This window comes from Ovis canadensis, chromosome 1 (assembly GCF_042477335.2).
Source record: "Ovis canadensis isolate MfBH-ARS-UI-01 breed Bighorn chromosome 1, ARS-UI_OviCan_v2, whole genome shotgun sequence".
NCBI classification, from domain to species: domain Eukaryota; kingdom Metazoa; phylum Chordata; class Mammalia; order Artiodactyla; family Bovidae; genus Ovis; species Ovis canadensis.
In genome coordinates, this window is record NC_091245.1 from 107410091 (window position 1) to 107546677 (window position 136587).

A 136587-nucleotide genomic window follows, 5' to 3' on the forward strand; every position below is an offset into this window, starting at 1 on the left:
CAAGTGGAGGGGGGAAGGGGAGCCTGGTGAGGGGGGAGAGTCTGAAGAGATAAGAAGGAGAGGCAAAGAGGTTGGATGATGTTGAGAGAATGTTGCAGTGCTGCAGGACAGGGCGAGCTACTGGGCTCCATTCCTGGGATGGGTTGGGGGCAGTGGGGAAGGAGAGGGCATAGAGTGAGGGAAGTACATTGGATCTTCCCCCAGCAGCTTCTGGGCCTGACTGCCCAATGGATAGCAGGAGGAGGGGGTTAGCTCCCTCCCGGAGCACCCCGGCATCAGGTCTCAGAAGCAGTAAAAGGCAGGTCACAACTTACTGTTGCTATGGTGACTCTCCTCTCCTTCAGTTCCACCCAGCCTATGTAGACTACACAGAATCATGCTAAGACCTGGCGCAATGACAGGGGCTGGGGGACTAAACTCTAGACCTAGAGAAGTAAGGTGACCATCTCAGTGTCACCCAGCAGAGCCAGAAGCTAGGTAAGAGTCCAGGATGCATGACTGATAGCCCGATATCTTTCCCCTTGGTGGAGTTATACCCTGAGAGCTTTCCTGGACACATCCCCTTGGTCCCTGTTAGAGCCCACACTGGCGGACATGACAGTGACCAGCATAGGACTGAGCCGGTGCTGAAACGGGGGCAGTGAGGAGAGGAGAAACCCAGAACTCAGGCTTCAGGGAGAACACTGAGATGCTGTGACAGCCCCCAGGACACGGGAGTCAGGGCTGGAGGGCTGGCTGCAGAGCTGCGCTCCCCTGCCCCCACACCTCACTTCTCTCCCCCTCAGGTGACTGTGTCCCCAGCCCCTGCCACAATGGTGGGACGTGCTTGGAGGAGGAGGAGGGGGTCCGCTGCCTGTGTTTGCCTGGCTATGGGGGGGACCTGTGCGATGTTGGTGAGTGTGTTGAGGGGCTGTGGTTGGGGGAGATCTGAAGCCTAGGCCCTGCCACAGTGCACTAGTTCTGGGGGAGGGGGGCAGAGGGGGAAGGGGACACTTCCCCTTTGGACCTGTCATTAATGAACCTCCATTTGTTGTCCTTGCCCTTGGACACACCGTGCGCCTGGCGGGATCTCGGTTCCCTACCAGGGATGAACTTAGGCCTCCTGCGGTGGAAACGCAGATAATGAATTACCATTTTAGACAAATCACACAACTTCTCTGAGGCCTACCCTCAATTTCCTTATCTGTTAAGTGGAACCAAAAATGACTCTCTCTGGGAGTCTGTGAGCCTGGAACTTGGCAGGCACAGTCAGTACTTGTCGGTCTCCATTCTCCTGGGAGGAGAGGAAGCCTCGGCTTTTCTTTCGGATGGAGGATGGCGGAGACCCAGGTCGGGACTCCAGCCTTCACCATGGTCTCTCTCGCTGCAGAGAAGGAAGGCATGGGGCCGCCCTGCAGGAGGCCCTGCCAGCTCCTAACCCGGCGCTCGCTCTCGGGCGCCGCCCTCCCGCCCTCAGCCCCGCCCCCTCGGCCTGCGGCGGTGGGAGGAGCCCAGTCTCCCTGTCTGGGGACCCAGCCTCTCAAGAGTTCTGGGGTCCTCCCCGCTAAGCTGCCTGCTCTTCTGTGTCCCAGGCCTCCACTTCTGCAGCCCCGGTTGGGACGCCTTCCAGGGCGCCTGCTACAAGCACTTTTCGACCCGAAGGAGCTGGGAGGAGGCGGAGAACAAGTGCCGGATGTACGGCGCGCACCTCGCCAGCATCAGCACGCCGGAGGAACAGGACTTCATCAACAGTGGGCTGGGGACAGGGAGGGAGGCGACCCTCGTCACCTGTTCTCTCATCCACACATTCACTCACTCATCAGTCAGTCAAAGCGTGTGTTAATTAACTCCCTTATACACTCATTCAGGTGCTCACTACTTGGCTTACCTCATTCATTCATTCACTTTTCCTTCCTGTCTCCCTCCTTCTCACTCCACACGTGGGCAGTGGGGCTTCTGGCAGGGGAGGGCTGAGAAATACGCACAAAATACTCCTGCATAAGCCTAGTGGTTCCTTGGGGGCTCGTTTATAATCGCTCCCCACCTCCCTGGCTCTCCTGCCTCCATCTACTCTCCCCGACTCTGACGCTATTGAAAGTTTTTACTTTTCCAGAGTTTCCCTTTTCTAGCCCTAGTGATATTTTTCCTCTTCCCTCACCCCTACGCCCCTGTCTTCCTTCCTGCCCGTGTGCAGAGGTTGGAGGGAGAAATAAGGATACCGGGAAGCGTGGATTTGGGACTGCGCGGACTTGCCCCGCGAGCGCCCACAGACCGCTCAGTGACGGGGAATGGCCGCCCTCTGCTGGCAGCGGAGCTCACTGCACACTTTCGTCTCCTCTGCGGTTGTTCCCCAGATCGATACCGGGAGTACCAGTGGATCGGGCTCAATGACAGGACCATCGAAGGGGATTTCCTGTGGTCAGATGGTGTCCCCCTGGTGAGAGGTTCCGACCGCCCCTCACGTGGTCTAGGTCGTTTCTTCGAAGCACTTCTACCCTGTACCCCCAGTGACCCCCATCTCTCCGTCTCCTTTTCCTGGCCCTGTACCTTTCCCTCTTCCTGGCCCTTCTTCCTTGTGTCCCCTTCTCTTTTCTTCTCATCTGGTTCCCATTACCCCTACCCCCAAGTCCCCTGACATTTTTTCCCTTTGGGGTCCCCTACTCCCCACCCCTCTAGCCTTCCCTCTCTTGTGCCCCTCCTCGACCCCCTTCTCCGCAAGTCCTCCAGGTCCATTCCTCCCCGTGCTCCTGGAGCGCCTCACTGCCTCCTGCATCCTCCCCTCGCCCTCCCAGCTCTATGAGAACTGGAACCCTGGGCAGCCAGACAGCTACTTCCTGTCCGGAGAGAACTGCGTGGTTATGGTGTGGCACGATCAGGGACAATGGAGTGATGTTCCCTGCAACTACCACCTGTCCTACACCTGCAAGATGGGGCTGGGTGAGGGCAGGCAAGGGGGAGGAGGGGTGGGGGTCAGGGAGTCCTGGAACTGATGTGCGTGCAGGAGGAGCGTGCAAAACTACGCTGAGGAATCGGAAATGTGCCCCAGGCTGCGAGCATGGGCAGGACAGCAAATCAGACGGGCTCACTAGGAACCCCTGCTCTTTTAAACGGTTTTGTCCTTGTATTTGTTTTTGGCCGCGCTGGGTCTTTGCTGCTGGTCAGGCTGTGCTCTAGGTGCGGTGAGGGGGCTGCTCTCTGCGGCAGTGCAGGAGCACTGTGGCCTCTCTCGTTGCGAAGCACAGCCCTCGGCGCCCGGCTTCAGCAGTTGCAGCTCCTGGGTTCTGGAGCACAGGCTCAGTAGCTGTGGTGAACTTGGTTGCTCCGCAGCATTTGGGACCTTCCCAGATTAGGGATCAGGCCCGTGTCTCCTGCCCGGGCAGGCGCTTCGCTGCCCCTGAGCTAGCAGGGAAGCCCTTCCGCCGCCTCTTTGTGTGTCAGCTCATGGCCTTCTCCTCTCCTCCTTCATCCCAGCTCTGGGGACGGTTTGAGCCGGGTTCCCAGTTCCTGACTGTGTTCTCCTTGCAGTGTCCTGTGGGCCCCCACCAGAGCTGCCCCTGGCTCAGGTATTTGGCCGCCCACGGCTGCGCTATGAAGTCGACACAGTGCTTCGTTACCGGTGCCGGGAGGGACTGACTCAGCGCAACCTACCGCTGATCCGCTGCCAGGAGAATGGTCGCTGGGGGCCCCCCCAGATCTCCTGTGTGCCCCACAGGCCTGTGAGTGCCAGGAGGAGAAAGGTGGGAGACACTAGCCCATATAGCCTTGGGCTCCAGTCCTAAGTCTGCCCGTCGCTGGCTAGGTAAACTTGGAGTCATCACTACTGCTCTTTTGGGGCACAGAGGAGGTGGGCTGAATGCTCTTGGGGTCCTCTTCAGCGCTGCTGTCTGAGACTATGCAGCCACAGTCTGGGCTCTTAAGGGCTGAGCCAGGGAAAGTGTTTTGATGAGATCAGAGGTCAAGGAGCAAGAACACGAGAGGGCAGACTCTGAGGAGAGAAAAGAAAAGGGGCCCAAGGGTGGAGGGTGAGTGTGTGTCTTTCCCAGGCTCGAGCTCTGCGCCCAATAGAGGCCCAAGAAGGACGTCAGAGGAGGCTCGTGGGGCACTGGAAGGCACGGTTGAACCCCTCTCCCAATCCTGCTCCAGGCCCCTAAGGGGCAAGGCCCCTGGCACTGCCCTCTGCCACCAACCCTCCCTAGACCCGTGCTCTTCCGCCACGGGGAGTGACAGCATGAGAGGGGTGCAGCTGAATTCCATGTGGCAGTGCCTGGAGGGGCTTCGGGGAAATACTGGGTTGGCCAAAAATCCGTTTGGCTTTTTCTGTAATATCAATATCTGGGCATCTCCAGTCCTGCCTTAGGCCTTCTCACTCCTCTTCTGGGCCTCAGATTTTTCCCTCAGGGCCTTGAGTAGGTCTCTAAGTGCCTCAACTGCCCTCTCCTTGCCAGCCATCCTGTCCCCTCCATTCCCCTGGAGGCCCCTGTGCCCACTCATTCTCAGTTTCCCAAGAGAATGGGTTTGCAGGATGGGGTACCTGTAAAACAAGCAGAAAATAAAGCTGCATTTGAGCCCAAGCAAGTCTGATGCCTGTGTGTGTGTGTGAAAGAGAGAGAAAAAAGTGGAGTTGGGCCGGGCCTCACAGGATATATAGACCTTCTGTGTGTATTAGTTTCTGAAGGTCAGTGAAGTCAAGATGTCAGTGGATATGAGTTCATGGCACAGAATAGTCCAGTGTTTATGGAGTGAATGAAACACGGGGTTTGGGAAACAGCATAAGGATATTTGGAAGAAGCTGGAGTGCCCGGAGTGTCCAGTAAAGCAGACTGGAGTTCAGTCTGGGGAGAAAGGGGCTGAGGGTTCAGAGAGGAAGGCAGAGAGGTGGGTGCCTGGTGTCCCCATTCTGAGGTTCTAGAGGGGAGTTCTCTCAAGGAGTGTGAGCGTGAAGGGAACGAAGGGGGTTACACTCAAGCAGGCGTATTCGAGCAGGAGAGATGCAGGAACAAGGAAACAAGCACAGAGTAGAGAGTCCCCATTCCCGCAGGGCTCTGGAGAATGACCTGCGAGGGCCATAGGCTGTGGCCAGCAGATGGCGCTGCGGCTGCAGGCACGTCGGCCTGAGCGTGCCCGTGTGCGCGTGCGTGCGTGGAACCGACCTGTAGGAGTCCCAGGATACCGCCAGGGGGCGCCGGGGATCTGTCTTTCTGAGGAGTGCCCTGGAAGAGAAGCGGGGTGGCTGGCTGCGGGGCTAGGGACAGGGGGAGGGTAGGGCTTCCGGCCAGGCTGAGCTGGCCCTGGGGTCTGTGAGTCAGCGGAGAATGAGATGATGAGGTCATTCTCTGAACACTGAAAAGAGAATGACCGGCTGTGTGTGGTGTGTGTGTGTGTGTACCTCATCGCAGGGCACTGAATTGTGCCTTCTTGTGCCTCCTGGTGAAAGTGTGTGTTAGGATGCCGTCTGTCTTCCTGACGGGGGTGAATCTTATTGCTGCCGTTGCTCACACTTAACCACACTTGGCCACACTCGTGAATACACGTGTGTACACACTTCTGCTTGTGCCCACTGTGGCACCACATTCATACAAGCAGGCATTTCTTGTCCCCTTTTGTAGAAGTCAGTAAAACCGGACAAAACTAAAGGACAGGGAGACAGACCCAGAGGAGCAAGAAGTTTAGAGAGGGCGATATGAAGAGACCCAGAGAAGAGAGAGAGGACAGAGAAAGGCAAGTGCTTGTTTGGGGCAGCTAGGGGCTCCCAGGCCATTCCTGCCTAGCTGGGCCTTCCCCAGGTATGTAAACCCCAAGCCAGCTGATCTCTGAGACGCCAGCACCGGCCTCCCAGACCTACCTACCACCAAGCACCACATTCCTCTCTTCACCCCAGGCTCTCCTGTCCCAGCCTCTGCCCTCCCCATGTGACCCAGCCTAGCATGGCTAGGGAGCGGAACTGTGCCTTATGGAGCTGCTGGGAAGGTGATCCTGGGGCCAGAGCAGAACCCCGCTTTACCCTGTATTACCCTGCAGTTGCCCACGCACTGCACCGTTAGGGAGGTCAAGAGCACTAAGCTGGAATTGTAAGTGGATCAAGGCCAAAGTGGGCCTTTGAAGATGGGGTCTGAAAAGAAGGCTGAGGAAGGGGCAGTGTCTGTCCTCGGGTTCTTAAGGGAGGTTGTCTGAGAAACATATCCTCACAGAGATAGAGTTTAGGTAGCAGGTTGAATCTCCCCGAGAGACCCTGGTGGTGAGCTGGAAGGGGCCTTGGTTTCCCAGCCTTTTCATCAGCTTTCTCTCTGAATCTCCAGGACAGCAGTAGGCAGGGATCCACCATCACTGATCGGTGGATGAAGAGAGTTTCAGAGGTAGATAGAGGGCTGGAGCGAGAATCCTCCCCCTTCTTCCCCTGACACCTGCTGAGCTGCTTAGGCAGGGCTGCCGGAAACGGAAGCCTGCTCCTGGCTTTGTTGGGCTTCCTGGGGAAGGGAGAGCTGGTCTAGGGATGACTCAGCACCCTGTACAGGAACTAACCCTTGGACCAGTGTGTGTGTGTGTGTGTGTGGCCTCTCTTGGCTTGAATAGGGGGACTTGGCCCCTCATGGAGTGTCAGCCCCATCTCTTTGGGCAGCTCGAATAGGGACCTACCTGTATCTACCTCTGCCTCCAGGACACAGCAGACAGCTGACCAAGCCCCTGGATATGGGGTTAGGCTCCCAGCCACCTTCCCACATGTCTAAAATGGGGTCCCCCACAGGGTTTCCTTTCCCCTGGGGTTGAAGCAGGTCGGACGATGTCTGGGTCTACGTGGAGAGAGGAGGCCCAGCCTAGATGAGGAGCTTGAGCATTGAGGATGGGCCTGAGAGCCCAGGGAGGTGGGTTTTCCAGAGGTCCTCCATCCGCCAGAGTCCCCGGCTTTGCTCAGGCTGCTCTGACCCACACCCCCTTCCCCATTCCTCTCCCACTCTCCCACTCCAACTCCCGCACCCTGCCCTGACCTCACTGGAGCCTTTGTCCCAGTCTGTGAGCCTGTCTCCTGTGCAGAGAGAGACAGGGCCCCATTGTCTTGGCTGCCTTCTGCGACGCAGTAGCTCCCAAAGACTTCCAAAAATGCTCAGCCTGTCAGACCCCCGTGGGCGGGAGAGCTTTCCCCAGGAGTTGCAGTCAGACCCTGGCTGGAGTGAGGGGCCAGGTACCCGGCTTCCAGCAACGGAAAGCTTCCTCTGTTCCCCAGGCTCGAGGCCCTTCCTGAGACCTCACTTCCTGTCTGCCTCCTGTAAAACTGCCTGCTTCCTCCTGGGAAGGGAGACCTGAAAGCCTGGGGCAGAGCAGGGGAAAAGGGTTGGGAAGGAGAGGAGAGGAAAGCAAAGAGGGAGAAGGAAGAACTCCGGGAGGAAACTCCCCACTGAAAGACTCTAGGCTCTTGTCAACAGTCTGAGTGGGTAGATTTTGTGGCCTCTGTGTTTATTCCCTGATGATTCTTCCTCGAGGTCTTTAGAAGCTGTTAACAGAGGGAAGCCTGTTGCTTGATCACTTTGGACTGGAGCCAAGGAGCAGCCTACACCCCCAGGCCCATGTTCTTTGGACCCCAAGTGGCATCTAAGGATTCTTAGTATCCTTGGCAAGAATGTCTATCTGCACCTTTATCCCCATCAAGGTAAACCGAAGTTCTCTTCAACACAGAACTTCCAGGCAAATGAGGCCAATAGGAAAAGAGGGAATCCAGGAGAGATCAAAGGATTCAAGAGTTGGGAAGCAGCCAGGGAGGAGGGAGGGGAGGAAGTGGAAGCGTGGAAGATGAGGAGAGGCAGAAAGGGGGAGACAGGAAGGAGAGGGGGTCTTTGAGGCTGACAGCGAGAGGGTGTCTCTCCTTAGCAGGGAGGAAGGAGGAGGGGGTCAGACATCTCCCCACCCCTGAAACTGAAGTCTCCCAGCCACCCCTCCTGGGGCCCTGGGGCTCCACTTGTCAGCAGTTGAGCCCGCAGCTGCTGGGAGGTGGTTCCTCGACAGTGGCCCCCTGGCACCTGCCTCGGTTTATTTCTGGCGCCACAGCTGAGTCATGGGGGTGGGGAGAGTGAATAAGGGCTGCAGGGAGGGGAGCTTATGACTGCAAGAGGAGAAGACCGAAGGGGCCTCTCGGACCTGGGACTCTGGGGCCTGGGGTCTGTCCCTTTGGGGAAAGAGGGCGCCCAGACGTGACAGCAAGAGAAACAGGAGGGGTTATAGGAGGGGTGTCCACGTTGGAGACCTCGGGTTGGTGGGGTTGGGGCGAGGGTTGGGGAGCAAGAGGCAGAGTCTATTGCTTCTCAAATGTTGGAAAAGAAACAGGATCTGGCTGTGGGGGTGCTGTGTTAGAAAGGGAGGGGAGAAGGGAGAGGGGCCCCCAGGGTGGAGAGGTGGATGTGGAATCTTTGGATCATCAAAGAGGAAACAGAGGACGGTGTTTTCCTTGCTTCTGATCACAGACTCCTCAGGCCCTCACCTGAGGCCATTCTGTCTCTTTTCCTGCCCCTGAGCCAAAAATTCCCTTCCCTGGTGGCTCACTGAGATTCCCCTTTGCCTTTTCCAAGTGGGCCTGAGGACCTTGGAACGGGCAGCTGGGTCCTCCCTTGATCCACCAGAGTGGCATTCACAGGACGCCTTCTGGGCAGCACCTGTCCTGCAACTTACCATTCCCTTTGGGGTGGGAGCGGGGGCCTCACAGGGACCCAGGGGCCTGTCCCCAAGCCCAGAGCCTTCTTAGGTTTCCTGGGCTTAGGTGGGCCTAGTGTCCATTCGCTCCCCTTTCTAGGGGCAGCCGCAGAGGGCACATTCCAGCTGAAATTAAATCACATTCCTCCAGGCCTGCCTAACAGGACGGCATTTCTGACAGCAGCTGTGACACCGCAGGGTCGAGTGGCAGCAGCTGGTCCCCCAAGGAGGGGCAGAGAGTGGGGAGCTGAGGGGAGCCGAGGCGCCAGGGCCTTGGGAAGCGATGAATGGACTCTGAGTCTTTGGTCTCCAGTGAAAGTCACTCAGTGTGTCCGACTCTTTGCAGCCCCGTGGACTCTAGCCCGAAAGGCTCCTCTATCCATGGGATTCTCCAGGCAAGAATACTGGTGTAGATAGCTGTTCCCTTCTCCAAGGGGATCTTCCTGACCTAGGAACTGAAGCAGGGTCTCCTACATTGCAGATGGATTCTTTACCAGCGGAGCTACCAGGGAGAGATCAGAGCAAAAAGTGTAGACCGTGCAGTGGGAAGGGTAGAGGCTAGGCTGCGGGTCTCCTAGCTGCGTGGAGCCCCAGGGAATGACCCAGTCTGAGCGGTATTGTGCAGATGGGAAAACCGAGGCCTCCGGCATCACTTTCTGAGAGGACCCAGGACAGACCCCCTGTCCCACCCTAGACTGGGCTCCCGCAGAGACATGAGGCTGAAGGGGCCCTTTAAGAGGCTACACTCTGAGCTCCCTTGGCCAGAGACCAAAACCCAGGCCTTTGATTTCCTCTGCGACTCTGGCAGCCGGCGGCAGGGACAGCATCAGGCTGGGCTGAAAGGATAACTCAGCCCCTGACCTCACCCTCCCAGGCGCCTCGGCCTGCACAGCCTTATAAGGAAGTGCCCCAAACAAACCGAGGAAGCCACCTCCGGCCCCCCACCCTACCCCCACCCCGTTCAGAGGCTATATTTACCCAGAGGAGGCCCCAGAATAACCTCCCACTTGTCCTCGTGCTGGGGAGGGTGGGGGGATGGCGGGAGCTGCCTCCTGGTTCCCTCCCCTGGGACTCCACCCTCCCGAGTGCTTCCTGTTGTCTGACCTCATCACAGTCATTCATTCATTCACTTATTTATTCAGTCTGTGTTTACTGAGCACCCTCGGGCCCCCAGGCACCATGTCAGACCAAGGCCACGCTGTCCCAGGGCTTTCGAGACAACACCGTCTCCGAGGGACCACAGTCCCCTGGTCCTCCTTCTCAGGCTCCTGCCCAAGTGTCTCCCCCCAGCTAGAGTTCCTGGGGGCTCTGTCCTGGGTGACCTCTAGGCCAGAAGTAAAGTGAAGTGTTACTCAGTCGTGTCCGACTCTTTGTGACCCCTTGGACTGTAGCCCAACAGGGTCCTCTGTCCACGGAATTCTCCAGGCAAGAGTACTGGAGTGGGTTGCCATTTCCTTCTCCAGGGGATCTTCCTGACCCAGGGGTTGAACCTGGGTCTCCTGCATTGCGAGCAGATTCTTTGCCATCTGAGCCTCCACCCTTCCGTCTCCCACAATGGATCACCAAGTCCTGAGACTCTGCTTCCCTTCCGTGCTTGCTCTCCAGCCCCACTGCTACCCTGAAGCCGTTCTACCTGCCCCAATCCACTCTCACTCCTTAGCCGGAAAGTTCTATTTAATACGCAAACCTGGTCTTGTCATCTCACTACTTCAGAGGAGACCCATTGCCCTTAGGATGAAAGCCATATTTCCTGGCTGCCTAGGGAGGCCTTAGGCCCCTGGCCCCCAGCTCCTCTTTAGCCTTATTGTGAACTTTTTTACCCCTCACTCTCCACCTTCTGGTCACACAAGTCTTCGTTCTGTCCCTCAAATGCCCAAACTCGTCTTCCTGCCCCAGGATTTTGCACATGCTGTTCCCTCTGGCTAGAATCCTTTCCCTCCCCTCCTCGTGCCCCCTCCTCCCTACACTGGCCAGCTCCGGCTCCTCTTTTAGGCTCCTAGAGTAGCCTTCCCTGACCACCTCCTCCCAGCCTCCCCCGGCTCAGATCAGGTGGGCGCCTGCTGTGTGCTCCCGCAGTCTCCTGCCTATCTCCGTTTCCGAATATGATTTCCACTCAGAAGCCCCTGTTCAGTTAGAAGACAGAGCTCCCAGGGCCAGGAACCCTGGACTCCCACCACTTGCGTGGTCCGTGGAGCACAGTACATGCCCCGTTAGCAGCTGACAGGCCCTGTTTCCATCCAACCCAACCGCCATTTCTCCAGCTGCACAGACTTCCACTGCCAGAGAGGACGCATCTCCCATGGCATACCCCCTTTAGAGAGCCCTCACTTCTGTCTGACATTCCTCCCCTTGTTAGAGATGGTCAGCAGAAATGGCTATAGTTCGGGTAGTTCTGCAGAGGACCAGGGGCCCTGGTGTGTGTGGGTTGGGTGGGTGGCAGGATGGCCCGGACACAGGGAAGGACTCAGCCTCTGTCCTTGGCCCTTTGCCTAAGTGGGGGTGCCCGAGGGCCTGGGGAGACCAAGTACAGGGCTCGTCTGTCCCATCAGAGGAGCAGGGAGGGGGCCTTATTTGCCCGGATGCCAGTGTGCTGGCCCCCAGCCTGGCAGCCTGGTGAGATCAGACATGGCCTTGTTAGCAATGGGCACAGGAAGGAGAGTGGAGGCCAGGAGGGCCGCCAGCATCCTAGACCCCAAGGGCCAGGGTGTGTGTGAAATGGAAGCCTAGATAACCAACACAGAGACTCCCAGACGGCGGAGAAGGTGTAGGGAGAGAAGCAGACAGTGGGGTCCTGTCGGGGGCCTCCTGTCCACCCCCTCCTTGTCGGGAGGACGAGCTGAAGTCAGAGGGGTTGAGATTTCATCCTCTCATCTTCCCCTGGCCTCAGCCTGAGGCCTGAGAAAAGAAAGGCAGGCCGCCTCTGGCCTTGGGATTGTCTCTCCAACGGGGAACATTCATCTGGCAGCTCCTGCCCCACCCCCACCCAGAGTATTTAGAGGTGTCGCTGGCCTGCTCTTCCCTCCAGAGCTCAGATGGGGAGTGGCTTCTATTTGGGTATCCTGACTACAAGGCCGTCAAGCCCAGCCTAATCCAGGCACCCCTGGTCCCTCCTGGCCCTATACAGGGACCCAGAGAACTCCTGGGAAATGGGGGGTGTTCTTGGGAAGATGCTGTGGCTGGGTGGACCCCAGGCATCAGCATACCCCATCATTGCTCTTTCATTTCACCCGACAGCTTCAGTTTATCCCCCTCACCTCCATTTTCTTGTCTTCCCTGTCTCCCGCTTCCGCTTGCAAGGAGGTCCTACTGAGGATCTAACCTGTAACCCACTGGCTTCCCCTAGCTCTCTCTGCCCTGGGAGGCCCATGTCTGTCATTGTGTGGCAGAATCTGAGGTTCAGAGAAGTTGAGCACTGACCTGAGGCCACACAGCCAGACTGAGGCAGAACAGACCTCCTTCTTCCCTCACCCGGCTCTGACCCGGCCAGTCTGAGCAGACACCAAGGCCAGACAATTGTTTGGGTTTGGGGGCAAGGGGGCTTATTATGCTGGCGGCACTGAGGGGCTGGCAGGGAGGACATGCGAGGGTGGGGGTGGCCCCAAGCCCTAATCCCTGTAATCAGCGCTGTGGACAGAGATGATGACAAGCCTGGCTTCTGCAGGCGCCAAGGTCACCTGGGTTGGCACCCCCAGTCCCCGATCAAGCAGCACCCCCAGCCTTCCCCGGGTCCCCAGCACTCCTGCCTGCAGCCTTCATCTGCCTGGCTTGTCTCCACCGTGAAGCCTTCCAGAATCTTCTCTCCCCAGCAGGCAGCCCCTCCCCAACACCAGCATCTCCTGCTCCCCTCTACCCCGGCTCTTCTGCCTGTGTCAACCCTGAGGCTCCCCTGAATTGAGGAAGGAAGAGTCCAGACTTTGTAGGCGGAGGCATTACTTTATTCAGGCAGGGATGAGGCAGACGGGGCCACAACATGGCAGGTCTATGGGGGGGTCAGAACCCAGGAGCACCCCTTCACCCTCATTAGCCACCGGCCAACCATCTCATGAGGGTGCAGGGAGGAAGGGCAGAGCTGGCAAGCCCTGGCACACGCACCACCACAGCCCCTCCCTTTGGAGGGGCCTCTGAGCCCTGGCCTTTTCCAGCTAATGGGATGGGAGGAAAGGAGCTGCAGTGGGAAGGAGGGACTATTCCTACAGATTCAGTTGGCTTCAGCCCCACGGGACAGTGCAGGCAGGCTGTCCCTGCTATGCAGAGGCCAGGGGGCTGGCCTCTATTCCCAGAGTCTCCACGCTTGGACTGGGCCCCTTTGCCACACCCGTTTCCCCTTGGCCAGCCGGGCCTCTGGGATAGAAACCACAGGTCAACAGAGTGCAGGTTAAGAGTGCTGCCCCGAGCAGGGAGGGGGTCGGGACGCCCCTCCGCCCAATGCCTCCGTGCAGGAGAGCTCTCTCTAGTCCTCCCCTGAGGACCAGGAGTCTCCATCACCTCCTCTCTGACTGAACTTCAGGAACTGGCCTTGGCCCAGGTGAAGAGGAGCCCCTGCCCAAGGGGCCTTCAGGGAAGCCCCCTCCTCCTCTGAGGGGCTCCCTCGGTCCCCCCCAGCCGCCCCCGGTTTCCCCTGGCCTCCCCCCTCGGACTGCTCCAGCCCGTTCACCACGCCCCCATTCACGCGCTCCAGCTCTTCCTTCAGGCTGGGGCCTGGGCCACCACCATCAAGGGTGTCCTCCACCCCACTGAGGGTCCCCAGAGGGCCAGGGGCCTGGTCCTCCGGCTCCAGGGGAGCAGCATCAGACTCCTCCTCTGAGCCCGAGGCCTCAGTGCTGTTCTGGGACTCGGTCTCCAGGGCAGTCATGGGGGCGTCGGGTGCTGCACCCCCCGGGACATTGTCCCAGGGGGGGACACTGACACCCACAGTCTCAGACCCCAGGAGGGGTCCTCCCTGAGGGCTGCTCAGGGTGGGGAGGCTGCCCACAGAGGGCGCTGGCCCCCAGCGCCCTGGCCCTGGCTCCCTCCCCTCTTCTTCCTCTTCTTCCTCTCCCTCCTCCCCGCTCTCTTCCTCATCTGCAAATCCGTCAGATTCTCCATCAGATTCTCCATCACGATCCCAGGCTGCAGGCTCCAGGAGCAGCTGGGGCACTTGGCTCAGGGGTTCTTCCCCTTCCCCCTCCCCGGAGACCCTGGGAAGGAGAGAAGCCTCAGTCCCCAGGTCCTCAAACTCTTCCGACAGTTCAGAGTCATGGCCACGTTCCTCCTCAGCTCCCTCCTCTTCTTCCTCCTCTGAGGGCTGGGCCCCAAGGCCCTTGGAGGCTGGGACCGCAGGACCCCAGCCTTCCTTTCCGGGCTCCCCTTGAGGGGAGGGCCTCTGCTCTCCAGGCAGGTCCCACTTGGGCGAAGCGGGGGACCTGAGGTAGAGGCCTAGGGGAGTGGAGTCAGGAAGGGTCTCCCCTAGCTCATCCGCCTCGCTCTCTTCTCTGCTCTCCTCCCCTTCCTCCTGGAGGCCCTCAGGGATCCCCCCAGAGCCCAGATCCTCCTGCTCACCCTCCGCCTTTCCCAGGACCTCAGCCCTACCCTCCAGCCCCCAGCTGGCCTCTTGGTTCCCCTCAGCCAGGGGCTGGGGCCCAGGGGTATCTTCAGGGATTAGGCTGGGCAAGCAGGACTCAGTGGGCCTCAGACTGGGGGGCCCCAGCAGCGATTTGGCATCCTCCTCAGCTCCCTCTGACCCCAGGGGCCTGGGCTGGGGGGTATCACTTCCCTCGTGGCACAAGGTCTCAGCTGAGACTGGCTCTTCTGTTTTCCCAGGGGCCCCAGATTCTGACTCCTCCCAGTCCCTAGGAGTCCCCAGTGGGTCTCTGCTCTTGCCCGGCTGTGTGGAGACCTCAGACTCCAGAGTGCCTGCCTCCTCCAGCTCCTTTCTGGGCCCTTCCAAGCCCTGTACCTTCTCTGCCTCCACACCTCCCTCCCCCAGGGGTGGCTCCGTCGCCTCCTCTCTGGCCAGGCTACCTGGGTCCTCCAGCCTTACTGCCTCCTGCTGGAGTCCCCGTTCCACTCCCGCAGACCTGCCCATGGCCCTCTCTAACTCCAAGGTGACCTCCGGGGAGGCTTGGCCACCCCCCGGGGCCACATCCTCATCTTCCAACTCGGGCTCCATCACCTCTGACATTCCCTGGGCAGCCGGGAGGCCCAGGGCCCCCACCTGCTCTGGCTGCTCCTCGGGGTCCTGGAGGCCCGCAGCGCCTCCTGCCCCTCCGGCGCCCTCAGCTGGGAGCCTCTGCTCTTTGGGCTCAGGGCTGCCTGGCTGCCCCTCTCCCGGGCCCCAGGCCTCACCTGTGGCTGTCAGCTGCAGCTGCCCCTGCTCCACCACCTCCCCCTCCGCAGGGAAGCTATCCCGTTCTTCCAGTTCCAGCTCTGCCCCATCCCCACTGTCCACTCCAGCCCTCCCCGGGGGCCGGTCCTGATCCAGTTCTTGGTCCCGCTGCATTGCATCTCCCCATGTCTGCTGCTGTGCAGAGAGTGGCAGCTCCTGCCCCTGCTCCTCCAGGGGCCTCAGTGACGCCTGACTCTCTTCCTTCTCCACGATCTCTTCCTCTTCCAAGCGCCTTAGACTTCCCTTGTCGGCCTCCTCTAGAGACTGCAAATTCTCTGTGTTCCACTCTGCCAGAGAGCCCAGGGACTCTTGATTCTCCTTCCCTGGGGGTCTCAGTGTCTCGTGGTTCCCTTCCACAGACCCCAGTGGCTCTTGACTTTCCTTTTCCTTTTCTAGAGGTTTCAGTATTTCCAGGTTTTCCTCTTCTGTAGGCTTTAGTAGTTCTGGAGCCTCTGTTTCTAAAGACCTCACTGCCTCTATACTCTCTTCATTTAGGGACCGTAATAACTCTTGATTCTCTTTTTCAAGAGGTCGAACTATCTCCTGATCTTTTCCAAGAGACTTTAGTGTCTCTGGTTTCACTTCTTCTAGAGGGCTCAATGTCATCTGGCCTTCTTCTTCTAGAGATCTCACTGCCTCCTGGTCTTCTAGAGATCTCGGTGATTCCTGTTTTTCTTCTTCTGGAGGTCTCATTGCCTCCTGTTTTTCTTTTTCTAGAGACCTCAGCTGCTCCTGGTTTTCTTCTTCTGGAGGTCTCATTGCCTCCTCTTTTACTTTTTCTAGAGACCTCAGTGGCTCTTGGTTTTCTTCTTCTAGAGGTCTCACTGCATTCTGGTTTTCTAGAGACCTCATTGCCTCCTCTTTTTCTTTTTCTAGAGACCTCAGCGGCTCCTGGCTTTCTTCTTCTAGAGGTCTCATTGCCTCCTGGTCTTCTAGAGACCTTAGTGATACCTGTTTCTCTTTTTCTAGAGGTGTCACTGTCTCCTGGTCTTCTTCTAGAGCTCTTATTTCTTCCTGGTCTTCTTCTAGAGACCTCAGCGGCTCCTGGTTTTCTTTTTCTAGAGGTGTCACTGTCTCCTGGTCTTCTTCTAGAGCTCTTATTTCCTCCTGGTCTTCTTCTAGAGACCTCAGCGGCTCCTGGTTTTCTTTTTCTAGAGGTGTCACTGTCTCCTGGTCTTCTTCTAGAGCTCTTATTTCCTCCTGGTCTTCTTCTAGAGACCTCAGTGGCTCCTGGTTTTCTTTTTCTAGAGACCTCAGCAGCTCCTGGTTTTCTTTTTCTGGAGGTCTCATTGCCTCCTGGTCTTCTTCTAAACAGCTCAGTGACTCTGGGTTTTCTCTTTCTAGAGGTCTCAAAGCCTCATGATTCTCATCTTCTGGAGCCCTCAGGGATTCGTGATTCTCTCTCCCTAGAGGTCTTGATGTCTCCTGGTCTTCTTCTTCTAGAGACCCCAATGGCTCTTGATTCTCCTTGGTTAGGAGTCTCAGTGTTTCCTGGTTCTCTACTTCTTGACATCTCAGTGGCTCTTGACTCTCCTTTTCTAGAGTTCTCAATGACTCAATGTTCTCCTCTTCTAAAGACCTCACTAATTCTTGATTTTCCTTTCCCGGATATAAAAATGTCTCTCCATTAACTTCAAGAGACCTCATTATTTCTTGATTCTCCTTTTCTAGAGATGGCAATGTCTGTGGATCCTCTTTTCCTATAGGCTTAAGTAGTTCTAGAGTCTCTTTTTCTAAAGATCTCACTACCTCCGTCTCCTTTGCTTCTAAAGACTTCAACAATTCTTGATTCTCCTTTTCTAGTATTTTTAGTGTTTCTAAGTTCTCTTCTTCCAAAGACCTCAGAGATTCCAGACTCTCCTTCTCTAGAGCTCTTACAGTCTCATGGCTCTGTTTTCCCAGTGGAATCGATGGCTTTTGAATCTCTTCTTCCAGAGAGTTCACAGCTTCTTTTTCCAAAGGGCCCTGGGCATCTTGGATTTCTTTCCTGTCCAGACCCGCCTCTTCTTGCCAAGTTTCCTGCTCCAAGCTGCTCACTGCTTTGACCTCTACCACTGTTTCTTTCTCTGCCAGCCCCCAGAGTTGGCCTTCATCTTCCTCCTGGGATCTGCTGGACTCTCTAGACCCACTGGCTTCTCCACCTTTGGTCTCTAGACTGGAGCAGTCAGGGCTGAGGGCTGGAGCCAGGGAGGCACGATCTTCAGGGGACTGGCTTGGACTGGGCTCTTGTTGCTGGCCCCCAGGCTCCTCTGGTCCCGGCAGGATGCTGGCAGGGACGGCCACCTTGGCTTCAGCCCACATGACTTCTGGCACCTGTTGCCTCCCAACACGTGGTTGGGGCAGGGACACAGGGGCATCCTGGGCTCTGATCTCAGCATCTACAGCAGGGCAGGGAGCCTGAGGGGTGGGTGGGATGGGGGTGCTGGCTGAGGTCGGGGTGCGGGCCTGAAGGAATTCCTGGCTCTTCAGAAAGGTTGGCACAGGTGTTTCCAGGGTACCAGGCAAAGGTGAGGAGAGGGGAGTAGGGCTCAGGACAGAAAGCAGAGGTCCCGCACGCCGGCCCTCTGGGGTCCCAGGGAAATGTAGCTCCAGCTTAGGGTCTGGAAAGGCAGAGGAGGGAAAATGGTGTCAGGACACATCAGCTGGGACGGGGAGGAGTACCCTAATCCCGCTCCTGCCTTTTCTGGGCTGGACTAAGAGCATGCTCGTTGGTGTTAGGGGCCACGGAGTCAAGAGTAAGGCTTTCCTGCTTCTCATCTCAGAAAATGAATCGCTCTGGGGTACGAAGAGGAAGCAAAGGTAAAGTTCTGGGGGAAACCTGGCCCCTCCTCTTACCCAGAAAGCTGAGGGAAGTCTTGGAGCCGCTTCCAGGGGTCTGCAGCCGCGAGTTCTCCGCTTCTAGGAGGGTCCTGGAGATGAGGGAAGAAAAGCTGGGTCAGCCCTCTGCCCACAGGCCAGCAGGCCAGCCAGCCAGCGGAAAGTCACAGCCCCCGCCTGGCAGGCCTCCTCCTCACTTTCACCACTATCACACAAAAGCCACAATGGGGTTGTACTTGGCTCTGCACATGAAATCACATGGTCGCACCCACAGACAGCACACACTTGCTCACAGAGTCACACACTTATTTGAACACACAGCTGGACTCACAGACACACAAGCGGTTCCCACACAGTCGGCACAGTGTACACACACCCCCACACGTCGCTTAGACTAGTCCCCTCCCCATCCCAGGCCTATGACCTCATCCTCCGGGTGGGGGGCCGATTCTCATGCTAATTGCTGCCTTTGTCCACACTGCCATCTGGAGGGTCTGAGGAGGGGGCTTCCCTGGGGCAGTGGGAATTCTCAGCCCGTTCCCATGGGATAGGCTTCCTCCTCCTCCTCCTCCTCCCCCAGGGCCCCCAGAGCTGGTTACAGACAAAAACAAAAGAATTCAGCTCCCTCTCTCCAAATCCTTTTCATGCCTCAAAACCCAGGTTAAGCCTGCCCAGACCTTTCCCCTCAGTGGTTTGACTAGGGGTCAAGGCTCTTATCTGGGGATCTCTGAGTACTCTGGATCCCAAGCCTTTCAGGGCAATGAAGGTCTTTGTGTCCATGCCCCTGCCTTAGTGTCCCATGGGGACTGAGAAGGAGGGGGCCAATTGCGGGGAAGGAGGGCCAATCAATTCGACAAGTTATGCTGATCATCTGCTGCCTCTGTGCTCTTCTTCATCATCTCTGAGTCTGGTTAGCGTTTTCTCGGTTCTTCTGCTGCAGCACCGCGCTGCTCTCTGATCTCTGTGGAGGTGGAGCCCCTCCCTTCTCATCCTTGGAGCCTCACTGACTTTCCTTCTCTGGGCCCTGCCTCCCCTCCCCTCCTGAGCTTTTTCCAGGGCCCCTGCTTTTGTTCGTCTGTGGATTCTGGGGGCACTGTCCTCATAGGCTGTCCAGCCCTGGCCCCACCCTGTGGGCTTGCCTTCACCATGGCAAAGCCCCTTCCTTCCTCAGGCTCCATCAGTGGGGCCTTGGCTAACAAGGTCAGTTTTCCAGGTGAGACGGTGGGATTGTCCAAAGCCACAGAGCCAGAGAAGAAGCACTTCCTTGGTCTCAACCTTTCCTGAGCCAACAGGGTATGGTCAGTAGAAGGGCTGGGCAAGGCCAAGGCCAAGGGCACCAAGGCTTGAGAGGAGTCAGGCCCCGGGACATTCAGGATGGAAGGGACTTTGGTCGTCACCTAGCCCATCTCCCACCCTCCAGACCAGGAGACTGAGGCCCAGGTCAGGTGGCAAGTCGGTGCCACCAGCCCACACCTGTGGTTCCTCCTTCCTGAGGCTGCTCAAGGACATCACCCTCTTGGTGTGAGTGCACACACAGGGACGGTGCTTTTCAGGCCCCTGAGGGTAATGTTCTGGCTGCAGATGACCTGTAGGTGTCCAGCCTTCTCCTGCGAGGCTGTCCCACTCAGCTATATCACCGCTCTTTGGAGGGTCTCCTCGGCACAGGATACTTCTCCAGTCTTGAACCCATAGGAGAGCAGATGGGCTTAGGTGGAAGGGATCAGCCTAGCCTAGGGTCACAGGACCGAGTGGTGGCCGAGCCCCCACCTCACCCGTGGCTCTGGGCCCCTTCAGGCGAGGAGTCTGCCCCCACATGGACTTGTGTATCTGTGTGTCCGCATGGGTCAGGGTCAGGCTCTACCTGTATGTGGCCACCTCCAGGCTGAGGGACATCTTGAGGTGTGCCAGCTGCTGCCGACCTTCCAGGACCTGGGCGATTTGGCTCTGGAGGCCTTGTTTCTCCTGCTCCAGGGCCTCCACGGCCAGCTGCAGAGCAAGCCAGAGGTAGTCAGTGAAGGGGAGGGCTCCTTCCCCCTCACGCACCTCCATCCCCCTTGGCTGCTGCAGCAGCAGCTTCGCTTCCTGATTAACTTCTCCGCAGAGCAGATTCCTGCCTCCCCTACCCCACTCCCTGCCCAGAGAACCCCCTTCTGGAGCCTCTGCGAAGGGCCCCTCTCAATCCTATCCCACGGCCTGGCTCCTCCTCTGAGGATGCTGATTAAATGGTAGCACATGCGGCTCAGAATTCAACTCCCACAGGAAGGGGGAGGTGAGGGAGGAGAGGAGATGGGTTACAGAGAGGAGGAGAAGGGGGGAAAGTGGAAGCAGAAGGAAAAACGATTAATCAACAGGCCTGGAGCCTGCAGGACTGGAAGCCAAACAGCCGGGGTCCCAGCCACTGTCTCCCGCTCCCCACACTCGGCCCCGCCCCCTCCACTTCCCACACGTTCTCAGGTTCTGGAATCTTTCTCCTCTGAAGGGAGAGTGGGGGATAGTGAGACCTCTGTCTGGGCCAGGCAGGAGGCTGTTTTCTCAGCTGCTGGTCACATCTGCGCAGTGTGAGGGGGAGCAGCTGTCCCAGGCCTCTGGAATGTACTCAGGAGCTGAAGAGCCCTCACAAGGGAGAAGGGGCTGGTGGCCCCTCATCCAGGGCCCCTCACCCTCTCCTGCCAAGGGGAGGAGGGCTGTTGAGAACTTGGAGACTGAGAGGCCAAGTCCTGAGCATCTTCTGAGTGATAGCAGAGCCTAGGGAGGGGCCCAGTGGCCATCAGGGTGGGAGGGTGCCATCCAGACAGGGAGGAGACTGTTGCAACGTCTTGGGCTCGGCCCTTCGAGGTGTACTTTGAGAGGACTCTGAACCTCCAACCCTGCACTAGAGTTGGAAGAGTCCAGGCTGGTGGTACCAGGCATGGTTTTCTAAGAAGTGGCCCCTAAATCTACAGCCACCCCCACTGCCCACTCTCCTTCCCAGGTCTCTGAACCCCAAAAGGACTTCTTGAAGCCTTGTCTTGCCCAGTCCCCGCCCCCGACTTCCTCACCTGGAACTGCTCAGTGGTCCGCAGCCGCTCCTGCCAGCGGCCCTCCAGCCTCTGCTCCAGCGCGGCCCTGCGCTCCTGAAGGCCGCTGCGCTCTGCCTGGAGTTGCTGCAGCTCCAGGCGACCCTCGCGGGCGCCCTGCATCGCGTGGCCCAGCCGCTCGCGGGCCTGGCCCAGCGACGTCTCCATGTGCGCCACGCGTTCCTGGTAGCCGCGCACTGCCCCACGCCACGCCTCGCCCAGCCGCTGAGCCAGCTCCTCCACCTCGGGGGCCGGCGCGGGGGGACCCCGGGGCGGAGCGGGGCCGCGGGGGGCGCAGGCAGCCTGCGCGTTCAGGCCGGCGCGCTCCTCCTCGTGCGCCGCGCGCAGAGCCTCCAGCTCGCGCTCCAGCTCCGCAGCCTGGGTGCTCAGCCAGGCCTGGGCGCATTTCTCGGCCTCGACCGCACGCCGGCTGAGGGCCACCTCCTCCGCTGTCCGCTCCCGGACCAGCCGCAGCTGCTGGCACCTACTCGCCACGCCCTCCACCTCTTCTGCCAGGTTGTCGCGCGCCATCTCGGCCGCGTGCTTCTCCCGCCAGCGCTGGTCGACGAGGGCCCGTAGGGCCGCCAGCTCGTCGTCGGCACGAGCCCTCCAGGAGGCATCCCCGGCCTGTGCCCGGAGACCCCCGAGCTCCGCGCTGAGTAGCTCATTCTGCTCCTCTAGCGCCTTGACCCGGGCCAGGTAGGCCTCCAGGCGCCGGTTGAGCTCCCACATCTGAAAAGATTCCTCCCCCAGGCAGCCCTCCATCCTGCTCGTCTGACCCACCGAAGATGGAGAGACTCGGAGCACCAGGAGAAGCCAGCAGCTCTCAAAGCTTTGGGGACGTAAGGGAAAAGACGCGGATGGGGACAATGACGGGGCGGGGCAAGGAGCAACCGGAGCGACTGGGAGTCGGGAGTGGGAGCGAGGCTATTCATACTCCCGCCAGCCTGGCGGGAAAAGGGGCGGGACCCAGGCCTTAACCCCTTAGGGTTCAGAGCGACGGCGGCAGCCTCTGTCCCTGCCGCCCCGGGGTACTGCAGAGCGGAACCAAAGGAAAACCCGTGCCAGGAAAATCCGATCCGATGGCGGTGGCTTTCAGGCGAAGGAGGCAGTGAGGCCAGGTCATCACCCCAGATAAAAGGAGATTATACACAGAACTGAACCTGTGGAAGGGGTGCCAGGGGATTCAGGCTTGCGAGGGGGTGCGAGTCTGTTACTCAGGGCATCCAAGAAAAGTGTCACTCATTGAATTCTCGGACTCAGTTTCTTGATCCATAAAATGGGAGCGCTGATGGAACTCTCATGGGACGGCTGAAAGGATAGATGTGGCCATGTTTTTCCTAAATAGCAAAGACTCACCCTCCTGAAATACTGGGAGAAAGCTGCATTGAAGACAGAGGTCAGAAAACACATTGCCTGGAAAACACCGAGTATGCGGCATTGGAAGACACCGCGTATGCACGCCCACCCTATGTCCTCAGTCTCCATCAGGAAACAAGGGCAGGCAAAAGCGTGTTCTTTCCATTATTCACCTCATCCTTTCCACTCCTCTTTCATATAACCTGAAGTTCATATACCCAGCTTTTAGGTAGTGAAACCCCACCTCTCACTCTCAGTTCTCGCGGGGGGTGGGGTGGGGTCGGGGGTGGCGGGGCAGGGGGGAGGAAGGACACTCGGGCCCGTCCTCGGTGAAAGGGCTTTTTTGTGCAGAGGGCGCCCCCTGGTGGCTCTCAGACTGTGCCAAGAAGAGGAAGCAGAAAGAGGCATCTCTTAGTCACAAGGCGTCCAAATTTATCCAGCCTTTGGAATGTGCCAAATCATGTTCTAACATTTTATTTACGTTATCTGACTGAATCCGCAAAGCATCCCTTTGAGAGCTCCACAGTTCAGGAGACAAAGAGCTCTCTGAGGACGGGAGTAGCTGGGAAGGACTTCTGGAGGAGGGGAGGTCCTTGAACTGGGTAGTGAAGGAGGTGGGATTTGGGGCTTGTAAAGGGGAAGCAGCGTCAGAGGGGGAGAGCGGAGAATAATGAGACTCCTTGAAGGGGGAAGGAATTTCTGCTCATGTGCATCCAATTTAGCTCGAAACCTACTCTGTGTCAGCAGTCTGTTCCACCCCTGGAGGAGCTCATGATTTGGTAATTGGAGGGCAACAATGGTGGTGGGGGTAACCAATAAGGCTATCATAATACTTAGCATCTGAGGAGTCCACGGAGACCCAGGGGAGCACGGAGGATGGGGAAGGTTTCTGAGAAGGGAGCACAGCAGGATCAGTGACCTGGAGGCTATCCCACTAGGCCAAGTGGAGTTTGAATTCACTGGTCCACTGGAAGGCAGAGGCCAGTGGGCATGGTGTGGGAGGCTGAGGCATCTCCACCCCCACATTACCTCACAAATCAGGCCATTCTGTTTGGGCTGAGGCCTCCCGAGGGTTGGGCCCAGGAATGCTGACTTGGAGTCTCTCCTTCCCTTTTCACTTCCCGGCTATTCAGAGAGAGATGATACTTGAGATCCCTGGGATCCATGAGGGGGTCCCCTGGAGACATGGGAGTGGCAGGGGGTGGAGACTTTCTCTCCTGGGCCCCACTGTCACCCAGAGGTGAGACGTTTGGCACTGTGTCTCCTGCAGAGAGCCCTGGGTCTGACTTTTACACTTTCTAGCTGACTGACCTTAGGCAAATCACGTAGATTCTCCAACTGACCCTCAATTCACCTGTTTTATAAAGGAGGTTAATGCTTATCCATATCCAGGTGTTTGTTCTGAGGATCAAACAAGATCAGGTACAGGGAAGTCTTTGTACAAAAAGCCTTTTTGAGGACTATCGCTATGAAAGCCATCAAGCTAGAGCAAACCTTTTCCATGAGCCACCCTTGTGAGTCTGGGGACTCTTGGGAAGCAGAGATGACCTGAAATGCTGGAGAAGAGAGGGAGGGATGTTGATTTTCCTGAGGCAGGAGAAGGTGGGTCCCACAACCACAGCTGGTGGAGCTGACACCAAGACCCAGTCAGTTCTAAACAGAAAACTACTGCTTGATGTGATGAGAAGCTGAGGAAAATGAGGCCCTCCATGGGCCAGGAAACAGTGGGTGCAAGGCGGGCCAGGCGTCTTCTCCTTCCCTGGGGCGGAGGGGCGGGGTTGCACTCTTCCTGAGATTTTTGTGAGGCCTTTGCTTGCACTTTTTATGTCCCTGGGCCCAGGACACTTAGGCTACCTGATTCTACAGTGAGTGGATACAAAGTTCATTAGTCGAACAAATGGGACCTAATTAAACCTAAAAGCTTTTGCAGAGCAAACCATAAAGAAGATGAAAAGACAACCCTCCGAATTGGAGAAAATATTTGCAAGTGAAGCAACTGACAAGGGATTAATCTCCAAAATATGCAAACAGCTCATGCAGCTCAATATCAAAAACAAATGACCCGATGAAACAATGGGTGGAAGATGTGAATAGATATTTCTCCAAAGAAGACATCCACATGGCCAAAAACACACAGGACAAGATGCTCAACATCACTAATTATTAGAGAAATGCCAATCAAAACTACCATGAGGTATCACCTCACAGCGGTCAGAATGGGCATCACCAAAAAATCTACAGAACAAATAAGTGCTGGAGAGAGTATGAAGAAAGGGGACCCCTCCTATACTGTTGGTGGAAATGTAAATTGGTACCACCATTATGGAGAACAGTATGGAGGTTCCTCAAAAACCTAAAAACAGAACTCCCACATGAGCCAGCAATCCCACTCCTGGGCCTATACCTGGAGAAAACCATAATCCAAAAAGACACATGGAGGGGACTTCCCTGGTGGTCCACCCCCCAGTGCAGAGGACATGGATCCCATCCCTGCTTGGGGAAGATTCCACAGGCCACAGAGCAAATAAGCCGCAGATACCGAGAGCACACTCTAGAGCCCCTGCTCCTCAACAAGAGAAGCCCGAGCGCTACAAGGAGGAGGAGGCCCTGCTCCCTGGAGCAAGAGAAAGTCCACACGCAGCAGTGAAGACCCAGCCCACCCAAACATAAACAAATAAAAATTTAAAAAATAGACATGAGCCCCAGTGTTCACTGCAGCACTGTTTACAATAGCCAGGATTTGGAAGCAACCTATATGTCTATCCGGGGAAGGAAGGAAATGGCACCCCACTCCAGTACTCTTGCCTGGAAAATCCCACAGACGGAGGAGCCTGGTAGGCTCCAGTCCATGGGGTCGCAAAGAGTCGGACACGACTGAGCGGCTTCACCTCACTTATATGGCTATCAGCAGAGGAATGGATGAAGAGGATGTGGTACAACAGTGGAATGTTGAGGGCTTCCCCAGTAAGCCCCCAGATGGTAAAGAATCTGCCTGCAATGCAGGAGACCTGGATGTGGTACCTATATACAATGGACTATTACTCAGCCATAAAAAGGAATGAAGTTATGCCATTTACAGACACATGGAAGGATCTAGAGACTGTCATACTGAGTGAAGTAAGTCAGAAAGAGAAAAACAAATACTGTTTAATATCACTTATATGTGGAATCTAGAGAAATGATACAGATGAACTTATCTGCAAAGCAGAAATAGAGACACAGCTACAGAGAGCAGATTTATGGATACCAAAGCGGGAAAAGGAGGCGGGGATGAATTGGGAGATTGGGATTGACGTACATACAGTGCCATCTACTATGTAGTCATCAAACTAGATGACTACCGAGAGCCTGCTGTATAGCGCAGGGAACCCTATTCAGTGCTCTGCGGTGCCCTAAATGAGAAGGAAGTTCCAAAAAGAGGGGTATGTATATCTGAAACATGTATAGCTGGTTCACTTTGCTGTACAGCAGAAACTAACACAATATTGCGAAGCAACTATACTCCAATAAAAAGTAATTCAAGGAACTTCTGTGGTGGTTCAGTGGCTAAGACTCCAAAATGCCAATGCAGGGGTCCCGGGTTCGATCCCTGGTCAGGGAACTAGATCCCACATGCCTCAACTAAGACCTGGCACAGCCAAATAAATAAATAGATATTTTAAAAATAATAATTTAAAATAAATAAATTTAAACAAGCAAACAAACAAACAAAACACGCAGTTCAGTAGCCATTCCCAGAGATGTCTATGACAAAGCCGAGGGCTCCCTGGGCCCTCAGGGTTCTGTCCTTGGTCCTGAAGATCACAAACTTTTAATAAAGACGGATGAAATCACAGAAACTGTATTGGTTAAATCTACATATTAGTCTACATATTATTCAGGAAATGGGAGTTAGGCTTTGACAGAATAGGAGAAACAATGAACCAGGTGAATTTTAATTAGGGTAAATGTAAAATCTGATTTAGATTTCAAAAAAATCAACAGCATAAGGAAAGAGTAAAGTCTATCTCGTAAAGAAAACCTGGGGATTTTAGCAGACCACAACCTCATCGTGAACCGAGGACCATGATGAAACTACCTAAAAAAGTAAAAAGGATACAAGTGATTAACAGATGTAAGGCATCCAGATCAGGAATGGCGACACTCCTTTTGCCCTCCACTTCTGGAATATTGTTCTGGACACAGTATTTTAAGAGGGAATTTGGCAGGTTGGAATTGATCCCAGAGGAAGATGAGCCATTAGTAAGCCAGCTTGGAATACGGTTTGATGAAGATTTTCTCTTTTTTTTTATTAGGTCTTAGTTGGGGCACGCAGGATCTTCAGTCTTCGTAGAAGCATGTAGGATCTTTTAGTTTCAGCATGTGGAATCCAGTTCCCTGACCGGGGATTGAACCTGGGCCCCCCTTCATTGGGAGCTCAGAGTCTTAGCCACTGGACCACCAGGGAAGTCCCCGATGAAGACATTCTGAATCTACTCATGTCTCAGGATTGAAGGTGCGTTCTCAAACTAAAACATAACAGGCTCTGTGCGCCATACATATACTAATGAAAGTTGGCAGACCCATATGGAAGGGCATACCCTTGTTCCAGTCTCCAGGAGAGAGAGAGACAGAGGGCAAAGAGGCTGTATGCAGCAGGACGGGAGTGCAGGGTGGCCAGCCCTGGAGAGCAGGTGTGGGTTCCCCACTTCTGCTCAGAGGGGAAAGGTGACACCCACCGAGGCAAGTCAGTGAGGCCTTTCAAGGGGATGACTCCTCAGGACTGGGCATCCCACTAGAAGCACACTGGGGTCCCATTTCTGGGGAGCTGTCTTCTAGGGCAGGGGCCTGGTTCATCTGCCTCCTGGGCCTTGCTGAGTAAAAGACACAGACGCTGAAGAGAGGTGGCTAGGAATAGAGGGGACCACCAAGAGGGACAGGTGAGGTTCTGTGTGCCAAGAGGGCTCTGTAAGAAGCTCTCCAATGGGCAGCAAGCTGTGGGAATCACCACTCCCAAGGGAACCTGAGGGAGTCTGGCTGTAGCACTGGATAAGCGCCAGTCACTCCCGTCTCTTGTCCCCTCCTTCAGAGAAGGAGGTCTCAGAAGGGGGCCTGCCAAAGTGTCCTTAAGGGACTAGAGAGGCAGACACAACAGAGTGTCATTTCCGGCAGTGGTCAGAAAGATCTAAAGCTGCTCATTCTGTTAACTCCCCTGCCTCCCACTTCTTTGTTTTTAATGCAGAGGCTAAGGCAGGGGTGGGAAGTCACCCATTTTTTTCTTTTTTTGGCCCTGCAGCATATGGGATCTTAGTTCCCACCCAGAGATGGAATCTGTACCCGCTGCATTGTACGCGTGGAGTCTCAACTGCTGGACTGCCAGAGAAGTCCCGAGAAGTCACTCTTGCCTCGCTCCTAACTTGGCCCCTCCTTTTTATCTCCCTATCCCCCTTCTCTCTTCCAGGACTAGATGGGTCCTGCTGGACATGTGTGGCAGGCGTAACATCAGCAAGGAGTCATAAGTCTTTTGGCAACAAGAGATGGGAAGAAGGAAGTGAGCGGGATGGAGACCAGATGGTAAGAGAGACGACAACTTTGGGAAGCTCTGTACCAAGAGATCTGGAGAACTAGAGAGGGAAAGACAGCTGGTGCTGAAGAAGTGATCGGCAGAGCAGAGAGCTAGCCCAGGGCCCCTCGGGGGAAGTCTGGCTTTGGCCTGAGAGCCTTGGGTCCTGTCTGGACCCTGCCTTTCCATCCTGCTCTTCCCCATCACATGAGGGAGGCTTAGAGCTGGAGCTGGAGCCGGGAGACAGAAATGTTTCTTCTCTCTTCATTTTCTCCTTTCCGAGGTGGAGGGGTGATGGGGCTGGCGTGGCTCTGCACCCTTCTCCTTTCGCTAAGTCTCCAAACAGTCCAGATGGCCTCCGCATCCTCCATGCTGGGGGAGGGACCGAGGGACTGCAAGCAGGATGAGAAAAGCATTGCACAAAGAGCCTTATCTCTCGTGTGGTCCTGGCACAAAAATAGAAATAGAGATCAGTGGAACATGATGGAAAGCCCAGGGATAAACCCACACACCCATGTTCACCTAATCTATGACAAGGGTAAGGTGGTACCTCATACCGGATGGAAGGGGCATCATCAAAACATCTACAGACAATAAATGCTGGAGCAAGTGTGGAGGAAAGGGAACCCTCTTACACTGTTGGTGGGAATGTAAGTTGACACAGCCACTGTGAAGAACATAACCGAGTTTCCTCAAAAAACTAAAAACAGAACTCCCACATGAGCCAGCAATCCCACTCCTGGGCATATACCTGGAGAAAACCACTGTTCAGAAACACATGTAGGGAACTTCCCTTGTGGTCGCATGGCTAAGACTTCCCCTGCTCCCAGTACAGGGGGCCTGGGTTTGATTCCCGGTTGGGGAACTGAGATCCCACGTGCTATAACTAAGGCCAAATACAGAAATATTTTTCCAAGACACATGCACCCCAATGTTTATTGCAGCACCATTTATAGGAGCCAAGACAAGGAAGCAACCTAAGTGTCTGTTAACAGAGGAATGGATAAAGAAGATGTGGTCCGTACATACGATGGAATACCACTTAGTCACGAAAAGGGACAAAATAGTGCCATTTGCTGAGACATGGATGGGCCTAGAGACTGTCATACAGATGAAGTTGGAAAGAGAAAAGCAAATATCATCTAATAACACATGTGGAGTCTAGAAACATGGTACACATGGACTTACTTGAAAAGCAGAAATTAGAGACACAGATGTAGAGAACAAACACGAATATCCAGGCGGGAAGCGAAGGTGGGATGGATTCAGAGGTTGGGACGGACATACACACACTTTGCTGTCATTTGCTAAGTCGTGTCTGACTCTGCTGCGACTCCAAGGACTGTAACACGCCGGACTCCTCTGTCCACAGGACTTCCCAGGCAAGAATACTAGCCTAGGGTGCTATTTCCTTCTCTAGGGGAGATATATAATACGTAAACTGGGCTTCCCAGGTGGCACAGTGGTAAAGAATCCACCTGCCAATGCAGGAGACCTGGGTTCAATCCCTGGTTGGGGAAGATCCCCTGGAGGAGGAAATGGCAACCCACTCCAGTATTCTTGCCTGGAAAATTCCATACACAGAGGAGCCGGGCGGGCTACAGTCCATGGGATCGCAATGAGTCTAACACGACTGAGCGCATGCGTGCACACACACACACACACACGCACATATAAGATGGGAACTAATGAGAGCCTAGCGTACAGCGCAGGGAACTCTACTCAATGTTATGTGGTGACCTAAAAGGGAAAGAAATCTAACCATGAGAGGATATAGGGATATGTACAACGGATTCACTTCGTTGTGTAGCAGAAACTAACACAACATTGTAAAGCAACTATGCTCCAATAAAAATTTAAAAAATAAAATGGAGTGAAAAAAAAAGTCTTGTCTCTCTATGCAAACTTGGACTAGTCAATTCACATCTTTGAGTCTTGGTTTCCATATTAATTTATTCAAATAATATTTCTAAAGCACATATTGTGTGCCAGGTGCACCAGAGGCACTGAATAAATATTATGAAGGGATAAAAAAATGACTATGGGGAGCCTCATCCTCAGGGAGCCAATAGGCATGTTGGAAGACAGAGGTGGAAACCGTAGAATGCAATTGGGTAGAGAGGCTTGATTTGGAACTGGTTCCAAATCGGAAAGGAGTACGTCAAGGCTGTATATTGTCACCCTGCTTATCTAACTTATATGCAGAGTACATCATGAGAAACGCTGGTCTGGAAGAAACACAAGCTGGAATCAAGATTGCTGGGAGAAATATGAATAACCTCAGATATGCAGATGACACCACCCTTATGGCAGAAAGCGAAGAACTAAAGAGCCTCTTGATGAAAGTGAACGAGGAGAGTAAAAAAATTGGCTTAAAGCTCAACATTCAGAAAACTAAGATCATGGCATCAGGTCCCACCACTTCATGGCAAATAGATGGGGAAACAGTGGAAACAGTGACAGACTTTATTGCGGGGGGCTCCAAAATCACAGCAGATGGTGACTGCAGCCATGAAATTAAAAGACGCTTGCTCCTTGGAAGAAAAGTTATGACCAACCTAGACAGCATATTAAAAAGCAGAGACATTACTTTGCCAACAAAGGTCCGTCTAGTCAAAGCTATGTTTTTTCCAGTAGTCATGTATGGATATGAGAGCTGGACTATAAAGAAAGCTGGAGTGCCGAAGAATTGATGCTTTTGAACTGTGGTGTTGGAGAAGACTCTAGAGAGTCCCTTGGACTGCATGGGGATCCAACCAGTCCATCCTAAAGGAAATCAATTCTAAATATTCATTGGAAGGACTGATGCTGAAACTGAAACTCCAGTACTTTGGCCACCTGATGAGAAGAGCTGACTCATTTGGAAAGACCTTGATGCTGGGAAAGATTGGGGGCAGGAAGAGAAGGGGATGACGAAGGATGAGATGGCTGGATGGCATCACTGACTCAATGGGCATGAGTTTGAGTGAACTCCAGGAGTTGGTGATGGACAGGGAGGCCTGGCGTACTGAAGTCCATGGGATTGCAAAGAGTCGGACACGACTGAGTGACTGAACTGACTGACTGAAGTGATGAACTGGGGGGAGGGGACAAAGGAAGTTGTTTAAGCAGCATGTTTAAGTTTGGGCCTTGGTCCTCCAGGCAGCAAGCAGCCTTGAAAAGGTTTTAAACTTAACCTATGGTAACCTGACCAGCTCTGCATCTTAGAAAGATAGAATTCAGGTGGGGCGGAAAGGAGACAGTCATGACCTAATGGCCGATGGGGAGGCACCTGCCACCTCAGAAGTGATGAGACTGGGACCTAGGGGTGGAGAGGAGGGAAGAGTATGAGGATACTTAGGGTGCATCCATTCCAGGAAGAGTTAGATGTGAGAGGAAGGAGGGCAGGAAAGATTCCCATACACGTGGCGTGGCCCTAGGGCAGCGAGGGATGGTGGCCCAGGGAGAGATGCTTAATGTGCAGGGCTGGGGATCACATTTAGAAAGAGGATGCCTGAATGGAGTGGATAAGGGGAACTGTGGGCATGGACTAGGTCATTCAGGGAGGGAAGATAGAGGACAGAATAATGAGCTGTTCCCTTCTGGCTCTCTGAGTCTGTGGTTTGATGAGCAACTTGCAAAGCAGCAGTCTCCTGACTCGGGCTCAGCTCGGGTGTCCACCCCCGCAAAATATTAAAAGGGGCTGCCGTGGGGCACAGCCACCAGGGGACGCTATTGCCTCAAGAAAAGCTACATTCCCTGGGGAAATCCTGAGCGCGCGCGCAAGGTTTCTTTTTAAAATTATATCTGGGTAGTGAGGCCGGTTGGAGAAGGAAATGGCAACCCACTCCAGTATTCTTGCCTGGAGAATCCTAGGGACAGAGGAGCCTGGTGGGCTGCCGTCTATGGGGCCGCACAGAGTCGGCCACGATTGAAGCGACTTAGCAGCAGCAGCAGCAGCAGCAGCAGCAGCAGTGAGGCCGGTAATATTATCATTGTCATTCATGATTTCCTACAAAGGAAACAACCCAGAGAACATAAGTAACCTATCCAAGACCACACGAATAGAAACTGAACTCAGAGTTCTGACTCAGCCTGTACTTCCCTATGGGGAAAAAGGTGCTGATGCGGGCAGAGGAGTGGGGAGGGGGGTGCCCTGTGGGGTCAGAGGATGAATCAGAGAGGACCACGTGGGGAAGACTATTTTTTTTTCACAGACAAGTTTGTGATTCCTATATTTTTTTTAATATACATGATAAAATAAATTTGATACAAGACTTCGACCATACTGCTTTCATAGTAAAATCTCGTCGGCTAGAATGCATAATTAGTATTTTTTCAAAATTTTATTGTAGTTGCTTTACAGTGTTGTGTTCGTTTCTGCTGTACAGCAAAGTGAATCAGCTAAAAACATTTACGTATGTCCCCTCTTTTTTGCATTTCCTTCCCTTTAATTGTAGGCCACCACCGCTGGGCACCGAGTCGAGCTCCCGGTGCTACACAGCAGGTTCTCATTGAAAGCGAAAGTATTAGTCACTCAGTCATGCCCGACTCTGCGATCCTATGGACCCACCAGGCTCCTCTGTCCATGGGATTTTCTAGGCAAGAAGAATACTAGAGTGGGTAGCCATTCCCTCCTCCAGGGAGCTTCCCAACTCAGGGACTGAACCTGGGCCTTCTGCATTGCAGGCGAATTCTTTACCATCTGAACCACCAGGGAAGCCCCCAGGTTCTCGTTAGCTATCTATTTTAAACATAGTGTCAACAGTGTTGTCAACTTTTAAAAAATGCCCTACAGGAGAGTTGCGAGTTAAGTTTTGTTGGGGGCAAAATGAGGACTGCAGCCTGGGAGACAGCGCCTCAGGTTAGCTCTGAGAAACGGCTCCAGTGAGGCAGAGAGGGAAATGTCAGTACATGTGTGATTCTGGTGAAGAAGGAATACATGCCACCAAGCACGTATTTTTCCGGAAGGTTTCTGCTAGTCTTGGGAAGCTTTGCTAGTCGTGAGCAATAGTCATCAACATGAAGGACTTTCGTGCTTTTCTAGATATGGGGAGATACAAGAATTGGGCTCATAAAATGCCTCCTGAAAATATCTAACTATCTGAAGACCTGGAGTGCCAATTTTTCCCCCTGAGTGCTCTCTACCCTGAACTCGTTCCAGGGGTGTTGAAGGTGCAGGTCAGCAGCTGCAGTAGCACGTGAATTAATCCTTGTCGAGGTATATGGCAAGGGCCAGTTTGTAGTTGACAGTGTATGTATGTCAACCCCAATGTCCCAATTCATCCCATCTCCCCCTTTCCCCCTTGGCATCCGTTTGTTTGTTCTCTGTGTCTGTCTCTATTTCTGCTTTGTAAATAAGGTCGTCTACACCAATTTATTTTCATATTCCACATATATGCATTAACATATGGCACTTGTTCTTCTCTTTTTAAAATATCACTTACCTGTCAGTTGCGCCGGGTCCTCATTGCTGCAGAGGGCTTTGTCTAGTTGGCAGTCCAGAGCTGCTCTTCGCTGTGGTGCACAGGCCTTTCACCATGGCGGCTTCTCCTTGCCCAGTGCAGGCCACAGGCTCTGGGCGATGGGCTTCAGCGGGTGCAGTGCACGGGCTCAGTGGCCATGGCACACGGGCCTAGCTGCTCCGCGGCATGTGGAGTCTTTTCAGACCAGAGATGGAACCTGAGTCCCCTGCGTTGGCAGACGGATTCTTATCCACGGTACCACCAGGGAAGTCCTGTTTTTCTCTTTCTGACTTACGTCACTCTGTGTCTCTAGGCCCACCCACGTCTCTACAAATGACCAAATTTCGTTCCTTTTTTTGGCTGAGTAATATTCCAGGGTGTGTGTGTGTGTGTGTGTGTGTGTGCATACGCCATATCTTCTTTATCCTTTCCTCTGCTGATGGACACTCAGGCTGTCTCCGTGTCCTGGCTGTGTGTTAAATGGAAGTCTTTCATCTCTACCATCCCTCACGCTTCTTCTGGCATCTCACTCAGAACCACCTTGGGCCACATGGAGCTGGGAGACGATTAACTTTAGACTCAAACCTCTCTCCCCTGGTTAAAATCATCCAGTCTTCACCCTACCACAACCCACCTACCCGATTTGAGAAGTGGACAGAGAAAGCCATCTGGGGCTGGACTGGAGCTGGAATTGGGGGCCAGGGTTGGGACCGAGCTGGAGTCCCAGAACAGACACGGAAGGTGCCATCTGTGTTTGGCGGTACCTGATGCCCTGCCTGCACTGAGGTCCCCTCCGGTGTTTGCTGACTGATTGTCTAAACCCACGTTGGTCTGGCCACATTCCATAGCTGAGTTTGGCTCTGGGCACCCCTCTGGAGAGGGGCACAGACACTCCATAATGCACCCACCGAGTGGCAAGACTGTTAACAGCACAGGCTTTGTGGACTTCCCTGTGGTTCAGTGGTTAGGAATCCGCCCCGCAGTGCAGGGGACGCCGGTTGGATCCCTGGTCAGGGAACTAAGATCCCACATGTCCCCGAGCAACTAAACCCGCTTGCCAGAAGCAAAGAGTGTGTGGGCTTCAGTAAACACAGCACAAGGGTCAGGGTTAAGGCTAGGGCTAGGGTCAGGCACCACCACTAGTGAATCCAGGCACTGTAACGAAAGATTCCATGTTCTGTAACTAAGGCCCAATGCAGACAAATTAATTAGTTAATGGTAAAAAAGAGCGCAGGCTCTGGTGGCAGACTTGAGTCCTGGAGAGACACAACCTCTGGTTCTCAGCTTCCTCATCTGTAAAATAGGGGCGATAATAACCCACCCTACCTGAGCACAGAGAGGTCACCCCTCAGTCTGTCCAAGCACCTGATCCTCAACAGGCGTTCAGTGTATGTTTGTGGAATGAATGAATGAGTGAATGGGCCGAGGGGTGTTGGGCTGTTACCCCCATGCTGCGGCAAACGTTCTTTGCGGGTCTCCTGGTGTGCTTGTGCGTCCTGCTCTCTTGGGATCCAGCTGGAAGGAAGTCGCTGCTGGGAGGGAAGGCACGTCTTCACCTCCACTGGATGCTGTCACATCAGTGGATTTTCATTTTGTTTTGTTTTGGTCGTGAGGCTTGTCTGATCCCGACCAAGCACGGAGTGTTAACCCCGGACCACCAGGGAATTCCCGCCACACCATTTCTTACAGTGGGCATACTAGCTTACTCTCCATCCACAGTGCACAGAATTCCCATTGCTCCACGTTGTCTTGGTACTATCAGGTTTTTAAATTTTCCACAGTTGTGAGATGTCTTCATTCAGTGCAACTGTGAAAACACACAAACGTGGATGAACCTCACAAACATCTTGTTAAGAGAAAAAAGCAAGCTGCAGTAAAACCCGCACAGTAAACCATGTGTTATTTAGAGATATGCACATATGTAGTAAAAATATTTTTGAAAGGCAAAATAATGGTTTGAATAAAAAAGGAGAGGATAGTGGTTCCCTCTGGGGAGGAGCGAGGAGATGTAAGGGGAATAGAGAGGTGCGCCTCTGTGCATAAGGTAATTCTTTATTGATGGAGTGCGTGAGGGGCTGAGGGACTCTTGGGTAAAAGGGCCCAGACTTTTCTTAGGGGGCCCAGAAATGAGAACCCGACCTGATGGGTAGAAGCTATGGGCCCAGATGCCAGCCCAGACAAAGGAGGTGACCACAGGACTTGTTTCTGTCCTGGAGGAAGTTGCCACCAGACGGAGTGTGAGCCCCGTTATTGGGGGGCAGGACACTCTAGGGTGATCCATTCTGGGCTCTGTCCTAGAGGACCTTGGTGGCTTCTTCAACTCCAGGGATTCCAACACTTCAAGAATGAAAATCAGTCTGTCTTGACCCCAGCCCCCCTCCATGTCCTCTCTGGAAAGCTGCAGTTCCAGCCAGGAACAACTGTCAGTGGGTTTTGTTTTTTTTTTCCTGGGTGTGCTGAGCAGCTTGTGGGATCTCAGTTCCCCAACCAGGGATTGAGCTAGGGTTGTGGCAGTGAAAGCGCCGAGTCCTAACCACTGGACCACCAGGGAACTCCCTGCCAGAGTTCAGTTCTTTGAGCCAAAGCAAGAGGCCTGAAAGTTAATTCCAGGAAGAACTTTTCTGCCTTGTGGGATCAAGAAGAAATGAAGTGGGGTAAGGGAGAGGAAGAAGTAGTGGGCTCTTGGCCACCGGCCCCTCACCTGGTCAAGTAGAAGAGGGGTCCAAGGGCCGAGGCTGCGGCCAAGGAGTGACTCCTGGCCAGAGCCTCCTTCCCAGGGCTTTCTGAGGCCTGGCTGCAGCCTCCTGAGGGTGCGCTGGGTGTGATGTCTCAAGAAGCTACTAGGTGGAGCCAGGACCCCAGGACACCTCCCACCTCATCTATGGGGTTTGGGGGTCAACTTGTCTTCCTGCTGGGAGTCTAGGGTGGGGAGACCCACTGAGAGGGGCTGTCAGGGGAAGGCATTTATCAAGTCTGAGGAGACTGGATAAATGGTGGGAGAAGGAGGGAATCTGGAGGAGGTGTCGGTCTGTCTCGGGCAGCTGCGGGGAGGGGAGGTATATTTATCTTCCGAGCCCAGGGCATTAAAAATAACCAGGGCCCCTGAGTAATCCAAGCTCTCCAGGCTTCTGTGGCAGAGTAGAAGCCGTCAGTGGGGACTAGAAAGCCCAGCAACGAGGAAGCAGAGGATGGAACCAGAAAGGTCTCGTCTCACGCCCCCCCCTCCCCCCCGCCCTCTAGCGTGGGGCTACGGGGCGGGGGTGGGGGGGCAGGGACTGGGCAGGCTGGTGCCCCTTGGGCTGGCTGGAGGGAGCAGGGAGGGAAGGAGGAGGGGAGCGGGGAGCCAGGCAGGAACAATGCTGGCACGCAGCCAGGAGCTGGAGTTGGGACTGAGGAGAGAGGAGGAAGGGAAAAGGATCAGGGTGGGGAAGAGAGAAGAGAGAGGTGGAGAAAGTGTGCCCACAGGGGAGTGCCCACACTGCTCCTCTTGCCAGTCCCTGAGCCCGCTTGAGGGAAGGAGCCTGTCCTCTGGGTTCCAGCTGCCAGTGAGGAGTCGGAGCTACAGCAGGAGGCACTCCAGTTAGCCTCTAGGAAGGACTTCCCTGGAGGAATGGGGGCAAGAGAAGGAGTGAGCCAAAGTGGATTGTGGGAGGGGGGACTCCCTCCTGTTCTGTTAAGTCCTGGGACTCAGCTGGGTTGTGACCCATGTTCTCGCCTTAACACAGGTTACTGGAAGGATGACCTCACCTTTCTGTTTCCTTGTCTGATTCCTGAGTCGGGGCTGTGACGACAGGACAATTGCAGGAAAGGTTTACTGAAAGATTTAGCTTCTAGACACAGCTTCGAGGAAGGGCTGGCGCTGAGACCCAGGCAGCCTGAGGATGGCAGAGGCTGGCTATGGGAAGAGAGCGCCCTCCCTTGCGACACCTTGTCCCACAGAGTTTGCTGTGGGGGTTCCATGCTGGCTGCGGAACTGAGGACAAGCAGCCAGAATGATGTGCTCGGAACCTACGGGAAGGTCCGAGAATATTTCCTCAGTGGATGAGAGGATGGTTGAAAATCCAGGACTGCATTGACCCTGCTCAGCACAGGGTCTGGCACATAGCTAATGCTCCGTAAATGTTTATCAAGGAAATAAATGCTGCCCATCTTCCCAAGGCCGGGCCCCGGCTCTACCTTTGTCAGCATCTGCGGAAACACACCCGTGCCATAGTTGACCCAACAGGAGCACCATCTGGCCCTTGGGTCTCCTTACACTTTGGTGCAACCCCCTGGGTGGCATGAGATGTACCGGACCTGGATGATCAGACCTCTGAGGAAACTCCAGTGTCCCATCCTAGAGCTTGGCCAAGGGAAGGAGACTGTCCCTCCCCGGGCAGTGCTAAGCTGAGCCCAGGAAGGATCCCCTCCCCTTAGGCTCCTGCTGAAACTTTAGCCCATAATCCCCCACCTGAGGCTGATGGCCTGCCACACCTGTCCTGGCCTCGTAATCTTCAGACCGGAAGGAGAGGAGAGGCCCAGCAAGGGGCAGAAGCTTGTCCCCCTCATGGGTGAGAGATGGAGGAGAGCCAAAGGGGAAGCGTAACACCTCTCCACCCTGGAGCACCCGCGTCCCCGGCTGTGGAGAAAGAGGGTGTGGAGGGGTCGAGCTGACATCTGTGGGAATCAGGCCTCCCCCTCTGCCTGAGTGACCCCCCTGCGGGCCACGCCACTTTCTGGTCCTCGGCTTCTTTTTGAACAAAGGAGAGGCGTGATCCCCGAAGGCCCTTCCTTCTGGGACTCTTCTCTGGTTCTTGAGCTCCCAGCTTCTAAGATTCCACCTCGGGGCGGCCGGAAGGGAGGGCTCACCGCCGAGGACCGCGCAGCTGTCGGGCCGCTCCAGCCTGAGTCACCAGCTTGAATCCCAGCCTGACCTGACCACACCTGCTCACCTCAAGGAGTGGGGGTGGGAGCTGAGACCTGGGTCCAGGCGCCCCCAGACCTCCCCAGATCCCCCCCGATGGCTGCCACTATTGCCTTCTTCTCTTCCACTTCCCTGCAAGTGCCCTGGGGGAAGCTGGGAGAGTCTGGCCAACCCTGTGGAGGGCTGGGACAGGAGGAATAGGGTTTCTAGAGCACCGGGTAGGGGCAGAGGTCAGGCAGAGATTTGATGAGGAGGCAGAAGAATGGAGATGACCTTTTTAAGTCCCTTCCAGTTGAAGGAGTGGGGATAGGCGGCTCCAGGGGACGAGAAAAGGACGAGAATGTCACGGGACATGAATGATGGCTCAAGAGGAGACCAGGGGCTGGGGTTAAGTGGGGTCAACCCTATCTCACCCTACCTCCTTTGGTGCCGGTGACCGGGCAAGGGGCTGAGCCTGCTGTCTGGGAGCTACTGCCACGGTCTAGTGGGGAGCGGGTGGGGCGTGGAGGAAGACGGGGGTAGAGACAAACCCCACCAGCCCAAATGGAATGGGGAGTGTGGATGGCAGGAGAGGAACCCGAGGGCTCCTGGGAGACCCAAGGAAGAAGGCAAAGGAGGGACCCTGCCCCCTACAAGCTCCCACTCTGAGAACTTTTCTTTGAGTGGGTATGGGGCTGGGAAGGAAGGTGGGGCTGGACTGTGGGAGGGATGGTGAGGAAAGGGCCAGGCCGACCTCAGGTGGGCTTGGGGTAGGGAGCTCTTAACAGCCCAGGCTAGGAGTGGGGGTGCTGTCAGCCAGCCAGGTTTCTGCCTCCGCCTGGGAAGAGCCCAGCCCAGAGATCTTTATCCAGGGCAGGAACAGAACTGGTTTCTCGACTGACAGCGCCAAGGGGTACAAGGACAGGAAGAAGCCAAGAGGTCAGGAGGGCGGCGGCAGGTCTGAAGGAGAGGTGGGAAGACCTGACCCGGGGACCCTTGTCCTTCACTACAGCAGCCGTCAACCTCCAGACTCCTCCTGGTGCCTCAGTAGGCATCGCTTTTGCATCTTATTTGCACATGATGGAATCACTTTCTGGGTTTCCCTGGTGGCTCAGACGGTAAAGAATCTGCCTGCAATGCAGGAGACCCATGTTTGATACTTGGCTCAGGGAGATTCTAGATGGGCCGAAGGACTTTCCCAGGTGCCCTGGCTGTCTGGCTACTCTGTCCCTCATCTTTCAGGTATGACCGGCCCAGCCAAGAGGAATACCTGGTTGGACTCCTCTCCCCGCCCCGCCACCCCGACCTTGCCACCCCAGTCTCTCCCTTTCTGCTGACACTTGAAGGGTCCTGAGGTCACTGTGGAGAGGGGTAAGTAGGGGAGCCCACAAGAGCAGGGGGACTCTGAAGGACTCTCCTCAGAGCCTGCTCCCTTTAATCCTCCGCCACAAAGGGCCTGGAGGCCCCAGCCCCATCCATCTTGCGCCTATGGTGGTCCTTATGCAGACCTTTGTTGGGACCTGGGGTCAGAGGCCCTGACCAGCGTGCCTCCTCTGCTCTGACCCCCAGCCCTGGGGCCCTTTCTTCCCTCCTCTTCCCCTCCTCCTGAGTATCGCAGCCCTCTCAAGCCTAGATCTCCTCCTATCCCTGCCCGCTGCCTTCTCCCGTCTTCCCTCCCCTGGTCTCCTCCCTTCCCTCCCTCTCTCTCCCTCCCCCCTCCTCCTGCTCCTCTCTCAAGGCTTCCTGTCTGTCGCCCCACTTCGGCCAGTCCCTCCCATGTGGGGTAACTTGGCTCCTTCTGCCACACATGGGCACAGAGCTGCCCTTAGGTTCTGGGGGCCTCGGCGGTACCCCGGGCCCTGGCTTCCCCAGAGCTTTCTCCTCTCTGGTCTCAGCTGTGCCCTGCCTCTCTTGGTTTTGAGGCCTTTCTAGGCCTTTCTCAGCTCCATGCTCCTGTTTCTTGGTGCGTGCGTGTGTGTCTGTGTGTGTGTGTACCTCAGTTTCCCTGAGATGTTGGTGTAGACTGTCTCGGTGCCCGTCAGTGCCCCTGCGGGTTGAGTGCAGCGCCGACCCCAGGAGAGAATCACACACACACCCTCCCTTGCCTTTGCCTTTGCCTTCCTTTCCTCTTGGGCTCTGCTTGTCCTGACCCTTGCAGGGGCTCGGTGACCCAGGCAGGCCCCTCTGTAGCTGCCTCAGAGGTTTCACCCTCTCCTTCCCCTCTGAGAAGCTTGGACTCTCAAGAAGACTCTGCCCACAGAAATTTCACAGAATTTTCAGGATACAGGCAGGAGGTGGGGGCTCCTATGCCTTTTCCCTCAAATGCACCACTGAATAATACGGGCAGGTAACGGAAGAGGAGCCCAAGAGGCCTCGGCGTGGGAGGGGAAGCTAGAGGGACTTTCTCACAGGTTGGGCTGGGCCAGATGGGTGAGGTGGCCGCTCCCTGATCCAATCTCCTGTGTCCAGGGCTGTAACTTCCTTGTCATCTCAGGCTGGCAGGCAGGGAAGTGCTGGAGAAGCAGAGCCAGGAGGAAGGGCTCACCCAAAGTGGGGCCCCCCCGTCTCAGGGTAGACAAATAGCTACTGTTTCCAGAGAACCCCCATTCTGAGGGGGGAGCCCAGTACTTGCCCTCCGAGATCTGGGAAAAAGAAATGTGTCTTCTCCCTGCCATTTTCAACAGCTGTATTCAGAGACAAACTAGGCAGAGAAACAAGAGCAGATGCCCCAAACAGACAGACAGAGCTCCACCCACAAGGGCCTGGGAGATGTGCAGGAAAGGCTTGAAGAAAGGGCTCTCCAGGGTGGGAATGAGCAGTCAGGCTGAGAGGGGATGGGGAGGCTGGGGAGCCAGCAACTGGATGCAGGTCAGAGCCAGAGTCAAGGATGGGGTGGGAAGGGAGGAGGTGATGCAGAAAGAAGGTAAAGGAAGGGCTCAGGCTGACGAGTTAGGGCTCTTCTGGATTAAACCAAGCACAAAACTAGTATCCAGAAGGCCCAGCCTGATTCAATTTTCATTTCTTCTTCTTTTAATTTTTGGCTGCTCGGGGGCTTTGTTGCTTTGTGTGGGCTTTCTCTAGTTGTGGTGAGTGGGGGCTGCTCTTCATTTCGGTATGCAGGCTTCTCATCGCAGCGGCTTGTGGCACGCAGGCTCAGCAGCTGCAGCTCTCAGGCCCTAGAGCACACTGGCTTCAGTGTGTGTGGTGCACAGCCTTAGTCGCTCTGTGGCGTGTGGCATCTTCCCGTACCAGGGATCGAACCTACGATCCCTGCATTGACAGGCGGATTCTTATCCACTGTACTACCAGAGAAGTCCCTCATTTTTCCATTTCTGAAACCAGCACAAGCAGCAACCAAAGCCAGACAGCCATTCTTTTTTTTTGTTTTCTTCAGTTCAGTTCAGTCGCTCAGTCGTGTCCGACTCTTCGCAACCCCATGAATCGCAGCACGCCAGGCCTCCCTGTCCATCACCAACTCCCGGAGTTCACTCAGACTCATGTCCATTGAGTCAGTGATGCCATCCAGCCATCTCATCCTCTGTCGTCCCCTTCTCCTCCTGCCCCTAATCCTTCCCAGCATCAGAGTCTTTTCCAATGAGTCAACTCTTGGCATGAGGTGGCCAAAGTACTGGAGTTTCAGCTTTAGCATCATTCCTTCCAAAGAAATCCCAGGGCTGATCTCCTTCAGAATGGACTGGTTGGATCTCCTTGCAGTCCAAGGAACTCTCAAGAGTCTTCTCCAGCACCACAGTTCAAAAGCATCAGTTCTTCGGCGCTCAGCCTTCTTCACAATCCAACTCTCACATCCATACATGACCACAGGAAAAACCAGCAGTATCTTAAAAAAAGAAGTTATTTATTTGGCTGTGTACCTGGTTTTAGTTTCAGCATGGGAACTCTTGGTTGCAGCAAGTGGGGTCTAGTTCCTTGACCAGGGATTGAACCCTTGCCTTCGGAGTGCAGAGTCTTAGCCACTGAACCACCAGGGAAGTCCCCAGACAGCCATTCTTGACACCTTCCTTTTTCTTCCCCCTTTCTAATGCATCGCAGCCTGCACCCTCCACCGAATTTCTCTCCACCTTTTGCCTGAGCATCTCATCAGTCTCCTGGTGGCTTTCCTTCGCCCCCCTGTTTCTCTGATCTATCTACCTGGCTGCTAGAAGAAGCTCCTTAGAACACAAATGGAATGCCACTCCCTTTAAAAAATCCTCCAGTGACTTCTCATGTCTCTTAAAATAAGAAATGCTGGGAATTCCCTGGCCGTCCAGTGGTTAGGACTCCAAGTTCTCACTGCTGAAGGCCGGGGTTCAATCCCTGGTCAGGAACTAAGATCCCACAAGCTGCAAGTCTCAGGCCAAAAAAAAAAAGAAATAGAAAAACTTACTGTGGCCCATATGTCCTTCAGGCTCTCTATAATCAAGTCACTGGTGGCCCCCAGCTGCCCTGCACCCCAGTGATAAGACCTTGAACTGCCCGAACTGTCCATAGGGCCTTCACCCTGTGATTCTCTCTGCCTAGAGCACCTTCTCCTCTGCTCTACCCCACTGAGGCCTGCAGGGCATCCCTAAGCGCTTTGTCCTCCTAAACACCTGCTCTTCTGACACTCTACCCGCTCCCATTCGGAGTGAGTTCTTCTCTATGGCACTCTCTTCCTCCTCTCCCCTTCTCCTTCATAGCACTTACCACAACGGGTGATTGCACATTTATTGGTGCATTTATATATATTTATTGGTGCATTTATATATTTTATTGGTGCATTTATTTTGAATCATCTTTTCCTAGTTGAGATCTATTCCCTCCACCCCGCCACATGCCCCGTAAGGGCAGAAATCTTGCCCATTTTACTCATTTCAGTGTTCTCAGCATCTAGTAGAGTGCCCAGCACCCAGGAGACTCTCAGGAAACAATAGTTGGATGATAAATGAAAGGGCCCCTCTGCTGCCCCAGCCCACACGCAGAGAGGGGCCTCACTTGCCCGGGGGCTCTGCACACTGTCTCCCTGCCCCCTGGTTCTGATGCTCTGCCCTCAGCCGCAGCCTGTGGCCCCTCATGGGCTGCAGCGGGAGGCCCTGGCTCCAGGGCACCCTGGTCTTGTAGACAGAGGAGGCTCCCCAGCCAACACAGAGTCTCTGAAGCGTGGCCACTGAGTGTCAGCACTGATGCGAGAGACTCCTTCAGGCTATGTGCGGTGCTAGGCTTTGAAGACGCATCTGGGTGCCAAGGGTCGGGCAAGAGGGCGGTATGCCGTGCAGGGGAGGTGGGAGCAGGGGCCTGCCCCCGAAGAGCAGCGCAGGAAAAAGCAGAGGCCGCGTCTTGAAAGGCTTCTAATACCTGTTTGGACTTTATTTTGGACAAAATGAGGGGCAGCAGCTAAGGGGATTTTGTACCTTGTTTTATTGTTTTTTAACAGGTCATGTGTGCTGAGTCACTTCAGTCGTGTCCAGTCTTTACAACTCTATGGACTGTAGGCCACCAGGCTTCTCTGTCTATGGGATTCTGCAGGCAAGAATACTGGAGTGGGCTACCATGCCCTCCTCCAGGAGATCTTTCCCATCCAGGAATCAAACCTGTGTCTCTTACGTCTCCTGCATTGGAAGGAGTGTTCTTTACCCCAAGCCCTTTTAACAGAAGACTGACAGAAAACATACTGGGTTGGCCAAAAAGTTCGTTCAATGTTAGAGGAAATGCAAATGAACTTTTTGGCCATCTCAATTTTTTTTTTGGCGGGGAGCATGGGGTTTTAAAAGTTTATTTATTTATGGTTGTGTTGAGTCTTCACTGCTGTGCACAAGCTTTCTCTGGTTGCAGAGAGCAGGGGCTACTCTCTAGTTGCAATGAGCTGGCTTCTCCTTTTTCTGTAGCTTCCCTTGTTGCAGAGTACAGGCTCTAGAGTGCAGCTTCAGTAGCGCTGAAGGAGGAAACAGACAGAGCTGGACTCCGTCTTAGGCCAGGCTGCGAACATTGGGCTACATGCATGGTCTCCCTGTGGACTCTGAACGTGGTGCCCGGTGTCCGTAGCAATGGCATGCAAATGGAAAACCAGACCCCCGGATAAAAGAGCCTCAGGCTTGTTCTTGGACCCTCCGTCGCCTAAAAGAATATGCTAATTATCTCTGAAACAGAACAAAGTGGTAAATTCCATTATGTTTATCGGGATATGACCACAGGCCTATTGATAAATGTCCACTGTTTATCTGGTCTTGTGACACATGAATCATGGATTAACTTTGATCGTATCTCTCTTTTACCTTGTCCCAGACTAGTTTCAAGGAATTTGGGGAGGTGGATTTGAGCAAGTACACTTAGGCTGTATGAGGTTTTCACAAAAACTGGTCGGGGTCCTTGGCTAAGAGGAGACTCTGCCTTGGGCCGCCGGGGTGATAAACTGCACTCCACTATCTGCATCGTCCTTCTGAGTGAGTCTGTTTCCTGGAATGCGTGGCTACAACAGTGCGCAAGCTTTGTTGCCCCACTGCGTGTACTATCTTCCTGGGCCGGGGATTGAACCCATGTCCCCTGCACTGGCAGGTGGATTCTTAACCACTAGACCACCAGGGAAGTGCCCCAATATGTTTTGAAGGATCCCCTGGCAGCATTGTAAAGGATAGATCAGAGACACCAAGAGTTTACTATTGCTAAGTGCTATATACTTAATGAGATTTATTTTATTTAACTATTACAACATCCTTGTGAGGTAGATGTTATATATAATTGCTGTTTTCTAGATTAGAAGCCTAAGACTCATAGCAGCCCTCTTCACTGGATAAGTGCTTCTTCCCATCCCATGGGATCCTGATGGGATTGTTAATCACCTTGCCAGACCTGTTCCTTGGCCATGGGTGTGGTGTGAGGTCCAGGCCTGGCCAATCAGTGGGCCCCTTGCCCTGACGACAGCAACTAGTCCAAGGGGCCGAGGGATGGTCATGTGGTATAAGCAGAAGCAAACTGAATCCCGGGATGTTCAAGATAAAGACTCTGGGAGAGAGTCCCACTTCTTTTGGGATCTCACGCTGTTACCGTGTTAGCTGGAGGCATATGAAACTCATTTCCTATGACTTAGAGATCATTTCTATGCGACAGGATTGAAGGTGACCAGTTCACAAACAAACAGAAGAGCAGGATGTGGATGCAAAGGGAGCGGATGGTGTACGTGTTTGAGTCAGTGGATTTAGCCACACCTGAAGTTAGACCCAACTGAAACTTCCCAGTCCCAGTACATAAGCCTTTCAATTACATTGTTTTGTGTTTTAAAATAGCCAGATAACTGATTCCACAATCCCATATATCCAGAAAAGACGAAAACTCTAGTTTGAAAATATACACACTTCAAAAATATACATGTACTCTGCCCCCGTGTTCAGAGCAGCGCTATTTACAATAGCCAAGACTTGGAAAAAGACCCAAGTACCCGTTAACAGACAACAGGCCTAAGAAGATGTGGTATATGTGCTGGAACATTACTCAGCCACAGAAAAGAGTGAAGTATTGTTATTCGTAGCAACATGGATGGATGGAGATTATGCTTCTAAGTGAAGTAAGTCAGACAAAGACAAATGTTATATATCACTTCTATGTGGAATCTAAACAGTAATATAGGAAACTTCCTGGTGGTCCAGTGGTTAGGACTCGGCACTTCTGCAGGGGCCAGAGTTAAATCCCTGGTTGGTTGGGGAACTAAGATCCGTAAGCCACAAAGTGTGGCAACAAGCAAACAAAAACAGACGAACTTGTTTACAAAACAGAAATAGACTCACAGACATGGAAAACAAATTTATGGTCACCAAAGGGGAAAGGGGTGGGAGAGGGATAAATTACGAGTATGATATTAACGTGTGTTAGTCGCTCAGTCGTGTCCGACTCTCTGTGACCCCATGGACTGTAGCCCACCAGGCTCTTCTGTGCATGGGATTCTCCAGGCCAGAATACTGGAGTGGGTTGCCATTTCCTTCTCCAATGATGTTAATAGATACACACTAACATATATAAAATAAACAAGGATTTACTGTATATTCACTATCTTGTAATAGCATGTAATGGAAAAGAATTGAAAAGAATCACTTTGCTATATACCTGAAAGTAACACAATATTGTAAATCAACCACGTGTGTGTGTGCAAAGTTGCGTCCAACTCTTCGCGACCCCATGAACTATAGCCCACCAGGCTCCTCTATCCACAGAATTTTCCAGAAATACTGGAGTGGGTTGTCATTTCCTACTTCAGGGGATCTTCCCTAGCGCAGTGGTAAAGAATCTGCCTGCCAGTGCCAAAATCAACTATACTTCAACTAAAAACAATGACCCAGATAACTGAGGCTCAGGGAAACTAGGTAACTTTTCTGAAGTCACAACTGGCAAGTGGAAGAACCAGGATTTGAACCTCTCTTATCACTTGTGCTCACTTGGCCCCAATCACATCGTGATAACATGAATTGCAAACAGGCAAACCAGTTAGGAGCTGCTGCTGATAAACCAGGTGAGCAATGAGAAAGCAGGGCCAAGTGCAGTGGCGTGTGAAAGAGACTCTGATGGAATTTGGGAAGACACAGAACTGAGTGTGGAGGCTCAGGGAGGTGCGGGGGAGGAGGACCTAAGGGGCCTGGAAGATCCAAGAGACGGGGCAGACGGGGCAGAGTGAGAGATCTCAAGGCAGAGATAGGCTTGTCTCAGACACAAAGAGACATGGGCAAGAGCAAGGCCATCCTGTGGGCGGTGATGAGTCATCTGGAGCCATGTGGGAGGCCAAGGCCAGGCCTGGGGTTGCCCACAGATTGGGGTTGGAAGAGAGAGAAGGAACAGTTGGAGGAGGAGGAGGGAGCCATGTCACCATCGCAGGAGAAGGTGGGAGTCAGTTCCTCAGCACCTGCTGAGAGTCAGAGGATGAAGCCTTAGTAACTTTGGAAGCCAGAGCTGGGGACAAAGGAGGCTGGAGGAGGGGGAGTGAAGGTGATGGTCATGGATTCTGCAGCAAAGGAAGGGATGGTGATGAGGAGGGTGGAGGCCAGCTGGTTCCCTCCCCCTTGTGAACTGTGCACCTATGCTGCTGAAACATCAGACTCTCTCACACTGCCTTTCAAAGGCGAAGCTGGACTCAGGCGACTTACCCAGCCCCTTCCCAGTGAGCCAGAGACAGGTTTTATTTCCTAAAACATTTTAATAAAATTAACCAATAAATATTCTACACTGTATGGGCTACAGGGACAGAGTGGAAGACAGAGGGCCGGTCTTTCCTACTTAGGCCCTTGGGTCCCCTTGCAGAAAAGGAGAGAGAGGGTGCTATGGGCTGGTTTGGGGCTAGGACTAGGGCGGGGGTGGGGGGAGTGATCCTGGAATCGGTGATCTGGGTTCCATCCATCGTGTTGATATATGGGAGGAGAGGAGGGGTCAATAAAAGGAGAGCCCCTGCAGAAGGCAACCCAGAACCCCCAGAAGTGACTGGGGTGAGGGGAGAGCTAGCCTAGATGAAGGGGTGGGGCAGGAGGCAGGGAGCATGGGCCGGTGGCGGCTCTGGGGGTGCAGCCGCTTACTCTCGGACATAGACCCTGGTGCACACGATGTCATCCGCCGTCATGGTCTGAAGGGAGAGAAGTCATTGTTAGCGTGGGAGGCCCCTGGTTCCTGTGCTTGGGAGCAGGAAGGTTGCGTGGAAATACTCTGCTTGGCCTCCAGGTCCAAACCTACTTCTTGGCTCAGGACAGTTCACAAAATGCCTGGGCATCATGTGATGGAGGACAATAGAGGCCCAGGGTCCATTCTACATCTCCCTCCCCAAGCCAGGAAGATCCCCCCCCCCCCGCCCGCCCCAGAGATCTGCTGCGGCCTTTCAGAGCAAGCCCTTTGCTCCACGTGGAAGGGACACCCTTTTGCATTTGCACAAGGGTACTACCTGGGACACAGACAACCTAGTTCTGCCCCAGCAGCTCCATCAGGAGACAGAGAGACCAGCCACCGTTGTTCTTAAATTTCCTGTACTGTGGAATGTCCTGGAAAATCTCTGAAGGTAGCACTGGGCTTGCTCTGTCTGAGCTTGAAGAAAAGCAGGAAAAAGCCTTACCAGGATCAGCTCTCCATCGTTGGTCAGTTCTCTGGTCCAGGAGGTCTTGGGACCCTCTCCCTTCAACAGCCTCTGCTCGCAGACCATTTTGTTCTCACTCTCCCATTTCACCAGGCTCTGTGCGAGAGAGCGGCCAGGTGAGTTGGGCCCACAGCCGGGACAAGGCTGTGAGAGGGACAGAGGAAGCGCCACCTTTCTACCCACCAACACTACCTAGGGACTCTCCCCACTGGAAATGGAGGAGAGACTCGAGGGAAAGATGGGAAAAGATCCACTGGCAAGGGATCCCACGACCCTGGGGACCCCATCCCTGCACGCACCTTACAGGGCCTCCCGTCCACAGTCTGCTCTTCAAACTCCTCTCCGACCTTGAAGTTGATCTCTGTGGTACGCACGGTGGTGGAGGTTTTGATGTAGAAAGTGTCCCCCTCCTGTTTGATCTCCACTGCTGGCTTGGATGCTGCAGCCACGGCGATCTTTCTCAGCATCACATTCACCCCTGCAGGGAGGGGAGAGGATGGACGGTCCAGGTACCTGCCTCACACCCTCCCCAAGAGACAGCAGGAGCAAGCTGAATCGTGAGTCGACTGGGAAGAGAGGGAGGCTTCCTGGGTGTCCGAAAAGCGCCTTGAAGGGAGGGCAGGTGGTGCAGCCCTGATGGCTGGTGGGCTCAGCAAGGAGGGGCAGAGAGGCAGTGCCCTCCCTTGGGATTTCTGCTTCTAGCTTCCACCTGGATGAATCAGCAGCCCTGGATTGGGATCCCCAAGTCTCAGCTTTGCAGTCAGTTCTCCCCAGTCCCTTCAGCCTGCTACAGCTCCCTTTGGCTCCATTCACCTCACTTTAGGTCCTTTGTCCACCTTGCTTGAGACCATCTGCTGGGGTGGGCTCATCAGAATCACTGTGTCCACACTCCGACTCATCTGCAGGGCAGACCCTCCTCAGCCAGCCCTCACTACTCATGTCCTGAAGTAGGGGCCACTTCCCTCTGTGCCTACTCACCTCCCCTGTCTGGTGGCCTTGATTTGCTGAGTCTCTGTCCCTCCAGAATGAGAAGGAACAGGGATTCTCAACAGGGGAGGGGGTGTGGCAGCTGTGTCCCCCTACAGAATGGTCTGTAGCCTGGGGAAACCACAGGCTGTGAAATAAGATCCATTAGGCCATGATTTCCACCTGGCTCACCCTCCCTTCAGGCTGGGTGACCCTGGGCTAATGGCTTAACCTCTCTAAGGCTTAGATTTCTCAGTTGTAAAATGGAGACAACAGCTTATTCAAGAGCCCATCAAATAGGACAATGTGTGTTTAGGCTGGAGCACACACAGTGCCAGGCACATCTGTAAGTTTTCAAAGGAAATGGCAACCCACTCTAGTGTTCTTGCCTGGAGAATCCTAGGGACAGAGGAGCCTGTTGGGTGCTGTCTATGGGGTCACACAGAGTCAGACATGACTGACGTGACTTAGCAGCAGCAGCAGCAGCAGCTACTCTTATTGTTGTTGTTTTTACTGATTAAAGGATGGCAAAGAAAAAGCCAGAGTTGGGGCTCAAAGTTCCATGCATCAGACTCCTTCCTGTTCACCTGCCCTCCTGGAAGACATCTACGTCCCTCTCCCCTCAAGGGACAGAAAGGGACACTCCCCTCCCCTCCCGTGATGTACCCCGACTCCAGGATCACCCACCCTACTTCAGGGCCCAGATCTTCTCATTCAGCTGAGCCCCTGTGCCTGTCCCCCTGTCCTTTCCCAGACTGGACCCCTTCTCTCCTCTCCCTACTTATTTAAAAGGAATGGGGTAGCCGGAGACAGCAGCCCTCTGCCAGGAAGTCAAGCAGGCCGGGAGGCACCTCTAGCTGGGGCCTAGGTCCAAGCCCTGCACCGCTTCACCTGGCCTGGCCACCAACCCTGAACTGGAGCAGAACCATTCCTGGAAACAATGGGTAAGGATGAGGGACCAAACTGGGCGGGGCCAGGTGAGTGGCCTGGGATTCCCCTGATGCGGGCCAGACCCCTGCTCTCCTCCAGACTTGGATTCCTAGAGAAACAAATCCCTTTTCCCCTTGGTACCAGCACAGACCCACTCTCCTGCAGGCAGAAGGGAGTAGGAGGAAGGCCTGTCCCTCAGGAGCCCAGGGGCCCACTTCTTGGTTGCTGATCTCTTGGGACCAGGGAGCAATGACTGAGGTTCCTAAGACAAATTGATCTGGTGAAAGAGACACATCCTGCTCCAACTCCTTGAACAAACAGACTGCTTCACTCTCTGGTGCTACCTGGGAAGTCCATCCTGCTATCTAGCAATTAGCTTTCCCGTTACAGAAACAGGAGCTGCGAGCTATGTGCTATGCATGTATGCTAAGTCGCTTCAGTCATGTCCAACTCTTTGTGACCCTATGGATCATATAACCCGCAGGCTCCTCTGTCCACAAGATTCTCTAGGCAAGAACACTGGAGTGGGTTGCCATGCCCTCCTCCAGGGATCCTCCCAACCCAGGGATCGAACCTGCATCTCTTACACCTCTTGCATTGGCAGTCAGGTTCTCCACCACTAGTGCCACCTGGGAAGCTATGTGCCCTGACCATCATATTGGATGGGACGAAGAAGTGGAGTCAGTTAGAAGTGAAAGTCGCTCAGTCGTGTCAGACTCTCTGTGACCCCATGGACTATACAGTCCATGGAATTCTCCAGGCCAGAATACTAGAGTGGGTAGCCTTTCCCTTCTCCAGGGGATCTTCCCAACCCAGGGATCAAACCCAGGTCTCCTGCATCGCAGGATTCTTTCCCAGCTGAGCCACAAGGGAAGCCCAAGAATACTGAAGTGGGTAGCCTATCCCTTCTCCAGAGGATCTTCCTGACCCAGGAATTGAACCAGGGTCTCCTGCATTGCAGGCAGATTCTTTACCAGCTGAGCCACAAGGGAAGGGACGGGTATCCTCCAAATACCTGAGCATCCCTCCCCAGGAGAGAGACCCTTGAATAGGACAAAGAGGAGTGAGAAGGGACTGAGGTTCCTGCGGAAGCAAGGCTAGGTTCAGAGGGGACACCCCTCCTGTGGCCTCTGGGGCCTGTGGTGCTGGGGCCAGGCTCAGCTGACCTTGGCTGATTCAGGACTGTGTTTGTCTAATGGGTCTGTTTTCAATCTGTCCCCTCAGCAAGCCCTGAGGAGGGCACGTGGCTCTGAGAGACCCCACAGGGAGTACAAACAGACTGAAGACAGACAGCAGGGTTGGGCTTGGGATCTAATCCTCCAGCCGGGGCCTGGGGGTGCTCAGTCCACTGCTTTGTTCACTAGGGAGAGGGGCCAGCATCCAGAGACGATGGGGGAGGGAATGGCATCCAGGCTTTCCGAAGGGAAAACTTTTCTCCTTTCATTTCAACAAGGGTAGAGCAAGAAAGGTTGACAGGACTCCGAGAAATATGTGGTCAGATTGCAAGAAGAACTAACAGTGAGGAAGGGTGGAGAAATCCTCGCTTTCCTCACAGCATTCCAGACCTTTCCTCATTCCTAACTCATTTCTACAGCTCCCTGCCCCATGCAGGGTGCCCTCTGCCCAGTCCAGCCAGAGTCTGTTCGGGCCAGAAATGGAGGGCTCCAGGGTTTCCAGGTGGCTTCTGAGTCGCTGAATTCTTGACTCATCTCCGTCTTTCTTCAAAACCCTCTCCCCAGCGAGTCCAGGCTTTCTCTGCCCCCCACTCCCCCCTCCACACAAACCCCAGACACTGGAGGGCACATAGGAGTTGGGACAGGCAGTCTGGGTAGATTCAACTTCTTCCACCTTGAACCAGCTGGGCTGCAGCCCGGCTCTCCAGGGAGGGAGGGAGGGAGGGAGAGGAGAACTCGGATTTTCCGAAAAGGAGGGGGTGGCTGGGGTTTCACACGAAGCCATTTGTTGAAATCTAAGAAAGTGATAATTATCCAGAGCGATTTTAGGACTCTAGTTGCTCGCTGTAGGAAAATATTTGTCTCACAGATGAAGGGTGGGGGGAGCACAGTGGAAAAGTTCTGAAAGGGGAAGAAAAGGGAATCTGGGGGCCCTGCTGTGACGGATCACCTAGTAGGCAGAACCCAAGGCAAAGAGGTAAGGAATCTGCCCCCGGAGATTGGGTTACCTGCAGGGGGCAAAGGGGAAGGAGGCAGGAATGCCTCCTGGGGGTTCGGTTGGGTAGAGACCCAGGCACTCAGCCTGGACGCAGTGTGTGCAGCTTCTGAACAGCGGAGAACCCCCTTGCCTCACCCCAAGAGATACCGACCTCGTGCTTCTGGTTTCTACTTGATTCAGAGGCTGAGTCACCGTAGCAGCTGGCACCGGTGGGCGTCCCGCCGGAGAAAGAAGGATTTAGGTATTCCGTCCGGCCCAGCGCCCCAGGACCCAGGCGTCTGGCCCCTATTCTTGGGGATGTAGGCGCCCAGCTTCCCACGCCCTGGTTCCAGCTTCCCTTTCTTTCTCATACCCACCTCCGATGCCTCGGCACCCCCTCTCCTCTCTCTGGCGATCAAAAATCTCCTTACCCAGCACTTTGAGCAAATCCTCGAAGTTCTCCGATCGGATGATTTTCCAGTTACCAGAGAAGTTGGGCATGGTGGCGGCGCTAGTGGCGGGCCCCTTAGATCTTTCCACTGGAGCACTGGACGCTGAGACTTTTACTCAAAAGAGATGTCTCCGCCGCCTTGCGGGACTCAGGAAACGGCGAACGTCCGAGGACAACACTAAGGCCGGCCTGAGCTCCTGTGCGGACAGCTTTTATACCCTTCGCGGACCCGCCCTTGCCCAAAAAACGAGGTGGCCCCGCCTCCCGTCCCGCCCGCCTCCCCACCTGTGGGGGCCTTGCGCCTGGTCCCTTCATTACCGTCCCACCCCCACCCCCACTACGGCCTCTGGATCTAGACCCATGGGCTGGTCCAAAATTCGCCGAGGGGGCCCGAGATTGCTGGCTCCCGTGCCAGTGGGTGGACGAGGAGGCGGATGGGGGGCGAGCCCTAGGATTGGGCTCTCCACCGAGAAGAGAGGGCGCCGGGTCCGGGGCACAGAGGCTAGGGTCTCACGTCTGCAGTGCGAGGCGCAGGGTCGCATCTCGCCTGTTCCCCATCCGTCCCCAACCTGACACTGTGCACTCTGCTTCTTGGCGCCGGACACCCGGCGACACCACCAGCTGGTGAACCACTCCTCGCGAGTCGGAGCTGGGGCGGCCGAGCTCCGCTCCGCTGAAGCTGGATCCAGGGTGACCGCTCCGAACTCGAGAGAGGCTGGGGAGTCCTGGGGTTCAGGGACCAGGCACCTAAGTGAGGCAACGGCACCCCCTGCTGGAACAACTCGAAGACACTGGGAGGGGGTTCACCCCCGCCCGCCGCCCGAGACTCCCCACCCGGGTCTCGGGCTCCAGCAGTGCCTGGTGGGCTGAAAGTTGGCGCAGGGAGACTCATTCCTTTTAAAGAACTAGGCGGGCGTCGAAGGGTTAAACAGGAGCCTTGAGCGCGAGCCTGCGGAGGGCAGAGGTCACAGCCAATCACTTGACACGAGCTCTTTATTAAGACGCTTTCTCTGTCGCTCTGCTCCCCAGACCCCCGAGGGGATCGCAGTACGTGGCAGGGAGGGGAGGCGGGGACAGGCGCTGAGCCCCCGGCGCGCCGAGCTGCCACCTCCGGGTGAGGGGGCGGGGGAGCGGGGGCTGGGTGCCCCGGGAAGGGGAGGAGCAGGGTCTCAGGTGTCACCGTTCTGAGCCGTAAAACGGCGGAAGGAGCGGCCGCCCCTCGGCGAGCGGCTTTGAAGTGGGAGATCAAAGGAGGGGGGTAGGGCACGGCTCCACGCGGAGACCCAAGTGGGAGTGGGCGACACAAGAGGGAGAGGGCCGGGAGACAAACAGAAATGGAAGTCAGGCAGGGAGCTTCGGAGACAGGCCAGGAGGCCGTAGACCGCCGACCGCAGAGGAGCGGGGTCGGGCGTGGGGAATACGGCACTCCTGAGCGAGCTGAACCCGGGGGCCTGTTCCGAGTTGAGGGAAGCTGCGGCCCCGCTGCCCTCGGCGGGTCGGTGCACGTGGTCCCGATGCCCTTAACGCACCCCCAGCCCCGCCACCCTCCCGGAGCTGTCCTTCCAGCTTCTTCCGAGGCGGGGAGAAAAATCCCCACATCTGGTCCCAGCCCTGGCCCCACCCTGCCAGCGTGGCCAAGGGTGGAGCAGAGGACCAGCTCTGCGAAATTCTGGGCCCTTTCCTTTAGAGCTCTGGAACAGTCTAGGAAGTTAGGGGCCTTAGTTGGGGAGGACCCCCGTGGAGGAGAGCCAGCGGAAAGGGGCTGGAGGATTTACCAAAGGCTGGAGAACATTCTGGAGGTCCAGCCTCTGTGCTGTAAAGAGGAAAACCTCTGAATAATGGGTGTGTAGGGGAGAAGGAAACGGCAACCCACTCCAGTGTTCTTGCCTGGAGAATCCCAGGGACGGGGGAGCCTGGTGGGCTGCCGTCTATGGGGTCGCACAGAGTCAGACACGACTGAAGCGACTCAGCGGTAGCAGCAGCAGCAGGGGAAGATGATGCCGCTAGGGTGACTCTGGCGCAGGAAGGATGGAGATTAGACTGTAGAGAAGGCTTTTTGACGCCCCCCACACCCCTCAAAAACCAATGTCAATTCTGAAATAGGAGCTGGAGGCTTCAGCCTGGTTTTAGGGTTCCAGGTTTTGTGTAGGAGACTTTAATTGTGGGGAGCTGGGTGGGGGCTGGCCTGGTCTTCTGCAAGTGAGGGGGCAGCGGGCTCTGGGAAGATGGGTAGACAAAAGCAGAGATGGTGGAGGGAAGGGGTGGTCCCTGGGGGGTGCTTGAGGCACTGCTCCTCCCCCATCATTCGTCTGCAGCTTCGCTGTAGGTAAAGGGAGGGGGATTAGGTTTTGACAGTGAAATCAGGCTCCCAGCCAAGGGGATGAGGAGAGACTGGGGGAGGGAACAGGGCAGAAACCAGACTCCTGCTGCCTCTCCTGCCCCCTCACTGCCCCCTGCCTCTTACATCCAGGTCACCTGTCCCTCTCCCCTCCAGCCTACTTGAGCCCCCAGCCAGAAGAGTCCAGTCTCCTCCTCAGTAGGCATCTCTCCTACTGCAGAAAAGAAGGGCCAGGGCTGACCCTCTCCTCCGCAAGCTTGTGACCAAGGATGTAGAAACCTCACCCAAAAGATGGTCAGCAGGATGAGGGGGGCCTGGACCTACAGGAGCACAGAGGAGGGATGTGGTCTGGCTGAGGGAACTAGATGGGTTGGAGGTGGGGGTTCCCTGGGGTGGAGGCAGGCCAGCCTGGGCCCACTCCCCTCCCTCCACTTCCTCACTCCCCCCACCCCACCCCACCCCACCCCCACCCCCACCCCCACCGGCCAGGCAGCCAGAATTACCAAAGAGACAGAAGTAAGACAAAGGGAAGTTGGGCTGGGAGGAGAATTTTTTCCAGATGTGAGTGTTTGTGGTTTGGCAGCTCTGGGCCTGAGCTCCAGCCCCTGCACCCCAACCCTGGCTGAGAGAGTTTGGGCAGAGGGTCCAGAGCATGGTGCTGAACAGCCAGGCTGGAGGTTTCAGCCTCCAGCAGCCCTGTTACCATAAGAGCATGGAGGCACACGTGTAAGGGGTACTTAGGAAAAAATGCAGGGGAAGGGCGTTGAGGGGCATGAGATTGGGGAGTAGTGGGATGAGAGGCCTGGGGGACTGGGAAAGGGGGCTAACAGAGGAGGCTGGGGGAACCTAGGGGCAAGGGGTAGTGGCTAGAGCCCTGGAACCAGGTGATGGGGAGGAGCTTAGCCAGCATCAGTCACTCAGTCACAAACAACTGGCTTTAATTTCCCGCTGGGATCCATAAGGAGAAGGAATTTCCTAGTGTCGCTGGCCTTTTAATTATTACCAAATCTGCTGCAGATCTGCCTGGGGCAATGCGTTCCCCTTTCTAGGAGCCTGGGTCATACCTCTCTTGGGGCTCCCCCAGGAATTTGGAGACTCAAGTTGGGGGGTGCCAGATTGGTGAGAAAAGGTGGGGGAGCAGAGGCAGGATAGGGGTGAGGAAGAAACAGACAAGCTAGAGTTAGGAAAGAAATATTCTGGAGCTTTGCTCCCATTGCAGTGTGGCTATGTGGAAAATGGCTGGTTTGGCAGAAGGAATGCAGATGGGCAGGCTCCTGAATGGTTGCAAGAGTATGGGTGTGAGTGGATGTAGATGTATGCATGACTGAGGGGTCTGGGGGCTTGGGAAGAGGAGGCTGCCCCACCTCTCTCCATCATTCCCTTGAGGCTGAGTGGGGGAGGAGTGATGGCAAGAATGGGAGTGTTGTGAACCCCTCACCCTCACCCCCAACGGGGACGGGGAGATTCTCCAGCCAAATGCAGCACTTGTAGAAGGGCCTCACCCTGCGCAGTGTTATTGCATCTGCTGGATCAGAGAGTTTGTTGGCGGAGAGTCATGTAGAAATTAAACCCAGGTGGGGCTGGACACCTAGGTCTCTGCCATAAGAGGGTAGGGGCGGCAAAGGAAGCAGGAATTCCATAGAGGGTGCTGGGCCTTCCCCTGGGCAGGACAGCTGTATCTCCTGGCCTCCCTGAGCCCTCAGGATTCCGGGCAGCACCGAGCAGAGACTTAAGCATCCTGCCTCCAGGGCTGCTCTAATCCTCAACATTGAAGGAAATGTTCCATTCGTGTGTCTCCCTGGGCTTAAGGACCCAGCCTTTTTCGAATCGGTTAAGGCCCGGCTCTGATCCTCCCCAAATGAAATCGCCATTGCAACGGGATAGATACAAGACCGAAAAAGAGCTTCCAGCAAGCTAAAGTGCAAGCTGGGAGTCAGAGAGTGGCAAGGAGGCAACTCATTCCCAGGAACATCTGGGCGCAGGAGAGAGATCCTGGGAACTAGGGAAGGTGTGCTCAGAGAATCTGAGTGATGGGGGCAGGAGCAGCCAGACTCAAAGGAAGGGTATGACAGCGAGCACTCCGGAGCCAGCCCTGGGGCCCTGGCAAAGGGGGAGGCAGGTGGGGTCAGAAGCACAGAATGTGAGGAGGGGGCTGCCTGTGACAGGAGGGATCACAGTGAGACCAGGGGAATCTGCAGGCACCCGGGCAGCCAGGCGGCTCCTCTGTTGTTTTTGGCTCTGCTACCTGGTTCCCAGCTCCATCTGCCAACGCTCTCCTCAGGGCTGGGCTGGGTGCAGTGAGCCGGGCAGGCTGAGCAGTGGAGGGGGAAGGAGGAGCTGGGGGGTGCACTGGCGGACGTGTCCGGAGATCGAATCTCTGTCCCCTGAGAGAGGCCCCTGGCTCTGTTCGCCTCTTCAGGGGCAGGCGCAGAGGTGTGGGCAGTCATCGAAGAGCCTGGAGAACCCCTGCACGAGGCCTGGGCTCTTTGTTCTTCTGTTCCTCTACCCTGCCTCCACCACCCAGACTGTGCTTCTGGCCGGTCTGGGGTAGCTCAATCCCTTCCCCCACGTAGGCCCCTGCTCCATTTTCTCTCCTCCTGACCCCCCTTCCTCTAGAGCCTCCTTGCTTCTCAGAGAACCTCCAGGCTGAGGTGGGGATTCAGTGTGGCCGGGATTGTTGGTGGCAGCTGCCAACATCTGAAGCCACATGGCCCTGGGCCTGACTCTGGCCAGCCGTGGCCCCTTCCCCTCTCCGGAAGGAATCCCCCCAGGGCAGCACTGCTGGATGAAGAAGCCAGTCAGCCCTGTGACCTGCTGTTAAACTCCTGGCTTTTATGATGCAGTGACTAGGGCCAGACCCCTCTGCCATTTCCACTCTCGGCACTGGCCCCTTAACCCCTGGAAGCCCAAGGCAGGAGGGAGAAGGCTGTAGCTATGATAAACCCAGAGTGGACCTTGGGTTTGCATGGTACCTGGGGACAGTGGCTAACCTTGGAAAAGATGAACAGCCTGCGGTCCAGCCCAAGACTTTTTCTGGGGAGTTCAAGCCCCCTCCCAGATATCTCTTCTCCCACTCTCTGGGGATGAGAAATGGAAGAAGAACCAAGGCTCCACAGAACCCCTCTGTCCATTGAGACGATCTGGAGTTTTTGGAGGAAGAAAGAAGTCGATAGGGCTGCAGGCTGATTCAGGGCTACATTCCTTCTCTGGCCTGAACTGCGGAAGGTGGGCACTGGGCCAGATAATCAGACTCTGAGATTGAAGAGGAAAGAAGTAGGGAGTGGTGGGGGAGAAGGGTGAGATCCCAGAGAAGAGACTGAGGGGGCCCTAGGCCTAGGCTTTGAGGTTCTGTATGGAGATAGAAAGAGAGTATTGGACCCACTGTCCCTGGGGCACAGGGTAAGTGAGACTGATGGATCAGATTCAGGAACATCGGCCAGCTTGGGGGGAACACCTCTTCAAAGCTCCTTAGCGCTCCCATTTCCCTCCTTCTCTAACCCCCCAAATGCAGCTACTTTCTCCAGATAAGACCTGATAGTTTGGCCCCCAGCCGGGCTCCTATGGAAGCTGGTTGTGCTAATGGCTCCAGGGAGGAGGCTGGAACCCCATGAGCTGGGTAATAAGGACCAGCTTCCTCAACCCCAGGTCCCTACTTGCTGCAGACCAGGCCCAGGACAGTGGGCCAGACTCCCCAGAGACAAAATCAGAGCTGCAGGGGGATTTGAGCAGAGTAAGGGTGGGCCCCAGGAGCCCAGATTCCTAGTCCCTGCCCCCATCCTCCCATCTTGAGTAGGGAGGGAATTAAGAAGGGATACAAGAGTTCAGAGTCTGGCCCCTTCACCAGGCTAGGGCCTTGTCCTTCCAGTGACCCCACCAACCTACCCCTCCTTAAATTAGGGCTGGAGACACCGGCGGGTAGGGGAGGCCCCAGACTGACCTAGCCCTAATGGCTTTCCCTGGGCAGCATGAACAAAATGGGAAAAAGATGTGTGAGGTGGGAAGCTCTGATTTCCTTTCCCCTGCGGGCGCCAGCTCTGGAAAATGTTAGCTGTCAAAGAGAGACTGTATAGTCAGTCCCCCTGGCCTCCCTCAACCCAGTACCCCTTCACCCCTCCCCATCCACCAGCACCCCCCTCCCACTGCCTGCCCAGATTCCCAGGGGGCACCGGGCTGGCTAGTGCCTGTGAATTTCAGTTCATTAGGCTGAGGACACACACTGTCTGGACAAAGCCCCCATCTCTCCCTGCCTGTGTCTTTTCCACCAACCTGGGAAAGACATCCAGACGGGAACTTTGGCACTTGGGGATCCTCAGGAACATGTCCCTGGGGGGTCAAAAGAGCCAGCAGATCCTGGATTTCACAATTGCCAACCTCCTCGCCACGGTCTCACGCCTCTTGATTCCCAGCGCTCTGGGACTGTTGGCTACACATTTCCAGGTTTCCAGATGATCTGGATTTCCTGTTAGCCTTCCAGCTGAGCTTGCAGCAGCTGGCATAGAGAGGGTGCCATCCTGAGTGGAGGACACACAGGGTGTGCCTTTCTCCCTGCCTGGGGACAGTGTGGTCTCCATGGGCCAAGTCTCCTCTGATGAGCTCCCAGACCCCCTGGTACCAGGTTCCTGGGAGTCCCAGGGAATTGATTCCAAAGCTGGGAGGAGGCAGTTCCTGCCTTGGAGTGGAGAGTGGGCATGGGGGTGGCTTCTAACCTAGCAGGAAGGCAACAGAACACTCTACCCAGGCTTCTTTGATCCGACCCCAGATCCACCCTCCCACCCTTCAGGAAAGCTTCCCAGATCCACCCACTCTGCCAGCCTAGCCCAACATCCCAGGCCCAGCCTGAGGTCTCAAGCTGCCAAGGTTGGATTATCTGCCTCTGACTTCCCGTTGGTCCTGGGTGTGGGCTCCATCTCCCTCCTCAGCTCCCAGGGCAGGGGCAGTCTGTCTTCTTCCTCCTTTGGTTGTGGTTTGGATCCATCTCACAGAGTCTTTCCAAAGAAAGGACTGAGTAGGATTCCGCAAGATAGAAGGGAGTGAAGGACCTGGCCTTTCGGTGAAGCTGCCTCTGGTCTGGGGATGCCAGACAGTTTAGGTTCCTGGTGCTGCAATGGGACAGGAGGGTCAGGGTCACGGGCGAGGGCCCAACCCTCAGTGCCCAGGTCTGGGAGAAGAGTGGCTCTGAACCCACCACTGCGCCAGAACTTCCTATACGCTGCCTGGGGTCTGATCCCAAAGCTCTTAAACACTTCAGAATGGAATCTGGTTAAGCCTGGGAGAGGATTAAGATGTGCTTGTCTTTCCATGCCAAATTCTTAAAAATATCTTCTTTCTCTGCCTCTCCCTCCACCCCCACATCTCTCAAAATCCTATGCATTATATACACTCTTTCAAAGAAAAGCACAGAGTTGATGGCATCCCTAAATAAGGCTAGGAGCCTCACACATTAAAGAAAAAAACAAAACCAGCAAAGTCAGCACAGTGAAGCGGTAGGAGGGCAGAGAGCAGAGCGGGAAAAAAACCTGTGCAGCAATTCCAAGAGACCAGGGGCAGGGGTGGCAAGGGCTCACCAGGACCCCTCCCTGAGCTCAGCAGCACTGCTAGATGTCACTTACCCATTCAGTCATTGCCTGGAGGAGATGGTGCAACCCTGACTGTCCACCCAGAAACGGTGGCAAACCTCCACCCCTGACCACACACGGGTCCCCTGCTGGTGAGGGTGCATGTACGTCCTGAGCTATCTGGTGGGCTAGTATGAACAGGAACTTGGGTGAGAGTTGAAAGGCCAAAGATCCCAGTCTTGGCTTGAACGTCTGTTCAGCATCAACCGCACAAGAGATCATCTGGGTGTGCAAAGTTAATCAGTTTCAGATAAGGCTACTTACCACCTCCTTGGCCTCAACCCCTGTCATCTCTTGCGTAGATTACAGCAAGAACCTCCGCTTTGGTTTTCTGTTCCCAGTCTCTTCCAGTCTCAGCACCCAGGGGGAGTCCCTTAAATCCTGAGTCAGTTCACACCATTGATCAAAACCCTGCACTGGGGCCCGTTTCATGCAGATAGTAAGTCCCAGTTCTTACAATGGCCTACAAGGGTCTATATTATGGGCCTATATCTCCCCCTGTTCACTGACCCCCCCCCAGCCCCTACCCACTTCCCCTTGGCTTCCCCTGTTCCAGCCATGCTGCTGCCTAAATATATCAAGCATTACTCCTGCCTTTGCACTGATCTCTTTCTCTGGAATATTCTTCCCCCAGATACTTACCTGACTTGCTCCTTTACTTCTTTCAGGTCTGCTCAAATGTCACTTCCTCAAAAATGCCTCCTCTAAACAAACCATCTAAAATCTTATGTACACATATCTGCCTTATCCCCTTGCTTTTCTTCATATCACTCATCATCCCCACTACAAGGGAGGTCTGTGCAGACTTCACTGGCCCACAGCAGCACCTGGGTTGTGCTCAGTAAATATTTCTTGAACAAATGGATGAAAAGTGAATGACTTCGGCCAAAATCAATGACGGCTAAGGCTGAAAAAAATGTCTGTCTTTCATTAGTACACTTGCTCTTGATTTAATCATTTATTTAACTGTCCTTGAAGACTGAAAGCAAGAGGAGAAGGGGACGACAGAGGATGAGATGGTTGGATGGCATCACCGACTCAGTGGACATGAGTTTGGGTAAACTGTGGGAGTTGGCCTGGCGTGCTGTGGTCCATGGGATTGCAAAGAGTCGGACAAGACTGAGCGACTGAACTGAACTGATAGGTGCATGAAAGAGGTACTCTGATAAAAATCAGGTCTGAAAATGAGAGGGATACAGCCGTGGCGGAGGCCACGCCCACTGGCTGGGAGAGTTCAGAACTTTCCATGATGCCTCAGCTGCCCTCTTAGAAATCACAACCCAGCTCATTAAGGCTCACACCGTGTGTTTATTGCATCTTCAACTCCTTGTTTGCAGCATCTGTCCACCTCAGATCCCTGAGGATCTAGCTCAAGCTCCCCATCCTCCTGTTTCTAGTCCTGGGGCATTCCCTGGTGGTCCAGTGGTTAAGACTCCGGGCTCCCACTGCAGGGCACATGGGTTCCATCCCTAATCAGGGAACTCAGATCCCCACACACTGTGCACAACCCCCCAACTTTCCCCTCAACTATATATGTATGTGTGTGTGTGTGTGTGTGTGTGTGTGTGTGTGTGTGTGTGTGAAATCCTGTGGCCCCTGGGGGCTTCCAGCACCTACTCAACAGGTCAGCCTCTCAGGTCCTTGACTCCACAGACTCCATCAACCTCGTCTCCATCTAGGTTTACGCACTTGCCTTGGGGACCACACACTGTTAGCTGTGAGCATTTAAACTCACTTTTCTGTTTGGGTTGCTGAATGATGCTAGAAAAAAATGTGACGAGCAGTTTGCAGGGGCCCTGCAAACTCACTTTCTGCCCTCAATCAGGAACTCTGCTGCTGCTCAGAGGCCCTTCCTTGTGTTCTCAGTCAGCTCACTCTCCTGTCTTCTTAGCGGCTGCTCCACATCATCTTTATTCTAAGTTTCTGTCCCTTGGCTTCCCTCTCATACTCAGCCGACCATTCTGCCTCCAATTTAATGAGCAAGCAAGGTCGCCAGGTCCTAATCACTTTATTCCACCATCCTCCCAAAACAGCTCCAAGAATTACCTTGCAGTCAAGTGGTTAGGACTCTGCGCTCTTAACACCAAGGGCCTGGGTTCAATCCCTGCTTAGGGAACTAGGACTGCACAAGCTGCCACGTGGCCAAAAAGCACCCCCCAAAACAAAACAAAACCAACCATCTCCATCTGCCTTCTGCCTTACCGTTTCCTCTTTCCCTTCTGACCCAGCAGACGAGGGATCCTGATTGCTGGCCAAGGCTAAGCTTGGCATCCCTCCCCTCTACTCTTTCAGGATCCACCGTAGCTTAATTCACCTGCCCTTTCGCGAGCCAAGTTATGCTCTGCTGGCTTTGTGTATTGGCGCCTTCAGGCCTCACACTCCCACAGCAACCCTCATCTGCTTCTCCTCAGAGCCGAGAAAGAACAGCCCACAGCCTCTCCTTCCTCGCCTCGTTTATTCTCCAGCCCGCCTTGGCTGAGCTGCTGCTGCCCTCCTCAGACATTGCTCAGATGAAGGGCACTGAATTGCTGCAAAATAGACCCTTTTGTTTGCTCTCAGTGGACTGGCTGTCCATGCTGTTAATGCTACCTCCTCCGTCCTGGGAGGAGTCTCCTTAGCTGTCCTCTCACCTGATGGTCCTCTCTCAGACCTCTCTTCCTCCAGCAGCCTCTAAGGACAGGTACTTCCTGAGACTCCGATTTTGACCTGCTCTTTATATACCTTTCCAATCCAAGGCTTTTATCTCACTGTTATACTCTTATCTCTCAGGTCTTAGTTCCCAGCCCCAGATCTCATTTACTCTGCTAAACTCCAGTCTGGTACATCCAGCTGTTGGCTGGACATCTACACTTGGGTATCTTCAAGAAGCTCAAAGTCAACCCAATCAATACCAAGCCATCTTCCTCAAAAACCTGCTCTCCTGCCTGCCATACACTCTGTCTTGATTAACACTGCTGTCTATTCACTGTAGTTCAGAAATATCAAGGCAACCTTGCTCTGATCTCTAAATCTTATTGACTCTACCCCCTCAGTGATGCTCATATGCACCTTCCCGCTTCATTAATTCAGGACTACATCATTGCTCATCAGATTACTCAAACAGAACTCATGTCCTGGCCCTACTCAATCCTGCTTCCATTTGGCTGCCAGCACTGTCTTCCTAAAACCGAAATCTGATCACATCACTCCCCTATTTTAAATTCTTCAGTGATTCTAGACAGTGCTTGCCACAGGGCATTGATATTAATTTACTGGTTTCTCTGCTTCAGGTTACTGTAAGCAACTGGGGGGACATGCCATTTCTGTGTGCCTAGCACAATGCCTGGCACATAGCAAGTGTTTAATAATAAACATATGAGTGGCAGGATTCCAACCTCATCAGATGCTGCCTGGCTGTGTTACCAACGGAGTCGGAGAGTGGTTAAGAGCTGAGGCTCCAGACACAGACCTGGCAGGTCTGTGTGCCAGCACTGCCAACTTCCAGCCATTTAGCCTAGGGAAGACTTCTTACTTTTTGTCAGCCTCAGTTTCCTCAACTGTTCCATTGGAATACTACCATCTCCCTTACAGAGAATAGGACCACGTTCCTGAAGACTCAGCACAGTACCTGACACAGAGAAGCACTCAACAAATGGCTGCCATTATTATTATTGATGATAGCAACCATTAGCTAGGCTTCAAAGATAGGAGAGAAGGCCAGGATTTTAACGCTAGGACCACTGAGGCTCCTGAGAAGCAAACTGATTTACCAGCACAAGTTGAGTAAGTAGCAAAATCAAAACTGATGCCTGGTATCTACATAGCAACAAAATGCTGTTCTGCTATCAACTGTTTGGTGGACTTGCCCTAAGTTACAGGGTAAATGAAAGTGCATTGTGAACAATACACAGAGTGTAATGCAGGATATTCATAAATGCACTTGCACACATGGGAATCTGTCTCTAAACTTGGACTTGGGCTAATGTGCCTCGGGGCAAGTTCATAATTACAGCACTGTTCATCTTTCCTGCTGTCAGCTGTAATCATCATTGAACTGGGAATCAAATGATTCCTTGTTAGAGTCTTGATTCAATCAGTGTTGGGTTTTTTTTGGCTGTACCATGCGGCTTGTGGGATCTTAGTTCCCTGACCCGGGATTGAACCTGGGCCCTCTACAGTGAGACTATGGAGTCCTAACCACTGGATTCCCAAGGAATTCCCTCAATCAGTGGCTTTTAAGGGTACAGAGAATGGCAGCAATATGACCTGAAATTTCCAAATACACTTCCCCTTCCAAGAATCATTTCACTATATGAAATTTCAGAAGATCAGTATGTTTGGCAGGATATACTTCTCACATTCTTTTGCCCTTTATCATTCTCACCTGCAGAAGGGGGTTCAGCATTAGAAAATATCAAGACATGGAAACAGTATTATCGGAAGAACATTTGTTTTTTTGTGCATATGCTCTAAAGGGCCTCAAACTTAAGGCAAACCAGGACTTGCTGACTGGTATTTAGGTAGAAATCTGCAATGGGGCTTATCTGTCATCAACTGGATGAAGCCTGCAAACAAAGGGGCAGAGAAAGAAGGGGATTAAAGTACAGGGATCCCCAGGCTCCCTGAAGGGTGAACTGGGCTCTGACCAGGAAGTATCATATGAGAAAAGAGCAAGAAAATGGTTGCAAGGTCCTCTGGTCTCCAGATTCTTTTTGGTGAGCAAAAGTGAGACTTAGCCCTTCCCAATGCTGGACTGAGGGTGTCTGAGTTGGGGGGTGAAGTAGAGCATAAAAGCCAACTGCAGCTAGAGATTATCATATTAAGTCAGTCAGAGAAAGACAAATACCATACGATATCACCTATATGTGGAATCTAGAGTATGATGCAAATGAACTTATCTGTGAAACAAACAGACTCACAGAGGACAGACGTGTGGCTGCCAAGGAGGGAGGCGGGGAGGGATGGGTCGGGAGTGCGGGGTTAGCAGCTGTAAACCATTAGATGCAGAGTGAACAAGGTCCTACTGTGGAGCATAGGGAACTACATTCAACATCGTATGATAAATCACAATGGAAAAATAACATGGAAAAGACTATATGATTGTTACATATAACTGAGTCACTTTGTTGTACATCAGAAATAATATTGTAAATCAACAGTGTACTTCATAAAATAAATTACTAAGCCAGGTACCCTAAAACCTGAACTCAAAGGAGAATTTTCCACTTAGCTTCTAGTTTCCTGATTGCAATGCAATTAAGACTCACATTCATTTCAATTAAGACTTGTAACCCCAGTTTTTGGTGTGGCCTTCCTATGTTATTCCCACTTAGAGGTGTGTAAGAACGCCTAGCGCTTCTTTGTGAAGTGTCATGGACATTGCTTATGTTGGGTTCAACAGGAACCAACTTGCTCAGAGCTCAACAGCTGCCTGTTCAAGCAGATGCCGTGGTGCAGGACACCGCAGCAAGACCACGTCCGAGCTCTCATTTGGCTGCAGCAAATTCCCTTCTATAGGCAGCCACAACTGTGACTCTGGCCTCTGGAGCCAAAATAGCCACTCGAGAGGGCACGAGTCTCGGTGTGTACACGGAGTCTGCATTCTCTCAAGACAGAGCGCAGACAGTGATTCCAGCCACAGGGTCAGACCTGTGACTCACTTTCCCAACATCAGGGTGTGTACCACCAAGGAAGAGCTGGCAGGAGCAACCAGGCTGGCGTCACTGAGCACCCACTCTCTCCCGCTCCATCCCTCCCACGTGCCCACTCTGAGTCACTCTCCAGGTCACATACCCTGTGTGAGGGTGTTCGCGCAGCTTCAAGTGTCATTTTTGGTGTGCTTGTTGATTTGTGGTGGGGCGAGAAGGCAACAGAGCACACGGGCCACAGACAAAGGCTTCGTCGGCGCTTCTTGATGACTTCCAGCAAACCAGGGTCCATTCAGCGTCATCCACAGAGACTCTAGCCCCCCTAACAGAATTACAGCGCTAAGGAGTCTGTGACAAAGCTATTTAATGTGAAGTTATAAGGAAAACACCACACAATTGTTTTTCCTTTATAAAAAATTTATCAAGGGAATAATTTGCATTTTCAGAGGCTTGGTTTAGCAAAGTAAAAGACTAAAACTCATCGAAACATTTAAAAATTCTTCTTTAACCTAGTAAGTGGGGTTTAAATTAAATAAATTCTCTATTACTTTAGGAGACTGCTTTCCTAAATCAGAAAAATTGATTTCCAAGTCACTCTCTTACCTGTCCTGCCCATAACCCTAAGGAGAACTAAACCTCACCAGGAATGGCTTCTCCGGAATTCAAGGCGGAAAGAACAGGTGATATCCCAACACAAACCATATGTAGACTCTGAGCAGAAAGCAGAGTCTGAGAGATGCATTGTGATTGTACAAGTTATCATCCAATAGGATACTTCTGAGAGTGAAAGAAGGTGCTGTTAATTGCTTGAAAGGAAAGGCATGATGGGACACATAGCCACCCTAGTGATAAGGCAGTTTGGGAAAAGACATTTCCCGGTTTGCTGTGCCCTTTGAAAGTCAAAAGACTTTCCCAGAAGCAAAGCACCTTGGGACACACGGTTAGCACCATTTAAGAGGTAAACGGCCTAAGGGTGGGTTCTGACATGGAGGCGTCCTCCTTCCAAGTAACAGTTAACAAGACACACAACACCTGAAGTGGACCTCAATGGATGTTAAGTCTGGGGTGTGGCCTCCCTCTCCCCAAACCCCCTAGCTGCCAAAGGCATGGAGCTGGTGGAGCGGTCCGTGGCAGACTGCCCCGTCCTGGGTGTGGTGCTGCTTCCGCCTGCCTACATCGCCGGTGTCCCCGCTGGCGCTAGTCTTTAGGGGGATTCTGGGCCAGGTGCTGCTCCCATTCAACTTCAACCAACTTGTACAGCTCCATGGTGGCCTGAGCATCTTCCACTGAGGAATGTCCACTTTTCCCAGCCTGAACAAGGGAGGAAGAAAAGAGCATGAGGCTACAAGAGACCGTTTCCTCCCTTCCCAACTGGTGCTCTCCAACCTCAATGATGCTGCTGCTTGTGCAGTTAGCGGGCTGCAAAGGCAGACCTCTGGTGGGGCCCCGCTCATCATCTGATTTCAGGGGTTCAACTCCTACACTATGGTCTGCCTCAGTCCTTTCTGTGGCAACAAGTACACACCATATTGTTCTACATTCTTCTGTAGAAGCAGAACAGACCAGATCACAGACAGACCTTCTGAGTCTTCCATCTTCCCTAGTTCTTTAACTAATGTATGACATGTGTCTATACCCTCATGACAGGCAGACCACCCCCTCTTCGACTGCCAAACATATGAAATACGTAAGAGGCCCCTGAAGCCACTTTATGGTCATTTAGGCCACCACAACTACCTGCTTCTCTCTTTTCTTACTTAGGGTTTTAGTCCCACTTTTAGGCTTTTTTCCTTTTCCAAGTACCCTGTGGAACACTCTGGGAGGTAGGAAACAAGAACTGTTATGCCTAAGTAGAGGGGGGCCTCTCTGCCCAAAGCTCTTCCCATCAGAGCACCTCCCCCTGGATCTCTCTGCAATCAGAGGAATCTGAGTGTCAGAGCCTGGAGAGAGGCAGCAGCCGGCCTTTCCCGTCCAAGCCAGAGGTCTGGCAGCTTTTGGGGAGACGCTACCTGGATGTCCCGGTTCAACAGCTTCTTGGTGAGACTCTTCAGAGACATGGTGGCATTCTCTGGGCAGTCAGCCTTACGGTTGAGGAGGGGGATATGAGAGGTGTCTCGGGTGAGGGACTTGGGATGAACGTACTGAAGGGCTTTGAAGTCATTGTGGATGGCATGCCCCACCACTATCTTCCCTGTGAGAATCTTCAAGATCTGAAACAGACACGGAAGAGGAGGTGGTGAGGAGCACGATCCACAGATGCAGCCTCTGCATTCTAAAAGCCCAACACGGCTCTAAGTCCTTCTAGGCTCTTTTCACCACTTGCTCACTTGCCTCATCCTTGAAATGCCTTCTCCCCCAAGTTTTCTTTCACCTGAAATCCATCTCCTCTCCCCGAGGTAAAAGTAGGCATTTTTCATGGTGTAACCGTTTGGACATACCTAGCCAGTGGTTCCTTATCGTCACATTAATTTCTACCTCAATGTGATGTTCATGTAATTACCTAGTTCAGTCCTGGCTTGATACTTGAAGTTCTTTAACCATAATTGTTACGTTGGCCTTAGATACAGGCTGGGACAAATACTGTAAAGATGGGCTCCAGGGAGGTAATGGAAGCCCCAATTATATGCAAATTGATATGCATGTTTCTGTGTTTGTTTTTTGGGAGGGAATCTATGGCTTTCATCAGATTCTCAAAGGGCCTACAAGCTATAAAAAATTAAAAATTGGGAATTAAGAATTGGCAGTCCAGCGGTTAGGACTCAGCACTCTCACTGCCAGGGGGACCAGGTTTGATCCCCGGTTACAGAACAAAGATCTCACAAGCCTCGAGGTATGCCCCACCCCCTAAAAAAAGATAAAGACTCACTTCCAATGAGGACGATAAAGAATATGCCATGAACTCGGAGGGCCATTACCAAAATGGGGTTCCAAACAGACTGCGAAAGAGTTAACAGGCCTGGAATCAATGCCTGGCCTCCCAATGGGACCCTTTGGAAGGGTACAGACTCATCTGAATGTACCTTGGTCTCATACCCCAGCTTGGGCACTGATTCTTATGACGAAAACCAGATATAGTCTAATCAACTTGGTATTTAGTTGCCCCTACAGTTTGCTGACCACTAACACCTTTACTTTGCATTAATTTCAACACACAGCCTTCATTAAAGCTAAGTGGATGTGCTGTTTCAGAGCCACCTGATCTTCTGACTCTCCCGAGCCTTTGCTCAGCTATGCCCCTGAGGGTGCACAGGATGTTCTTCACTCTTCATTTTCTTTCTAAAATCTAGCTGTTCTACCTCTGATGAAATTCCTCCAAATGACTGCTCTGGCATATGAGAGATTACTGGAACAGTGTGTCTAGACAAGACAAAGAATGTAGAGCTGAAATTACAAAGTGGACCAAGGGTGCCCTCTGGAGGCCTTCCAAGACCAGCAGCTCCTTTCCCCTTCCCCTGTTCATTCAGCGTGCCTCCAGTTTCCAGCAGAGCTTACAGTGGCTAGGATTGCTCAGTGAATGAGATGAGAACCCCAACATACCAGCCCTGTGTCTTTTACCCCCTTCATTGCAGGCTGCCTGTTCCAGTTATCCACCAACTTTCCACACTGCCACAGACCACTTCTTGCTTGGGAAGTGCCCTCCACCTCTCTGTTCTCAACCCTAGACCCACTTCTACAAGGTATTCTCAAGTTGAACCCTTTCCCCTTGGCATTCATGCCTGCTACTCTGTCCATCATGGGTTGCTGTTTTTCTAGCAGAGTCCCAACTATCCAGATGAGGATTCCACTTGGGATCTAAAACAGATCTAACACAGTTTATTACACCAGCTATTTTTAAGTTTCCAGGTTCTTACCACTCTTCATCCCCAAAGAAAAGCCTTCTTTATCTGCTACTCCATCCACTCCAACCCTCCCTCCACAATCCTTTGGTGCCTTCCCAGAGTGATATCCTTTGCTGAAAAATGATTTGGACTTCACCCTATCTGCTTCGCTGCTACCACCATCCCTCACGCCTCTTACCTGGTTCCGAGCAATCTTGAAGGGCGTAGCATTCACCATGTGCTGCTTCCGGATACCACTCCATCTGGTCCGGTAGTCCACAATGTGGCAAGGGGGCAGGATGTACTCATCATAAAGCACATCTCCGTCGTAGTTGACAATGCTACATCGAGCCAAGGAACTGACATGCCCCTTGGGTCCAGTACCCACCATCTCACAGTCAATTGCCACCATCTTCCCCGGTATCTTCTGGGATGCCCCAGAGTATTTATTCTCTGAATGTGTCTGGGTGGAGTTCTGTGGGCCATTCCTGGGTGGAGGATTCTTCTGGGAGCCCTTCTTCTGGGGGCGAGTTGGGTGGCTCTTAATCTTTGGTAGGGCGCTCTGGAATTCCCCCAGCAAATCCACTTTAGCCACAACAGAACCAACCTTCTGTGAAGGGGCAGGAGTCAGCCAAGGCACTGCAGCTTTCTTGTCCAGGGACTGCTCTGACCCACTGCTGGAGGCAGCTGTTGTCTTCTTTGGAAGGGGAGTGGCCTTCCAAGTGCCATCTACCCTGGGAGTTTCCCCTTTCTTTGAAGGTTCTGAGTGCAGCTTAGGCACCTTGCTAGGGGGCTGCTTCTTCTTATTGAGGAAGCCTTTCCGTTCCAAGAGTCGCCGCTTCTTGACAAATTTTCGGTGCTTGGCATTTCCCTCTAATGCCTTTTTGGGGGGAGGCTCGCCAAAATCCAGATTGAGGAGTAAGGTAGACATGATGACACTGGATGGTGAGAGAACAGTTGGGAAGAACAGCTTACAGATGAGAGGAAGATAGAAGACTCATCTGCTGAATCCCACAGACCAGCATTTGGAGGTTTGCAGCATACCCTAGGGAAGAAAACGATCCTGATAACGGAGCCCATAGCCTTGGGAATCAATAAGACCCATCTTTGCAGGACTTAAGAGAGGGGAAAGACATCAGAGTAACCTCTCAAATAATGTGATATGACGGAAGAAGAACTTCATTCTGAACCAGGAAGCCTGGATTCTAGAAAGCTCCACAATTCACCAGCTGGGTGAATTGGTGAATAGGAAGGCCAGGTCTCCTCTCTAGGTCTCAGTCACATTTGTAAACTTATGGGGGTCGCAGGGCCAACTAGCTGAAACAGCGATCTACAACGCCAGAATAGGTGAACTCTATCATCTACCCATGGAGGGAACGTCTAGGTATGCTCAAAGGCAGTGACAGGTTTGGCAAAGCTGATCTCTGGATTACCCTAGCATCCTCACGCGGGTCTCACGAGTGGAGATACAAATTCAGGCACTCATCTCCCTCGTTTCCAGGTGGGGGAAATCTCCACATGCATCTCACTCAAGTCTTTGTGCCACGAAAGGACCTTTGACAACACACATTGGTAGGGGAAGGAACTGAGTCTAAGGAACAGGTGCCATGCACGCGGCGGAGCCAACCTCGCACGCTCTCTCACCTACCTCCTAGATGGGTCCGCTAAGACCGGAAGCGCCAAGAGCCGGATGCGGAAGTTGGCGCGCGTCGGCGATGCCCAGGCCGGCAGGCCCGCGGGTTGGAACGCGCTGGAGGCCGGCGCCCGCGTACCCGCACGGCCCCTGCCTCCGGGAGCGAGGCCAGGGATTCGGAGTGTGTGGGCAGCGGCAGCGGAGGCGGCGGCGGGGGCGGTGTGGGTGGGGGCGGGGGCGGGAGGCGCTCCCCGGCCCCTCTAGCCCCGTGGAGGTACAACTCGAAGGTGTGAGGAAGCCGCGACAAACGGGAACTGAAACGCGCGGGACAACCCGCGGCCTCACTTCCGGAGAGGAGAGAAGTGTACGGGAAGGGGCGGGATCTGGAGGCGGGACCTCGGACTTGGCCCGCCCCTATTCGTGACCAGCGCACTGCGCGACGCCTCTGTGGCGTCACTGCGCTGGCACCCCCGCCCCGCTAGTCTCAGACGTAGACACCTTGGCGCTGTGGGGCGTCGCGACCTGTGACGTCAGGGGTGCGCCTGAAGTCTTAGTCCCGAGCCTGGAATCCCGGAAAGGCAGCTTCGGGCACCAGATTCCGAACACTTTTTCTTCTGAGACCACCTGAAGTGCTGAGCCCAGCCCGGGTCCCACACCCGCGTGGTTCTCACCCTGGTCCTCTCCTCATTGCTTTCTCGCTTCCCGCGCCACCGTCTTGGCCCCGGAATGCCCGGGGTCTCCGCCCGGCGCCTCTCTCACGAAGAGAGGAGACAGCTAGCGGTGAACCTCACCCGGGTCGTGACGCTCTACCGTTCCATCCTGGACGCCTACATCATCGTGAGGCCACAGGGATGTGGGTGGGGTGCTCCTGCTTGTGTGATTGGCTACCTAGCCACGACTAGGGGAGAATCTGGAGAGTTAGCGTCTGATCTTTTTTTCTAATAGGTTTTTTTCAGTTTTTTGTCTGTACAAGAAAGGGTTAAAGCTGGGGCAAAAACCCCAGCTTCTTTTTTTTTTTTTCCTGATGACCTAAATATTAATATTTCTAGCATCTAGGTTGTTTTTCTAATTCTCGCGTCCAGTAATAAAGCGCATGGACATTTGAGCCATGCTGCTGCGGCAATGTTGAACTTTCCTAGGAACATGTGAGGTGTTTTCAAGAACACACATGATCGTTCATTGAATAAATTCCTGGTTTTGCCGTGTAATGGACAATTCCAACTTTGAAGTCTACTGAGTCGGACTAGAGTCCCGCCTTCCCTATCGTGTTAACATTAGGCATAAAAATTCCTCCTAGCCCCAGATCCTCAGCTGTAAAATAGATCCCATTTTGAAGGATCATTGTGAAAAATAAATGAGATGATGTATAAATGCCACCAGCATCCACTGAATTATTCAATTCCCAAACCCAGAAGCCATCCTTGATTCAACCTCCAGAATAGATACCAAATTCACCCATGTGTCTCCATTGACACTGCTACCACCCTAGGCCAAGCCAACATCATCTCTCTTCTGGACTGCTTCCTAACTGATTTCTGTATTTGCTTCCTCCCTTCCATTCCCATTTCTTCACAAAACAGGCAGACTGTTCTTCTAAAAATGTAAATCTGATCGTGACATTTCTTGCTTCCTAGGTACTCTGGATTTCCCAGGTGGCGCTAGTAGTAAAGAATTTGTCTGCCAAAGCAGGAGACCCAAGAGTTGTGGGTTCAATTCCTAGGTTGACAAGATCCCCTGGAGTAGGAAATGGCAACCCACTCCAGTATTCTTGCCTGGATCCTAATTATAGGTAATGGTAGTCACCATTACCTATAAAACCCTACAAGCTCCCTTTAAAACCTGATCACATTTCATTCTCTCCCACATTCACTATACTACATCTACACTGGCTTGATCAGGGCCTTTGCACTTACTGATCTTCCTGGAATGTTTTTTTTCTCAACAGAAAGGCAATTGAGTAGGGTGGTTAACAGCAAAACTCTAGGGTTGAATTGGTTTCAGATTCCAGCTGTACTACTAACTAGCTTCTTGACCTGGACAGATTAATGAAATGCATTAACATATATAAAATGTTTCAGATAGTATCTGGCGTGTTAAAGTATTCTGTGGTTACTGCTACCTGAATTTTTAAAAGGGGAGATAGAACTGACATGTAACATTTTAGTTTCAGGTGTGTAACGTAATGATTCCTATTTGTAGATATTATGAAATAATTGTTGTTCAGTGGCGAGTTGTGTCTGACTCTGTGTGACCCCATGGACTGCAGCACATCAGGCTTCCTTGTCCACCACTATCTCCCAGAGTTTGTTCAAATTCATGTCCACTGAATCAGTGAGCTATCTAACCATCTCTTGCATCAGTTAATATCCCATTGCTGTAGTAATTTTTTTCTTATGATGAGAACTTTTAAGATCTACTCTCAGCAACTTTCAGACATACAATATAGTAGTATTTACAACAGTCACCATACTATACATCTCCATGACATTTACATTGTAACTGGAGGTTTGTACTTTTTGACCCTCCTCACCTATTTTATTTACCCCCACCCCTGCCTCTGGGCAACCAAAGCATGCAGTGTTTCACATGTGCTGTATTACTCTAAGAGTACACTCAAACTCTCCATTATGTTACTGTCTCATTAGTGTTTTATTGTCTATGTGGCACTTGATGTTACTTGAAATAATTTCTTTAAGTGTAAACTCTGCAAGAGCAGGGATCTTGTCTGTCTGTTTTGTTGCTTGTATCCCGAGCTTAGGATAGAACCTGATGCCTAAACAAAGCTCCAGAATTTGTGTTGAACAAATAAATGAATAAAAATACATTCTGGCGGGGAATCCCTGGTGGTCCAGTGGTTAGGACTTGGCGGTTTCACTGCAGAGAGCCCAGGTTCAGCCCCTGGTCAGGGAACTAGGATCCCACATGTCACATGTGATGACCAAAAATAAAAACCAACATTTTGGCATATATAATGTCTGGCATCTGTGGTGTCTGGCACATGTAACAGTAGGTTACTAGATGGTAACATACTGATAGTGTGTGTTAGTCACTGCTGTGTTAAGGAGGCAGGTGCAAAGCAACCACACACACCCTTCAGTTCAGTTGAGTGGCAGACACACATATAAATAAGGGGGACACTGCTAAAAGGAGAAATGTGTCCAGATTGCAATTTGGGCTCAGAAAGGAGGGGAAGGCTAGAGCAGACTTCAGAGAAGTAACTCCGATGAGGAGAGGTTCCTGCTAGTTGCAGCTGGTGGCCGTGTGTTGTGTGGGTAGGGAAGAATGGGAGGGGGAGTAGCCTGTTGATTGCTTCTCCCTTTCCCCTCCAGGAATTTTTCACAGACAACCTGTGGGGCACACTCCCTTGCTCATGGCAGGAAGCCCTGGATGGACTGAACCCGCCACAGCTGGCCACGCTGCTGCTGGGGATGCCCAGGGAAGGGGAAGTGGCCAGGTATGGGCAAGAGGGACCCTGTGCCGGGGGACTCGGAGCTGAGCCCTGCAGGGAGCCATCGCTCAGTCTCACGAGGGCTTCCTGGGTTGTAGGCTGGCACACTCAGGATGCAATGGGACTATTCACTGGGGGCCTGGGCGGGCTATCTCAGGTACAGGTCGGTGTGGCCACTCACCCTGCTGGCCCTGAAGTCCACAGCCTATGCCCTGGCCTTTACCCGGACGCCTGGGTTTCAGACCCCCTCAGAGTTCCTGGAGAATCCCAGCCAGAGTTCCCGACTGACAGCTCCATTCCGGAAACATGTCAGGCCCAAGAAGCAGCATGAGATTCGGAGGCTGGGAGAGGTGAGGAGATGGCTGGGGTTCAGGTAGTATCTGGGGGCCTTGGGGACTCCTTAAGCCTATGGGTTACAAAGGTTTGGGCACCTTTTATCACCTATAGGACCAGAGGCCCTGGAAGGTCCCTTCCTTGGCAGATGTACTATAATCCTATCTTCATCCTTTTGCTGGGTTGGTGGCGGCTATAGTTGAATCATTGTCTTATTCTTGTTCTGATAATCTTCACAATCTGCTGATGGCGTCACCCAGGGCTCTTGTTCTGTGGGGACTGAATCACTGTTCTGAGAGGAGCAAAGACAGTAGCCTGAGCCTGGGGTCAGCACACCCTGTTTTGGTTTCCATGTCTCTTGTCTCTCCCATGGCACCCTCTACCCGTCTTCCTCTGCCATCCTCAGCTGCTCCCTGCTCTCCTTATGAGTGTTTGCCCTGGGAGCCAACAACCAATGGCCAGGGGCCTTTGTTCCCTCTGCTTTCAGCTGGTGAAGAAGCTGAGTGACCTCACAGGCTGCACCCAGGTTGTGGATGTAGGCTCAGGCCAGGTGAGCCAGACCCATAATAGTCTGCTTTTGTTTTTTGTGTTTTTTGTGGTCATGGGGATAAAACAACTAGAAGGTGGGTTGTCAGGCCACGTGCCCAGAGGTGCAGGTAATAAGGAGCGCAGGAAGTAAGCTGGGTAGAATTTAAGCCTCTGGGGGCCTGGTACCCAAGTGTCCAAACCATAGATAGGGATGGGGACTATGTAGGGGACCCTGAACAGGACTGTCTTTAACCCCCTTCTCTTGACTCCAGGGCCATCTCTCCCGCTTCATGTCCCTGGGGCTGGGGCTGATGGTAAAGAGCATTGAAGGGGATCAGAGACTGGTGGAGAGAGCCCAGCGCCTAGACCAGGAGCTCCTACAGACTCTGGAGAAAGAGGAGAAGAGGAACCCAAAGGTAGACCAGCCCTTCCTGCAGCCAGGACCATGAGACCAGGACTGACTTGGCTGAAACTAGGCATCAAGGCTGAATTCTCTCTTTTAAGTGTCTCAGCTCGAGGTGGTGTGTCCCTGTTTCTGCTACCTCCTTCACCAAAGCCTCATCTTAAAGGCACTTTCTAGTTAAAAAGTGCTTTCTACACCGATACATCCTTCTCACAGCCACCTGTACAAAGTGGCCAATCAGATATCAGCCTCATTACAAATGAGGCAGCTGGTACTCAGAGATGAAAAGATTTGCAGTTAGTAATGACCAACGCAGAATCTACCCCATTTCCTCTGCCCCAGCTGCTGTCCCACCTTCCTCCTTGGTAAGGAACTCAGGACAGATCCCTTCCTGTGGCCTGAGGTGGCGTATGGACAGGAAACAGGCCTCCCATCTGCCTTTGTTCTATCCTACCTCCACAGGTGGTCCAGACTGGCCCTCGCCACCCCCCACACCACGTGGTTAGGTGGGTGGACCCCACGACCCTGTGTGAGGAGCTCCTGCTTCCGCTGGAGACCTCCCCTCAGAGCGGGGCCCGCCTGCTGCTGACGGGCCTCCACGCCTGTGGGGACCTGAGTGTGGCCTTGCTGAGGCACTTCTCCTGCTGCCCTGAGGTGGTGGCCCTGGCTTCAGTGGGCTGCTGCTACATGAAGTTGAGTGACCCTGGTGGCTACCCACTGAGTCAGTGGGTGGCTGGGCTGCCCGGCTATGAACTGCCCTACAGGCTTCGGGAGGGGGCCTGCCATGCCCTGGAGGAGTATGCTGAGCGGCTACAGAAAGCAGGCCCCAGCCTCCGAACCCACTGCTACCGCGCGGCACTGGAGACCGTCATCCGGTGTGCCCAGCCTGAGCTCCGGCGGCCAGGCGTGCAGGGAATTCCCAGGGTCCACGAGCTCAAGATTGAAGAGTGAGGCTGGGGGATGGGGAGGGGGTGGTGGTGAGATGGGGGGCATCACCTACTGGGGTATGATTCCCCTCCCACCCTCACTTGTTAGCGTGTCCTAAAGAAAATCTAGATGTGCTGGGTTGAGGGAGGGGGTAGTGACTGAGTTCTGAGACAGCTTCAGATTTTCTTTAAAAGGCAGTTGTCACTCTTATCAAATTTTTGGAATTATAAAATACGGCTAAGTAATTGGACATGTGTGCATGCTAAGTCGCCTCATGTCTGACTTTTTGCAATGCTATGGACTGTAGCCCACCAGGCTCCTGTCCGTGGGATTCTCCAGGCAAGAATACTGGAGTGGGTTGCCATGCCATCCTCCAGGGGATCTTCCCGACCCAGGGATCGAACCCCACATCTCTTAGTCTCCTGCATTGGCAGGTGGGTTCTTTACCATTAGTGCCACCTGGGAAGCCCAAATAATTGGACAGGTTTGTCTAAAAATAAGTTTTTGGATTGATTTGCTATTGAATGGACAGATCACAGCCAGAAAACTCTTTAAATAAAATTGCGTCTTAAGGGACTCCTTTGGTGTTCCAGTGGCACTCCCGCAGGGTCCCAGGTTCGATCCCTGGTCAGGAAACTAGACCCCACATGCCACAACCAAGACCCAGCACAGCCAAATAAATAAACATGTATATTTAAATACACCTTAAGGTAGAAAAGCAGAGCTGGAATTGAATTAGAAACAGTTTGAATGGAGTGACTTTCTAAGCTGAGTGCTGTCTATGACTGACCCAACAGATATGTGCAGCGGGGGCTACAGCGGGTGGGGCTGGACCCCCACCTGCCACTGAACGTGGCTGCCCTTCAAGCTCACCAGGCCCAGGAGAACCGTGTGGTGGCCTTCTTCAGCCTGGCCCTGCTGCTGGCCCCACTGGTGGAGACTCTGATTCTACTGGACCGGCTGCTCTACCTTCAGGAGCAGGGTGAGGGGGCCTACACCAGGGACCCGGGGCTAGAGCTCTAGGGGTCTCCTTCAGGTCCCTGCCCCTACACCTGCTGGGACTTGGCCCATCACCATGGTGATTCTAGGACCAATAGCTGTTTCAGCATCAGATGGGGGTTGGGGGGGCCTGTTAATGCAAATTCCTGCTGAACCTGGATGCCTGTCACCATAGGATAGGTGAAACATCCCTGAGGTGCATCTTAAGCCAGCATCCCTCCAACGTGCTGAGGCTTACCTCCTCCCAAGTCAGCGTCTCGGGCACTCATGTTCCTGGTAGAAAGCGGGGTTTCCTTAGATCCCCTTGGGCCTCTCCTGTGCGGAGAGGAGCTATGCCTAGAGGTCAGGCAGGAAGTGGCTACGAGTTTGTTTCGTTTCTCTCCTGAGTAGCCCTGCCTTTCTCACAGGCTTCCACGCTGAGCTCCTACCCATCTTCAGTCCCGAACTCTCTCCAAGAAACCTGGTTCTGGTGGCCACCAAAGGGCCTCTGGGTGAGGCCTTGTCTTTTCTGGAGACTGAAGACAGCTGACGCAGGCAGAGGAAGGGCGCAGCTCAGCCCCCATCTGAAACTGCCAGGCACCACGCTAGGAGGCAGTCTTTGCCTCCTCAGCCAGAGAACCAGCATCCTGCATCATCCCTGGCATCTGGGTTCCCTGCAAACCGGCGTCATACCCTTTCTCTCCCTGTGTATGTTATATAATATTATGCAGAAGTTTATTTTCAATTTATTAAAAAATTGAAATCTTTACGTGTCTACCATTTCTATTAGGTATAAAGGACAGACCAGCACCCTCCCTACTGAGTCCTGCTGAGGTTCTAATTTAGGCCTTGTACTCCCAGTCCCTGCGGTCTTCCTAACAGGCAGTGCCCTGTTATTCAGAGGTCTCTGTGAGGGGAAGCTCTCTCCCTTTGACCTCCATCCGAGAAATCTGCAGGCCCTGCCCTGTGGGAGGACCCCCTTAAGATTGTTAACTTCCATCCAGGTTTTGTCATAACATCAGGACAGATGCTCCCTCCCTCAGCCCCTGAAACAGGGGTCAGGGTGCAAGTCTTACCAGAAGACAGAGGACCCAAGGCTCTTTATTAGCGTCTGAAGAAGAGGTGGCCGCAACCTTCAAGGCTAAGACGAGGAGAGAAGTGGCTCCCCCAGACTCAATACCAATAGACTTTCTTGTGTCTCCGAGTCTCCTGGATCCCCATTGCCTCCATCACCTCCTCCTCCAATGTCTTTAGACGAGGCACATAGGTTTTTTCTAGAGCATCTTCCACTGATGTGTCTTTGGGGCCATCTATTGAACCAGAGGAAGGAAGATGGGTGGGAGGGCTTCTTAACATCTCTTACTCCCCCACCCCCACTTTTGTTCCTGCCCCTCACCCAGCCTCACCAATCCATGTTTCAGGGACGATGCCATCAGCTCTGGGAACATCAGGTTTCGGGATGATCCTTCCTGACCTTGTGGACACTCGTACTCGTTCTCCTGCCTCAGTGAATCTCCACTCCACTTCAGTGGGTTTCCTAGTAGATAGAAGCGAGACCTCCAGGGAGCAGTCTCCCTGCTATCTTTCAGCCCAAAAGTCACCATCTTATTTCTCTGCTACCCCTGGATTGGGGCTTCCTACAGGAGGTCATGTCCATGAGATGGCCCCTCTCAGTTTCCAGCACATCCAACCCACCATTCCCTTTGGATAAATATGGTCAACAATTTTCCAACAGAAGGCAGGAAACCCTCTGACCAGAGCCCCTTAGGCTTGCCTGTCCATAGGATCCACAAGTTTGACTTGGTTGTGGAGCAAGGGTGCTTCGCTGGGGACCATGGTTCCTCGGAAATCCACAGTCTTGCCAACATAGCGGTAATGCTATCCAAAAGAAGGGGGGATGGTGGCTATCAGAAACCAAAAGGTGTGAAGGCGGCTTGTCTACCGCAACTCAGAGCATTCAGTCCACGCTGAAAAGTGAAAGGTTTGGAGGCTTGGCTGCCACACCATCCCCTCAGCCAGTCTCCTTCCCCATGCCGTCCTTCATAGACAGGGATGGATGGCACAGGCTTCCTGAGCATCACCACCTCACTCTTTACTTACTGTATTCAGTCCCTCGACAACCACCCAGTTTCGCTGCCGGATAACTTGAACCACTTTGCCTTGCTTCCCGGCATCCTTGCCTTCTAGGATCTCTACCTGTGGGAAGATAGCGAGCGTCAGGGAGAGCGATCCTTGCCCAGGAGCACTCTACCACCCAACCCTGTCTGAGACTCTCACCCTGTCCCCACAGAACAGATGCCAGTCTTCCTCAGGGATGGGTTCCACAGCCACCCGGCGCCGCCTGGTCCCTGGAGGGTTCTTCTTCTTATCTGCCAAGGAGCCTGGGCGGCTCATCCCGTAGCGGTAGTTGGGAGGCAGGGTGACCTTAGATGCCAAGGCCAGCAGAGCAGAGAGCCGCATGGCTGGAGGCTATGTGAAGTCCCCTGGCCAGCGAAAGACCCAGAAATCTTCCTAGTCAGCTCTGAGCTAGACAGAAACAAGAGGGCAAAGAAACAAGGGAAGAAACACCTTTTTAAGCACCTGCTCCATGGCTCAAGGGACTCCCTCCTACTGAATCCTCATAAGACACTGTCTTCACTATTACAGATGATGATACAGACTCAGAGAATTTAAGTGACTTGTCAACGGTCATAAAGTTACCATGTGGGAGGATCGGCATTCAAACCCACAGATACCTGACTTCAAAGTCCAAAAAAGTTCAGTGAGGCCAAGACCATGTTATCTAGATTGCCTCTGAATCTAGAAGATCCTAGTAGGGTCTGGCACGTATTGTTTAGTTGCTCAGTCGTGTCTGACTCTTTTGTGACCCCATGGATTGTAGCCAGCCAAGATCCTCTGTCCATGGGATTTCCCAGGTAAGAATACTAGAGTGGGTTGCAATTTCCTTCTCCAGGGGATCTTCCTGACCCAGGGGGATTGAACCCGAGTCTCCTGCATTGGCAGGTGGATTCTTTACCACTGAACCACCTGGGAAACCCTTGTCATGTATTAGGTACTCAAAAAAAAGTCTTTCAATAAATATACCAATTCCAAGATGTAAAGAAAACACTGGCGTAAGTCCCCAAGCCAGGCAATTACAGGGTAAGACAAACAGGTAGCAGAGATAAAAACTGGGATTAGGATGTCCCTATGTGCACGCACAGTTGCTCAGTCATGTCCAAACTCTTTGCAACCCCATAGACTGTAGCCTGCCGGGCTCCCCTGGCCCTATAAGACTTCCAATTCCTAATCTCAATCAGGAAACGATCACTTCCCCCTGAAATAGTTTCTTTTCTAAAGGAAAATCATCCAGAGCAAGACTGTCGGATTACAGAGACCTACAATTCCAAACTAAGTATGTACTCTAAGCTTCCCAATTCCTGAAGGAAAACGGACTAACCCAATGGGCACTTGCTACCTTCCAGCGGCCATGCTAAGTGCGCTCCTGTGTCATCTCATTTAACCCCAAGGACAACTGACGAAAGAGGCACCATTCACCTTGCTCCATAGCTAAGAATGAAACCTAATTCAAAGAACAATTAAAGTTCACTATGATGACATTAAAAGCTCTGGACTGGGTAGTCAGAGGACCTGAGATCTAGTCTCTGCTCCACCATCAACTCATTCTGTGACCCTTGTCTTCTAAGCTCAGTTCCATTATCCATAAAATTTTACAGAGCTGTTTCTGTCATTTAAGTTATTTCTAATATTTTAACAAAGCAAGACAGAATTATGTGGATAGTACTATCCTTTCTGGGTAAATTTAAAAATACATATTCTGTCATAGGCATAAATATTTACCAGAAGGAAACAGGGACCAACTAAAGTACTTGTTTTGGGGAAGAGGAAGTTTGGGAGAGCTGTTCCTTTCCATAACATTTGCATTTTCTAACTACATACATTAAAAAATATATATCAACTGGTTTATCTAACACTGAGATATTGGGTCATTTTTCTTCTCTATACTTCTCAAAATGGTAAACAAAAGACCTAGTACTATTTTAAATTAATGCTGGATGAAGATGTGGCCACTGGACTGGAAAAGGTCAGTTTTCATTCCAATCCCAAAGAAAGGCAATGCCAAAGAATGCTCAAACTACCACACAACTGCACTCATCTCACACGCTAGTAAAATAATGCTCAAAATTCTCCAAGCCAGGCTTCAGCAATATGTGAACTGTGAACTTCCGGATGTTAAAGTTGGATTTAGAAAAGGCAGAGGAACCAGAGATCAAATTGCCAACATCCCCTGGATCATCGAAAAAGCAAGACAGTTCCAGAAAAACATCTAGTTCTGCTTTATTGACTATGCCAAAGCCTTTGACTGTGTGGATCACAATCAACTGTGGAAAATTCTGAAAGAGATGGGAATATCAGACCACCTGACCTGCCTCTTGAGAAATCTGTATGCAGGTCAGGAAGCAACAGTTAGAACTGGACATAGAACAACAGACTGGTTCCAAATAGGAAAAGGAGTACGTCAAGGCTGTATATTGTCACCCTGCTTATTTAAGTTATATGCAGAGTACATCAAGAGAAACGCTGGGCTGGAAGGAGCACAAGCTGGAATCAAGCTTGCTGTGAGAAATATCAATAACCTCAGGTATGCAGATGACACCACCCTTATGGCAGAAAGTGAAGAAGACTAAAGAGCCTCTTGATGAAAGTGAAAGAGGAGAGTGAAAAAGTTGGCTTAAAGCTCAACATTCAGAAAACGAAGATCATGGCATCTGGTCCCATCACTTCATGGCAATTAGATGGGAAAACAGTGGAAACACTGGCTGACTTTATTTTGGGGGGCTCCAAAATCACTGCAGATGGTGATTGCAGCCATGAAATTAAAAGACGCTTACTCCTTGGAAGGAAAGTTATGACCAACCTAGACAGCATATTAAAAAGCAGAGACATTACTTTGTCAACAAATGTCTGTCTAGTCGAGGCTATGGTTTTTCCAGTGGTCATGTATGGATGTGAGAGTTGGACTATAAAGTAAGCTGAGCGCAGAATTGATGCTTTTGAACTGTGGTGTTGGAGAAGACTCTTGAGAGTCTTCCCTTGGACTGCAAGGAGATCCAACCAGTCCATCCAAAAGGAGATCAGTCCTGGGTGTTCATTGGAAGGACTGATGTTGAAGCTGAAACTCCAATATTTTGGCCACCTGATGCGAAGAGCCGACTCATTTGAAAAGACCCTGATGTTGGGAAAGATTGAAGACAGGAGGAGAAGGGGACGACAGAGGATGAGATGGTTAGATGGCATCACCGACTCGATGGACATGAGTTTGAGTAAACTCCAAGAGTTGGTGATGGACAGGGAGGCCTGGCGTGCTACGGTTCATGGGGTCGCAAAGAGTCGGACACGACTGAGGTTTAGGGCCTCAGTGTTTGTTCATTCAGAATCAAAAAATGCTTAGGGAGCACTACTATGTGACAGATCTAAGGTCAGGAACCTTACCATTCCCGGCATTTGATGGTCACACTGCTGTTTGGGGGTAGGTTGACAAGAGACGAGGAAACCAAGGCCCTGAGAGCTGCTGACTTGCCCTAGTTCATACAGCTTGATAGTAGCAGCGCGAATCTCAAGACCTGAGTCTCCTGCGTGATTGCCCTAAGACTCTCCTTAACCTCAGCCGTTCTAGATCTGAAGCTCAGACAGGCGATCCCAGAAGCCACCCCGCTTAGGTCTTTTTCTTTTCTCTCCAAGCCCTGGGGAGGCTGGTGACCTTCCGCTGTGGGGCTTCCGTTGCATGCTCTAGGGGAACTGTTGTGTAGGTAATGATCCCCCAGGCCCCAGCGCCAAAGGCTGCTTCCACCGCCAGTCCCATCCTAGGTGCGGGTAATGATCAGCCCCCAGCGGTCTTCAGTACCCAGCCACTCCGAGCTTCCGATGCTTGGAGACCCCAGACGAAGCAATTGAGCCATGCCGGGGTAAAGGACCTTCCCGTTCTCACCTCCCCGACAAGCCCAGAGATCCCGAAATCTCTGGTTCACGAAATCCTCACCTCGGCTTCCCGCTGATCCGCTGGCCTCCGCGGGTCCCGTAGGCACGTGGGACCCACGCCCCGCCCAACCCCATCCCTCAGATTTCTGGGAAATGTAGTCCAATTGTACAATGGACGCTCAACAACGAACCTGGCCTCTCTGCATACTGGGAGTTGTAGTCCGCCGCTACGAAGCAAGCGGGAAGCAGGAAATTTGACCGGGTCGGAAATCGAGGAAGCGTAAGAGCACCGTGAAGCACGTCGGGAGTTGAAGGCAAAGTCGGATAGGCTGCGGCGCCAGGCACATTCCTGCACGTGCTCTACGTGGAGGCCGCTGGGAATTGTAGTTACCAGGGACCATGGCTCCATTTTCTAGGTTATTGCGGCTTCTTCAAAGCAGAGGGCCTTCCCTTCTAGTGAGACCAGTCAGTACTCTCCTCGTCCGCCCTTCTCTGCTGCCTCATCTGCCCAAGGCAGATGACCAGTGTCATAGGCTTTCTAAAAGGATCAAACCTGGGCCTTTCGGTGCGAGTGGATGAACTAGTCACAAAATGTCAGACTGGAAGAAACCTCAGAGAGGGTGAAATCCAACAATTCCACTTAATTCAGGAGTATTGAGGATTCCATGCTATGGACCGCCTCATCCTTCAACAGTTATCAGTAGCAGGCATCCCTAGCTTTGCCCTTGAGCATCCAATTTGTTTCTACAACCATACCCAACCCTCTCTTTCCTGGCCATTGTGAACCTACTTCTTGTGCAGACTTAAAAAAAACTTTCCCAGGTGCTTAAGGGGAAGCTATGTTAAACTGGCTGGGCAGAACCAGAGTATTGGGTGCAGTATTCTGTGACTTTGCCCTCATGTGGAAATTTCGCTGTTGTTCAGTCTCTCAGTCATGTCTGACTCTGCGACCCCATGGACTGTAGCATGCCAGGATCCTCTATCCTCCACTTTCTCCCAGAGTTTGCTCAAACACATGTTCATTGAGTCAGTGATGCTACCTAACCATCTCATACTCTGCCGTGCCCTTCTCCTTTTGCCTTCAATCTTTCCCAGCATCAGGGGCTTTTCCAATGAATATTCAGGATTGATTTTCTTTAGGATTGACTGGTTTGATCTCCAGACTCTCAAGAGTGAAATTCTATGTGGAATTTTAGGTATTTCTAACAGAATGAGAATGGAGGAAGCTGGCACTCCTTACCTGAATCTGAGAAGTGAATTTGGAAATCATTTGTAGTCTCTCTCCCCACTCCCATGCACCATCAGTTAACCAACACACCTCCAAAGAATCAGTCAAAATCCAATGTAGTAATCAATGGGTTTTATTTTCCTAGAACTGAAATCATCTACGGTTTTCAGAGCTAAACTTCCAAAGCTACAGTCAGCAATTTTTCATCAGAGCCCAAGGGAGAGGGGCAAGGGTGAAAGAGACAAGAAACTGAAGAGGCAAATAGACCACTAGAAAGAGGTTGGGAGAGGGCGATTATTTCCCTCTGGCCTCTCAGTGGGTTACAAATTGGATCTGGTGACAACACTGAGTGGACCAGGTCGGGGGTATGTGGATGGGAAATGACATCAGCAGGAACACCAAAGCTCCAACTACAACAAGAAAAGTCATCAAGCCCCAAACAGAAGGGGAGCCTCCCAGTGCACCTCAGAAATGGGGGCAAGAGTGGGGGGCACACAAAGGGATGGGGGGGGTTCTTTAAAATTTTTTTTTGTAATTTTCTTTTATTAAAAACATTTCCTAAAAAATGTGTCTTTTCCTTTATGTCTGGGTGACGTGTGTGACTGTAGGCTGGCCTTGAGCACTGTGAGAAGAGGGAAAAGGGTAGCTAAGGGTCTTCCCAGGGCATCCCATCTCTGGCCTGAGATCTAAAGGTGGATGGATACTCCTCAACACTCCCACCCAAGCTGGGTGAAGTCAGCCCTTCAGATCTCAGGTCCTTGACCCAAAGAACTTGGAAGACCCCCAAATCTTTTGATGATAAACTATAACTCCCATGACACCTGGGATCTGCATAAGTGAGACAATTGGGCACTGTCAATCATCAAAGATTTATGGAAGGGAGCACCTCTCCCCCTCCCCACGCTGCCCCCACCCCAGCTGTCCCACTTTCCCTGAATCCAGGCAGCTGGGATAATAGGTGTGGGAGGAAGGGACAGGAGCTCAGGAAGATGTCATCCTCTTACCTATCCCCTGACCCCAATTTGAAGATTGCCCCTCCCAGACCCCAGAAGCCTACCCTGCTATTCATTCTCCATCCCTTCCATTCATAGCCCTGATCCCAGCCAACCTAGACGTCTAGAATGCCCGGGGAAGGGGGCGAGGGGTGTCAGGAGATGCAAATAGCCGGTCCAGGCCCTAACAAGTACACTGGGAAACAACTCCAGGCAGGGAGGGACACAATGGCCTCATCTCATCCCACAGAGCAGAAGACACGGACCTGACTCAGGTCACAGGTGTGTGGGGACACGGAGGTGAGGGCCACGTGGCCTGCCCCGTCGGGGTCAGTCTCCAGGGTCTGAGCTCAGAGGGGAGAGTGAGTGGGAAAAGGGGAGTGGGTTGGGGTGGGGAAGGGTTCCCAGTTTGGAAGCCATGGCCAGTTTCCCCAGTAGCACCCAGACAGCAGCCGGAACGGGGCGGGGGCTCCTCTTGAAACATTGGTGGCTACAGGCTGCAGGGGAGGGTTGGAGGGGAGAAGGGTTAATGGTGTGGCCTTGGCCTGGCCAGGCCCCAGCCAGCGCCATTCTTCTGGGAGAGCCCCCCCTGCCTCCCGAGAGGCTGACTGCTGCAGGCCCTCCTCCTCCTCCTCCTCCTCCTCCTCCTCCTCTCAGCAGAGGGCTGGGCCCTCCCAGCCCAACTGCCAAGGGGCAGGGGGCTCACTCACCTCTCATGATCTCTCAGGCCTGGGGCCTCGGCATCTTCCTTGGCAGCCTCTTCCTCTTCTTCCTCCTCTTCTTCCTCCTGAGGAGGCCCCCGGCCAGAGCCGGGCTCAGACGGGGTACTGTTCTTCTCTGCCTCCACTGGAAGGGGCCTCTCACCCTCCAAGGTGGCCCCCTCCTTCTCCTCCCCTTCAGGGTCTTCTGCTTCCTTGGGGCGTTTGGGGGAGTCCTGTGCCGGTTGGGCAGAGATGAGGCACGGCTGAGGCAGGACGGGGAGAACGCCCGCCTCCCCCTCCTTTCCCCAGAGGCTCCTTCCCGGGCAGCCCAGCGCTCTTCCAGCCCTCTGCCAGCTCAACTGTCTCCTGTGGCCCATCTTCTCAGGAGGGACCACCCCCCAGGACTAGCGGCTGAGCCTCTCAGACCAGACACTCCCTGAAAAAGTAGTAACTTCTCTCCTCAAGACTAGGGGCCTTGCTTCTGGGAGCCCAGGCAGAGGACGGTTACCTCCAGCAGGTCCCCCGCTCTCCTCTTCAGCGCTCCCTTCTCATTCTTCTCCTTGGCTGGCTCGTCAATGACTAGCTTCCCTTCCTCATCACTGCTTCCCTCAGCATTCCCCTTCTTGTCGCCATCACCCTCAGTGGCTTCGGGCTCGGGTTCGGGCTCTTCCACACTGCTCTTTTTCTGGGAGGACTGCGGTGGAGACAGCGGAGGCTGAGTGGCACCAGCGGCTGCCGTGCAGGGCCCCCTCCCCAGACCCCTCCCTCGGCCACTCACTCCTTCCTTCGCCCACCTCTCCCCCGCCCCCACCCAGGTGCCCAGTCTCACAAGTGATTTGAGACCCACCTCTGTCGGATTAGCCCCGGGGTAAACCCACTGGCCGGGCAGGCAGGGCTCTGTGCAGGAGGGGGGAGGGCTGGAGCAGGAGGCAAAACCTCGGGTCAACTTCTCCCAAAGGGAGCTGGGACCCTTTCCCCGCCAACCCCCGCCCCCCACCCTCCCGCCTCATCCTGCCCGGCTCACGAGCACCTCCTCCTGGAAGCCTTTGTGGAAAGAGTTGAGGCCACATCTTCTATTCACTCTGGGCCCGCCAAAGGCCTGCCCCCACTTACCGCCTCGGTCCTGTTCTTGCCCCTCCCAGGTGCTGTCTAACAAGTGGCCCCTCACCACAGCTACACTGCTCACCCAGAGCCCCATGCCCTCTTGCAGGAAGCCCCCCACCCCTCACCCCATGAGCTCCTACTCTGAAAGCCCAGGAGTTGGTTTCTGAGCCCCACCCTGTCCATGAAGACTAAGCATCACACGCGGGCCCTGTGTGATCACACCTATGGCCACACCTGCTTTCCAAAGGTGGGGGGTTTCTGGGGGCGGCTGGCAGCTCACCTGGTAGCCAGAAGCCTTGACGGTGGGGTTGTTCTCGATCTCCCACAGCCCCTCGCTGAACCCTTTCCTCTTGTTGGGCTTGCCAAACTTCTCCTTGGACTCCTCGTAAGGGAAGAGGTCTTTGGGGCCCAGGAATGCCCTGGTGAGAGATGGGAGACTGTGCTCTCAAGCCCCTCACTGCATCTGAGCTGCGCAGCCCCACAGGCAAGGGGTGCTGGCACCACCGCTCTTCCCCCACAGCCAGCCCTCCCTCCCACTTCTGCCCCCTCACTCACGTCTCGTGGGTCCCGAAAAAAAAGACTTGGTATTTGTTGGCTGTTGATTTCACGGCAGCCTCCGGCATCTCGTCAATCTGAGAACAAAATTAGGAAAGGGAGCATGAGCTGGAGTCCTAAGGTCATGAACTGGAGGCCAGATGATAGGTGCTGCAGGGGCTGACCTCTAAGGCACATACCTGGAAAATCAGACTGGAGGGACCCAGGAGTTTTCTAAACCATTTTTAGCAGTGGGACTTTGTTCAAAGGAAGTCAGACACAAAAGCCCAGCAGAAATCCTCCCTCTCCTTCACAAACCAAACAGCATCCCTAAACAGATCCCGTCCACAAGGCTCCATGTCTCCGCCATCACCCTGGCGGGTCCACCCACTGTCCCGCCTCTTGCCTGGACTGAAACCAGCCTCCATTCTTGTCTCACTACAACCCATTCTCCATGCTGCCACCAGGGGGAGCCTTTCCAAGTGCGGGTCTGAGCATTCTTTCTCCTTGCTAGTGGCTTTTCAGGAGTCTAGGGACCACCCATTTGCCACTATCCATAATGTCAAGGTCTGAATTCCAGTGCTGCCACTAGTATTTGTATGACCTTGGGCAACTTACAGAACCTCAGTTTTCTCATCTGTAAAATGGAGAGTGTCACAGTCCAAGGGTTGTAAGGCTTAAACGATCATAACGTGGTCCGTCCCACATACATGCTCGCTATCATCTTCTCCCAGTACACTGTCCTGCTCTCTGCTCCAGCCACACTGATCTCAGTCTTCTATACTCACTAACTCCTGATCAGCCTTCCGACCTCAGGCCCATCATCACTTCCTCCAGAAAGCTTCCCCATCTCTCCCAATCTGATCGGCTTCCCAGATAAAACTCTCAGCACATCTCCTTCACAGTGCTTTTTACAATTCCAGTATTAATATCTATGTTGACTATACCGTCCCCAAGATCAGAGAAGTCTGTTTATATGTCCAGCACAGTGCCTAGCACACAGTGGGTACACAATAAAGAGTCACTGGATGACTACGCAACAGACAAAAGCAGACTGCTCTCACTGAAAGTGAAGAGGCGAGGCCAAGAGGCTGCCTATTTAGTATTACCCAGCAGTAGCAGCTCCCCGAAAGAATTTTGGGAAACTCTTTTTGAAAGTCGTGTGATACAGACTCTCATCTTACAGACAAGGAAACTGCAGCTCAGAAAAGAAAAGTGATTTACCCCAAATGACAGGACAAGTTAGGGAGGGCCAGATTTCAGAAACAGCTCCTGACTTGATCCTCTGCCTCAAATGTCCCTCAGGGGTGAGGGATGCTGTGATGGAGAAGGTGCAGAGGTCTGAGGCCAGGGAAATAGTGAGATGTAGTGGCCTACACAGCTTCTCCCTGATCAGGCCCCAGAAGCCCAGGCCAAGCTGAATTAGGGGAGGAGAACTACAACTCCCAGCAACACTTGCAGCGGCCCCCAGTGGCCTGGCTTCCCGCCGGACAGAGGCCAGGTGGCCATGTTGACTGGGGCCCCAGGCGCAGATAGGAAAGAGACAGGCCAAAGCAGTGATTAAACACACAGAGTAGAACAGTGTGTCTGACTAGGGACCTGGGGAGACAGGGAGGCTGGGTGGATGGAAATAAGCTGACATACACCCAGGAGAGGGGGTGGAACCTGGGCAAGAATCTGAGGGGCATCTTGCTCCAGATATGGAGTCTTTAGGCTCCTGAGCACCTCCCCCCTTGCCCTGTGGCCTCTGGGGACAGAGGTCCAGCCCCTCCCCCCCAGGAAGGCCCAGCACAAACTGCGCCCTCCTCACCACCCAGAGACACTGGGTGTGAGAGCAGGGGGTGGAAAGGCATGCTGTCCCCCCACCCCAGCTCAATCCCCATCGCCATGACAACCCAACCCCGCCCCCAGGGCCACTCAGCAACCAGGAATGTGACTGCTCCTCCCCGCCCCCCCCCCACCAAGGCCCTCTCTCCAGATTGGGGAGGAGGGGACACTAACTCACACCCCACCCCCAGGCTTGGAGTCTGGCACCTGGGTCCCAGGCTGTGCCTGAAACCCCAGCCAGGGCTGAGGGCCGGGGCCCTGCTCAGGAAGCCAGAGCTGGGGTGTGGGCAGAGGAGGAGCAGCCTCCACCAGGACACTTGGGTCCTGTTGCCAGCTAGTTCCCCACCCTCCTCTCAGAGGGGGGAACAAAAAATAAAATGAGAAGCTCCAGGGCTCAGAAATCCCAGGAGACAGGCATAAGACAATAATAGCAGAAGGCCTTTCCTAGGCCTCTTCTCGGTGGATCTTTGGGCACCAGGAAAGAGAACTGGGGGTGGGGGTTGGGGGGATATCTAAGGGTCCCAGTTAGGAACTCATATGGGCTCCATGTTTTCAGTGCCACACTTGAGCCAGGCAGTAACAGGCTTGTAGGAAACATGTGATGCAAGGGCAGAAACTGAGGCCCAGGAAACGGGGTAGGGTGAGCAAAGGGGTCAGAAACAGGAGACTCGCACGAGGTTCTCTCAAGGAGCTGAGACCAGGCAAAGCGGCGCTCCGGCCTTCAGTCTCCTTCCCCGTGGGAAACAAACTCAGAGAGAGAGGTGGCTGAACACTGTGATGGGATCCAGGAGGCCACCAGCTGCCCAGCCTCAGGGGCGGGGGAGAAACAAAAGAATGGATGGGAATTAAAAATAGAACGAGACACACCAGATATACCCACCCTGCTGACTTCTAGCAAAATAAAGGCTGGGTCGAGAGCAAAGAGAGAGGCCAAGGACCTGGGCAGATGAGCATCTACCCCCAAAAGGGTAATGCCACCCCAACCCCATCTGACCTTGAGAGTAGGCACCTGTGGGGGAAGGGCCAGGAGAGCAAGTGCTCTTTTCACTTAATGGAATTCCTAACCCCTCACCCCTAAAAGGGGAGACATTCCTTCTCCAGTGGACTCTTCATCCTTCAAGCCACAAAGGAAATGTCTTATCTTGCATTTGGAAGTGAAAGGAGGTTCTTCATCAACGACATAGAGGATATGAGGTCTCAGGGGAGGCCTGTACCCCCAGTACAGACATGTGTCTCCCAGGCGGTGCCTTTATATCCAGACTGTGACTCAGAACAAGTGAGTCAAGGCTAAGTGGGTCAGGGTGGGGCCAGAGAAGTACTGGAGACCCCACTGCACCTCCTCCACTGGCCAACAGGGGAGGGGGCTCTGCTCCTTCCCAGCCATTTTAGGAATCCTGGCAAGTTACTTCCCCCTGGCTGGGGCTCTTCCACTCCCACGCCTTGCCTACTGCCTTTGCCTGGCTCCTTCAGACAGGCCGGGGCACAGGGAGTCCCATCCTGCCAGAGCCCATGGACACCTTCTAAGGTCTTAAGTTCCCAGATGAGGAGTGGTGAGAGAAGATTAAACACCTCTCCCCAGCCTCATACCCAATCCAGGCCCAGGGGCGCCTGGCTCAGCATACAGGAAGCCAGGCCAGAAGGCTAAGCCCACACTGACTGCCAGCCAGGGTTCTGACCACCACACCCAGGGCCCAGGCCTGACCTGACCCAGGAACCGGAAAATCTGGGGCAGGAGACAGTTGGGGCCAGGAAAGTGTGGCAAGCTGGAGAGGCAGAAAAGGTGGTGCCTGGGTGTGGGGGAGGGGCAGAGGGAGGAAAGATGGGTGAGGCCCTCTGGCTGCGCAGGTTTTCTGGGACTGTGAAACAGGAAGTGCAGAAAGGAGGAAGGAACCGAAGGGGAAAAATCCCTGAGTCTTGCAGGTTAATTGTTAAGTGCTTGGAGATCCCCCGGGGAAGTTAGGCAGAAAGAAGAGGAAAGGAGAAGATTAAGATGGAGTCACACTGTCCTTCCAGGCAGGTCTTGCCTACCACGTGGTCCCTCTGGCTGGACTCTGAAAGCACTGGACTGTTCCAGTCTCACCCAGAGTCAGTCACCCTCCCCAGAAGTACGGCTTAAGGAAGAAAAGCCCACACAGTTGCCTTCACCAAGGCTGAGGGCTCTGGTTGCCTATTATATGGAACAGTTAGCAAGCCTCCTCTGAGTCCTCCTCCATCTCAGGAAGAGCCAGACCCTCTTCAGGCTCTGCCACTCTATAAACTAAGAGAGCATCCAAGGATGGTAAGGAGACCCCAATTTGTCTGCTCTTTTGGCATTCAAGCAGAATGTATTCGGAACATAACAACCTTGGGTGTACCACTCCCTCTAATTTTCATAATCAAGACCCAGAGCGCAGGCAAAGGGTGGGGTCCTATCTCTTTGGGATCCAGTCTGGTCCCCCTCCCCCAACTCTAACTTTATCTAAAGGGTCCAGCCCTCAACCAAGCAACAGACTGCCCCCTTGTCCTAGAGGCCTGGGATGAAGAAGAAATAAACAGTATTCCCAGCCCCAGGTGCTGCCCTTACTCCAAGGCCACCAGAAACCCGAAGGTCTTCTTCATATGAGCCAGAATACGTCCATATGGGGCCCTCCCCTCTCTGCAGCCCGAAGGGGTCCTCCGCAACCCACATTCCAGCTGAGCCCCCTCCCCAGTCTCTGGGCTTTCTCCCACCCCCAGGAGGTAGGAGCAGTAGAGACCTGGATTCAGTTCTTGCCCTGCCCACCAGGACCTTGGCATCTGAACCAAGAAGCCAGATGGATCAAAGGTGCAGGGTAAAGTACACAAGTGTCCACACACCACGCACAGACATGAACACACACAGCTGACCATGGCTGCTTGCTCACACTGCCCCCCGCCGCCACCACCACCCAAGGCCCCTAGGAGGCCTTGAAAGTTGGGAGAGCCCTGCTTCACTCTAGACTTCACTCCCACTCCAGAGGCCAGACATCTAGAAGTTTCCAGGAACAAGGAGCTCAAGGCATATGGGATTAGGCACATTCCTGAGGAGAGGGTACAGAGTGAGGGTCTCCTGGATTTTCTCAGGTGGGCCCCAAAGTTGGTCTGCACACTCTGAACAGGACCCAGGCAGGGGGCCTGGACCAACTTTCCTCAGAGCAGGGTCTGGCCCAGATGAAGACACAGACTCACATGGAAAAGAGCAACCCACAGCCAATAAGGCGGTTCTGCACTTGGCCCCCTCGCCCAGAAGACTCCTTCCCTCTACTTCTCTCTGCCCTTGGATTTCACTCTAGATTCTAGGGCCAAACCCAAAGGCCCTACACCATCTTTGAAATAAGTTGCCAGGGGCACTGTCCCTTTTGACACCCCCAACCTCCTCCAACCACCTCTGGCAACCTCCCATACTGTTACTTCACCTGTCTCAGTTCTTAGGGGAAACACGACCAATGCTGCAGGCTGGGCTTTTGGGCCCCACCCTCCCACCTGGCCAGGTGCTGGGTGGAGGTGGTGGTGGGGCGCCTCATATTGGCGGGCTCAATCAACCACATGGCAGACTGGACCGTTCTGGCGGGAGAGGCTTAAGAAATGGGAAGGAGAAGCAACTCGGGTTCCCTCCACCTCCACCCACAGGGAGGGCAGCCAGGACTGGGCTTCTCAATCCCACAGGGACCCTGCCACCCTCAGCCCCAGGTCTGAGTTGGCAGCACACGAAGGAGTATTTTTGTGGGGTTGAGGAGTGAAGGGTACTAGCGGGTGATTTCCAAACCAGACAGATTCCCTCTTCTTCCGTCCCCTCACAACGATTCCTCGACCCTCCCAGCTTCAGATCTCTTACGGATGCCCCAAACCAAAGTTTTGTAGAAGCGAACTCCGCCTCCATTTATCCCTTTCTGGGCTGAGTTCCTGCTTAACCGTCTCATCTAGGAAGAGGAGAGTTTGAACCAGGGGTAACAATCAGTGAAGAAACTGGGGGTCTCTAAGGGGGTCCCTGAGGGGGGTAGCGGTGGCGCTTGGGGGGGTGGGAGGAGTTACACGACTGGCCCGTGCCCGTGCAGCGCGCCCGAAACCGCTGGGAGTATGGGGGCTGGGGGCGGAACTGAGCACGCGGAGCCGGGGGCCGGAAAGTGACCGGCGCTCTCTGTTCCCCACGCCGCGCACACGCCACTACGCGCGGACGCCGTGTGGCCAGGTGTTCGCCGCCGCCGCCGCCGCCCCACCACCCCGCCTCCACCATTATATAACCGGCGGGTGGGTTTGGAGTCGCTTGGCTAAGACTCGGGGACTCAGACGCCCCCCGCCCCCACTCCCAACCCCTCCGCGCGGAGCGCTCGTGCCCTCCCGGGTGTTATGCAACCCAAGCCTGGAGGTGGATAGGAGGCGGCGGGCCGCGCTGCTCACCCGGGCCGGCCAGTGTGGGTAGCCCTTCATCTTGGCGAACACCAGGTCCCCGCATTTGTACTCCTTCTGCCGGTTGGATCGCGACATGGCGGGGCTCCGGGCGCCCCGGGCTCCGCGCCGGGCCGGAAAGCGCGAGCCCAAGTTTGCGCGTGCGGCGGTAGCGGCGCCGCTCCGCTCCGGCCCTCGCGCGGCCCCCGCCTCGATGGTGGCCCCCGGCCCGGGCTCCGGCGCGGCCACGGCGACTCCGCCCGCGCGCCGCACGGACGGGGCGGGCGCGGATCTGGGGCAAAGCTCCGGTACGATGGGTGCGCGCTTGTGCAGTTGTTTGTGTTTGAAATTCAATTGCTCCCTCCGCTGCGCGAGGCCTCTTCCTCCACCCCCCGCCCGGTCCCCACTCCGCCTCCCTCCTCCTTTTCCCACTCCTCCTCCTCCCCCCTCCGCGCTCCCTCCCGCGGCGGTTTGATGCGTGCAGCTTATTGACGCCCTGTGCCTGCCACTGCCCGCCGCCCAACCTAGAGCCGCCTGGCGGCGCGCGGCGACACAGGCGTGAGGAGCCGATCGCCGAGCGAGCCGAGTAGGCTTTGTGTGCCCGCTGTCGGTGGGTGCCGGCCCGCCCGCGCGCCCGGGAGGAGCTGGCGCCCGGCTGGACGGAGCGGCCTGGCGCCCCTCCCCCGGGCCCACGGGGCGCTCCCTACCGCGGCTTCAGCGCAGCCAAGTGTCGAAGTTTAGGCGTCGTGCCTCTTTGCCCTCGGCTCCATCCCTATCGGTGAATGTTAGCTCCGTACCCGGTGCGTGGCTGCGTGCTGGGCGCTGGGGCGAGGGCTAGGTACGGCGCCACTGAGCACACAGAGGTTCGGCCTGGGCCTCGACGTGCTTAGAGTCAGCCGGGTGTTCCCTGAAATGTCGGGCATTACGCCCTACCACGGCCTTTGTGAGATTTGTTAGCAAGGAGATTTCGGAGTGCTTGTGGCACAAAGTGGCCACGTTCCGTGTGCATTAGATAGAACTCTCTTCTCTCTCTACTTTCTGGCAAAAGAGATCTGGGCTTCACCACCAGCTAAACCTGCAAAGATGAGCTCCGTTCTAGTGGGAATAGACAGTTGAATGCCAATAAATCCCAATCCCATTTCGATGAAGAGTGAAGTCACTACCTCTCTTGGGGAGGCGCAGGTGGAGGTGAGAGTCTGGGAGAATTTGCGAAGGTTTTACAAAGGTGTTGACTTTGAGTTGGGCCTTAAAGGACAAGAGTGTGATTTTGCTGGATTCCAGAGACCACATTTCAGCTTTAAGTTATATATTAAGAAATGATAGAGCCAAAACTTGGATTCGGGTTTTACCATTAAACCAAACAAAACTTTGCCATAATTATATCTTTATTTTGCTGTTACTGTATTGGTCTTGGATTTGCCGAAATTCCAGACACCTGTGGTAACTTAGAAATAAGATATTTGGATCTTAAAGTATTGTCTAGTTTCTTAAAATTTTGCAACAAAATATTCTAGGTTTGAAGAGAGAAAATATGTGTTTTTCTTCCCACAATTTCCTGATCCTACTTCAAAGCATATGCAGAGTCTCCCTGATAAAGAACTGCAAGATGAAGCCAATAGGCCCAGGTCCAGGGCCACATCCTTTCATGCTGTTCACTAGCAGTGAGAATTGTGCTACCCTCTGAACATCTCCCTGAGCCTCAGGTTGCTCAGCTTGAGATGGGATCACTCCTGCCAACGTCACAGACATGGAATGGCTGCTTATCGCTAGCCAAGGCCTGAGCTTGTTTCCTATGGTCCTTCATATCAGTTGGTTGTCCTTATGTCCATGGCAATGCATTTCACAAGTTTTGCCTTTAAAAAGTATGGCCTCAGCATAATCCAACCTTGTGATAGGAGTCCCTCTGGCCCTGTCCACAGGCATTCCAGGGCTCGGGCTGCTGGCACAGCAGGACACACTGTAAGGTCCTCATGCATGCCCTCAGCCACAGACTTGCCGATTTGTTTCAATAGCAAATCCAAACTTGTTGCAACAGAGCAGCTAGGTCCCAGTTAGTGTTTACTCTACCATGCATTCCAGTTTGAAATGCAGTCAGTGTGATAGTCCAGATTCTGTCAGTCTAATACCTTTCTTTGTTGTTCTTATTGTTATTAGGAGAGAATCTTGTCACAAGTTCTTAGAGATATTTCAGTAAATCCAGTGTCACAGTTGGTTCCCTTTTAGTGTCCAGGCCAGTATTATAAATATGCTGCTTCAGTGCAACCAATGTGTTTTTAAACTATTTTCCAATTTAGCACACCCCAATTTAGTTCAAGCCAGACTCCTATCCATTTTTCCACTTTATTGTGTGGAGATGGCAATAAGGCTTCTTAAATTCTTATTTTGCAGCAAATCTCTTGGGCCTGTTATTCAGCCCACCATGCAGATGCTGGTTGAAATAAAACAACCAGAGTTCCCTTTGTTGCAGTAATCTCCCAGGCCTTGGTTGCAATTTAATATCCAAGTTCTCCTTACAATAACATCATCAACCAATTCACAGCTGCCTCTAACAACCAAGCCAAGAGCTGAAGAGGGTCAGTTACAGGGGCGGGTGTAAGCCTGCATCCCCTGGGATTCAGGTCTAACTTAGTGCTTTGCAGAATTCAGTGTGCAAATTAATCACCTGGGGAGCCTCTTAAAAAGCAGATTCTAACTCAGTAGGTTTGGGGTCGCCTGCATTTCTGTTTCATCATCCCAGGTCCTGCTGCTGATTTAAACCTCCGTTTGATTAGTAAGGTCCAAAACACAGGGTCACGGCCCCCAGATGGCTAGCTCAGCTTGGAGCTAGTTCACAGATGTCTCCGTGAAATGGTTCCTTTGACGCTGGTGTTGGTTCTACATTTGTGTGGGAGGAAGGTCAAGAAAGAAGTCAGTGGACTTGGGACCCTAGGGCAGAGAAGACTTGTGGGTGCTGATCTGGCTCTAGAGTTCTGAAGTGAGTCTGGAGGGGCAAGGTCAGGGAGATATGGTGGGGGACTTATTTCTGACCATGTCAGACAGAAGGAGGAACTGGCACAGCAGTAGGGTTGTGAAGCTTAGAATACTAGAGGAAGGTAATGTGGTCTAGGGGAAACTGTGTTTGCATGTCAAGGGACCTGGGTTTGAGATTTGCTTTTAACAATTGACTTAACTAGGATTTCTAAAGACAATGTTCTTCTACTCCGAAAATACTAATACAAACAGCTACCCTTATGGGGTGGTTGTGAAAAGAAACGGAGATCATCTGAGCGAAAACCTTACCTGTTCATTAGGTTCAAAGGAAATGTCAGTTTCCTTCCCTTTAACTCCTAAGACAGAGTCGAGGGATTTGGCTTCTGTCCCAGCCCTCAACACCGTGTGACCTGTTCCCTTTACCTCTTCTTGGCCCTGGTTACCCCTTCTGGAAAATGGAGGCGAGGATGATAAATAGTTTAGACCAATAGTTTTCAAAACTGCCTCCGTTGCCCCTTCTCACTGGTGCCACCCAAAGTTAAAAAAAAAAAAAAACCAACCCATGCTTTTATGCATTTTACAATGAGTCAGAGTGGTTAAGAGTCTGAGATAACAAAGTCTAAGTACCTGCTTCACCATTGTGACACACTATGTCTCTTTAGGAAAACTACTTAATTGCCCCCAGTCTCAGCTTGCATTTTTGTAAAATGGTCTGTAAAAAGGAGTTGTGGTGAAGAGTGAATGAATTGAATGTATTTTAAAGTGCTTTGAATAGAGCCCAGGAACATGGTAAGTGCTTGATAAAATCACCTATTACTGTATTTATATTAGATTTTGAATAATATTTAGTTCAAGAAAATGGGTTCCTTTGCAGTGAGCTTCTAGGTACCAGCCTTTTGCACTGGTAAAACTGGCACTACTACAATGGGTGTGGGTGTTCACATGGGCTTGGAAACCCGTTTACCTGGATTTGAGTCCCACTCTACCATTCACTTACTGCGTGACCTGCCACAAGTTACTCAACCCTTCTGTGCCTCAGTTTTCACATCTGTAAAGGGGGATGTTGATAAATCAATTAATACGTTGATATTCATAAGTGCTTAGGACAGGCTTAGGACAGAGATCTTAGTTCCCCTACCAGGGATTGAAGCCCTGCCCTCAACATTGACAGTGCAGAGTCCTAACTGCTGAACCACCAGGGAATTCCCAGGTATTTAGTTCAGTTGCTCAATCTTGTCCAACTCTTTGCAACCCCATGGGCTGCAGCACGCCAGGCCTCCCTGTCCATCACCAAATCCCAGAGTTTACTCAAACTCATGTCCATTGAGTCAGTGATGCCATCCAGCCATCTCATCCTCTGTCGTCCCCTTCTCCTCCTGCCTTTAATCTTTCCCAGGGTCAAGGTCTTTTCCAGTGAGTCAGTTCTTCCCATCAGGTGGCCAAAGGATTGGAGTTTCAGCTTCAGCATCAGTCCTTCCAATGAATATTCAGGTATCCCAGATATTAGCTGTTAATATATTTATATTAAATTATATTAGCTATTTTTAAAAAATGCTTATGTTGTATAACTCTTCCATACATATAATATCTTGAATAATAAAAATATTTTTTAAGAAGGGTTCTGTTTTTTGTTGTTTATTTTTATTTTTTGGCCATCATGCAGTTTGCAGGATCTCAGTGCCCCAACCAGGGATTGAATCTGGGCCACGGCAGTGAAAGCCCAGATCCTAACCACTAGACCTCCAGGGAACGCCTAGATTCTGTTTTTTGAAAGTGAAAATCATCAGATTCATTCTCTAAAGCTATTCTTCTAACATATCTATTTAAACTTTGATTAAAATTAAATGTTCCCTTCCTCAGTCATATGAGGCACTCTTTAAGTGTTCAGTGGCCTCATATGGCTATTGCTGGCTGTACCGGACAACACAAATATAGAACATTTTCATTATCACAGCAGTCCAAGGACAGCGCTGTTCCAAGGCCATGGCTTCCCACTTGAGCTGTACATTAGCGTCACTTGAAGAATTAAAAAAATACTAATCCCTGGGCCCAACTCCTCAGAGTTTAAATTTAATTGGTTGACAGTGGAAGCTATTAAAGGGTTTAGGTAGGAGAGAAGCATGAGCAGAGGTGAACTTCCAGAAGCTTCATCTGAAGGCAGCATGGATGTGGAGGAGCTTAGACTTGCCAGGTCACAGAAAGGTACTGCAGTGGTCTCTGCTGAGGGACGTACGACCCCACATGTGGAAGGGGCTCGGGAGCTGCATTCCTGGGTTCTCTTCTCTGCTCTTCCAAGAATTATGGTGGCAGTAGCTCCTTAGCCCTCAGGGGAGAGAACTTCAGCCTTCATAGAACAGGAAGGAGGGACTTTCTGGCGATCCACTGCTTAAAAGTCCACGCTTCCACTGCAGGGAAGCAATCCCTGGTTGGGGAATTAAGATTCTGCATTCCAAGAGGCATGAGTCAAACAAACAAAATAACCCAGGAGGGAGTTGGAACACCTCAAGATCCCCATGAGTTGTAGATGCCATTTAAAAAAATCAGCTTAATTAAAAAAAAAGGTGAAGCCAAAAAATAAAGATAAAAAATTAAAATTCAGCTTATTTTTGTATATGGAATTAATATGTGCATATGATACAAAATTTAGAAAGTCAAGAAGATAATTTAGTGAAAAGTCATCTCATGTTACCCTTCCCCATGCCCTGCCACCCCAATTTTCTTCTTAGAGTCAAAAAATTACCAATTTCATATGTCTTCTAGTAGTATTCTCTCTATATAAATTTTAAGCAAATATAGAGCTGTTTCCTTTAAGCAAATTGTAGCATCCTATACACACTGTTCCACACTTTACTACCTTTTACTTAACATATATCTTAACTCCTTCCAATTCAGTCCACAAAGATTTGCCAGTCCACATTCATTTTTATGACTGCATAATAGTTCGTGACATTTCTGTGTCAGAAATGATGTATTTAGTCCCTGTTGATGGGCGTTTAGGTTTTTTCCTTTTTTTTGATAATAGCAACAAGTACTGTAGAGAATAATACTGTACCATTTCATCTCAGCAGTGAGGATCCTCACCATTTCCCTTTCCAATTTGCAAGATGAAAAAGGTCATTTGGTGGCGGCGCTAGTGGTAACGAACCCACCTACCAAAGGAGAAGATTGAGAGAAACCGGTTCGATCCCTGGGTCGGGAAGATCCCCTGAAGAGGGCATGGCAACCCACTCCACTATTCTTGCCTGGAGAATCCCATGGACAAAGGAGCCTGGTGGGCTACAGTCCATGCGGTTGCATGGAGTCAGACACAACTGAAGCAACTTAGCACACACACACAAAGGTCATTCAGTGACATTATTTGCAGGAGTTTGGTGACAGATAGTGCTGGAAGTAACCTTGCTACTTATAGACAGAGGCATCTAAGGTTGAATGAGGAGCCCCCACTGTGTTCGGCCACAACCCCCGGGTCTGTCTGCTTTTCCCTTGGTCCCTGAGACTAAAGGGAACCAGAGTCAGGCTGACAGAATAACTGGCTCTGATCACGTCTGACTGCTCTCTTCAGCCCCTTCCCATCAAGGGCATTGCGCTGAGACAGTGGGGAGGCCTGGGGAGGAGAAGAGCCTGGGAAGTGCATGGGTGAGGAAGGGCCAAGTGCCCTTTTCTGGAATGATAAGACTGAGCCCCAGGATTCTCTGCCCCTCCCCCTTGGGGGGGAGAGAGTAACAGTTTTGGCCCTGCTGGAGGAGGCTGATTATGGCTTCTGTGGGCACAGATGGCAGTGGAGGTAGTGAAAGGCCTTTTCCACCACCACATTGCCATGGGCCTGAAGCCTCTTTCATTCATTCCCACATATACCCCTAGGGCATTTTCAGGTGCTGTGCCAGGCCCTGGGGGAGTGTTGGGGGGAAGGGGTAGGTCTGAAGATGAACAGGTAGCTGGGAGTGAGTAGTCTGGTCTCTAACTTTCCTCCTGGAATCTCCCTTTCTGAGCATCCTAGGGATTTCCTTCACCCCTCTCCTGTATTTTCTAAGCTCTAGGTTTAGAAACCCTTTCATGGTTAAACATCACCACCCCCCACCTTTTTCTTTGATAGAGCACATCCTCTGGTAGCTTCCTAAATAAAAATACTTGGAATGGAAAATTTGGAGAACTTACATGTTTGAGTATGTCTTTATTCTACCCTCTTACTTGATTGATAGTTTGGCTTGGTGTTGAATTCTAGATTGGAATCTTTCCTTCAGATTTTCTTTTATGTTTTTTTCTTAAAAAAATTTTTTTTTTGGCTGTGCTGGATCTTTGGTGCAAAGTGTGGGCTTTCTCTAGTTGCAATCGAGCAGCATGTGGGATCTTAGTTCCCCAACCAGGGCTCAAACCCTCATCCCCTGAATTGGAAGATGGATTCTTACCCACTGGACCACCAAAGAAGTCCCTCTTTTGGATTTCTGAAGCTCTTGTTCCATTTTCACCTAGGTTACATTCTGTCCTGATCCATTTTAAGAGATCTGTTTTTTTTCTCTGGGAACTTTCAAGATCTTCTCTTTGTCTTCAGTGTTCTGAAGTTTCATACTGGTGCCACTATGCTGGTGCCATTTGTAACCACTATGCTGAGCGGTGGGTGGGCCCCTCCAATCAGAAAAAAAAAAATGCTCGTCCTTCACTTCTGGGAGGTTTTTTGTAATTATTCCTTTGATATTTCCTTCCCTCTTTTTTTTGAGGTAGGGGAACTCTTATTGTTCAGATATTACACCTTCTGGGTGGTTCTCTGATTTTCTGAACTTTTCCAACTCTTCTAGTGAGAATTTTATCTGTGCTCTTGTATTTTTATTTCTCAAGAATTCTACTGTATTTTCTGCTTGTTACTTTTTCATGGCATCCTGTTCTTGTTTCATGTATACAATATTTTCTCTTATCTGAGAAAGAGGATAGATTTTGTAAGTTTTCTTCTCCCTGCAGTTTCTCATTTTCACTTGTTTTGTCTCTATCATTCGTGTTAGAGTGCCTACTCATGTTTGAGTGAGGGACTTAAAAAACAGTGAGAGACTAAAAAGGCATCTTGGACCTATGGGCATGTGGTTGGAGCTTCTCATTTGAGAACTCGGTGTGGGGGTTTTCTGGATGGGAAATTTGTAGGGGGAATCTCTGATATGGGATTCCATAGATCTTTCCTCTTGGGCTGAACACATTTCCTGTGGAGATTTCCCCCAGTATCTAGCCTTTAGGGTAAAGGCTTCTGGCCAACCTTCTGGGAAAAACAGATCTGGGGTCTCAGTACTCTGTGTGCATACTGCTTTAATTTCTTTGATGTCTATAAAATACCCATGCCCTTGACTGTGCCTGATTTTCTTCATGGCAGAAACCCTCTCTGTTTTACTCCTCTGGGAAACAAACAAAAACCCCCAAAACCTTCCTTTATTTTGTCTGGGTTTGGAGAGAGGCAGTCTTCCATTAGTATGAAGTGGGGGAGGGGATTCAGGGATCTAATGTTTGCTAACCAGCTTTTAACCAGCTCTCACTTTTGTTCCCTTCCTTTCTGGAGGTACTTGATGCCATACTCCTGAGCCTTCTGAGGTTTCTGCAGATAGTTCAGACTGAGTCCCACCATTCCCCAGGGCCAGCTTGCTTCTCAGCTCTCTTGAATGTGTCAAATCAGTACCATTGATGCTTTCCGCCTTCCAAAATGTCACTGTGCTCTCCTCTTCTCATGTCCCCATCTTTGTGGGTTCAAATCTTTTCAAAATGATCTTTCAGTTCAGTTCAGTTCAGTTGGTCAGTCATGTCCCACTCTTTGCGACCTCATGGACTGCAGCATGCCAGGCTTCCCTGTCCATCACCACCTCCCAGAGCTTGCTCAAACTCATGCTCATTGAGTCGATGATGCCTTAGAAAAATTCCTTTAATTGAAGTTTTAGTAGAATTTCAGGAGGGAACCAAATGAGGTATGTCTATTCGATTTACTATCTTAATGGAAGACTTTATTAATATTATTACTACTTTTGAATAGGTAATACATGCACAAGTTACAAATTTCGAAAGGTGTAAAGGAGTTAGCAGTGAGAAATAAATCTCCTTCCCATCCTCGTCCTCAAATTTCTTTAACCAATTTCTTGCATGAAAATAGCCCTTTGAGGACAGGGTATCTACCTATTAAGGGAAATCATTAATGTTTACAGTAAGAGGACCCTGCTTAGAAAATATTTGTTAAAAAAAAAAGATCTCTGCCCTTTTGTGGTGTCTCTTCACTGCAGGGCAGCAGATGTGTTGACCAGGAATAAGGATAATCATTTCCTTTTGAAAGTTTCCCATTCTCTTTCCTGTCATACTCTATCCATTTTTCAGAGGAGGAAAATGAAACTCACAGAAGTGACTGTTCAAATTCACCAGAAAGTAGGTTGAGGAGCCTAGATTGGAAAAGAGGGTATTAGAAGGCAGCAGTGTGCAAAGCATTCCAAGTGCAAGGTAACACTGGAGAGTTTAGTTTCTCAGTGTGGTCCTTAGTACACCTGCTTTGCAATCAACAGAGGAGTTGCTTAAAAATCCAGACTTCTGGGTCCCACTTCTGGGCCCCACCCACTGAAGAGGAATCTCTTAGGCTGGAATTCAGAAATTTGCATTTTTTAAAGTTTTTCAGTGATCTTGGGCACATTAAAGTTTCAGAATTGGTGGGCAGAAAAATGCTCTGGGCATCCAGAGCAGGGAGCAGACAGATTTAAGCAACAGATGGAGAAAGCAGCACATGAGTTTGTTGGTGAAGGCAGGGTGAACTTTAGACACACGGAGAAGGTGGGGAGGAGGGGACCATAGCAGGCTTGTCTAATACAGAAGTCACTCTTAGGCTTCCACTGTCCCTCTTTGCGTTGCCATCATCATCACCCACGTTGGTCATCCTTTCCATCTTCCTCTTTAGCTTCCTCCCTAAATCTTAACAGTCTCTCAGGGCTGAGCTCAGTAAAGCCTTCTGCTCTGGGAATAGGGAGATGGAGCCCACACAGAGGTGGTTTAGAATATAAAGGACACACACATAGTTGATGAATGGAGGGCACCCAGTCACAGTCAGCAGGAAGGGGCAAAGATGAATATATAAGAAAAGGACACGAAATTACGGTGGACAGAGGACAGCTGCAGAATCACAAGCAGAAACATGAAAGGTGGAAAAGGATACACATAAACATGGGTGGATATAAAAGGCACTCACAGAGACCAATGGACAAGTCATACAACAAGGCACAAGAACACCAAGCACAGAGACAGATACAAAGGACATATGCAGATAGATAGCTGGGGGGACAGGCAGATAGGGGTGAACTTAAGGGATGCCTCAAATCTGTGAAGGGGACTGAGATGTAGCTGGCCCCCCATCCCCCCCAGGCTGAGTTGAAGGGATTAACCTGAAGTACCAAGCTCTACATTCCAGGGCTCTTGCCCATCTTTCTGTTTCACTGCCGAGTGAGGTCAGGACCCCGGCTGGAAGGGCGAGGTGTGCCCTGGATGTGCACCTTGGTAAAGGCGAGATCATTTACACCCACTTATGTTATTTATTTCAGCTCTCAGATGTTTTTAATTAGGCCTAAGATCTTGAATCTTTCTGGCTCGCAGCCCAATTTCGTACAGGTCTCTAGAGCCCTGTTTGTTCTTGGGGTGTTTTATTCTAACTTGGGGTGTTTTATTCTAACTTGGGGTTTCAGTGGACTAGGAGACTTCATCAGCCTCATTTACAGATTACTTTCTCTTTAAGCTACCCTACCCACCCCCCACCCCCGCCACCTTCCCAGACGCCCTTTCATTCCCGACATTACTTGCAGTTTCTAAGAGCACTACGTTTCCCATAAATCTTAGCGCCCAAGCAGCTGCCCTAGAGAACTTCAAGTACCGAAATGCTCTCCTATCTGTCTCCGTGCTACCGCGGTGACCGATGGGGCTTGTAGTTATCTAGGAATTGTCAGGGGACCAAAAGAAAAAAAACCAAACAAACCCAAAACTACTCATCCCAGGAGTCCTAGTATCAGAGGAGGATTTAGCGCCTGTCTTTCTCCGGGCCCCTCAATCCGTCCTCTGACTCCAACTCCCGCCGTGCCTTGCGCCGCGCTCCCTGCGGCGGATAATGGTGCCGTGGCCAAAGTGTTCTCTGGGAGTTGTAGTTCTTATATTAGTGAGGCGAGGAGGAGGCGGAGTGACTCGGCGGCCATTAGCTGTGTGTAGTTGCCCGGGACTAGGAGCTTAAGTGAAGAGGGAAGCCTTATTCGGTGAAAATCAACTATGGGCATGGGCTTCTGCCGGGGCTAGCCCTAGAGTACGGAGAAGGCGGGCTTTTTGATTCCCCTCCCCGCCGAGTGGGGGGGCGCACACTAGGCCTCCGGACATCCCCGGTCTCAAGTAGGCCTCGTCTGCCGGCAAGGGCGCCCCAAAGGCGGGCGGCGCCATGTCGCTGGTTGCTTACGCCAGCAGCGATGAAAGTGAGCCGGATGAGGCTGAGCCGGAGCCGGAGGAGGAGGAGGAGGCGGCGGCCCCTACTCCTGGGCCCACTTTAGGGGGCTTGTTCGCTTCTCTTCCCGCACCCAAGGGTCCGGCCTTGCTGCCTCCGCCCCCCCAGATGCTGGCCCCAGCCTTTCCCCCGCCGCTGTTGCTGCCCCCACCCACCGGCGACCCCCGGCTCCAGCCTCCTCCCCCCTTGCCCTTCGGCCTGGGAGGCTTCCCCCCACCTCCAGGCGTGAGCCCGGCTGAAGCGGCGGGAGTTGGGGAGGGGCTCGGATTGGGGCTGCCCTCGCCCCGAGGCCCTGGCCTCAGTCTGCCCCCTCCTATCGGCGGTGCCGGGCCCCCTCTGGGGCTTCCGAAGCCAAAGAAGAGGACAGAGCCGGTGAAGATTGCGGCGCCAGAGTTGCATAAAGGGGATGTGAGTATCCGGGGAGGGCACCCCCACTGTCCATTGGGTTTGGGCATGGGCTCAGCTGTGGGAGGGACTTGTGGAGGCTCGGAGACTCTCTCCTGTAAATGCATCCGTTGATTCCAGACCACTGGATTCCTGGTACTGTGCGATTAGTCGAGCTGAAGTTTGTCGGCTTTGGGGAGTTAGGGTATTTGTCCCTGCGTGTTTCTCCAAACTGGACCCGCCCGCGGAAAGGCCTTACACCATCACCTGACGCTGATAGGGCCAGGCCTGGGGCTCCTTGATTGCATTCCTGCTGTTGCATCGTCACCGCAGGTCCTCCCCAAACCCCCGAAGTACTCACAACAGCATGAAATGTGGCATTTGAAGAGGTAACAGGAGACAATTCCTGAGCCCTTGGCCAACATTCAGAACTAATCTTTTGCTTTGCCTCTGAACTTAAAGGCATCAGGGTCTGAGCAGAAAGGATAGGAATCCTGGATTCTATTTTTGAGGGAAGTTAGGGAAGAAATTCAGTATTTATTGAGTACAGATTATTTGCCAGGCGTTGGCCCTTTCCTTGAATTACCACAGAACTGTGAGAGAGAACATTCTAATTTTTACAGATGGAGAAACAGGTGTCCATTGTGTAAGATCTTACCTGGTGAAGGGCAGAGTGAAGATTCAGGGTTTAGCTGAACTGCAGGCCTGTGCTTCGGTTTCACTATTTACATATAGAAGAGGCAACCAAGCTTGTGTCGTTTTCTGAATGTTGGATCAGAAAAATTGAAGACCTGTTCTGGAGTGAGCACTTGGGAGATAGAAGAGACATCTATGGGCAGGTAATACTTTAGACTTATCTGGAGTTCTTGCCATTCTTCCACTTCTTAAAGGTCAGTTGGTCCATGCCTCGGTCACCTCTGGTAACCCTCAGAGGGAAGCTGGTTTTCACCCTTGCTTCTCTTCAGACTTCCAGCTCGGCCTGGAGGCTATTTCTGTTCTCTTCCCCCCAGATGTCTGAATGTTCTCTCCCTCACCTCTTTCAAATCTGGGTTTAAAAGACAAGTTCCCAGTGAGGGCTTGCTAGCCAACCTATTTCGGTTGTAACATCCTGTCACCTACTCCGCCCCACCCCATTTCTTTTATTTTTCTCCATAGCACCACCATCTAAGATACTTTATCACCATCTAGTTCAATTCAGTCGCTCAGTCATGTCCGACTCTTTCCAGCCCCATGGTCTGCAGCACTCCAGGCTTCCCTGTCCATCACCAACTCCTGGAGCTTGCTCACACTCATGTCCATAGAGTTGGTGATGCCATCCAACCATCTCATTGTTTGTCATCCCCTTCTCCCACCTTCAATCTTTCCCAGCATCAGAGTCTTTTCAGATGAGTCAGTTCTTTGCATCAGGTGGCCAGAGTATTGGAGCTTCAGCTTCAGCATCAGTCCTTCCGATACATATTCAGGACTGATCTCCTTTAGGATTGACTGGTTGGATCTCCTTGCAGTACACGGGGCTGTCAAGAGTCTTCTTCAACGCCACAGTTCAAAAGCATCAGTTCTTCGGCACTCAGCTTTCTTTATAGTCCAACTCTCACATCCATACACGAGTATTGGGAAAACCATAGCTTTGACTAGACGAACGTTTGTTGGCAAAGGAATGTCTCTGCTTTTTAATATTCTGTCTAGGTTGGTCATAACTTTTCTTCCAAGGAGCAAGCGTCTTTTAAATTTCATGGCTGCAGTCACCATCTGCAGGGATTTTGGAGCCCAAGAAAATAAAGTCTCTCACTGTTTCCATTGTTTCCCCATCTATTTGCCATGAAGTGATGGGACTGGATGCCATGATCTTTGTTTTCTGAATGTTGAGCTTTAAGCCAACTTTTTCACTCTGCTCTTTCACTTTCATCAAGAGGCTCTTTAGTTCTTTGCTTTCTGCCTTGAGGGTGGTGTTATCTGCATATCTGAGGTTATTAATATTTCTCCCGGCAATCTTGATTCCAGCTTGTGCTTCTTCCAGCCCAGCATTTCTTATGACGTACTCTGCATACGAGTTAAATAAGCAGGGTGACAATATACAGCCTTGACGTACTCCTTTCCCCATTTGGAACCAGTCTGTTGTTCTATGTCCAGTTCTAACTGCTGCTTCCTGACCTGCATACAGATTTCTCAAGAGGGAGGTAAGGTGGTCTGGTATTCCCATCTCTTGAAGAATTTTCCACAGTTTGTTGTGATCCACACAGTCAAAGGCTTTGGCATAGTCAATAAAGCAGAACTAGATGTTTTTCTGGAACTCTCTTGCTTTTTCCATGATCCAGGGGATGTTGGCAATTTGATCTCTGGTTCCTCTGCCTTTTCTAAATCCAGCTTGAATGTCTGGAATTCACCGTTCACATATTATTGAAGCCTGGCTTGGAGAATTTTGAGCATTACTTTGCTATGTATGAGATGACATACTAACCATCTCACATACTGTTTATTTTATTTGCCTCTCTCCTTTTGCTAGTATACACGCTCCATGAAGACAGGGCTGATTGTTTATTTTTTTCACTGCTGAATTCCTAGTGGTTAAAGCAATGCCTGGCACATATTGAGTACTATGTAAATATTTTGAGTGAATGAGTTCAAATGACTGTGGATTCTTTATGGAAGGTATTTCCAGAATCTCTCTTACTATCTTGTTCCAAACTTTTTCCAAATCATTTCCCCCTTCTTTTTTACCCAAGTCTGTTATTTCTAAGACTAGGGTTCCAAAAAGCCTTCTGTTGCTCCACTGAAACTTAAGTTTGCTCTTGATTTAACCTGGAACAAAGGAAAGTTCCTAAGACAGAGGAAAATAGATTCATTTTTGGGGGCATTCTGTTTTCACAGTTTTCTTCCCAAATTTCCTTTCAGCCTAATTACAGTATATGGGGGAAGATGGCACTTTGAGCTAGCTTGCTTCCCTCCACAGTGACAGTGGAAAAACTCATTTTTAGGTCCTCAGAGGTAGCATCAGGAAAAGTTGCTGGTAGAGGCTGTAGACTCTTCCATTTAGGCCAGCTAAGTGGCAGAAAATTCTGAGGACTTTTAACTATCCCTCCTTTTTAAGTATAATTTGCTAAATTCCTGAGATAAATTGTGAGATGGATTAGAATAAAACCAAATCCTAGCCCTTAACTGGTTCAGTTTCCCATTTTTGTTCTGTACAAGTTAGTGTTTTGTTTTCTGAATGTGTAATTCCTGGGAAAGGTAGCCTAAGAGCGTTCTAAGGTGAATAGGCAAGGGTGACCTTCGCCTTTGAAATATCTGTGGGTTCTAAGCTCTGTGTCTTGTGCTTATTGGGCTTTCAGTAAACATCTGAGTGAATGAATTAGGTTTCCTTAAAAAATTTTCCTTTAGAATTTGGTGCTGAAGTGGGATCAATTAACTCTGAACTCTGGTTCATGCCTTCATTCACTGTTGAGCTGATTCTCTGTACCAGGTGCTGAGTACAGTAGTGAGCGTGATAGACCCTATTGTAAAAGGAGCTGATGGTCTGTGTGGGAGGAGACAGGCAAGGTCAAATCAGGAGGACCGTGAGAGAGCTGGTGCCATGGGACCTCTCCTTTGGGGCACTAATCAACTTTAGAGGTTGGGGAGGCTTTCAGGAGGAGATGATGTCTACACTTTAGAGATAAGACCAGTGAGCAGAAGGTAGCCAGAGAAAGAGGTGATGAAGAGGAGGACATCAGGCGGAGGGAACGGAATGTACAAAAGCCCAGAGGTGAGAGAATGCAAACACTTTGCGGGAAGCTTTAGTAAGGCACAGTGGCTGCAGTGCATGGTGGGCAGGGGCAGTGATGAGAGAAGAGGCCAGAGGGAAAGAGATTGAGGCCAGATGATAACAGGCCTTGGATACAGTGCCAAGGCCTTTGTACGTAATTCTAGGGTAGTGAAGAGCCCTTAAGTCTGAGCAAGACTCCTCTGATCACAGGGTGCCAAGAGATCTGGAGGGAACCAGACTGGTAGAGACGTTGTGAGAGATGATGGTGCCTGGATGAGGGAGTAGTGGGGATGGAGAGAATTGGAGGTTCCAGGTCTTTTTTGGAGGGAGAAGTGGTAAGACCAGGGAATTGATTGGATGTCGTGGGTGAAGGCGGAGAAGGCAATGGCACCCCACTCAAGTACTCTTGCCTGGAAAATCCCATGGATGGAGGAGCCTGGTAGGCTGCGGTCACTAAGAGTCAGACATGACTGAGCGACTTCACTTTCACTTTTCACTTTCATGCATTGGAGAAGGAAATGGCAACCCACTCCAGTGTGCCTGCCTGGAGAATCCCAGGGATGGGGGAGCCTGGTGGGCTGCCGTCTGTGGGGTCGCACAGAGTTGGATACGCCTGAAGCGACAGCAGTAGCAGCGTGGGTGTAGGAGATGGGTCAAGACTGACCTTTTGGCTCAGGCAGCTGGGATAGTAGTGGTGCTGTTTATTTGGGGAATACAAAGGCAGAGCAGGTTGGGGATTAGTTAGATTTAATTGGTTACAAGTATCAGAAACTGCTCCAAGCTAGCATAAGTGGAAATGCATCATAAATATACTGAGGTACCCTGGAAGGGGCCTGGAATCAGGAGTTGGAGATCTGTCAGGGACCCACACAGCTTCTCTTCACACCTTTAATTCATTCTTCTTTGTCTGCAGACCAGTTTCCTCTACTTCTTAACTTTTGTTGCAGATGAAAGATGGCCACCTATACCTCCTTGGTTTTTATTCATTCCTTTTAGTGATTGGCCCAGGTTGAACTATAGTTTTAGTTCGGTCTGGTTTTCTGGGAGAGAGACTATGATTGGTTTGATTTGAGTCAGCTCATCGATCAGCCACCACAGTTAGGGAACAAGGGAAATTCTCTCTCCAGGTACATTTCAATATCAAATTCAGCCAGCTTTTGACTTACATGAGTCAAAAATTAGGAATGATCCATAAAATGGGGAATCATCATTCCTTTTCCCTTCTTACTGTTCTTTTTCTGAACAGTGGTTAAGAAAATCAGCCCGATGATTTTGCGGGCTTAGGAGACTTCTAAAATTAGGATACCAAAAAAAGCAAAATTAGAGGAATAAGTCTGCTCTAAGGGTTTTCGGTCATGTAATGTGCCTTCCAACACAAATAGAAATTTCAGAGTTACTTGGATTAGTGTTACACGTCCTTTCAAATTGCTTACCCAGGTAGTGAAAGATTTGAAGCTGTGAAATTGAAATTTCACTAATTTTGGTCACTTCTGTTAAGAGTTGACTGCAGTGAATTTAGCTAGGATTTAGCCCTAGATAGAAAGGGAAAGAGGAATGCGCCAACATCTGTGGGTCACCTGTGGAGTGTCTGACACTGTGCTGGGCACATCAGTGACTCTAAGTTAAGTCTAACCCCTAGTTTACAGGTGAGGATATAGGAATTTAGAGAACAGAGCTAAAATCACATAGTTTGAGAGGAGCAGAAGTTGTATTTGCTCCAAGGTGTGTTGTGTTCCTTTCTGTCTTCAGTTCAGTTGCTCAGTCGTGTCCGACTCTTTGTGACCCCTGAATCGCAGCATGCCAGGCCTCCCTGTCCATCACCAACTCCCGGAGTTCACTCAGATTCACGTCCATTGAGTCAGTGATGCCATCCAGCCATCTCATCCTCTCTCGTCTCCTTCTCCTCCTGCCTGCAATCCCTCCCAGCATCAGAGTCTTTTCCAGTGAGTCAACTCTTCGCATGAGGTGGCAAAAGTAATGGAGTTTCAGCTTTAGCATCATTCCCTCCAAAGAAATTCCAGGGCTGATCTCCTTCAGAATAGACTGGTTGGATCTCCTTGCAGTCCAAGGGAGTCTCAAGAGTCTTCTCCAACACCACAGTTCAGAAGCATCAATTCTTCGGCGCTCAGCCTTCTTCACAGTCGAACTCTCACATCCATACATGACTGCAGGAAAAACCATAGCCTTGACTAGACGGACCTTTGTTGGCAGAGTAATGTCTTTGCTTTTTAATATGCTATCTAGGTTGGTCATAACTTTCCTTCCAAGGAGTAAGCATCTTTTAATTTCATGGCTGTAGTCACCATCTGCAGTGATTTGGGAGCCCCCAAAATAAAGTCAGCCACTGTTTCCACTGTTTTCCCATCTAATTTCCCATGAAGTGATGGGACCAGATGCCATGATCTTCGTTTTCTGAATGTTGAGCTTTAAGCCAACTTTTTCACTCTCCTCTTTCACTTTCATCAAGAGGCTTTTGAGTTCCTCTTCACTTTCTGCCATAAGGGTGGTGTCATCTGCATACCTGAGGTTATTGATATTTCTTCCAGCAAGCTTGATTCCAGCTTGTGCTTCTTCCAGCCCAGCGTTTCTCATGATGTACTCTGCATATAAGTTAAATAAGCAGGGTGACAATATACAGCCTTGACATACTCCTTTTCCTATTTGGAACCAGTCTGTTGTTCTATGTCCAGTTCTAACTGTTGCTTCCTTACCTGCATATAGGTTTCTCAAGAGGCAGGTTAGGTGGTCTGGTATTCCCATCTCTTTCAGAATTTTCCACAGTTAATTGTGGTCCACACAGTCAAAGGCTTTGGCATAGTCAATAAAGCAGAAATAGATGTTTTTTTCTGGAACTGTCTTGCTTTTTCAATGATCCAGGGGGTGTTGGCAATTTGATCTCTGGTTCCTCTGCCTTTTCTTAAACCAGCTTGAACATCTGGAAGTTCACGGTTCATGTATTGCTGAAGCCTGGCTTGGAGAATTTTGAGCATTACTTTACTAGCGTGTGAGATGAGTCAACTGTGCGGTAGTTTGACCATTCTTGGACTTCCCTGGTGGCTCAGACAGTAAAGCGTCTGCCTACAGTGCGGGAGACCTGGGTCCGATCCCTAGGTCAGGAAGATCCTCTGGAGAAGGAAATGGCAACCCATTCCAGCACTCTTGCCTGGAAAATCCCATGGACGGAGGAGCGTAGTAGGCTACAGTCCATGGGGTCGCAGAGTCGGATTCTTTGGCATTGCCTTTCTTTGGGATTGGAATGAAAACTGACCTTTTCCAGTCCTGTGGCCACTGTTGAGTTTTTCAGATTTTCTATCATAGTTCCTACTAAAAAGATAGAAGAGTCTTGAGCAACCAGAGCTAGGAAAGTGGTACTATGAGGAGTGCAAAAGTGGGAGAGAAAATGATGCCCAACTGAACGGGCAGATGTAAGAACATATTTGAGACCAAAGGGGAAAACAGTTGATGAATCTAGCTAATTGGGATAATAGCAGAGAGGCGTGTGTAAGTGATTAGAGTTTGGAGCCTGGGGGTTGGTGGGGAGCGGTGGTCTGTGCTTGGGCTCTGATTTTCTTCTTGGCTTCTGGCCCTGGCAACTAGTGATTGCTTTTTGGAAAGGGAGTCTGTCAGAACCAGAGCTTGGGAAGATAAGAGGGAGGCTGCCATGGGGAATGAGGCTCTCATAGATTAGCAGATCCCACTGGGCCTGGCTTAATGGAAAATGTCTGTTTCCGTTCCTGCTCAGCAGTCTCGGGGTGTGTGTGTCTTGTCACTCTTGGCAGCTGGAACAGAGAGGACAGTGGTGGCCACTGAGGCGCAGGCTCTTATGAGGCCAAAAAGAAATACAGCACGTCATTCTTAAGAGACACAGCCAGTTTGTGTCTTGAAAACCTGGGAATGCCTTTTCTGGCTCAGCCTGCTGCTTCCAGCCCTGGGTGCTCCTGTGTCTCTAGCATCCTCCTCCTCCCTGGGTCAGGTGACACAGACCCGCTTAGATCACCTTGCACTGGTCTTCAGCACTCTAGGAGTTGACTCAACAGCCTCCTTTAATATACTCCCGTGCAGAACAGTTTGGCAGGTTCGCAAAAAGTTAATTAGAATGATCCAGCAGTTTCACTCCTAGGTAAAAAGAATTGAAAACAGGGACTCAAACAAATACTTGTATGCTAGTGTTCATAGCAGCACTGTTCACAGTAGCCAAAAGGTGGCAGTAACCCACATTTTCAGCAACAGATGAGTGGATCCAGAAAGTGTGGTATGTACATACAGTGGAATATTACTCAACCTTAAAAAGGAATGCAGTTCTGATACATGTTACAATATGGATGGACTTCGCAGACATGCTCAGAAAAATAAGCTCGACACAGAAGGACACATTATATGATTCCATTTGTGTGAGGTACCTAGAGTAGGCGAATGAAGAGATTGAAAGTAGTATAGAGGTTACTGGGGAATGGGGAGTTATTGTTAACAGGTACAGAGTTTGGGATGAGGAGAAGTTCTGGAGATAGATAGTGGTGATGGTTATACAATATTATGAGTGTACTTAATGCTACTGAATTGTATGCTTATAAATGGTTAAAATGATACATTTTATGTTATATATGCTTTACCATGATAAGGGGGAAAAAAACCAGTATGGTCATGTACCTTTCACCATCAAGGAAGTTCTCGTTGTATCTAAATTAAATACTGTGCTTAGGCTGATCCTGTTGCCTCTAACTGGCTCCTGATAGAAGCTGAATTAATCTTCCTTTTAAATGCTCCGAGAGCCCCTGGCCCCGTGACTGGTAGATATACGGCACCTCTTTCAGATTTTGGATTACTTATCTCCTCCTTTTTAGTACTCTGAACTGAAATTTATTTTTGTGTGTGAGGTATTTGGATAAATCCTTGCTGAGCTTTCTTTGGTTTCCTGTTTTCATCCAAGCCCACACATGCCCGTAAGTCCTTTGAGTGGCCTCTCAGCCTCTTCCACAGTGAACCAGTGAGTTCCGTGTTTCCAGCCTCTCTAGTTGGCTAAAGTTAACTCGGGGCAAGTGGTTCTCATTCTGCTTCCCTACTCTCCCAAGGGCCCTGGACTTCTCTGTGGCCCAGACAGGTTACTGAACGTCTCAGAGCCCTGTTTGTCAGCTTTAAGAGGTAAAGATTTATTTCTGCCCCTCTCTCAAAGATGAATGGTCTTAAGAAGGGCTTAGGGGTTCAGCACATTTTTTGAGGGTCTTAGTGTTCTGTGTTAGGGAGTCCTATTTGTGCCCATCATGAGGTGATTTATAATGGGGCTCAGTAGATTAGGACAAACGTTCAAAGAGAGAAGGATGATTGTGAGTAACCGTAGCAGTCCTCTAAATCCAGAATTAATAAGGTGTTCCTAAAATCTTTGTACAGTTTTTCGTGTGGGTGCTTTTAAGCTTTAAACTTAGGTTGACAGTATAATGGAAACCGTCTGTGACATTTAAGGAAAAATTGAATTTTCTTCCCCCAGCTGATCTGGCCTTCAATTCTATTAGCCATAGGACAGTTTGCCTACAATTTCAGAGTAGCCACTTTTTGTTTGTCACAGATCTGAAAAATAAAAATATGCTTGTACGGTTTTATGAATGTAATCGTCTTAAACTTGATAACATTTTCTTTTCAGATTGTTTCCATTGGACATATTACCTAAGATGTTAAAGTTTAAACGTGCCTGGGGACTTCATGACAACCTTGTGTACCCCACAGTGAGGTGGTTCTGTGTGGTCTGCTGAAAAGGAGAAAGTCTTCATAGTCAAAAAACAAGGGAAGGAGGAGTGAGGGGGGAAAAAAAAGAAAAGGGAAACGGTCAGTAAACCCTGAGGCAGTGGAGTTTGGAACAGAGAGAAAAGGTAAAAAATGCTTGGGTGTTTGGGGCTTAAGTCTTTTCTTCGATTGTGTTAGACCTCTTGGCAGAACAGAGAGAATAAATAATCCTTGAATTCTGTTAAAAATTTTAGTTAGTATACATTTTTTGCATTTTCACGGATCAGTTCAGTTCAGTCGCTTAGTCATGTCTGACTCTTTGCAACCCCATGGTCTGCAGCACCCCAGGCCTCCCTGCCCATCACCAACTCCTGGAGCTTGCTCAAACTCATGTCCATCGAGTCAGTGATGCCATCCAACCATCTCATCCTCTGTCATTCCCTTCTCCTGCTTTCAATCTTTCCCAGCATCAGGGTCTTTTCTAAGGAGTCATTTCTTTGCATCAGGTGGCCAAAGTATTGGAGATTCAGCTTCAGCATCAGTTCTTCCAGTGACTATTCTGGACTGATTTCCTTTAGGTTGGATCTCCTTGTAGTCCAAGGAACTCTCTCAAGAGTCTTTTCCAACCCCACAGTTCAAAAGCATCAATTCTTCGGCACTCAGCTTTCTTTATGGTCCAGCTCTCACATCCATACGTGACTACTGAAAAAACCATAGCTTTGACTAGATGGACCTTTATCAGCAAAGTAATGTCTCTGCTTTCTAAAATGCTCTCTAGGTTGGTCATAACTTTTCTTCCAAGGAGCAAGCGTCTTTTAAATTTCATGGCTGCAGTCACCATCTGCAGGGATTTTGGAGCCCAAGAAAATAAAGTCTCTCACTGTTTCCATTGTTTCCCCATCTATTTGCCTTGAAGTGATGGGACTGGATGCCACGATCTTAGGTTTTTGAATCTTGAGCTTTAAACCAACTTTCCCAGCTCCTCTTTAGTTCCTCTTTGCTTTCTGCCTTGAGGGTGGTGTCATCTGCATATCTGAGGTTATTGATATTTCTTCCTACAATCTTGATTCTAGCTTGTGCTTCACAGCCCAGCATTTTCATGATGTACTCTGCATATAAGTTAAACAAGCAGGGTGACAATATACAATCTTGTCGTACTCATTTTCCAGCCTTATTTTCTGTTGTTCCATGTCCAGTTCTAACTTGCTTCTTGACCTACATACAGATTTCTCAAGACGCAGGTAAGGTGGTCTGGGATTTCCATCTCTTTAAGAAGTTTCCACAGTTTGTTGTGATCCACACGGTCAAAGGCTTTGGTGTAGTCAGTAAAGCAGAAGTAGATGTTTCTCTGGACCTCTTGCTTTTTCGATGATCCAATAGATGTGAGCAGTTTGATCTCTGGTTTCTCTGCCTTTTCTAAATCCAGCTTGAACATCTAGAAGTTCTCGATTCACGTACTGTTGAAGCCTCACTTGGTTTGAGTATTACTTTGCTAGTGTGTGAGATGAGTGCAGTTGTGCAACAGTTGGAACATTCTTTGGCGTTGCCTTTCTTTGAGATTGGAATGAAAACTGACCTTTTCCAGTCCTGTGGCCACTGCTGAGTTTTCCAAATTTGCTGGCATATTGAGTACACTTTCACAGCATCATCTTTTAGGATTTGAAATAGCTCAACTGGAATTCCATCACTTCTACTAGCTTTGTTCCTAGTGATCCTTCCTAAGGCCCACTTGACTTCGCATTCCAGGATGTCTGGCTCTAGGTGAGTGATCACACCATCATAGTTATCCGAGTCATGAAGATCTTTTTTGTATAGTTCTTCTGTGTATTCTTGCCACCTCTTCTTAATATCTTCTGCTTTTGTTAGGTCTATACCATTTCTGTCCTTTATTGTGCCCATCTTTGCATGAAATGTTCCCTTGGTATCTCTAATTTTCTTGAAGAGATCTCTGGTCTTTTCCCATTCTATTGCTTTCCTCTATTTCTTTGCATTGATCACCAAGAAAGCTTTATCTCTCTCCTTGCTATTCTTTGAAACTGTGCATTCAGATGGGTATATCTTTGCTTTTCTCCTTTGCCTTTTGCTTCTTTTCTTTTCTCAGCTGTTTGTAAGGCCTCCTCAGACAACCATTTTGCTTTTTTGCATTTCTTTTTCTTGGGAATGGTCTTGATCACTGCCTCCTGTGCAGTGTCATGAACCTCTATCCATAGTTCTTCTGGCACTCTGCCTATTAGATCTAATCCCTTGAGTCTGTTTGTCACTTCCTCTGTATAATCATAAGGGATTTGATTTAGGTCATACCTGAATGGTCCAGTGATTTTCCTTACTTTCTTCAATTTAAGTCTGAATTTTGCAATAGGAAATTCATGATCTGAGCCACAGTCAGCTCCCGGTCTTGTTTTTGCTCTCTGTATAGAACTTCTCCATCTTTGGCTGCAAAGAATATAATCAGTCTGATTTCGCTATTGACCATCTGGTGACGTCTATGTGTAGAGTCTTCTCTTGTGTTGTTGGAAGAGGGTGTTTGCTATGACCAGTGGGTTCTCTTGGCAAAACTTTGTTAGCCTTTAGCCTGCTTCATTTTGTACTCCAAGGCCAAATTTGACTGTTACTCCAGCTGTCTCTTGACTTCCTACTTTTGCATTTCAGTCCCCTATAATGAAAAAGACTTCTTTTTGGGGTGTTAATTCTAGTAAGGCAAGTATATATGCACATGAAAAATGTACCATTTACAGAGCAAGCACAAATGAATCATTGTTAGCCTGATGCCACCCAGACAAATAAATAACATAGGGACACAGTGAAAAAGAGCAAGGTGAGCTTCTTTAGGAAGACTTCAGAGTTTCAGGTCAGGAGGGACAGAATACAGACTGACGGAGAGTGAGAGGTGGCAGTCACCCAGGAGCCTGCAGGAGGAGTGATAAGGTGGGGAACTCACGTGAAAGAAGTACACACGGAGGCTCGGCCAGTTCTTTGAGGAGATTTTGGAGTCGCAGTTGATGCCCTTATCCTTAACTGCTTTTATTACAATTATTTGGGTACTTGTCTTTCTTCTTACTGGACTCAAGTTTCTTGAGGGCTGGTACTTTTTCCATGTCTTGGCATACAAGAAAATCTTTGAAGCACAGTGGAGAAAGTAGTCCAGGTTGTGCCTCTGGAAATCAGTGGGCCAGGACTCTGCCTGCTGCAGGTCCTATCCTGTTGCCTGAGTGGATGAGTATCATCCTAGTACCTGTAACCCAGCCGCAGGACACCAGTTGGAGCTGTGTCTGTAGTGCCTGGCACAGTGTCTTGCATACAGTGGGTTCTGAGTAATGATGATCAAAAGGTCCTTGTAGCAGATGAATCCAGTGGGGAACTTGTGACGTATGAGGTTCAGTTGAAAAAAATAGGCAGAGAATTTGAGTTGTTTAAAATCTTAGGGATGGAAAGAATCTTAGATTCCTGCCTAATCACCTTTATTTACAGGTGCCCCAAACCAGAGTCTTAACGACAAATGCAGAACTTTTGAAGTTCTCAGTTAGGATATTAATTTTTTAAAATAAAATGTTACAGCTTGCTTTTCTTATGCCTTGCATCTTTCTGATAGCTGAAGATGGCTGAGGAGCTGATGTTGAACTAAAAGTTTGGCCATTTTTCAGTGTGAGAGCTTGTTTTAGAAACAATCCTGATGAATCAGAGGGATAACACAGAGGGACCTCCCTTCTTGCCCCAAAGTCTCACAGTCATCATTTGCTTGCCTTCTTCTTGGACGTGAACGACTCTGCCTGGCATACTTAAACAATAGATCATACTTGGAGAGGAATGGATTTCTCCAATGGCTTTGACCTTTAATGTCTCATAGAAGAGTAGTTAACACACCACTTAATCCCACAGGAGTTCCCCGGCCCTGTGGTTATGTAGTCTATGTAAGTGGTTTTAGAAGTGAAGCTGAGATTGGGTGAGATTGTGGGCCAAATCCCATTCATCTTCTGGTGGACAGATTTATAGGAAGAAGAATGGGTATAGCTTTTTCTTGCCACCAAAGACTGAATGAGAGGAAGTAGTCTTCATTTAAAAGACAAAATTGATGCAAAAGGCTCTGGAACAGGTCTAGGGGTTTGAGAATGGGTGACCAGGAAAGGTCAGTGCCTGCCTCATTTTCTGAAGCTGTTTGGCTGGTCCTGGGAGATATATCCCTCAGACAGAGGAAGGGCCCAGACAAGATGAGAGCCACTGTTGTCCAGGCCTTTATTTCTTCTTCATTTAAGGTGAGTGCTTTCCTTATTGTCCTTAAACAGCGAGGCCTTATTTTGTTTATTTTTCTCTTAGTCAGATTCTGAGGAAGATGAACCCACAAAGAAGAAAACTGTCCTTCAGGTAAGCTTTGTGACAGAAGCCGTTTCTTCCCATATTGCTTCCTGGAAGATGGGAATTTCCAAACCAAGCTTAAGCAAATGCAAATGCTGATACCGAGGCCTGCCTGTTTGAGTGTAGTTTTGTTTTCCAGGTAACATCAGACCTTGTGCTTTTCTGCCCTTCCCTCACTGTTCACTGACTTTAGCATGCTGGCGTTGCCTCTCCTAGAGGACAGGCGTGGTAGGGAGATGAATTGGAACTCAATTTGATTTATTACATTTCAGGTAAAAGGATTATTTAGGAACAGTAGAATAAATGGATTGGTCAAAATGATGTTATGGGACTTTTGAACTTTAAAATTATCCATCTTCTCCCAGTCTCATCTTTAACCTGGAAAAGAAACTTAAATAGTACCAAGTGCTATACGAGTGTTTAAGTGATTTTATCCTCTTAATAGTACCTAAACCAGAGTGTTACTATCATTCCTGTATTGTATATGAGGAGAATGAGACCTTAAGGAACTCGCCCAGGGTCAGACAACTAGTGGGGGCAGAGCTGCGATCGGACTGAGGCAGTCTGACTGTAGGGTCCGTGCTCTCACCTGCAGCGTTTGGCCGCTGCTTTGTCGTAAAGACCAGAAGTCCTTAACCAGACAGTGCTGGGAGATGCTCTCGCTGCCATTTCCTGTTTCCGCTTGTCCCAGGGCCTCTGTTCTGCCTCCCAGGAGTTTCTTCCTGTTGAGTTCCACACTCAGTGATTTACACACCCTCTGACATCATGTTAATTGTATGTCTCCAGAAGAGCAAAAGAGGCTCTTCCTTTATAAGGTTGTTGTCTCCTGATTCAGGTATATGATCCTGAGGTGGCCCCTTCCCTGAGTCTGTTAAGGCGTCACATCCCATGTTGGGAGGTCTTAGAAGGACACAGTCACGTGGAAGTTAGATAACTGATGAGAGTGATGCTGTGTCCCTGTCTGTCGTGGGTTATGGAGGAAGAATCATGAAAGGTAGTCACTTGCTGGGACTGAATGAAGCCGGTTGTTGCCTGTAGTCAGAATGGCTTTCCTGGAGGAAGTGAACTGGCAACTAAAGAGATGGAAGGACACTGGCTCAGAACGCACTCTAGGAGTAAAGAGCTGTCTTTCAGATGGTAGGAAGAGATGAGTACCTAGAGAACCTCTGAGCTGATAAAGCAGAGTGTGGACCAAGCAGTGCAGAGGGATGTATTCATGATCCCAGATGTAGCTGAGAAGTCAAACGCTCCAAAGGGAGCCTGAAGGATGTACGTGCTCCATCTTCCACCTCAGTCTGGTTTTTATGAGCCTGAGCCTTTGGCGTCTGCCAGGATGGAATGACCTAAGTCTGTGAACGCAGACAGCAGGGAGAAGAGCCCATTTTCTGGGTGGACAGTTCTGCCTGGGCTGCTTGATTCAGAAGCCCTAGTTTACTCATTCTGGGCATTTCTTGGCCGAGAGTGCTGAAGTACATGGTTACTCCAGGACAGTGACACAGTGTCCATAAGTAACACTAACTCCATTCTCCTTTTTTAAACCAGTACCTCCCTCAGCCCGACAGTTAGGACAGCTGGCCTTGTTATTCAGAAAGCAGAATCTGAAAGATTCTTGTGAGTGACAGGGACTCTGGATGGGCTGAGCCAGTTAGCTTACAAATTGATAAGCTAAATGCTTGACTCTGGCATAAACAAGCTGGATATACCACATCTCTAGGGCTTTCCTTGGGCGGGGAGGGAACTTTGGGCGGGATGTATGAAGGTCTTTTTAGGACAGAGCCTTGCTGTTGACTCTGAGTGGCAATCCAAAGGAAGCAGGGAGTTGGATGCTTAAGAGGAACCTTCAAGATACTGAGAGATGTTCATTGATCAGCTGGAGAGAGCCCTGGGCTTTTGGAGAAGAAAGATGATGTATTTACTAACTGTATCATGTTAGCAAAAAGATAAAAATCAGGAGAGGTTTCGTGGTAGAGGAGCTGGGAGAAGTGGACAGTAGAGGGCCTGAGGGAGGAGGAGTCCAGTCCAGTTTGGAGGACCTTAGCAGGCAAAGGTCAGACAGAACAGGGCTGGTAAGATTTTAGGCTGGAGCACGTAACTGTGATGTTTGTTCTTCATGTCAGTAGTATGTATCATGACACCTCACTTGCCACCTTTCTTCCCTCCTTACCCGAACTTGGGCTCACCAGGGATCCAGTGAGGGGACTGGCTTGTCTGCCTTGCTTCCCCAGCCTAAAAACCTGACTGTGAAAGAGACTAACAGGTTGCTCCTGCCCCACGCCTTCTCCCGGAAACCCTCGGATGGCTCCTCTGACACTAAGCCCTCCAGGCAAGCTTCTAAGACCAAGTCCTCTTCTCTTGCCCCCGTTGTGGGCACCACAACCACCACTCCATCGCCCTCAGCTATCAAGGCTGCCGCCAAGAGTGCCGCCCTGCAGGTGACGAAACAGATCACGCAGGAGGAGGACGACAGTGATGAGGAAGTGGCCCCTGAGAACTTTTTCTCCCTCCCTGAGAAGGCCGAGCCACCTGGAGTTGAGCCATACCCTTACCCTGTTCCCACTGTCCCCGAAGAGCTGCCTCCAGGCACAGAACCAGAGCCGGCCTTCCAGGACGATGCAGCCAATGCTCCCTTGGAATTCAAGATGGCAGCAGGCTCAAGTGGGGCCCCTTGGATGCCTAAGCCTGGGGATGACTACAGCTACAATCAGTTTTCCACATATGGCGATGCCAATGCCGCTGGTGCTTACTATCAGGTGGGTAGGCGGCATGGAGGGCGGGCCAGGGAATGTTGGAGTCTGGCAGTCAGGGAGAGCTTTGAGCCTGTGATCGGCCTCTCTGGCATCACTTTGGCTGAATTAATGAGTCTTCTGGTGTCTTGGTTTTCCTTATCGGGTCTCAAACATTATGGCTTTATGCTGAACCATATTGATCTAAAATTACCTAAGTCTCGAAGCCTGACGGGATGAACCACATAATTGACCCCTTTATTCTGAACACAAAGTCATTGTAGGAGCTGATGGGAGGTATAGGGAGAAAGAGGAAGAAGAGCAGTCTCTAATCTTAGAGATCCCAGGCAGCTGCTGCACATGTGGGTGAGGAGGATGTGAGAGCTTCGGCGTAGACGACTAGAAAGCAGTGAGTCCAAGGAGAGTTCTGGAGGTGGGGAGTGCTGAGAACGTAGGAAGTGGGGAGGGAGAGGAGGGACTGGAGAGTTGGGTGCGAAGGGAAGAAGAGAATGGCGAGAGGCCTTGACTGAGACGTGAGAAGTCAAAGGACTAAAGTCAGTCTCTGTAGAGAAGACACTCGGGGACCATAGTTTGGGCAGAGACAGGAAATGGGGTTTAGATTTTGAATCTCAAACTGTGTAAGTTGGGGAAATTACTTACCTGCCCCTTTGAATCTCAGATTTCTCAGCTCTAAGATGGGAGGAATGATAGAACTTCAGGGTTACTACAAGAGTTATATTGGTAACACAGCAAATGCTCAGTAAATGGTTTTGAGAACTTGTATTCAAATGTTATGTGGGAGAGCTGTTCAAATTGTTCTCCAGGGCTTCAGACGGTGAGAATATATGAGGCCAGGTTGTGAGTAGTTTAAGACAGACTTCCGGTGGTCAGAGCTTTCTTAGATGGAGAGGGCTCGCAGGAGTCCGGGAACTCACAGCCGCGGTGGTGGTTGGTCAGAGGCAGCAGGCTCGTGCTATGGCCGGGCAGCTGTAGGAAGTTTTCCTGCCAGCGTGCGATGGCTGCAAGACTTCAGTCTCCTTCAACCACTGTGATTCTCTGAGTGGTCACTGTTACTCTTGTCTATAATCTAGGCCTGCGTAGGGACCCATGGTAGGCGGACTTTGAGGGCGCTCTGTTCTGATCATACACTTTGAAACCTATTTGCCATTAAGCCTTGCTGTGTCCTGTAGACTGGTCACAGGGACAGTGTATCTCTCCTCAATGATGTTGGAAGGAGGAAGATGAATGTTTTGACCTCTTTAGCAAAGAGGAAAATGTAAGAAATGACTAGTTTATATTCAGCCAGTGGATAACAGTTGGAATTTTGTGCGCAGTCACAGATACCATGAAGGCAGTCAGCGCGGATTAAAGCGCTCTAATCACTCTAGCGGGCCCTTCAGCTTAAACATATGGTTTTTATCAACACTTTTAATGAAAATTAATGCTTTAATTACTCTGTTTTTTTATGTATTATTTTGATTTAATATTAAACCTTACTTTTCATATATAAAATGAATGTTCTTAGAGGAGCATTTCTTAGAGTTTGGGGCAAAGGTGGAAGAATTAGGAAAAAGTGCAGGCAGGGAGGAAATAGTTTCTCAGCCCTACAGCTGCCTGAGTTGGCCACAGTAGGGGCCTTGCCCTTGCCTTCACCCCTCTTCCTCTAGGGTCCACAGCAGCATCTGGCCAGCTCACCTCTAAAGGGGCGTCATCAATTCCTGAACTGAAAATCTGGTAATGCAAACCTGGTTTGTTCCCAGCTTTGTAAATTCCGTACCACCCTGATGGTGGTTTATTTTTATCAGAAATCTGCAACCTCCCTGCCTGCTAAGGGAGGGAGTCCCCTGTGCCCAGGGCTGCTAGATCGGACGAGAAGCAGGAAGCATGCCTCACACCTCCTCATCTCGGCTCACACTGGAGCGTATTGGGGTCTTCTGAGCAGGAGGAGCCCGGCTGAGGCACGGTAGAGGTCAGCAGTAGCAGTCATGCTGGGGAAGCAGCCAAGGGAGCAGGCTGTGAGTTAAAGCAGGAGAGAATGTCTTTATTTCTTGTCTCTCCCCCCTAAAAAAAGAAAATCCATCTGTCTGGATGGTGTAGATCAGGAAAAACTCTGGTTCTTGAGTTGTAGGGTAGGTCCTTGGGATCTGTGCTTTGGCTGGCCCGCTTGAGGGGTCTGTAGTGCGGGCATCGCCACTGCCTCTTGGGTGAGGGTTTTCTCTGTTCTCTGTGCTGTGCCCTCAGCTGGTGTGTTTTCTCCCCTCCTTGACCACAGGATTATTACAGTGGTGGCTACTATCCCGCACAGGACCCGGCTCTGGTCCCCCCCCAGGAAATTGCCCCAGATGCGTCCTTCATCGATGACGAAGCAGTAAGTTAATAAAGCCCGAGTGACCATCTTTGACCCCTAGACCCCAGGTTTCAAGTCTGAAGCTAAAGGAAATTCCTTTTTTTAAAAAAAGCAAAAAAGCTGTATTCATCTGGGATTCAGTTTGACAACATATAATTGAGAAACTTCAAGTAATAATGGCATATGTAAGGGAAGTTAACTTTTTTCTTTATAAAAGAAGGCTAGAGGTAGGCAGGCCAAGGCTGGTATGGCAGCTTCCAAAAGTTGTCAAGATCCAGCCCCCTTTGATAAGAATAAGAATGTAGCTAAGACCACTGCCATCATTATTGCACACCAGGCAGCAGAGTGGAGAAAGAAAGTCATCTCCCCCTTTAGGAGACTTCCTAAAAGTCCCTAAGAATACTTTCCCTTCTGTCTTACTGACTAGAGCCTGTCATATGGCTGTATTTAGCAAGGGAACGTAGTAGTTTTTTCATAGGGTGATACTATGCCCAGCCAAAAGGTTGGGTTCATTCATACTAACAGAGAGGGGGAGAGTGAATTTGGGGGAGGGAACAGCAGCCATTACATCACTGTATTCCCTGCTGCTGAGCCTCTCCCTGACTTGGCACAAGGGAAGATGAAAACCTCATGTTTTGCGACCGTCCAGTCATGTTCAGGAGATAAAGTATTCCATCTGTAGGGAGGCCACAGCCTACCAGGAGTGGGTTGGAGAAATAGGGGATGCAAGTTCTTATAAAAATAACATTCTCCTCACCTTTTCACAGAAACTTTGCAAACTTCTGCCTGTGGTTAATCCTGTGTTCGTCCACTTTCCTGTGTATGTCCTCCTTGACAAGTTCAGTAGTTAGGCCCTTTTTGTTCTAAGCCTAGGAGGCAGCAGGGAGCTTATCCAGTGGCAAAAGTCAGCTCCTTATGGGTAGAGAGAGGCCTTGCTGATGCTCAGACCACAACCTCGGTTTCACTGCAGATTTCCAAGTGTTCTTGAATTTAATTCCTCTTCACCTACACTCCTCAGCACATCTTCTGGTGACTTAACAGTGTGATAATTTTTCTTTCTTTCTTTTGGAGGAAGGGGAAAGAGTAGCAGTCTCCTGGAAATTTTGCCAGGCTCTTTTTTGAGGCTTCCTCTGTCTCTCTCTCGAATTACATTCTCCTCTAATGTCTAATCTGGTGTGTGGTCTGCTGATTTGGTGATACTGAACCAATGAGAAAGAACAGACATGTTAACTAATTTTTAGAAGAGAAACCCTAGAATTGTTTTTGTACCTTTAATTCGTAATTTGAAAATAGTGTGCAGTTCTTTTAGGCATATACAATTTATACATAATTTGAGTAAAATTCATACCAGTGAATCTTTGCACTCACGTTTGGGAATACATTTTGGCCTTCTTTTTCCTGAGGCCAGGAGAACTGAGAAGTAGCCCTTCACCTGGCATCAATCAACTTGTAGGTGGCATGGTGAAAGGACATAGTGCACAGAGAGAATTAAGGGTGCAGTGGAATTGGGGAGCCCCCAAATCATTCCATAAACTGGATCCTTGGTGACATCTCCTGATCCCCTACCCAGACCCCCGACTCCTGAATTTTTCCCCCCTTTTCCAGTTTAAGCGGCTGCAGGGCAAAAGGAACCGAGGGAGGGAAGAGATCAACTTTGTGGAGATCAAAGGTGACGACCAGCTCAGTGGGGCCCAGCAGTGGATGACCAAGTCATTGACAGAAGAGAAGACCATGAAGTCATTCAGCAAAGTAAGTGGGAAAGGAAGGTCTCCTGGGTGGCCGCCTTGCAGTCCCCAGAGTAGAATCTGACCCCTCACCTCACTGTTACTGTCCCTACACCTTGAGCAACACGTGTTCCGCTTGGTACTGCAGTGTACACCAAGCCTCCCAGGCACAGCTCCTACTTTCCAGAAGTTTGCAGCACTTCGCTCTCTATCTAGATGGTAGTCTGGTTGCTGAGACTGGACGGCTGAAACAGTTCCCCGTCCTGTAGTTGGGAAGATCTCAGTATGTGCGGCTCCTTCCCGGCTGGACAGAATCCACAGCTGCTCTTCCCTTTTCCTGCCATCCTACCCCTCTCTGCATCCTGTTTAGTTGGGACCTGGTGCAGCACATCTTTGAGGTGTGGGCACAACAGAGCCTCCAAAGTCCTGGGGTCCTGGGTTCTGAGTGTGCATCCCCCTCTCTCACCTTTCTTTCCCTTGTTTATTGTATCCAGCTGTGGTCTTTTCAGATGCTTTATTCCTCACATTTCCCATACCACACTCCTACCTTCTCTGGGCTAGTTTTCTTCAGTCAGTATGATGAACATCTCTCCCCCTAGTAGCTGAGTACAGCAAACGTGGACATTTATGAGCCTGCCACAGTGGGGAAGATGTGGGGGAGCCTGGACTCTAGCCCAGCACCAGCAAGGCCAAGGTCGGGCATTTATTCCCTTCTTCTCCACCCATTGTCTTTGCTTTGTTCTGTGGCCACAGATGGCCATCTGAGCCCCAGCCGTTTGTTTTAACTGAAAGCTGGCGGTCGTACAGGACAGAGCAAAGGGTTGTGGTTAGATCAGCATAGATCCATCACTGTTTACCGGAAAAGCCACTTAGGAGAGCATGCTCTGCTAACTGGGCGGAGAGGCATCCTCACACAGTAGTAGCTGCTGGTGCTGGTGCTCACTGCAGACCAGGGATGGAGCTGGCTGTTTCATGTTTGTCATCTTTAACTGTCGTATTAAATGACATAAATAGCATCAAGGAATTGGAGTCTGCTGTTTTCCCAGGTTTAAGTCTTTTATTTTTTTCCCACCATCTCATTGTATTGAGCTAGATTTAAAAAAAAAAAGAAGGATGCAGTTCCTGTCCTTGACAGGTTTAGAGTGTAGTTGAGAAAAAGAGTTTTAAGGACACTTGAGTATAAATGATTATGGTGCAAATTGATTACATAAGTGCTGAGGAGACTCCAGAGAGGAGTTTTGGGAGTTGGGTGGGGCTGATTAGGAAGCTTCTAGTCTGAGACTAGCACTGGCAGAGGACAGGAAAACCGCAGAATGAAAGCCCAGACCAATATAGACTTTGACAGTAAATCATTTGCATCAAAGTTTGGGTAGGGGTTCAGTGCAGTTACGGGTGAAGGCTGGAAAATTGGAGAGAGGCGTGGTGATTGTGAAAATCTAATTCCAGGGAAGCTGCTTGTTGGTACTTGCTAGAATGAGGGAGTAGGGTTTCAGCCAAAGGTGATTGATGGGAGAGAGCTTAGTAAGCAGTAGGCAGGAGATAGGCTAGACATCTGGCCTGACTTGGGAGAAGTGGACAGAGATGAAGAGGTCCTTAAGGGCAGAGGAGGTGGTGGGAGGTAAGAAGGGAGGGAGGTCTCCTGGACCTTTAAACTGTTTTAGACGGACTGCAAGTGGTAAAGCTGGTGTCAACTGTCCACTGTGGGCAGAGCCCCATGCTTGGTGCTGAGGGTGGTGGGTTACCAGAGATACAGAAGGCAGTCCTGACCGCAGAGTATTTCCAGTCTAATGAGGGTATTGGCAGACTCTTTTAGGCAAGTATTCTGAGCTTGAGAATTTTACATAATAACTTTAATAAAAATAACTATCTTGTAAGTGTATAGACTTAAAAACTGCTCCAAGCTGACTTCTTCCCCCTAGGATTTGGGCTGTGTAGTTTTTTTCTTAATACCCATCCTTGTCCCACTGGGGCACATGAGAAACGTCCACTTTTCTTTCAATGTGTTAATGATTGTCTCTTCCCTTACAGAAGAAAGGGGAGCAGCCAACAGGCCAGCAGCGGCGGAAACACCAGATTACCTATCTGATTCATCAGGTGAGAGGCCTGAGGGCCCTGTAAACCTGGGGATTTGAAGGCTGAGATCTTGGCTGGAAGCCGCCGTCAGACACCTGCTTCCAGCAGGCACCCTCCCCAGTTCTCCACATGGCCACTAGGTGGGGATGTGTCCTTCAGAATTATCCTGCTCTGCCTCAGGCTCACTTCATTAAGACTGAAGTACAGGTGCTTGGAATAGACTGTAAATGAACATTCAGGTATTTAACATATAAAGGTAAGGGAGGGGTGAAATGGTTTCTTATAAGGTTCTTTTAAATATCAAGTTCATCTGATAATTTTAAAAACTAAAGAAAAACTGGTTCAGCAACTTTTAGCAGAACATACACCTCATGAGGAGGTAAGGTTGGTTTTGTGTTCTTCATTTCTGTGGCAGGAAACATCAATGCAAGTAACTCAGTTACAGATAACCTAAAAATATCTTTTGGAATTGGAATATTTCTTGGTATTTATTTGATAGGACATGGCAGCTTTCAAATATTTATTGTGTCATTAAATAACTTTTTGAGATCTAGTGTACTAAATGCTGTCAAGAGTACAGAGGAGTAAGAGAGTGTACATGCTGGTTAGTGGCTTCAGTGCCAGAACTTGCATTCATTGTTCTTACCATATTTTCACCTTCTTTTTCATGGACTCCTTTGTACCCTTACTCTATCTTGTTATTTGTAGGGAAAGAATTTAAGGGTAGTGTCTTAAAAAAAATTTTTTTTAATTTAAATTATTTTTTACTTGGTGTTCCCCTGTAGGGTCTTTTTTTTAATCCAAACTCTTAGCACCCTACTCCACCCCAGGGGAAATGAGCAGGTGGGGGTGGGGTTGAGGAGCCCCGTTTCTAGGGTGGCATTTGTACAGTCCAGGATGCAGTCTAGAGCTAGGAGTTGTCACAGTCAGAAGGGGAAAGCATTAATTCATGTACCTTCCAGTCAGTTTTTCATAGCTTCAATTTGTGCTCTAAAGTGGTGTGAATTTCTCGGGTACCATATATTCTATATTCAACACAACAGCGAAACAGTGGCTCCAGACTAAGTTATTGTTGGTAGGTGTCCTATTTTGACCTGTCCAGGACTTCAACGCTGTCTTCTCCCACATGGCTCGTTAGGTATCCAAGGCAGCTGATTGTGTTCCTTTCAGATGCCAAATTCAAGTTCTGTTTTGGTCATTTCCCATTTGAGCATTTCAGTTTCAAATCTAGCTGATGAAGGACCAGCATTCTTTTTTTTAAATATTAATTTATTTATTTGACTGCAACAGGTCTTTATTGTGCATGCAGGGTTTTTAGCTGTGGCATGCAACTCTGACCAGGGATTGAACTCTGGCCTCCTGCATTGGAAGCATGGAGTCTTAGCCACTGGACCACCAGGGAAGTCCCAGGACCAGCGTTCTTGAATTTCCACTTGAACCCTATTAACTCCCCAAAGAGATGGTTTTCCTTTGCTTTCTGAGGGTCCTCCCCTTCTGCTTGAATAAGAAAATTAAATCCTTCAAGGGATTTACTTTTTCCTCATAATCGCTTTGATGGCAGAAAGACTTTAAACTGGGAAGCACACAGAGGCACGAGAAGCTCGTTTCTTAGGGCCTTGGTGTGACTCTCCCATGCCCCCTCTTCCTTGCACAGGCTAAGGAGCGGGAGCTGGAACTGAAGAACACCTGGTCGGAGAACAAGCTCAGCCGCCGGCAGACCCAAGCCAAATACGGATTCTAGGGCTCTGGACCTGACTGCCTCTGGATCTCCTGCAGCCCAGCTGGCTCGGCCCCCAGCTTCATCTCTGGGACCCCAGCTGATCCAAGCCCAGGATCTCTTTCCCTGAGGACCCAGCCCTCGCCTCTGCGAGAATGAACATATTTGATAGATTTTTCTTAACAAAAGTTAGAAAATTCAGCTCCTTTCTGTCTTGGAGCTAGCAAAGACTCAAGCGATGCCTCAGAAGGGGCTCTGAGTTCTTGGATGGGAGTTTTGCTCCCTGTTGGGTGTGATGATATCCCCCCTCCCTCCATCTTTTTTTTTTTTTTTAAACCAGGGATGTCTGTTGAAATAAAATATTCAGTCCAACATTCACTGCGTGCCTTGAACCTTTTCCTACTTTTAAGTGAGGTCTCTCTCTCTCTCTCTTTTTTGTTTGGATGCTTCTCTTTTGTTGTGCTGTCCTTAGATCTTAGTTTTTACCTTGGGTAAAGCAGCCTGCAAACTGTTGTGAGCTATCTCGTGATTACTTTGTATTTTTTCTGAGTGCTGACCATCTTAACTGGGGTCATGGCCACTGAAGACTCTAGGAAGTGTATGTACAGTTTTGCTTGGGACAGGGGCCTGTGACCCCAAATATGGAAAGTATTGCTGATCTCAGGTATCTTGAAGTCAAGGAGATTGTTTCTGGGATGTGAAAGAGTTGTTGAACATGAAAAAGTAGTGAAATGCCTGTCCCCAAAGATGATTCAAATTTTTACTGGTTGTCCTTGGCGCTGGACTGGTTTGGAAGCTTTGCATGGAGATTGGGGGCTAGACAGATATCCTTGGAGCCTCCACTGGGACTCCGAGCTTTTTGCTTGAGAGGATGGGGTAGGTTGGGGGAGGGTGGTGGATGAGGAAGGGAAGTGGCAGGGTCTGTGGACTTGAGTTGGCTGTAGGGCACCAAGGTGCCCAGGAGCCGCAAGATAGTGGCATGATTCCTCCTTCTCAGAGCACAGTTCAGATAGAGATGGAAGATACTGAATATTGGCCACAAAGCAGCAAGCACATCCTACTGTAGACACTGAGGGGACTTGGAACTCCAGTAGGGCTTAATTGCAGCGACTTCATGCAGGAAGGGAGTGTTAAACTCCTGTGGAAAGAAAGGCCTTGGGTGCCAGGCAAGGGAACGCTGACTGAATGAAGATGCAGATTCTGAACAGGAAAACACTGGGAGGAATTGGTGTTTGACAGTCTTGGTGACAGAGAGGAAGGCTGAGACCTGAGGGGCAGTCTTGAAGAAGTGTGTGGTTGGGACTTGGGGATGAGAAGGAAGTGAGGAATCTCACCATGCTTCTGGTCTTGTGAGCTGGGGTAAGTTGAGGAGTCTGTTTCTCATTAAGTACAGAGGAGGGTTTCATCACTTACAGGAAAACTACCCGCTTATCTGAAATCTGACCTACTTCGGGTTGGAGCCAGACAGGGCTCCTGCATCCCACAGGGACACGCAGGCTGTAGTTGTCCAAGTCACTGCATCCAGCCAGCCTTCAGCAAGGAGCCTTCAGCCCTTACCACCACTCCCACCATCCACAGAGGCACTGAGGACTAAGGTCGCCCCTTGGGTGTCACAGTGAAGTGAGGTGGTGAGGTAGGCTCAGCAGGGCCCCAAAGTCTGAGGTCCCAAGGAGTCAGCTGCTCTTTCTGTATCCAGGGCTCTGTGGATGGGGTTGCCACACTCCTTCCAGAGTTGCCAGACTCCTGGGACTCAGTGGTTCAACCTTGTCATTTTAGGGGCTGCGTCAGGGGGACCTGGCAGTGCTCTGGGTTGGGAGGCTGGCGTGCGGGTAGGGAGGGTCCTGGTGTCTTCTGCGAATGGACAGGTTTAAGCCAGACATCTTGCAGCATCCTCTTCTGTCCCATCTCCTTTGGCTCTCCACAAGTAGTAAACTTTTTTTTTTAAACGGCAGAGCAGCATGGGGGATCCTAGTTCCCCAACCAGGGATTGAACCCATGCCGCTGCAGTGGAAGCGCCAAATACCTACCACCAGGGATGTTCAAGCCACTTTTTATCCCTACTATAAGATGGCATTTTACTTGATGGTTGGAATTTCCTGGTCACCAAGAGGAATAAAGGTTAGAAAATGGGAGAGCTTCGTGAGGTGATGACCTCAAGTCGTCATAAACAGGAAAGAGAAGATGGGTAAGGGAAGCGAAAGGAGGCAAGAGAGATAACTTGGCTAAAGTTGGCCGAGGGATAACTTGGCAGCAGCCGCCGAGGGACTGGGCCGGGGGGAAGGGTGGTGGAGGTGTTGGTCAGAAATGGATTCAAATGGCCCTGTAAGGTGTTGGAGGGGCCTGGGGCAAAGCCCAAGTTGACCAGGACAACGGAGCTGAGGAAGCTGGGATCCACAAGGAGCAGACGTAGGAACTACACGGAGATGGCCCAGCTGTCACAGAAGAGGGCATTTCAGCTCCTACCCCAGTGCTCTGACGCCTGGGCAGGAACCCAGCCATGTCTGTTCCAGCTGGGTGCTGAGCTTACTGACCAGGAAGCCGCAGTCTTGAAGGGATGGCTGAAGTTCTGAGGGGTGGCAGGGTGGTGGAATGCTCTGCTGCCTGCTCCCAACCTTTTTTGTGTTCCCTCTGCCTCTGCTCAGCTTCATTTCAGGTGGGGACAGATGTTCTAAGGCCAGTAGGGGTAGCTAAGGGTAGAGACTAAGTGGTAACTGCCCCTAGCCCTCCTTGAGTGGGTTCATGCTATAGAATTAGGATAGCTAAGGTTGGGGGTTAACGTCTTTCAGCCCCCTGCCCCTGCCCTGGTCGCCTGAGCCAGAGCTACAGGGTACCTTACTGAGACTGTCTACTACATTAGCTGAGGGAGCTGACCTGATAAAGAGGACAGCTTAAGGGAGACGGGGAGGAAAAAGGCATCAGCGCAGGAGATGGTGCTCAAGGGCCTGGAACCAGAGGACAAAGCTGGAAACTTTACTTGCTGCAGGGCCTTCTGCAGGCTATGAAGGGGATCTGGGGGTCCGAAGGAGACTCCTCTCTGATATAAGAGGGTTTTGAGCCCAAGAGAGCCCTGCCTAGAGGAGGCTGGTAGGATGGAATAACCATGGGGAGATTGAGTCAGCTGGGAAGTGCCCTTCCCCTCCTGGCCCAAGTGGTCCCTGCTGGGGCAGAGTAACCTGCCCAGCACAATTGCAAGGCTCCCTTTCCTGTACGTTACGCGGCTTCTCCATCTGAGGTCTCGCTGTAGCCCCGGGCCTCCGAGGGAGTGAAATCAGCAGGATGGTGTGGGGGTGCCCGTGGCTGTGGGGAGCGGGGAGAAGAGAGGCTCCACTGCCTGTGCCATCAAGGCTGGGCCTGTAGCTGGAGCCCTGGGGAGGACCTCGGCCTTATCCCAGGCCTGGGAGGGCCCCCGCGGTGTAAGGGGAAGCACGTACTTGGGATGACAGGATCCTCCCTTACTACCTCCAGTTCCCTGTCATTTCCCCTCTCTAGAACGCATCTTCTTTGGTTGAACCAAAAAGTCAGCCACAAAGGGTTCGAAGTCCTTTCTATCCCCACAGTCCTGCACTGCCAAGCCCCTTGCTTGCCTGGTCTCATCGGATGAGTACAGCAGCCCCACAGGCAAAGACATTCCCTCCATGTCAAAGGAATGTAGGGAACAGTGGTGCAGAAAAAAGCTTCCCTGTTAAAGGTTGGGCAGTGTGCTAGCAAAGAAGCACGGTCTGCCGATGCTGGTGGTCAGGGTCGCCCCACCCACGCGCTGAGCCTGCCCCTAGCAGTGAGGAGTGCTCACCCCTTCCTAAAGCAGGCTCTGCTCCTTCAGAGACCCTGAGTGGGTCCCCTCCCCAAGCCTGCCCATCCTGTTCTGTCATGAAGTCTAAGGAAATCTCATCTGCTGACTTTGATTTCCAGCTCTTGCCGTACAGCAAGCCTCTCCTTTTTCTACCTCCACTGCCACAAGGAATCAGCCACCAGGTGACTCCCTGAGTCTAATCTAAGACCTTTCTTGCACTTTCAGCCTCTCCTCCCCAAAGCCATCTGCTTCCCTCCCCTCCCCTCCACACCCCCCTACCTCCCCCCTGCCCTGTTTTCCCTCCTACCTCTTCTCTTGCTCAGGAGGGAGTTTAGACCTATAGACAGAAGGAAGTGGAACCCCACTCTGTTGACTCAGCAACTGTATTTCTCCTTGAGCTGATTAGCACTGAGTGGAAAGGAGGGGAATTCACTAGTCACTGGGGGCGGCATGGTGGTAGCAGCACCTAGACCTAGGGACTGTGTCTTCAGGGAGGGGTCTGGGGGACTTCTGTGATTCTGGCAAGTACACAGCGGCCCTCGGGAGGGAGAGAGACCCCGATGGACACTGATTGTCTTGACTGAACTGTCCTAGAAGTGAAAGTAAGAACAGGGTGGGACCACAGGAGTACCAGAAGCCTTGTGAGTGGTTCCCGGGGTGGCGGTGGGGGGCAGTCTCTGCTGTGAGTCAGGGCGATCCAGGGGCAGACATGGCCCTGCCTCAGAGAGTCCCCCATCTGAGACAAAAATAAAACCCAAGGCAGATTCTTCTAGGTGGTTGAAGCTTAGAATATAGAGCTTGGCCACTGGGGCAAGAGGCCCTGAAGTGGGTCTGGGAGAGAAGAGGGAGCCTCATAAAAGGAATGGGGAAGGCCTAAGCCCAAGATGGGGTAGCCGCTGCCAGGGGCCCCCTATGCTTCTAAGGGGCTCACACACAAAGGCTAGGAAGGCCCCTCCCCCTTCCAGTCCTGTGCTTGGCAGGGGGGTTGAGGAAGGAGGTGCGGGGGGCTACCTTTCAACCACTCCCCTCCCTGCCCCTCTATCTTCCTGGCAGCCCCCAGGTGATGTAGTCACCCCTCTACCCCTAGCTGCCTAGCCCACCCCAGTCAGGGAAGGAATACTTTTCAGAGAGCGGTCTGTGTCCCTGGCCTCGGTGTCTCCCCCACCCCCAGCCCGTAGATCTGTGACCCTTGCCCAGGTATCTTTCAACCACCGACCGTTCTCTGATTGCAATGGCCGTTTGACAACTTGCCTTCCACAATATAAGAGTCAGAACAGAAGGAGCCTGAAGTACTTGAATCCCTGTTGGGGGAGGTGGTTGGTGATGATTTATTAGCCAGACAAGAATCAACAAACAAGTTCTAACATCTGTTCTCGCCAAACCATTCCTCAGACAGCAGCAGCATTGGACCAGGGCCCAGACTCAAAGGCTCGAGGGCCAAGGAAATCAGACTCCAGGAGGGGAAACCAGGGCAGTGGGATCCAGCAG

General features: G+C 51.6%; 9 protein-coding genes and 1 long non-coding RNA gene across 22 annotated transcripts in view; 4 read left to right on the top strand and 6 right to left on the bottom strand.

Moving 5' to 3' along the window:
* Positions 1 to 4554, top strand: part of BCAN (brevican) — a 13594-nt gene extending 9040 nt beyond the window's left edge. Inside the window, exons 8-13 of the mRNA XM_069583435.1 lie at positions 786 to 893; positions 1572 to 1730; positions 2334 to 2416; positions 2772 to 2916; positions 3505 to 3695; positions 4023 to 4554. Of these exons, the coding sequence (XP_069439536.1) occupies positions 786 to 893; positions 1572 to 1730; positions 2334 to 2416; positions 2772 to 2916; positions 3505 to 3695; positions 4023 to 4130 (794 nt within the window). The 3' untranslated portion in view covers positions 4131 to 4554. The remainder of the gene's footprint in view (positions 1 to 785; positions 894 to 1571; positions 1731 to 2333; positions 2417 to 2771; positions 2917 to 3504; positions 3696 to 4022) is intronic.
* Positions 4555 to 12568: 8014 nt separating this feature from the next.
* On the bottom strand, positions 12569 to 22438 carry NES (nestin). The gene is made up of 4 exons (XM_069576871.1): positions 20875 to 22438; positions 19698 to 19822; positions 17855 to 17928; positions 12569 to 17619 (listed from the first exon to the last, which is right to left on the bottom strand). The coding sequence occupies exons 1-4, from the start codon at positions 21655 to 21657 to the stop codon at positions 13106 to 13108; spliced, it is 5496 nt and encodes a 1831-aa protein (XP_069432972.1). The 5' UTR covers positions 21658 to 22438; the 3' UTR covers positions 12569 to 13105.
* A 16923-nt stretch (positions 22439 to 39361) lies between these two features.
* On the top strand, positions 39362 to 44515 carry LOC138429914 (uncharacterized). The gene is made up of 2 exons (XR_011252924.1): positions 39362 to 39490; positions 43530 to 44515. It is a non-coding gene; the product is annotated as an uncharacterized lncRNA (long non-coding RNA).
* Positions 44516 to 47250: 2735 nt separating this feature from the next.
* On the bottom strand, positions 47251 to 53402 carry CRABP2 (cellular retinoic acid binding protein 2). Its single transcript, XM_069576885.1, has 4 exons — positions 52670 to 53402; positions 48491 to 48669; positions 48171 to 48287; positions 47251 to 47690 (listed from the first exon to the last, which is right to left on the bottom strand). Exons 1-4 carry the CDS (start codon positions 52737 to 52739, stop codon positions 47640 to 47642), a joined length of 417 nt encoding a protein of 138 aa, XP_069432986.1. The 5' UTR covers positions 52740 to 53402; the 3' UTR covers positions 47251 to 47639.
* A 13263-nt stretch (positions 53403 to 66665) lies between these two features.
* Positions 66666 to 72554, bottom strand: ISG20L2 (interferon stimulated exonuclease gene 20 like 2). 2 transcript variants are annotated; one of them, XM_069544468.1, is made up of 4 exons: positions 71736 to 72554; positions 70287 to 71025; positions 68279 to 68479; positions 66666 to 67580 (listed from the first exon to the last, which is right to left on the bottom strand). In XM_069544468.1, the coding sequence occupies exons 2-4, from the start codon at positions 71016 to 71018 to the stop codon at positions 67467 to 67469; spliced, it is 1047 nt and encodes a 348-aa protein (XP_069400569.1). In that variant the 5' UTR covers positions 71019 to 71025; positions 71736 to 72554; the 3' UTR covers positions 66666 to 67466. The 2 variants fall into 2 exon arrangements, with proteins under 2 accessions (XP_069400569.1, XP_069400563.1); XM_069544462.1 differs by having other exon boundaries at positions 70287 to 71132; positions 71736 to 72541.
* METTL25B (methyltransferase like 25B) lies at positions 71780 to 79104 on the top strand. Of its 7 annotated transcripts, none has more exons than XM_069544421.1 (8): positions 71780 to 72557; positions 75050 to 75174; positions 75326 to 75518; positions 75989 to 76051; positions 76302 to 76445; positions 76895 to 77379; positions 78157 to 78341; positions 78766 to 79104. In XM_069544421.1, exons 1-8 carry the CDS (start codon positions 72447 to 72449, stop codon positions 78885 to 78887), a joined length of 1428 nt encoding a protein of 475 aa, XP_069400522.1. In that variant the 5' UTR covers positions 71780 to 72446; the 3' UTR covers positions 78888 to 79104. The 7 variants fall into 7 exon arrangements, with proteins under 7 accessions (XP_069400522.1, XP_069400546.1, XP_069400540.1 ...); XM_069544445.1 differs by having other exon boundaries at positions 71792 to 72557; positions 75411 to 75518; XM_069544439.1 differs by having other exon boundaries at positions 71802 to 72557; positions 75366 to 75518.
* Positions 79105 to 79409: 305 nt separating this feature from the next.
* On the bottom strand, positions 79410 to 84552 carry MRPL24 (mitochondrial ribosomal protein L24). Of its 5 annotated transcripts, none has more exons than XM_069544485.1 (6): positions 84378 to 84552; positions 80615 to 80863; positions 80438 to 80533; positions 80112 to 80215; positions 79744 to 79874; positions 79410 to 79647 (listed from the first exon to the last, which is right to left on the bottom strand). In XM_069544485.1, the coding sequence occupies exons 2-6, from the start codon at positions 80795 to 80797 to the stop codon at positions 79511 to 79513; spliced, it is 651 nt and encodes a 216-aa protein (XP_069400586.1). In that variant the 5' UTR covers positions 80798 to 80863; positions 84378 to 84552; the 3' UTR covers positions 79410 to 79510. The 5 variants fall into 5 exon arrangements, with proteins under 5 accessions (XP_069400586.1, XP_069400603.1, XP_069400595.1 ...); XM_069544502.1 differs by having other exon boundaries at positions 80615 to 80858; positions 84378 to 84449; XM_069544494.1 differs by having other exon boundaries at positions 84327 to 84449.
* Positions 84553 to 85661: 1109 nt separating this feature from the next.
* On the bottom strand, positions 85662 to 95616 carry HDGF (heparin binding growth factor). The gene is made up of 6 exons (XM_069544526.1): positions 95098 to 95616; positions 88897 to 88973; positions 88622 to 88760; positions 87746 to 87931; positions 87247 to 87470; positions 85662 to 87033 (listed from the first exon to the last, which is right to left on the bottom strand). Exons 1-6 carry the CDS (start codon positions 95182 to 95184, stop codon positions 87027 to 87029), a joined length of 720 nt encoding a protein of 239 aa, XP_069400627.1. The 5' UTR covers positions 95185 to 95616; the 3' UTR covers positions 85662 to 87026.
* A 10435-nt stretch (positions 95617 to 106051) lies between these two features.
* PRCC (proline rich mitotic checkpoint control factor) lies at positions 106052 to 131683 on the top strand. Its single transcript, XM_069544537.1, has 7 exons — positions 106052 to 106942; positions 120687 to 120734; positions 122909 to 123475; positions 125721 to 125816; positions 127401 to 127544; positions 129548 to 129613; positions 131247 to 131683. Exons 1-7 carry the CDS (start codon positions 106472 to 106474, stop codon positions 131331 to 131333), a joined length of 1479 nt encoding a protein of 492 aa, XP_069400638.1. The 5' UTR covers positions 106052 to 106471; the 3' UTR covers positions 131334 to 131683.
* Positions 131684 to 136389: 4706 nt separating this feature from the next.
* The window catches only part of SH2D2A (SH2 domain containing 2A), a 9977-nt gene continuing 9779 nt past the window's right edge, over positions 136390 to 136587 (bottom strand). For both annotated transcript variants that reach the window (XM_069576896.1, XM_069576907.1), the window contains one exon: positions 136390 to 136587. This exon is cut by the window's right edge and continues 901 nt beyond it. The gene's annotated coding sequence lies outside the window, so the exon portion shown is untranslated.

Excerpts from the sequence above, each read along its gene's own strand:
- HDGF (XM_069544526.1), bottom strand. The coding sequence starts at position 95,184 with ATGTCGCGATCCAACCGGCAGAAGGAGTACAAATGCGGGGACCTGGTG. Across the intron at positions 88,974-95,097 it reads ACCCACACTGGCCGGCCCGG|ATTGACGAGATGCCGGAGGC; the intron begins GTGAGCAGCGCG and ends TTTTGTTCTCAG. Across the intron at positions 88,761-88,896 it reads TTTTTCGGGACCCACGAGAC|GGCATTCCTGGGCCCCAAAG; the intron begins GTGAGTGAGGGG and ends ATCTCTCACCAG.
- MRPL24 (XM_069544485.1), bottom strand. The coding sequence starts at position 80,797 with ATGCGGCTCTCTGCTCTGCTGGCCTTGGCATCTAAGGTCACCCTGCCT. Across the intron at positions 80,216-80,437 it reads TTGTCGAGGGACTGAATACA|CATTACCGCTATGTTGGCAA; the intron begins GTAAGTAAAGAG and ends TCTTTTGGATAG. Across the intron at positions 79,648-79,743 it reads CGTCCCTGAAACATGGATTG|ATGGCCCCAAAGACACATCA; the intron begins GTGAGGCTGGGT and ends CTGGTTCAATAG.
- METTL25B (XM_069544421.1), top strand. The coding sequence starts at position 72,447 with ATGCCCGGGGTCTCCGCCCGGCGCCTCTCTCACGAAGAGAGGAGACAG. Across the intron at positions 76,052-76,301 it reads TGGATGTAGGCTCAGGCCAG|GGCCATCTCTCCCGCTTCAT; the intron begins GTGAGCCAGACC and ends TCTTGACTCCAG. Across the intron at positions 78,342-78,765 it reads GCTCTACCTTCAGGAGCAGG|GCTTCCACGCTGAGCTCCTA; the intron begins GTGAGGGGGCCT and ends CCTTTCTCACAG.
- ISG20L2 (XM_069544468.1), bottom strand. The coding sequence starts at position 71,018 with ATGTCTACCTTACTCCTCAATCTGGATTTTGGCGAGCCTCCCCCCAAA. Across the intron at positions 68,480-70,286 it reads TCAAGATTGCTCGGAACCAG|ATCTTGAAGATTCTCACAGG; the intron begins GTAAGAGGCGTG and ends TGTCTGTTTCAG. Across the intron at positions 67,581-68,278 it reads TGTTGAACCGGGACATCCAG|GCTGGGAAAAGTGGACATTC; the intron begins GTAGCGTCTCCC and ends TCCCTTGTTCAG.
- CRABP2 (XM_069576885.1), bottom strand. The coding sequence starts at position 52,739 with ATGCCCAACTTCTCTGGTAACTGGAAAATCATCCGATCGGAGAACTTC. Across the intron at positions 48,288-48,490 it reads TGGACGGGAGGCCCTGTAAG|AGCCTGGTGAAATGGGAGAG; the intron begins GTGCGTGCAGGG and ends TCTCTCGCACAG. Across the intron at positions 47,691-48,170 it reads ACGATGGAGAGCTGATCCTG|ACCATGACGGCGGATGACAT; the intron begins GTAAGGCTTTTT and ends CTCTCCCTTCAG.
- NES (XM_069576871.1), bottom strand. The coding sequence starts at position 21,657 with ATGGAGGGCTGCCTGGGGGAGGAATCTTTTCAGATGTGGGAGCTCAAC. Across the intron at positions 19,823-20,874 it reads GGACCACTGAGCAGTTCCAG|CTGGCCGTGGAGGCCCTGGA; the intron begins GTGAGGAAGTCG and ends CTTGCTCTGCAG. Across the intron at positions 17,929-19,697 it reads CTGGAGGTGGCCACATACAG|GACCCTCCTAGAAGCGGAGA; the intron begins GTAGAGCCTGAC and ends CCTCATCTCCAG.
- PRCC (XM_069544537.1), top strand. The coding sequence starts at position 106,472 with ATGTCGCTGGTTGCTTACGCCAGCAGCGATGAAAGTGAGCCGGATGAG. Across the intron at positions 106,943-120,686 it reads CAGAGTTGCATAAAGGGGAT|TCAGATTCTGAGGAAGATGA; the intron begins GTGAGTATCCGG and ends TTTTTCTCTTAG. Across the intron at positions 129,614-131,246 it reads TTACCTATCTGATTCATCAG|GCTAAGGAGCGGGAGCTGGA; the intron begins GTGAGAGGCCTG and ends TTCCTTGCACAG.